This window comes from Macrobrachium rosenbergii, chromosome 3, assembly GCF_040412425.1.
Source record: "Macrobrachium rosenbergii isolate ZJJX-2024 chromosome 3, ASM4041242v1, whole genome shotgun sequence".
NCBI lineage: Eukaryota > Metazoa > Arthropoda > Malacostraca > Decapoda > Palaemonidae > Macrobrachium > Macrobrachium rosenbergii.
In genome coordinates, this window is record NC_089743.1 from 69,506,835 (window position 1) to 69,651,013 (window position 144,179).

Here is a 144,179-nt window from a genome sequence, read left to right on the forward strand (position 1 = left end):
ATTTGTAAACACAAGTAGCCAAAATTTCTCCATCTAATTACCTTATGCCTGTTAAGAATGGTACCAAGATCAGAGACAAATACTGTAATGTGTTTAAGAGCCCAAAACTAAATAGTACAGCCACTTAAGTCATCTGAAATAGGTTTTTGATACACAGTATTTCATACCAGGATAAGTATTTGCCGTAAATTCATTACAAATTGGAACCATCACAAAATCAACTAAAATGTAAAAACCAACATTTTCTCAAGTCTATACAGTGGCCCCTACCACCCCCTCCAATTTAATGCATTTCACTATTCTGCATTTATTTTGTTGCGGATCTTTGTGGAACACATTCACTTGTCTGCGTGGGAAATTTCACTAGTTTACAGATTTGCCTTTGGGCTGTATCTCTAAAATTATCACTTAATTCGCTTATTTTCGTAGAGCAACACACACAGAGAGAGAGAGAGAGAGAGAGAGAGAGAGAGAGAGAGAGAGAGAGAGAGAGGGGGGGGGCAAAGAATTTTATAAATTTATGGGAGACAGCGAGGACTAACCAAGTTTGTATGATAAATGATTTACCTAGTAAGCATTAATTTTCAAATTAATATTTTGCTGAATAAAATGGCTGCACTTTGCAAATTGATTTTACACCGAGTTTTCTCATTGCTTCTAATAATTCGCTTTTCCTACACATCAATATTAGTCAATAATTGTCCAATGTTCATATTTCGATGGATGAAACAACATATTTCTTACAGCAGAATTATTTTAAAGCAATACAGAAGGGCACTCATGGCAGTATATATAAGGGTGTCTCAGATCAGGTCCATTTTTCATTGGCTGCCAGAGTCTCCTCGGGTCAAGCCTCCTCGGGTCAAGCCTCCTCGGGTCAAGCCTCCTCGGGTCAAGCCTCCTCGGGTCAAGCCTCCTCGGGTCAAGCCTCCTCGGGTCAAGCCTCCTCGGGTCAAGCCTCCTCGGGTCAAGCCTCCTCGGGTCAAGCCTCCTCGGGTCAAGCCTCCTCGGGTCAAGCCTCCTCGGGTCAAGCCTCCTCGGGTCAAGCCTCCTCGGGTCAAGCCTCCCGGTCAAGCCTCCCGGGTCAAGCCTCCTCGGTCAAGCCTCCTCGGGTCAAGCCTCCTCGGGTCAAGCCTCCTCGGGTCAAGCCTCCTCTCGCACAGTGATGGTCGTATGCGCTCTTGCATGCGTGAGCTGGAGTGCACGTTAATGAGTATTATTCGGAGGGTTGCTGCCTGCAGATGGACATTCCTGATTGGTTCACTCATCTGGGATGCCAGTAGGTACTGGCCTTTGCACCGATGTCAGGAGGAGGAAGGTCTCCTGTGTGGTATTGAGGCTCAGCTTCTCTCCCCCAATGTGTAGGGCTTCCAGGTGGTGTAGGAGGCGATGGTCGGTCACTTGATCTATCATCTCTATGTTAGGGATAATGCCATTCTTTTTTAGTCTCAGGTTATGGGCAGTCCTAGCGTGATTAAATATGGCACCCTCCTGGGTACGACAGGAGATCCTCTTGGAGAAGTGCATGGTAGTCATACCGATTTAAGAGCCGAGGCACTCTCAGACAGCGCATTTTTATCGGTGTACTACAGTTTTTTTCTTCATGGGATCCTGCTTGAAGTGGACTGGGCTATTTCTCATCACCAGGTTTCAGTTACCGGCTGTAATGCTTTAAAAATAAATAACTTTTGCTGTAAGAAATAAGATTTTTCATCCATTGAAATATGAACACTGGACAATTACGGACTAATACTGATATGCAGAAAAAGCAAATTAGAAGAACTGAGAAAACTCAGGATAAAATTTGCAAAATGCAGCAAAATGCAGCCATTTTATTCAACAAAACTTGCCTCAAAGAGAGCCTTCTTCCTTAACTATAATATATATATATATATAATACCAATAACAATAATAATAAATACTGTAATTGAAAAATCAATGCATCTCTATAGTAAATTGTGAAAATTTAAACAAATACATATTCCAGATCTTTTCCAAAGCTCTGACATGAGGGGGAGGTTGGACCTGTCATGTGTCAAATATCTGACTGTGACCCTTGCGATCAGATATTTGACATATGACAGGTCCAACCTTCCCCTCCTCTCACATGAGAGCTTTGGAGAAGACTGGGAATATGTATTTAAAATTTCACAATTTATAGATATTTTTTATCATTATCATCATTATCATTATCATCATTATTACCATTATCACCATTCTGCCCACTTGGTGGTTAAAGTAGCTATGAATGATACCGGAAAAAAAAAATTCTTGCAAATATATTTTTAAGGGTAAAATGTTTAAGATGACATATTTCAAAGATTAATAACTTAGTGTAAATATTTTTTTTATCGTAAATGTATTGTACATAATCATGAAAATACTAATATGACCTAATTAACAAACCTACCAGTGTTTGGATCTACATACATGTCCAGTTGATCTAAACTACCCACATATTTTAGATATGCTCTACAAAGTAGTACTATCCTAAAATATGCACCTGTACAGCAAATATTTCAAAATCTTATGACAAATACTGTTTATGTAAAATATATGCCCAGTGCATTACATACGAACAGAACGAAACGCTGAGTTACAAAGGCCAAAGAAAACATGCATGTCTGAATGACAGGGATATGTAAGAGTAACAGTTGTAGGCTTAACTTAATTTTGCAACATGACTTTGAAACTATATTAGGGTGTTATGGGATGATAGTTTGAGGTATATTTTTATTTGAACTATCAAGTTTGGCAATGAACAGTTAAAATATCCATTTATAAGCATTTTAAGGACGTATATAGCCTATTTATGAGCACCAGTAGTAGGAGAGTACTGTAATTTAAAGATACTTTGGGTGTTTTGGGATGATTTGGGGTGTATTTTTCTTTGAAATTGTTTTAGTATGATAATTTAAGGTACATTTGTCTGAACCATCAAATTACTCAGTGAAATGTTAAAACAGTCAGTTATAAGCATTTTAGTTTAAGGGGCACAAGGTATTTGGCAATTATAAGCAATTTTAAGGGGGATTTTTGCATTTCCACAGATTTTGCATTTCTGTGGTAGGTTCTGGAACCTATTCTCATAAAAATGGAGGAGCACTGTACCGTACTTAAAACTCTGAACTGATAAAAAGGACTGTGAGGAAATTTATGGGGAAGTAAAATGATCCATCTTACAGCAGAAGATCTTCAATACTTTCCTTGCGGTAGTTCCATAGTTTTAGAGATTTTTCAAAAATAGCAGTACTGCATTACTTGGGTTGTCCTTTTAAGCTTACACCTACAAAAAATTACTGCAGCTCTCTGTAGGTGCACAAACTGAAAATTCAGTGACATTGACCACCAAGGTTTTCACAACTGTCACGAACAATTGCACATAATTTAAAATGTATGCTTTGAATCAAAATAGCTGTATTTTTTATAATTCATCTTGATATTTAGCAGGCTATAGCACAAGTGTTAAAAAAACGTAGGTATATGCTGTTATTAGCCTTGTGCCTATGTAGGCTATTATGGTTAACCAAATTTACAAAGCATTCATTTTTTTTTGTCTCCCTAATTTATATACCCCTTAATACAGCACTCTTACTATTTGTATGCATACCTCTAAACTGAATGACAATCATTGGCATTTACGTTTATCTCTTCGCAAAGAGAGAATTTTTAATTAATAATTAATACATAGTCCTTAGTTTTTAAACAAGCCTGAGATATTGAAGGCTAATTTGTTCTCTTAAAGTATTTCACAACTAGTGTAAATTCACAAGACAGTAAATTTGCAAGAGATTTCATTGCCAGTTTCGCTTCCTAAAGTAAAAGAAACATTATATAATATATATCTGTATTTTTAAAAGAGCTTCCATTTGGATAACCAGAAACTCATGAAATTTAACAATGCTTTTCAGACTTATTTTCAACCCATCATCAAGTGTATTGTCTGATCACAAAAAAAAATTTAGTAAGTGTTAGGTCAATTTTGGACAACTTAGATTACTCAGGCATACAGTTTCATTCCAGAACAATTATGCATATATTTAATACTAACTACATCAGGCAGGACCTATTTCAGACTAACTAGCAGCAGTGGCCAGCATCATTTCACACTTGCACACCACAATATTGTATCTTAATGCAGTAATGCAGTGTCCTATACAAATTTTCCAGTTCGTGTACAAAATGTGCATCACATTACAGTAAACTGTGCACTTACTGTATGCTCAAAAATTGTTTCCAAAGGAATTTGCATGCTTTCCTGTTAAGATTTTAATTTTAAGAGAGAGAGAGAGAGAGAGAGAGAGAGAGAGAGAGAGAGAGAGAGAGAGAGAGAGAGAGAGAGAGAGAGTATATCTCTTTTCTACAGCACAAGATCTTGCCTTGATATCAAAATACGAATGATGCATTAAATACACTACTTCATGTAAATCAAGTTACCAAACTAGGGCAGAGGAGCCAACTACTACTAATAACTGACACTTACTATCCCACCAGTAGACTGTTGCCCGACTGCCATCACTCCTAACAATGACATAATTCTTCAAGTCATGAGCATCAACGTAAGTCACCACTTGAAGAACTCTAGTCTCTGCGAGCTGCTGAACTAATGTTAGGGTGTCTGCTATGGGGTCTAGTTCATAAATGTGTGTTCCTTTCTGAAATATTAAAATGGAATTTGCTCACAAAAGTAAAAATTAATCTAAACCTAAGTATCTGAAACTGGTAAAGAAATTTCTCATGAGCTATAGGTCACTAATTCAGTACAAAATTTTAGGAACCCAAAATTAAGAAAATAAACTGGTGCATTAGGTGTATACTAACAATTCTGGTGCACATTGAGTTACAGTTTCAGTTGAAAAAGTGATACTTAGTCAAATGTGAAACTACGTTGACCTTTGCATAGAATTTCTAGTATAGTACTGTACGAGAACTACTGCTCCATCAGCAGCCTTGCATACAAGGGATTAGGTGCATCACATGCAATCATTCCCAGCTGAAACAAACGGGAGGGCTTAGTCTAAGCAGGTTCTCACTCCATGCACATCCCTGATAAACTTATTTTTGTAATTCCAGTACAAATACTTGAAGTCATCCTGGCCCCTAAGGTGGTTAGAGATGCCAGCAAAACAAAGACCACTATTGAGATTTAAAATCAATAGAATAACATGTTGCTAAAGGAGTGAAAGCTATTGCCAAACAAAGACCTCATACAACTGAAGAAAAAAAGTGAAAAAGTTACCTTGTGATAAATGTTTGAGACCATCATTTGTGATAAGGCATAAGTGCAGGCTGATCTCTTTATAAGCACCCACTGCACAAGTGCTGATGCAGGAAACTCTGTTCAAAGCCAGTCATAGGTGGCGTGAGAAATTAAAGAATTGCCATGCATTGTAGCGAGGTATAAGGCCACTGCCATTTCTGACAAAGCTCCCAAAAAGTACTCTCAAGAGTTAAAGGATTGTCAAGGCTGAAGGTTGGTCCCTGAAGTGTTAAGTATGAGGGGACAGGCCTATTTTGGAAAAAAAAATCACCCAAGAGGCCAATTCACTGCCAGAGCATAAAACAATGAAAGACAAGCTGACTTTTGCTCAGTGTACAAATGGGCAACTTTAAACTGAAGCCATTGCTTGTCTACCACTCAAGAGAACAGAGGGCTTTAAAAAAAATAATGTCATCAAACAAAAGTGAAGAGCTAATAGTAAAGCTTTGGTAACCAGACAATTACCTGTTGAGTGGGTGAATGAAGTGGTTGGCCCTAGTGTCAAATACCTCTAAGAGAACCAGTTGGCTCTTAAGGCCCTTCTGTGCTACTGCTCCTGCACTTCCTCCAGGCTTTGAGGTAGAGTTGTATGAGGAATTCTGCTTCATAAGACAAGCTTTTGCCCTAAGACATTACTCGTCTCATCCTTGATATGGAGGATAATTTGGGATAGCAAATTAGCTAGCATCTTTGAATGCTTGTTGTAACACCTGGTGTGGGAGCAACAGCAGACAGATACTCCCTCTGGTCATGGCTCCTCTCTACCAGTAGCGGCGTGGCGCTAGAGCAAAGGGTCGCCTCTCCTGAGTGGGTGCTTTGCAACGTAGGTGGTCAATCACAGGTTGCCAAAGCTAACAATCTCAAAGGGTCACAAATATGTGGATCTGCCCTTGCCCTGGGCACAGTACAATAGAACAACAAAGACCAGATAAAATTAACCTACACCACACGACATTTTAGCCAAAACCATAAAATTCAAGGAGAGTGGATAGAGGAAAGGGGAAGGCGTTCCTCCTATCCTTCATCCCCAAGTACCATGCCAGCTGCAAAGAACGAACCTAAAGTATTGCATTTTTCATACACTGTTTCAACGTTCTGTTAGTAAAACATGGCAACCACTGACTTGCACCTCCAAAATGTTGTTTGCAAAATTGAAGAGAGACAGGTAACATTAAAAAGCCAAAGACATCGCCACAGCTCTTATTTCATGAGCCTTTACTTTGCACAAAGGTAGTAAATAGTCTTCTAACTCCTGAATGTGCTTCCGAAATCACAGATCTTAAAAAAAAATGATAGTGCATTCTTGGACAAAGGACGGCTGGGGTTTTAACAGAACACCAAAGACTAGGGGCTGATCCTCTAAGGTTTTTGGTTCTCTCAATGTATACTCTTAGAGCTCTTACCAGGCAGAGGACATTCTCTTGATCGGATGGGCCTAGTACTTTTGAGAGGCTACTGATAGAAAAGGAGCGAGGCCAAGGGTTAGCCGGGTCCTCATATATGGCCAAAAATCCAAAATTAGCGAGTATACTGCATTGCCTTGTGAGAAACCTATCCTTTTATCAATGGCATGAAGCTCACTGGCTCTCTTGGCTGTAGCCAGTGCCACCAAGAATGTCTTCTTCGTAAGATTCCTAAGGGACAACAACTCCAAAGGTTCAAACAATGGTCCTGAAAGCCAGTTGAGGACCACATCCAAGTTCCAAGCGACTCTTGAGGGTTTAACTTGCTTACTAGTATTCAAATGTTTGATTAAATCACTGATGTCTTGGTTTGAAGACAGGTCTAGTCCTTTATGTTTGAATACTGAACTCAGCATCACTCTGCAACCCTTAACGGTAGATGTTGCGAGTCCTTTCAATGCTCCGAGATAAAGAAAATCTTCGATCTGGGTTACAGATGTTTGAGAAGAGGAAATATTTCGCTCTCGGCACCACTTCCTAAAAACTGCCCACTTGGATTGGTAGACTGCAGAGGAAGACTGTCACCTGCACTTAACAATAGCCTCTACAGCCTTTCTTGAAATCCTTTTGCTCTGACAAGCTCCCTGACAGCCTGAAGCCTGTCAGAGCGAGAGTGGATAACCCTTGATGGTGTTGGAGAAAGTGCGGCTGACTGAGAAGACTTCTCCTCTGAGGAAGTAGCCTTGGGAAGTCTGTCAAAAGGCTCAACAGATCGGGGGAACCTCTCTGTGTGGCTAAAAGGGAGCAACTAGTGTCACTGACATGTTATAGTGTGAATTGAACTTCAACACTTCCCTCACCATGCTGAAGGGAGGGAAGGCATGAAGGTCGAGGTTCGACCAGTCCTGCAACATGGCGCCCTGTTGCCCATGCTTGTGGGTCCGGAGCTGGGGAGCAACACAAAGGAAGACTATTGTTCCTTGACGTCGCGAACAGGTCTATCGACAGCTTTCCCCACAGCTCCCACAGGTCAGTGCACACCTGTGGATTGAGTGTCCGTTCCGTCGGTAGGACCTGTTTGCCACGACTCAATTTGTCCGCAAGGACGTTCATCTTGACCTGAATGAAGAGAGTAACTAATTGGGTCTTGTTGCTCTTTGCCCAAAGAAGAAAAGTCTTTGTCACTTCGTAGAGAGTAAAAGAATGGATCCCTCGATTCTTGATATAAGCTAGGGCGGTCATGCTGTCTGAATGAACTGCTACTGTCTTGTGGAAGGTTAGCATTGCAAAGTGTTGAAGTGCCAGATGAACCGCTTTTAGTTCCTTCATGTTTATGTGGAGGTTTCTTTCGGAAGGAGACCATGTTCCTGACACCTACATGGAAATGGGAGAAAAAGCTGTCACAGGCATTGAAGGGCTAGGCATAACATCACTATCATCCCTTGAAGAATGCCCTACACTAGCGGAAGCCTTTGCTTCGGCCCTAGCCGTAGCTTTCCTAATTCGGTCTCGTTTCAATTTGTCTAAGTGTGTCTGTAAAGTCTTCTTTGCTCTTCTCCCAGTCTTTACATTTGTCACATTTCAGTTCAGGAGAACAAATTTGTTCCCTACAAGTACAACATATGGTATGAGAGTCATATTTTGCCGATGTGAGTCTAGTTTTGCAGCCTTTGCTGCAGTACCTAATGCTAGACAAACTAGAGTCCGACATAATGGTCAAAATTCCAAATAAGTCACAATCAAAGAAGTATCCAAAATTCTAGCTATGCTAGATAGCTACGCTACCAAAAATCAAAGTACTTCACCAAAAACTATCTCCGACCATCCGGTGAAAACGAAACAAGAGCTGTTAATAACTGTTGTTCAGTCATTAACCGGCAGAAACAAATTGAGCTCCTTAGCTACGTTGTACATATACTTCCCCGATAGAGAGTGGGGCAGCATACCTACACCCAAAACAAAAGAGCGCTACCGCGAATTCGAATTTTGAGCCGTTGCTCAAAGTAGAAACTGTAGCTATGTAATTATTGGTAAGTTACTTATATAAAAATGATGGGTCTGGTGTCACTTTGAAACTAAACTACCCTTTAAAAAGTTACAAAATAATCTTAATGGAATGTCTATAAAGTTTGCCAAGGTCAAAATTTATATTCGTAAATTTATGAAAAAATATCTTATTGCTCTTCTTGCTGTCAAAATGACTTACTGCCAAAATGAATGGTAAATCTCCTTTTTAGAGATATGTTGACACTGCAGTTATCTATTAAAATATAAAAGAAAAAAGGCAGTTTATTTTGTATTGGTTTAGATGAAAATTCCTTTGAATAGCCACTACCTGTATGAGAGAGAGAGATGGGAAACCATTCTGCAGCACTTCAAACGTCCTCAAGACTAACCATCAATTCTTTTTACAGATTATATTAGTTAACATCTTAATTTGAGGGGTGCATTTGAATGTCATTACTTCACCACAACCTCAAAGGGTTAAGTAATCTTTAAAACTAGTTTTAATAGAAAAACTAATCATGCAAATAAAGTTAACACACTATCATTAATGTACTGTAAATAACTGGGAATACTCACAATATTGTTCATTCCAATAATTATAATATAGTCTCCACCTTCAGCAAATCCAGTTATTGAATGAACACCAGTACATTCCATTGTAAAGCGGTCACGGCGATCAAAATAACGCCCCATCAACATGTATATTCTGAAAAACAAGTAAAAAGTTACTACCTTCAAAATCATTTATCAATCATGTCATTCAATTCACAAAACTTAATCACTTACTCTGTTGTCCCAACAGAATCTGAAGGTGATGAACGATATCTCTCACCTACAACCAAGTACACAGTATCAGCAGCCTGGAACAGTTTTGCAAATATTAAACTATTAAAATTTTTCTTAAATTCGACACATTCAACTTGCAAAATTACACCACATTCAAAAATACACCCCCCTCTAGAGGCTATACAGTATATTAAAAACCCATGCCACTGAAATCCACAGTTTATCACAGTTTCCCATTCAAACCAATGTGGTATCCATATTAGACCAATACTTCCATTAAGTGGTCACAAAGCCTAGAACTCCTGTGCATAATTCTTACTTTTAGCTTCATAGATTCCTGATGAAAGTTAAATTTTGGAACTCTATAAAATATAACTGATTCCTGGCTATCTACAGGGTCCCCAGTTATTTAGCGTGGGTTCTGTTCCCGATGGCTTGATAACCAAAAATCGCAGATTGCCGGAAACTAACAAATATTGGCAATTAACAGCGCTGATAAGCAGGGATCTGCGCCTCTGTTAGGTGGATATCAGCACCGATCTTTGGTTATCAGCGCCCAAAATCCAGCTGTCATTGTCGCTACACAAGCACCACAAAACCGGATCGCCAATAACTGGGAACTGCCTGTATAGTATATGGTATATGCTAAGTAATTTTTGTATTTCTAAAAGTCAAATTGCTGTGAAAGGGTAAGTCCTTGCCTGAAACATGTGAAGAGCTCCAAGAACTCCTCTGAGAGGAATATTTTGTGGCTGTCTGACTTCGCCGGTTAAAAGGTTTACACAGACAATTGCTACCAACCTTGAATCAGAGGACCCAAGAGCAATCCACAATAACTCATGATCAACTGCAGCCTGAAAAATTAGTTATTTGTCAAGTCACCAGAATTTCCCTTTCAAACATTACAAGAGTTTTAAATTATAAACAAACTCATGAAAAATATTGTTAACCAGTCACTATAGCAAGAAAAGTGCCATAAATTACCAGAAAAAAAACAAACCAAAAGCATCTAGTAATGAAATTTTTAAGGGCAGGAGTACTAAACTAAAAAAAAGGCAATTTCTAAAAAATATTTTATAATAAACTACAAAAACTTTCAAAAGATTATCTCTCTCTTACAAGAGACATTCAAATTATAGAATCCACTGGGATCTAATTAAGACCAGAGTATTTTCTCCTAATGACAACCAATAGCATTATTTACAGTATACAATATAGCATTATTTATAGTATATAAGTCTGTAATTGATAAGCAAAAGAATTTTAGCAACGACAGCACTGTTTACAGCATACAAACCTATAATAAGGTAATTTATTTTAGCAACAGCTTTACAAGAACAAGAATGAAACTTTGGAACTACAATATATACTATACACAAGATATTTCAAGATAAAATAGTTTTGAACAATACTATTTAATGTTTAAGCAGGCAAATTATATGCAGACAACTTACATAAGCTGTTTTAAATAATTCTACAAGTAATAGTTGGTATTTTAATGACCTACACCTTATTTGGGATTACAATTTACATCACCAGATCCTCCATGATTTTTAATAGAAAAGCTGATGAATTTATATCTGTGCTGTCTCAGTGACAACAAAATTCTCAAAATCACATTGGGCTTTATATCACTGACTCTCATACTTTGTTCCTCCAGCATAGCAGAACTTGAATAAACATTTGACAACCCAAACATTAGTGACTATCCTTCCAATTTTTACTTTAACAGACCATCACCTTTCAAGTACAAACTGATGATACTGACCCTCTATGATTCTGATCGAGTACAGCAAAAGTGTTAAGAGTAATACAGTCTTTACAATAGCAAAGACATCAATAAACACCAGATAATCAGAAATATTTACAGAGACAAATCCATAATATTTGACAGCATCACACTAAAGACATGTCAAACATACCATTGACAATGCTAAAAATCAGACATGGACCTTATGACCAATGGGGTTAAATTTGGATTCTTCCAGTTCTCAAAAAACCTTTGCTTAACATTCTCAGCTCTAAGGCAAAAAAGATTAAAATAGCATTCCCTTTACAACAGCATTATAGGAAAGTACTCTTGGCTGCCAATAATACTAACAAGGAGTGTTTCATAGTACATTCTTCAATGAACTGGTTCCAGAGGCTCAAAAGGACCTGCAGGTAAAATTTTATAACTACGTACATCCTAACTCCAGAGAGTATCAGAGATTGATACTAAGTTCTAGGGGCTTCACTCTCAACTGATCAACACCTTAAGGTGCTCATCATCAGCCAGATCCAATTGCATGTGATCCAATACGGAGTCAAGCAAGGAACTATAACCTGGAAAGAAGACTACAGGAGCTGAAAATTCCTCTAAAACAGAACCCAGTGATATACACAAACCACTGTTTCCGATACATGGCCATTATTTCTCTACTTAAGGATATATTCCAAAATACCTTTGAAAGCCTAACTGGCAGGATATGGTTTAGCAGCTCCAAGTGGTTAAGTGTGGGCAGTGTGCATTAGAAGAACCACATGGATTTCGATAGTTTGAGTGTATTTTTCCTTAACAGAAGAACAAGCAAGATCTACAATGGGAGTATTGTCCAAAATCATTTCCTCTGAGGCTATCTGGGCTCTATGAGAGCCATAGAGCAACTCTTGCACTCAAAATTTTTTCAATACTTTCCTTACAGAGAAAATATAGGAGGGGGAGGTATGTCTGTCTGAATTTGAACAAACTTGAAGACACGCATCCACAGCTCAAGACTGAGGGCCCTCAACAGAGAAGCAGAAGGCTGGTTGCTCCTGTTCAACTGCATGCTTAAGGCCACATTTGAGTGGCCCCAATTCCACAGTGGCTATTGGACTCACGGGTATAATGAAAATTCCGTAGGCAGAACTTGCCCTCCCTGAATCCTTTATTGCCAGAAACATTGCCCTGCCACAGAATTAAGTGGAGAACCAATACAATGTTCAGTTTTGCCCAAAAGCAGTCTTTCCTCCACAACTCAGTCTGACCAGGTGTTTGCACTGTACAGTAGAAACTTCCATATAACCTACAGTTTGAGCACTTTAAATAAATCTACCGAGAATACTCAACAATCTTGCCACTACCCTAACATCTATGTTAAGTTTACCAGGTGTATTGTTGACCATTCTATGGCGCATGTTAGTCCAGTGTCACAACATTTGTCCTAAATCTTCGTTCTGTTTTGAGACTAGGAAAAAAACCCTCAATGCAGGCTTAAGAATACACTTGTTTAAATCTTGACCCCTCCTACAGAACCTGGTGACAATGATGGTCCTGCATTTAAGTTTAATGAACATTTGCTGTAAGTAGTAATTTATGCCGAGACCGTACCATAATTCTCCTGTGAGCCCATGTGCCCTAACAAAGAAAGCAGCCCATGTGCCCTAACAAAGAAAGCAGCCCATGTGCCCTAACAAAGAAAGCAGCCCATGTGCCCTAACAAAGAAAGCAGCCCATGTGCCCTAACAAAGAAAGCAGCCCATGTGCCCTAACAAAGAAAAAGCTAACAAGAAAGCAGCCCATGTGCCTAACAAGCAGCCCATGTGCCTTAACAAAAAGCAGCCCATGTGCCCTAACAAAGAAAGCAGCCCATGTGCCCTAACAAGGAAAGCAGCCCATGTGCCCTAACAAAGAAAGCAGCTACCCTTTAGGAAGTTTCCTTAAAGGCACAATTCTTCAGGAAGCAAGAAGTGTATTTGTCTTCTGATGGAAAAGCCTACATATAGCAAGTTTACCCTCATCCCCAGAAAGAATGTACAGTAATGGAATATGAAATTTAGGCTTGAAGCCAAGCACTGGCATCCGAGGGATTGCTGTATTCAGCGCTATAATGAATTTGGTTTGAGATCAATAGTTATGGCAATGAATTTTTAAATTAAATCAAAAGATTTTAAAACTATGGTAAAAATTGACATTTGGAAAAAACTGATACAGTATTCCTATTTATCAGGTCCAATAAAATTTTAGCAAAGGTGGAAAATTCCACAAAATTAATCCAAAGAAATATATAATTATCTATGGACTCATGGACTCTTGGACTCTAACCCAGGAACAAATTCCTAGGGTTCAAGAGCCCCCTCACCATGTCAAGGTGGTCATAAGTTGAGGGAGCATCCCCAGACAGAGAAAGCACTGAGGAGTCAAGGAAGTCCGCTGAAAATCAAAGATGATACCATCCCCTTATGTACAACAAATTCCTTGCAAATACTTTATACAAAGCACCTTGAATAGGAATACCTTCTGTGCAAATATACATCTAACTTGTGCAACTGATGATCTATTGAGGAAAATGCACCCCATGTATCCACTGAATCCTCTAGTTCTTTTGGAAAGTTACTAAAACCATGCTGGAAAAAACCATGAAGAATGGGACAGATGACTCAAGTTGTTCAGTCTCAATACATCCAACACTTACCCAACTCTCCCTCTGCTTATGGCACTAGGAAAAAAAGGAATAAGTAAAATTCAAGGCAATTACATTCTTCTCTAATTACAACCTCCTACTGTAAAACAAGATACTTCTGCTGGAGAAGATACAAAGGAAAAGGCTATAGAAAATGATGCCAGCACAGGTGAAACCACAAGGAAAACTTTCCTTCAGTACCTCTACCACCTAAGTTCTGCTCCTAAGTACCTCCTAAGTATCTCCAAACATGCCAGAAGGCCTTTGACTGACTTCCTACTGCAACCTGAGGGTTGAACTGATTTCTGAACCATATCAAAGACCCGCGAGAGAGAAACAGGACTGTACCAAAATATCCTCCCTTTACGCCTCAAAAAGAGTCAGGCTTAGAAGGTGACCCAAAAATGAAAACCAAACACCTGCCATCTCAATGCAGGAGAAACCTTGACAACAGACAGGAGCACTAATGTTCTCACTTCAGTATAAGCATGAGAAAATTTGCCTGCAGCACCAGAAATATCGTCGATCACACCAGTCAAAAACTAAGACTCTTCCTCTCTGAAAATCATGCTGCTGCCACAAACAAAGCTGGTGCACAGAAGAGACCTTCATACTGAGCAAAGTTCAGTGAAAGATAAAACTTGAACAATCTAACAACTGACCTGGACAAAAACTCCATCCCATCATGTCTACAGCACATTGTCAGTCTCAGGAGTCTTTTCAAAGGAATAAGACAGGCAAAGAAAAACAAATGTATTCAACCAAAGGATGTTTAAGTGCCTGTCTGTCCCGTTACAGGCAGCTCCTGTAAGTGCCTGTCTGTCCCGTTACAGGCAGCTCCTGTAAGTGCCTGCCTGTCCCGTTACAGGCAGCTCCTGTAAGTGCCTGCCTGTCCCGTTACAGGCAGCTCCTGTAAGTGCCTGCCTGTCCCGTTACAGGCAGCTCCTGTAAGTGCCTGCCTGTCCCATTACAGGCAGCTCCTGTAAGTGCCTGCCTGTCCCGTTACAGGCAGCTCCTGTAAGTGCCTGCCTGTCCCGTTACAGGCAGCTCCTGTAAGTGCCTGCCTGTCCCGTTACAGGCAGCTCCTGTAAGTGCCTGCCTGTCCCGTTACAGGCAGCTCCTGTAAGTGCCTGCCTGTCCCGTTACAGGCAGCTCCTGTAAGTGCCTGCCTGTCCCGTTACAGGCAGCTCCTGTAAGTGCCTGCCTGTCCCGTTACAGGCAGCTCCTGTAAGTGCCTGCCTGTCCCGTTACAGGCAGCTCCTGTAAGTGCCTGCCTGTCCCGTTACAGGCAGCTCCTGTAAGTGCCTGCCTGTCCCGTTACAGGCAGCTCCTGTAAGTGCCTGCCTGTCCCATTACAGGCAGCTCCTGTAAGTGCCTGCCTGTCCCATTACAGGCAGCTCCTGTAAGTGCCTGCCTGTCCCGTTACAGGCAGCTCCTGTAAGTGCCTGCCTGTCCCGTTACAGGCAGCTCCTGTAAGTGCCTGCCTGTCCCATTACAGGCAGCTCCTGTAAGTGCCTGTCCCATTACAGGCAGCTCCTGTAAGTGCCTGTCCCATTACAGGCAGCTCCTGTAAGTGCCTGTCCCATTACAGGCAGCTCCTGTAAGTGCCTGTCCCATTACAGGCAGCTCTGTAAGTGCCTGTACCATTTAAAACCAGCTTTGTACATCAAAGTATGATAAAACTTATGAAATGTGCTCTAACTGAAGGAGAAAATGAGTTTCTTCAAATAATTAATGGGTACCAAAATAACTGAAGATAACACCTAAATTTATTTAAAGGGCCTCTTTCCTCCACTAAACAGGAAGAAGCAAAGTGCAACACTAGCAAATGCTGAAAAACCAAAAGAGATACCTCCAATTCAAACTTCTTCCTCCAGAGTTGACACAATTTGGCTCAACAAAAGACAATGAAGTACCATGGACACCTAAGCAAACAGGAAAGGTTGGGAGAAAGGGAGAGGGCGAGGAGTGACAGCAACAACTGTCCCCACCTTGCCCACAAGTGACTCAACAGACTGAAGAGCATTCCCAGGCAATACATCCTTAAGAAGCCAAGATACTGTAACCATGGTAGAATTAGAAAGAGAAACATTAATAGATGCAGAAGGAAGAGACTCACGGATAGCCAAAGTAACAATGTAAAGAACATATACTTAAGGAGAAAGATGAATAGCAGACAAGGATTTACAATAAGTAGATAATGTAAGAGACTGGTTTAACTACTGATCGAGTCAATGTAACAGAATAAGTACAGTACAACTCACCATAGACACTATTACATAACACATTAAACCAGACTCAAGAGTATGAAAAACGAGGTAGGTGAAATAGGGCACAGAACCACATCGCCCCGAGAACCAACCCAACTCCCTGGCAGTGGAATCTTCCAACTACTACAAGGCAATTCTAGGCTCAGGCTACAAACAGGTAAAGGCAACAAATTACCTCTTACAGGGGAATTTGAAAATGATTGCACACTGTGGGGGGGACCCAGAACAGTTTCCTAACAAATTCAGACAAACCTTTTAATAAGATTTACATCCTGTCCTAACTAAATACATTCATCCTGAACCAAAAGGGAAGCAGAAGATGGAGCTAAAAAGATGTTTTGGTATTAGCTAAAGCATTAGCAAAGGAAAAAGCCACAGACTGAGTAAGGACACCACAGACAGATGACCACCTGGAGAAGCTGGAGATATGACATGCTACTGACTTGACCTAACAATTTGCTTTCACTATCTTCTTCCATTCTCTTCCTATACTAATGAACTTCTGCATAAAGTCCTTTGAAAATCCCTACATTTCCCTCATCTCTTCTCAAGATCACACACTATACCCTTACAGCCAGCACAATCAATGTATCTACCTCAAAAATCAACATCCTGCAAACACAGCAATCATTCCTATGGAACCTGACATTTTCAGCCTTGATTCCAGTGGAAGGCATTCAAGGAAAAATAAATGAGATGGACCATGAAAGCAGCTACCAGCCAAAAGCAAGAAGTACCAATGAGCATCTACACTCAATAGCATCAAGGCAAACTCAGACGAGCTAAACATTTGAAACACCTAGTGGAGAAAAAGCGTGTTTGAATGCTGACTTTCAGCATAGAAACAAGCTATCATTAACAGTAGGTAAGATTCATTCCAAATAGATTTATGACAAGTTATTCACAACATACCCATTCACCACAAATTCACCAGTAGTTGTGTTGCAAGCATTTGATGTTTGGACACAGGATTATATGGAACGAAAGGAGGATACATCTTAGTACAGAGAAACTCCAGCCACACAGGTTTAGCTTTTATGTACCAAGGAAATGGGGACATGGTGAAATAAGGATATTTTAAAGTAACATCAAGGCTATACATATAAAGATTTATGGTCAAGATAGAGGACTACTGATTTTCCATGTGTTACTGCTGTTGCAGCAAGGGGATAAGCAAATTTCTCTTAAGTTAACAGTACTTTATGAGACCCATTTGACCAAGCCTGAAATCTACTATTAAATTTATCAGTTTAAAGTTCAACAATTTATTAGCCAGATTAAAAGACCAATTATCTTTTATTCTATAAATCAATCTTCCAGTATTGTATAATGTTCACTAACCACAACTGCACTTCTAATCTTTCACTTTTCATGATGCATAGTTACAAATGAAAAGGACAGACTTAATTCCTACATTTTCACACATCAAAATTAATTTATTACAGATGAAAGCAAAACATTTTAATGTCTAGGTCACTGCCAGCTTATGAAAATCAACCTAATATGTCCCACTCCTCAAGCTGTTTTGTACACAGTGTATTTTCTCCCACTGTTCTGGGGATAGAAACAGTGCAGTATGGTTCTTTACCTAGACCTTTGCAGAAAGACTAATTTCTTACAAAATTCACCATACTGAAACTAAAAACACAGCACTGTACATACATTTGAATAGATAATACCAAGAGACTTCACTACTGAACAAAACAGAAGTGAAATTCCCCCTGATAATTTAGAACAGGTAACATAAGCAAACAGCAGTGCAACACCAAACTTTTCACCAGAGAGGTTAGCCTTCCTGCATAATCCTAACTCAAACTAAACCAAATCACAAATGAACTATTAACTCAACATTATACTCACAGTAACGATATCAATTTTATCAAAGGCAACCCCAGACAGTCTGAACTTTGCAACAGTGCCAAAGCCACCATCATATGGGTTAATGGTCATAACAGCTACATTGTCACTCCTGAAAATCATAAAAGTTACTTGTCACCAATGTCCTCTCACCAAAATACTACAGATTTTTAAATACTTCACTACAATGAACAAATACTTACACAGGGCCACTTGTGATTAAGTAAATCCTCCCTTCATGAGTCAGAACTTCAAAACCAGTAACTCTATGGATCCAACCTGAACCATCGTTTTCAGTCAAGTTGAATGGTAAAGTTTCCATATCAGTAACATTGGCAGATTTTGTGTCAATTTCTGCAAGTGAAAAGCAAAGCATAACATTTCATTCTAAGCAACTATCACTGAACATCAGCTACCTTACCAGTAGTAGCTAACCTTCAATATTTCCAGATTTACAGTAATACCTCCAGTTACAGTACATTGTTACGAGTGACATTTTCAAATTTACAGAGACTTAAGACTGGGGAAAAATAAAAATGATATATAGGCTTAAGTACCTGATCAAAAAAAGTATTAAATATATAAATTACCCATTCAGGAATATATCAAGAACTTAAAAACTGTTAACACAGGTCTTTTTTAAACTTTCACCTATATAGGATATATTTACAGTTGTACGTAATTCCAACATACAGCCTTCAGCCATAAAAACTAAAATGCCAAATCCCAAAAATAAGTTTATATAAATATACAATTGTGCAGTTGAATGCACAAAACATGTACATACAGTATTAAACTATTTAGGGGTTATGACTGGTAATTAAAATTAATTTTAAACACTAATAGGGATTTTGCATTTTTTAAATAAAACTGCTGCATGCTATACACCCAATATGGCCATTAAACAGGAATACTGTTAACTGAACAGTCAAATTTTGTAAACATAATTGACAGGCTCCTAAGTGTTAACCAATTGTTTTGTGACTGTCTGCAAGGACTTCCAAAAAGTCATTTATGTATTCATATTGTTTTGGATTAATATATATTTCACTCTTAATGATGCAGAAATTTACCCAAGTTAACCGATTTATGAAACTTAGGCTATCAAGCCAAGCACTGGGGCACTTCCAGACAAAGCGCTTTAGACAATGAAAAGATTGAGCTGGAATGGTTGGACAACAAGATGGAGGGATCTAGAAAATTAATGATCTGCAAGTATCTGAAAGTGGAACTGGGAGAAACCCACCACACTGGCACCAAGAAGTCAGTTACCTGGAGGTTGGGGAGCAAGCAAAAGGCTATAAAGTGGGTACAGCAATGCATTTTATTTACTGAATTATTTACATCTTAAGAAATGCAAGCTATCAAAACTGAGTAGAGTAACTGATATAAGAGGAAGTAAACTCAGGTGCAATTTGTATGTTAAGGCAAATTATGAAACTTACAATTTACTTAAGTTTCACTAAAATTTGACAGCATTATATGCTGTCTTTAGAGTGAAAGAGACCGAATTCAGATATGTTCTCAGTTCATCTGTATTACATGTAAATTATAGGCTGCTGTTAGAACCATCTCTATCTAGCTCTCTCTCTCTCTCTCTCTCTATCTAGCTCTCTCTCTATCTAGCTCTCTCTCTATCTAGCTCTCTCTCTCTCTCTCTCTCTCTATCTAGCTCTCTCTCTCTCTCTCTCTATCTAGCTCTCTCTCTATCTAGCTCTCTCTCTATCTAGCTCTCTCTCTATCTAGCTCTCTCTCTATCTATCTAGCTCTCTCTCTCTCTCTCTATCTAGCTCTCTCTCTCTCTCTCTCTCTCTATCTAGCTCTCTCTCTCTCTCTCTCTCTCTCTATCTAGCTCTCTCTCTCTCTCTCTCTCTCTCTCTATCTGTTACATTTAAATTGCTCTCTCTCTCTCTCTCTCTCTCTCTCTATCTAGCTCTCTCTCTCTCTCTCTCTCTCTCTCTCTCTCTCTCTCTATCTCTCTCTCTCTCTCTCTCTATCTAGCTCTCTCTCTCTCTCTCTCTATCTAGCTGCTCTCTCTCTCTAGAAGAATCATATGATTGTCAGTCAACTTACTTATGCTACATAAGATACAACATAGAAGGGGAAAGATTCTCCATACAATTTCACACTGGTTATGGAATATCATGCAGCCTATACAGTAATAATTATGACCATCAAAAAACCTAAGACGAATAAGTCCTTTAAAAAAATTACCCTAAACACCATATACTCTACTATAAGCTATCCCATGAGGTCACTGGAGCATGTATAGTAAGTTGCTCAATAGATTTTTTGTTGTCTTCAAAATACAGTAAATTTACCCACAATACACAGGATAAAAAACATTGCATGAAGCACTTTATAATATCCAGTACTCTATTATACTTTACTGATAAGACTTCAATGTGTCCAATGAACTGGAGGACAGAAATAGTTATGGAAGTAATCATCATTTCCTGATTCTATCATACAACCCTTAAACCATGAAATAGCATTATGCTTATTAGCACTAGCATTAATACTTTCTGCAATGCCAAGGAACTAATTATTCAAGACAAAATCAACACATTTAAGACTACACAACATGCTGGTAAGCACATATTTTAATTCATGGCCAAGAACTAATGCTGCCATGCAGTCAAATGCTATTAGAACCTCTTGCTTCAGTTTCCATATATTGAAGCTTTTAAATGTTTTTATTCAAATGTACAAACCATATTAACCCTTTAACGCTGAAGCCCTATTTACAAAAACGTCTCCCGTATGCCGGCAGCGTTCGGTGAGTTAGCGCCGAAGCGGAAAAAAAGTTTTTTTAAAAAAATCACAGCACGCTTACTTTTTAAGATTAAGAGTTCATTTTTGGCTCATTTTTTTGTCATTGCCTGAAGTTTAGTATGCAACCATCAGAAATGAAAAAAAATATATATAAATATTGGAATATATGACAGCGAAAAAAAAAACTTGTATATAATTGTATACAAATCGCGCTGTAAGCAAAACGGTTAAAGCTAATGACTTGATTTTTTTTTAGTTGTATTGTACACTAAATTGCAATGATTTTGGTATATAAATTTTAAAACGATCAAAGCAACACAGAAAATATCACAAAATGATGCATGAATTCGTAACGCGCGGACGTAAAAAATTTTTTTTTTCAAAAATTCACCAGAAATCAATATATTGTGCTAGAGACTTCCCGTTTGTTGAAAAATGAAGCTAATTGGTTGAATATTACTAGACTAAGTGTTTTAGCTTACAATTGCAGTTGACCGAAAGTCGAATTTTTTCTATTTAACGTGATTTACATGAAAATATTTCAAAACTGATAAAAGCTACAACCATGAGCTAATTTCTGTTGTATTCTACATGAAATTGCACACATTTTCATATATAAAAGTTTATGTAACGACTAATGTAAAACGATGCAAACATTCTGCCAACATGACGAAAGAATTTCCGAGATGTTCGGCCGAGTTACCGCGCGCAGACTTAAGGAAAAAATTTTCTTTTTCAGAAATTCACCATAAATCAAAATATTGTGCAAGAGACTTCCAATTGGTTGCAAAATGAAGGTAAATGATTGAATATTACTAGAATGTAAGAGTTTTAGCTTACAATTGCGTTTTTTTTACCATTTCGGTCGAGTCAAAGTTGACGAAGGTTGAAGTTTTGGCAGTTATCGTGATTTATATGAAAATATTTCAAAACTGATAAAAGCTACAACCATGAGTTATTTTCTGTTGTATTGTACATGAAATTGCACACATTTTCATATATAAAATTTTATGTAACGGCTAATATAAAACAGTACAAAAATTACAACAAAATGACGAAAGAATTTCTGAAATTTTCGGCCGAGTTACTGCGCGGGTGTAAGAAAAAAGTTTTTCAAAAATTCACCATAAATCGAAATATTGTGCTAGAGACTTCCAATTTGTTGCAAAATGAAGGTACATGATTGAATATTACTAGAATGTAAGAGTTTTAGCTTACAATTGCGTTTTTCGACCATTTCGGTCGAGTCAAAGTTGAACGAAGGTTGAAATTTTGTGTAGTCGACGTTTGCTATGTCCACTCGTCATTCAACAGACAATTTTAGTCGACGTTTGCTACGTCCAACAGGCGTTTAAGGGTTAAATGGACAAGTATTTTGTTTAACATTTGGTTTTACCATTGGCCAATGACTATGGTCAAGTACATACTATAACTGAACACACCAATTAAACTGTTTTAAACGTTTAATAAGTTTTAAAATTTGTACTATACAGTACATCTTAATATCTTTAAATGATTTATCACATTTATGGTCTGAATGACCTAAGATGCCTACAATACATGGGTGCAAATAGTTATTTTGACCAAAACCACCCTAACACCAAAAAAGCCTGTTGTTGAAATGACAACTGGAGGCATTACTATCACTAGTCTTAGGTCTAAATTACTAACCTAACTTCATTACTGCTAATCAAGAAACTACGCATTTGAACTGACATGCCAATGCAGTTACTTTCTAATTCCTACACTTTACAGTACCATCATTTACTTCACTGTTAAGAGTTAAAAGTTAGAGCACTTCATATTTGGTAGGAATCATTCTCCGTGTCAGTTTAAGTTACTGAAAACTTCTCCTTGGAAAAAAAAAAGTAAAAACTAAATTCCTGTAACAGGATTTTTGTCAGCAGGTACTATACCTTATGTTTCCATGCATATAACTGCAGCACCCTGACTTTCAAAACCATTAGTGTTTGGTTAACACCCCTTTGATACTACAACATACCAGCATTTGAAGTTTCCTGCCACCCAAACACTAAAAATCCTCGTGTGATATTTTCAACTTGACCAACAGGACCACCTAACTCTAAACTACTGTACTCAAAGTAACATTCTAGGAATACAAACTTGATAAAAAAATTTTTTGGAATAAAGCAAAGTTACTTACCTCTTTTGTATCTTCTAATTTCTGCAGAAAAAGCCTTTGATATATGCAGTCTGGCTAATCTTTGGATTGCCTCACTGTAAGCCTCCAAGTCTCCCATGGTTTCCAGTCTGTAGTCTCCTAGCTCATTGGCCTGAAAAAAAAATATGAGAATTTTTGGCCATTCTAGCTTGTAAACCTTAGACAAAAAATTATAAAGCTCTATAAATACAGTACCATAATATCCAAACTATATGATGCTTCATACCACTGTCAGTGACAAATTTCAGCATCGATGTAATTAAACATTTTTGGATCCTTACAGGCCACTATTTTGGTACATATGTGTTAATGATACAAGCTTTTTAAAAGATTTAAAGGTATACAGTATTTATAAAAACTTCTCATACAACCCTGGCTTTAGTGTGTTCCTTAGAGGAGAGTTACTTCACAAAACTCTTAGAAGTCTGCATGTATGTCAATCATTAAATTTCACTTAATCATGGTCAGTTTTTGTTGTACAGTATTGAGAGCTTATTGCTCTCACTGGATACTCAGTTTTTACTGAATTAAGTTGTCATCTTCCATACAATCTTCATAAAGTACTGTATATAAATTTTCACATTAAAATTTATTTGGATACTTACTGTTAAGTTAGCTTACAACTCCGCGCCGATAGGAGAGTTGGCATTCAAACATAAGATCTAATGGCTGCCCGGATGACTGCTAGTTCACCTGTTCTTCACCAGGTGTGATTCAAATGTTTTAGCTTGTCAGAATTCTCCTTGACAGCACACAGTTGTGGGGAGGCTGGGTGGAGTCTAACAGTAGGTAAGTATCCTATAAATTTCATTATAAAAATTTATATTATTTGGGATGAATCTTACCTACTGTTAAAGTTAGCTAATTGCCACGTTGAGAAGAGGACAGCGGATAGTGCCGGTAGACAAAAGTCCACTCAGCCAGTTGAGCTAAAGGTTTCTTGCATGAAACCCAAAACACACTTACCTGATCTGGAATCCTTTCTGGATCTTACTACTACCAGAAGTTGGATTCCATTCAGGGAGCAAGACTCTCATACATGTGCAGCGAAGAGCAGCCTTGCAGAGAAAACTTCAATTCAGCCAGAATGAAACTGAAGCGGCATAAGGGGACACCTGTGCCTGGGTCCAAAAGCCCTATAAAATGACAGATTAAAATAAATACCTATATGATACAAAGGTACACACCTATACAAGATATGTACCTTCATGTTCCCCAAAATATTAAAACCTGGGATTTAAAACAAAGCCTAAAGGATTGCTCTTTCTTCGGTTCAGGAAAAGACTGCCCGCTACTAGCAGTGGACTAAGGGCTTTACTGTTTTCAAACAATTCTGCATATTTAAAGTAGTAAGTTGGCAAAACCAAATTGTGCTTCTACTGCGCCGCATTAACCCTATCCTCAAGCAACAAATTGTCACAACACTAAATGATTTAAGTTGCAACTGCTCTCACATTATGAATGTTTACCTTCAATAAGGTAAAATGTACGAAGCTAGTTCTCATGCACTAGCCTAATCAAAAACATCACAGAGAACCTTGTGTTCTTTGACAGACTTTCTAGGTTTTCTAAAAACCTAAAATAGGTTAACTTTGCCTCTTCCAGGCATAACCTTTGACAAAGACATTCTAGGTTTTCTAAAACCACAAAACAAAATGTAAACTTTGCCTCCTCCAGACTTAACCTTTGGCAGAGATGCTATAACCTTCAGAGAGGCCAGGGATGCTGGCACATTCATTTCGTGTTCCTGGATAGCTAAATACATTAAAAGAGATGAATCCTTTGTTTAAAGAAAAAAAAATCCATATGACTGTCATCGCAAAAAGAGTAAGAATCTTGGAAGGCCTGAAGTTCTTTCTCAGGAGTCAAGATGACATAGCTGAGGCAGTGGGTAGACCAAGGAAGTCTTTACGTAAATTGGTGCTTGAACTAGAACAGAAAGGGGAAAGAAGAGAAGTTATAGTGCTGTATATCGTGAGTTGAAAAAGTCTGGTATCAAGCCATTTCATGTTAACAGCAAGCCCAACATCACTCAGCAACAGAGAGAAGACCATACATGGTTTAGTGGTTCATTTCTTAAAGACCGGGATGAAGCCGACTTTCTCCATATTGCTGCATCAGATGAATTCTTCATTTACAGTCAGGAAGCCAAATCATAAAAATTACATTTGGGCTGCAAAGTTGAATGATATCAGCGACGACGTCGCTATCACCAAGTTGTGAAATTTCTTGAATGTTTGGGAATTTTTCTGTTTCACAGCCGAACAATTAATGTGGATCATCAAAGAAAAAGGACAGTCATGGAATTGCGGATACTTCAGAGAAACTGTGCTTACTGGTGAGTATGTTCTTTCCTCAAAGATCCTGAAAACATGTTATCTGTTAAAGTCACATTTTTGCATGATAAGGCACCATGTTTCAAGGCTCTTCAGACTCAGTAGCTGCTTGGAAACAGTAGTATCTATATCTTCATCAAATGAATTTCCAGGTAGCTCCCCTGACCTTAATGTGTGTGAAAACATTGTTAGTATCTTAAAGACTTGTGTTGAAGCGTGCACAGTGAACAAAGATGGTATACTCAGCCTTGACGGCCTGCGAAGAGAGGTGACCGAAGTGCTCAGGGAAATGGAGTTTGAGTCTCAGGTATTTTGCAATTTGCCAAATCTTACCCCTCAAGAATGCAGGCTGTGGTACAGGCAGATGGAGGCCACACAAAAGGGGGGGGGGCTCTAATTTCAAAACACCCTGTATAGAGTATTGCCTTACAGTATAGATAAATATGAAAGATGGACATTGCAATTATAAATAAAACAAGACAAAAATAATGACATTGAACATGCAAAAAAATATTTGGAAAATAGTAAAAAATTGAAACATGAAACATGGCTGCTGCAGTAATTCTTTCACTCCTCCATGATGGTTGGATGTTTAAGGCAATAACTAAAAAGGTTCCAATGACCATTTTCAAGGCAATAACTAAAAAGTTTCCAATGACTGTAAAATTACAAACTTTAATTTGTATTTTCCATAGCAAACAAACCTATAGTCTTAAAGTGAAGATAAAATCTTGAAGAAAATGAGCATAGATCCTAGGCCTACTCCCTATTTCTATATACAAAGTATTCATATAATTTACATTTAACATCTGTGCAAAGTATAGATAGATCATTATCAAGAGACATACTAGAATAAAAGCAAAGTATCTCAAATATGTAATGAATGTACGACTAGCTCAACTGTATGATGAAATCAAGCCTTCATTCATGTAATAGACCTATACTGATACAAATGTCCAATTCATATGATAGGTCTATAGTGGTATAAAGATTGAATGATTTATAGACATAAAGATATACTGTACAGTAGTGTCATTTTTATATTAGGCCTATAATGAAAAGTATAAAAGTCTAATTTTTAAACTAGAACTATAATACAAATGCGCAATTCTTATGATAAACGTTATGACAGTCTTCATTCTTGTGAATGGAACATGAAACAACATGATTGTTATAACATACAAAAAACAGGCCAAAATTCATCTTAAGAGTGACAATTTTTGCTTGGATTGTTAGTCTTAACATGCTTTTTTTAATTCTACCTATTAGCTTTTTTTTTTACCCACATAAGCCTTCCGTCACGTGGTGGTCGTGTGGAAAATTGGGTTTGTGAGATGAGGCTTGTGCTTTTTAAACCATTGTGTTTTTTGCTTTTATTTAATTTGTGTTTTTAATGTATAATTTGATTATTCATCCTTTTTTTTACTTGGTTTGCAATTTGCATTGGCTTTGGTGGTTAAGAATCTTGGGTGATTAAGTGGTGACAGGAAAGAAGGCCTTCATTAAATGCTTGCTCTGCTTTGCAGCAAGAATTATCTATAATTCAGTTGTGTGAACAAAGTCTAATTTATTCAAGTTGCCAGTAGGTATTTATTATAATAAAACATTTTAAGGCGATTTTTGTATATGAATGCCAAGGAAAAAAAAAAACAGATGAATCAGTGTGTGAATCAGGTTGACAATGAAGCTGTATACTAAGTGTTGGCAAATCCCCAGTAGACTTAAGATTTACCTTTCAAGTGTGCATTCACCCACCTGCCTGTAGTCACTTCAAGAAATTCAATAGTAACATAGCCAAGAAATTTAGTGGAAGAGCTCATGGTAGCTTAGTAAAAAATAGGTGGAATAATCTTCTGAAAAAAACTGGATGTGTTAACTGTAATATTAAGACAAAAACAGTGTTAAGGTTCTTTTGATTGTTGTGGGAAAAATATAATAAGTTTGATATACTAGTAGTAAGGTTAACAATTTGCACCAGACTTAATCTAATACCTTTTATATACACATTGGTTGTTTTTTTGCAGTATCAAAATTGAAGTAGGATATGTTTTAATGAATTATAGTGTTAAGGTTAAGCTAACTCCCATCTGAAGGAGAACTCAGACCACAGAGGGGAACACTATAGTATAGTATTAAGATTTATTGACAGCATGACAATTAGGTTAAGGTTCTTTTGATAGTGGGGGGGGGGGGGAACTACAGGATTAAGACTGAAGTAGGGTTAAGTTTCGATGAATTATAGTGTTAAGGTCATGTAAGTTTCTGTGCTATAGGTTAAAGTAATAAATAGGTTATGGACAGTCAGTTTCATTTAATAACCTAAATCTGTTCCCATCATACTGCACCAAATGTGTATTAAACAATTAAACAAGAAGCCCCTACAACGCCATTTAATTAATGCTTCCCGTGTTTTCCTGGGGCACCAACAATAAAGGAACATTTCTGTAAGTTGCCAGTCAACTGGTTTATGTTAAATAGTTTGTTTTCCTGCCCACATGGCAAGTGACATGATGAACAGTGTCAATCAAATATGGAGGAGATTATTCCTTTAGATTGGATTATTACTCCTTTAGATTGGAAAGAATATTTCTAGATAACATTAACTCAAATAATTTGAATCAAATATTTGAATGTAAAAGTTAAACGCTCAGTTACTGAGACTGAGGACCAACATGCTCTGTACTTCAGTTCTCAAATTTCACCAAACGATAGTTTTGGGTTTCAAAATATTTCATTAATTTTTTTTTTACTGCTAATTTTATATATACTTGTACACATTCTTATGCTGATTGTAAGGTTTGGTTTCTATGATTTCAAAAAGGAAAAAATATCTATTGGTGAATGAAAATCATTGAAAACAGAGCAACTATACAAGTCAACAAATCAAAATAGCTTGCTATGAAGCTACAGTGGCACATGCAATTCAAGAGTGACAGCAGTGTGTTTTATGTGTACAACGGTGGTTCAACATACATCAAGCCACGGTACTTTTAGCAATGCTCATACCCGTAACATATGCAGTATCAGAAAAGCTTATTCTTCCAACTACAGTATAAGCATCTCCTCACCAAAATAACTTCAACCAGAATTTTCAGCACAACTTTTTCCAAGTATACTTTGCATACCCAGGTTGACCAGCATAATTTCCACCACAACACAAGCTTGGAAATTCTTGTGACAAGACAAGATCAGCAACTTCAGACAATGGCCACAAAAAGTAAGATTAATCAAGTGATTTTTGCATGACATCCAGCTGACTCACACTACATTGTTTACTAGAGATCTGAGAAGCTTTCAAGTACTGTACTGAATGCTGAATGTCCACAAGACATAAGCATTTCCAACTTGCAACAAACCAATCCTGCCATTAATGATTTGTCTAAATTCAAATATTTAAATATATTGAAGTCATGCATTGTATAACTGTAATAACAACAATGCCCTTAACTTCTCAAACAATACATTTTGGATACACTTGTCACTGCAAAGCCTAAGATCAAAATTATGGAGCAAATGAAGAAATTCCAATGTCCAAGCATAAAGCAAATGAACTTTTGATGCCCGGAATATGGGTTTAAATCTTGCCTGGGCACCACAATTTCTTCATAGTTCATTTGGATCTTAGGATCAGTGTGCTAAGGCTATCCAAAATGTAATATCCCTAAGAGGGCATTATGGTTATTACAATTGCACACAGATCTGGAAAAATGTAACCAGTAGTTTATAATTACAGTATACACTATCAATTGATATATTACTTCATGCTCTATTTGAAGTTCACTAAAGCTAAACCTTGTAAATGACCAGGCTTACCAACTGATCCAACGACGGTATTTCAGGTAGATGGTCCTCACGTTCCTGTAGAGCCAGAGAAGGGGTTGTTAACAGCACACACAGTGCTGCCCACACAACCAACCACATTCTTGAGTTTCAATCAAATCTGAAACATTAAAAAACCAATATTAAAGAAATAATACAAGTTCCATATTCTCGACAAGATTTTGTGCCAAATTTATGAAATTTACATTTTAAGCCACAAAAAATTTAAGCGCCAATTTGAAATACAGTCCATAATTTAGAGCTTCAAACAAAAGTAAAGATTATAGAATATTTAGGGAATAAAAATACAGTACTTTCATCTGCCAAATACATTTAAGAATGTCATTTTATAACTAATGAAAAATAACTAAAGGTTCATGCTTTTCCTGTGACAAAAAATCATTGTGTATTTTATAACTATCAACTGCCAACTGCTCAAAACCACAGCTTCCATACATTTGTTAACCATAAGTGACTTCAGCACTGGAATAAGGATTTTCTGATTGCTTTTCAAGTTTGAAACTAGTTGCAGTACTAGTTTCAGTTTCAGCCCATTCTCAATCATACAGTACTGAACTCCCACTGGAAATAATTTAACTGCTACCACTAACAATCTAAGAAGGCCTCATTATAAGACAGCAAGTTTTTAAGTGATTTTGTGCATTTACTGAACCCAGTCCATGTACTAAAACAAGGGAGACACCCTTGAAGGGGGAAGGATATGCCCCTTCACCAAACTATCCCCAATGAATCCTCGGTCACAAGACATGCACCAGTGGTAGGAGAGAGAGAGAGAGAGAGAGAGAGAGAGAGAGAGAGAGAGAGAGAGAGAGAGAGAGAGAGAGAGAGAGAGAGAGAGAGAGAGAGAGAGAGAGAGAGAGAGAGAGAGAGAGAGAGAGAGAGAGACTCTTCCAATATGAAAGGTTAAGGTTTGTATACCTACTAAAAATAGTTACATTAAAAATTTAATATTTTTTCCTACAGGGACATAAACGTATCACCTTCATATATGGAGACTTTAATTAAGAGGGAGATACTGCCAGAAATGAGCACGTGAGCTAGTTTCTGGTAAGCACCCTGAAACACAAGTATGAGTATTTTGTTGTTTTGCGATTGATATTTCCCAAGTTATAGCGATTTATATTTGCCCTACACCTAAACTTTGGTACCATTAGAGTGGCAAAAGGCATTACTTCAGGGGTCATTTCCTTGGTTATTGCCAGGTTACCAAAGTCTAACAAGAGTTTTTTGATACCCCTCAGTCTAGTTTATGGAAATGAGCAATTTTGTGCCTCTTTCATGCACACGGGGACCCCCTCAGCAAATGGACTAATGAACACCCAAGAGGATGTCACCAATCTAAGGCATATAACCTTGACCTTGTAAACAGTATCGCTGCAAATACATACTTCAAGGACTGATGGATCAGCACCTTGAAGTAGCCTATGTATTCCTCAGATCCACTGAAAGCATAAGATCTCACTCTCTGATTGAATCGAATACTAAGTATACTGTTTATCTTAGTCTGAAGGATAGACTTGTTCCAAGGAGAGAATCTATGGTTGGTCTCCAGCTCCCAGTCACTTCCTTACCATGAAGAGGAATATAAAAGCCCAGTGTGTGGTCATTCTAATTTTCAGCACATTCAACATTCCCTTCACCCATTTCCTGGAGCTGAACATATCTCTTAGTTGCCCATGAAAACTTGGGACTGTACAGTGGATCGAGGTGTCCCAGCTCTTAGAATGCCTACCCTTACATGCATAACCCTTCACAAGCCAGAGAATATGGAAAGTATGAAAAATTCAGTCTAGAAGGAAGGAGCCACAAAAGAATTAGTATCGAAGGAGTAATCCCAGGATGAACATCTTTTGGCCTGCCTCCACTGCTGCTGACCCCTCTACTGCAAAGGTAGACCAGCCGGCACACTTGCTAGTTCCAATGCATTTAAACAACAGTGATCAAACACCTACTTATGTCATTCACACCTTCCTTGTTCACAATATTAGACAAAACACCATACTGTACTATATAGTTAAAAATTATGACTGTTTCAACTAAATGCTCAATCACAGCATAGCACAATTGGCCAAAGACAGCATTTGATGACAGCACACAAGTTTAACTACAGTGTTATCAACTTCCACCAACTGTTTCAACTTAATGCTCAATCACAGCATAGCACAATTGGCCAAAGACAGCATTTGATGACAGCACACAAGTTTAACTACATCCACCAACTGTTTCAACAAATGACAGCACATTTGATGACAGCACACAAGTTTAACTACAGTGTTATCAACTTCCACCAACAGATTCCGGTATTGAATACTTCTATGTATAAAAAATTATTTTTACTGTAATATCAAGCTTCACAAGCCAGTAAAAACTATAAACCACACAAAAAGTTTTGACTTTAGTTGGACAAAAAAAAAAAAAAATAAAAAAAATAAATAAAAATAAAAAAAAATTACATCAAGAGTAGGTGGTATCCTGTCACTTTCCTGCCTGCCAACCAAATAACTTCCTTGTTACCCAGCCCCAAAACAATATTTCAAGCTTCAGCTTGGAATAGAAAGCTCTGTAAAAGGTGACCGAATAAATATTACTCGCTAATACACATCCAATCTGTCAAGAAATACTGAAATATGCAAACAAAATGTGTGACCTCTCAAAGTAAAAAATGAGTTTTTTGCTTTGTTCTCAATTCTACTTAAAATGCTTGATGCAAGTACTGAACTGAAAATATAAGAAATTTATTAACATTCAAAGTTGTTTAGCCCCTTACACAAATTTTTTTACTTTACAGATGGGGGGCTCTATCAAACCTCCTTTTGGAGCATTGTAAGGTTGGCTGGCGTATTCAGAATATCTTTTTCAGCTTCATCTGAAAATGTGGGTATGCAGAAAATGATGAAGCCTAATAGCCTAGATTTTGTTCAAAGTTTTACCAGTTTGTTGGGTTTTGGAATTTAGGCATTTCTTAAAATACCAACTTCAATTCTTCTGGTGCAACTACACAAGTTCCCTTATATTACTTTGGCTGATTTGATTTTTTTAATTTAATTTTTTTTTAAGTATTTTTAGTGTTCAGTTTGTGTTATTTTGAATAATTTTTAGTGTTCAGTCTATTAAAATAATTATGAGATGTTATTCTACAATTTTTCAAGAATAATTAGTCCAAGATTTTACTTTAAAATCTGACCAAATGTGTTCTGAATACCTGACATTCATTCTATTAAAATAATTATGAGATACAGGTTAGTGGGAGATTCCCCTTATACCCTCCCCTGCCAGTCAAGACCAATAACAGTTTGTTGGCACCAGGTTGGGAAGCCTGCTAATTTACAGTTCAAGAGTGGATGAAAATACAAAAGACAAATAAAAGAGAACTATCTTAGTCCAAGTACATCTTAGTATTTCACCCATGTTTTCTCCAACCCAAAAGCCAGTTTACACTGTTTCAAAAGTAACATTTGTCATTGTTAAGATAAGTGCTAAACATTAACTAGATACAGAACAGACCTGTCCTAAACAGATATTAAAGTACAATTAAAGTTATATGTAAATATTTACTCAAATACATCACTAGAAGACTAATACAAAATAGGAACCTAAATTTATGAAGCAAGCTACAAGTAATTTTGATAACCCTGAAATGCACAGAAAAATTTGATATTTAAGAAAAAGCTAAGACGTACAGAATATTTAGTTAAATGTAAGAAGTTCCAAGAACCTTATAATCCCGAAAATAACTGATGGTTGAAACAAAGGTTATATAATACAGTTTTTAATATTTTTTTCACTTTGTCAATTACAGGATAAAACCCTAAGAATTAGCCAAATCCTTGTTTCCATGTTTCTACAAACAGTCCTCATTATATTAAATGGTTTTAGTCACTACCTAAATATGATTTATTTCCTTGTAATAATTACCACGAGGGTAAGGCTAGACAATTATAAAGCAATCATGTGTTATAATATTGAACATTCATAAGGGTACTTTGCAAGCTGCAGTTTAACATTATCTGCCTTCTGTATAATGTTATTCAGTGGTAAAACTTTTCAGGTACTAAACTATTTGTTTGCTAGATGGCACTATGTTCTTAGAATTGGTCTGGTCTGATTTGCTTTTGATTATCCCATCCACTTCATGGAGGATCCAATTTGGTTACTCTCTATCTATTCTTAAATCCATTAAGGGCATTAATGAGCTTTGGCCAATATTGCTAAAATAAGGAAAGTAATGAGTCAGGTGTTTTCATTAAAAGCCTGACAATTTAATTTTAGTTCATAGTTTTAAGCGTGCCTGGAGGAACTCTTTACCACTTTTAGACTAAAATTTTCCAGTGATAATTAGCTTTAAGCTATAGCATAACCTCCTTGGGAACTACAGTCTGTATTTTAATTAGTTTCCCCACCTACATTAGGCTGGTTTATCCTTTTAACTAAAATACTTGGCAAAATATTCTAATCTTTTACAGTTTTGTCTAAAGGGGGCTATATCAATATGATATTACAGAACATTAGATCGAATTAGGAGCCTATAGAATAGTGAGAGCACACCCGTTACATAACATCTAGCACTCTAGGTTAGTACTGGTTAGGATGCATCCCAGTATTTCATTGATTTATAGCATTTCCAGTCACAAGAGGATGGTGGTTTGGCTGGTCTTCATGATCAGAATGCACCTGGTGTCCTAGGTCAGCTAAGCTTACAATAGGTTTGTGATTTTTAGTCAGGCATGAGCCCATGTAATATCCACGGTAAGACTGGTAGTAACTCTAAAGAAGTCTACACAGAAATATTTATGAATTTTACTAAACGTAGAATAGGGTGTATATCATACAGTTTGGGGCGAGATCATTCTAAAAATTTGCAGAGATATGGAGCAATTTAATGTCTTTTGTTTATATGTTTACTTTCATCAGCCATGTTTAGTACAAACCCTTAGAGGTATTTAAGTAAAACCATTAGATGGCAAATTTCTCATTGTCTTTTGTATATCTCTCATTATCTCCCACATACTACACTAAATTTTCTATTGTATTCAGTCAAAAAATTATTATTCCATGTAGAACTCTTCCTTAGAATCACCAATCCAGTTTAGTAACTATCACTTTACTTGCAAAATGGAACTATAACAAGCCCTTGAGATGGGAGTAAAAACCCAAACAGACGGCAAAAACCAAATATAAACAACAATTGTCGAAAATAACGGTAATTCTAAGCCGGCTGTCCGCGGTGAGCTAGACTATGGCAATTGACGTTTTTCTGTTATTTTACTTCCTTTACAAGAATTTAAAGTAATATTTTGTCGCCGGTTGTAACTAAACTGTGATTGATCTTTAGACTACGACTATTACCTCACAAAATTTAACCAGTAAACACCTCTTGGGTACGTTAATTTTTAGGGTGTTTACTGGTTACAATTTTGCCCTATGGAGGGGTGGGGGTTTGGGAATGGGCTTAGAGTAAAACGCGATTCTTCAAAGGTCAATGACAAAAACCAAATATAAACAACAATTGTCGAAAATAACATAAGGCAGTAAATACTCTAGTCAGCCACTGCCAGGAACCAACTCGAGATAATAAGACCTAGTCTTCAGTTTCAATATGTTTAACAAAACAGTATTCACCAAATTAATACAGAGCGGTGAGGCTCCTTAATTAAAGCAAAAGCAATTCTGAAGGAAACCATCCAGTCCGTCCAAAGCACATTTAAATCCGTTTGGACAACATCCCAAAGCAACCAATGGTTACAAGAAATTGGTAATTCTAACCTGTATCGCGGTGAGCTAGACTATAGCAATTGACGTTTTCCTATGTTATTTTACTTCCTTTAGAAGAATTTAAAGTAATACGCTGTAACTGCTGTCATTGACCTTTGAAGACTACACCTTGTACCTAACGTGGGGTAGGTTAATTCGGCAAGCCCCCGACCTTGCAAAATTGTAACCAGTAAACCCCCTAAAAATACCAACCTAACGTACCCTAGAGGTGTTTACTGGTTACAATTTTGCCGTATTAGTTATGGAGGGAGGTGGGGGCTTGTCACGGAATGCCGCTTAGACCTACCCCCGTAGGTATTTAAGTCGTAGGTAGTCTTCAAAGGTCAATTACGGTATATTTACAGCCGGCCGACAAAATATGACTTTAATTCTTTAAAGCAAGTAAAATAACATAGAAAAAACGCCAATTGCCACAGTCTAGCTCACTGCGGACAGCCGGCTTAGAATTACCAAGAAATTAATAAAATTTTACCTTGGCTTCTGTCCTAAATTAATTTCGTTTGAATGTGACCACTACCGTAGTGTACCCAAGTGGGGGAGGGTAAAATTAGGATTAGCCTTCATAATTTACAATTAACTTTTACACTCCATAAAATATTAAAATTAGCCTAGGCTAGTTAATATATATATACCTTTACAGCAATCTACAATCAACCCAACTTCCTAAAAAAACACTAGTCAAGAAAACACTACTCACCTAATTTCCAACAAGAACTCAATATCCCGTCAAGGCACAAGTTTAGGAGTGGAATACAGATTATACAGTTCCAACTAACCGACCTGGGAACTGAATTACTTTATAACATCATAAAGGGATTGGCCAATGACCAGTGATATGTAGCCTTCATAGTAGAGAGGTCGGCAGCCGATAGATGGCACTGAAAATAAGATGACAAATTTTCAAGACATTATTTCAGTTATTTCTCATATAATTTTATTTTAATGTTTAAGGCTAATTTAATTTTGCAAACTTGCAACGCGTTGCTAACAGACCGAATTGGTGAGTGCCACTGAAATTTTCAAATTTTCAAGATCACATTTCGCAAAATAAGCAGGGGAAATAATATAAAATACGAAATAGAAAAAACGTGCGCACAAATAAAACATTGGATACAGAGTACTGGGCAGAATATTGAAAAACAATGTATGGATGAGAAACGCATATTTGAAGTGTCTCTACTACTGCGCATATCTGAAAAATGTTCCTGTTACCAGAGACCTGGTTCTCTCTGCTACTAGTGAAAAGTGCTACACAACATGTTAGTGACGAAAATCGAATCGACGAGTAACGCGACTGACTGCAAAAACGAACTCAGTTTACAAAAATAAAATTACTCATTTGCATTTCGTTACACAGGTTTCACGTTAGTCGGCAATATAAGAATGTTACATTAAATTCTTTGCGTAACACAGCATTCGAAATTTATGCGGTTATCTAAGACATTCAATAGCATTCTTGTTATACTAATTGTATATTATATTTTATATATACTTTGAAATAGCCCCCAAGACAGTAAGACCCTTTATTCATAAACATTCTACGAAATCTACGTTTTTGGTGTGATGGAAGCCAGCAAACAGCTTTGGTGTACTTGCAACTGATCTATTAACTCGGACTTTTTAGAGAGGCTGATTCGTTGGCAGCTGTGCCGACATATACGCCATCTTGCCCTTCCCAGAAAAGTAATTTTCTGGTTTCTAAATATGGATAGATGACAGGTATTTTCACATATTGTAGCATTATTTTCGATATTACTTTAATTTAACACCAACTCCTCGATATTTTTGCTTAATTCTGTTCTCTTGAGTGTCCTTATTATATTAGATACGAAAGTCATACTCAAATCCATCACAAATTTACCGTCACCCTTTTAGTCACCGTCTTTGGGTTATGTTCCCGTGGAACTGGTACTGAAGTTCTTTCATTACTTCAGACATTATTATAAGCAGACATGTTCTTTTTGTTGAGACTCGGTTGATTAATTTTATATATGTATGTAGATTTCGTGTGAGTAGGACGTGTCTGTGAAGTGCTCTGTGGAAAGTGCCTGATTTGAGCGATGCTCAAAGTGAATATGAAGAGGAGGAAGGGAAAATAAAAACAAAGACAGTAGAAATTAAATCAAGTAGAGGAAAGATCAAACTATCATACGAACATTATCTCATAATTATCGAAACAGCACGTAGAGATGGAACAGTAAATAAAATACTGGAGAAGGATGAGTCAACCCAAATCGAGAGAGAGTTAGCAGCTTGCGGACATTGCTCTGATGAAGTTGATAATGAAGGAACCAAGGTCTATAGACCTTGGAAGGAACTTGCTGTGAAATGTGGTACACACATTTCACAGATACACACACATACTTCGGAGTGACAGCATATTGTACATCTGTAATAATTGCAAGAGGCCTGAACAAAGAACACACAAAAAACTTATTGAAGATGAACTTGAAGAAATAAAAGCAAACACAGAGGTACTAGCAAAGTTGATTCATGATTCGGCTCAGAAAACTAGTGATGCAATGATCAACATAGATGAAATTCAAAATAAAATTAACCATGTTGATAAAGATGTAAAGACCATGACAAAAAAAGGGCAAAACTTATGCTGAGTCACTAAAGACAAAAAAAGGGTGCTTCTGGTCAAATATACAAACGAAGAGAGCACATCAGCAAATGAAAAGAGACAAATTATGAGTAAAATAACGGCGCCAGTTGAACAGGTTAAAACAACAAGAGATGGACCCTTATTTATAAGATTTCCAGACAGGAAAAACTTAGAAAAGGCAAGAAAGGAGATTCAGGAAATCAGCAATATATCAGTAATAAATGAGAAGGGTAAACTTAAACAAAAATTAAAGTAGTATATGTCCCGAAAGATGAAGATGACATTATCAATAACATTGTAAAGGAAAATCCATGGATAGGTAATTTCATTTCTGAAAATGACGACCTGAAAATTGTAAAGGAAAAGAAAGCCAAAGATGACAAATATAAGCACTATATCATCAAATGCACACCACAAATACGAAAGGCTATCTACGATAGAGGTGACAAATTGTCTACACTGTATAGCCGCTGCAAAGTATACGACTGTTACATGCCCTATCAGTGCTATAAATAGCACAACAAATTGTAGACATAGCACAACAAATTGTATAAATGACCAAGTTTGTCCTAGATGTGGTGAAAATCACAGATCAAATGAATGTGCTAGCAGCATCTTCAAGTGTAAAAGTTGTGTAAAGAAAGGCTATAGTGATACTAAACATAAAACATATGATGGCAACAAGCGCACAGTATGTAAAGAATATGTCAAAGGTGAAAAATAATAAGGATCATGGTTTTGATTAATAATCTTCTAAGCAATTTAATAAACATACAGTTTGTAGGAAATAAAACTAACGCTATTAGAAATCTTATAAATGATCACAATCTAGATATATGTATGCTCAAGAAGACTCTGGCTAAGCAATTAAGTGATTATTCTAAAATAAAAAACGACGCCAGGATCTCACAACTTTTACCATGTACGGGAGAAAAAGGGAATCTTTGTAATATACAAAGTATCTATAATGACAAAATGTGTTCAGTACACTTGAAAACATCAACACCAAAATTACACACATAAACAAACACATACAAGTCATAACAGTTTATAAACCAACAAGCACAAGTAAGAGATCGTTCCTAGATGAAGTCAGTGACTTCCTCGACTTGTTAGCTGATAACAAAAATATACTGATTTGTGGTGACTTCAACCTACATCTGGATGATAAGGATGGCAAATATGTTAAAGAAATTATAGAGTTACTTGAAAGCCACGACCTCGTAAATGTTGTGAAAAAAAACCGACATTATTATTGAACCATACCATTGACTAGTGACACAAACCAAAAACAACGAGATTGTGAGTGACACACAAGTTGAGCCTGAATGCGTGATATCTCCAATAGATAAACTAGTTACATTTAGTATAAATATCTGGAAGGGCTATACATTAAAAAAAAACCATCACTTACAGAAACAAAACCAACTTTAAAGTTGATGAATTTGTTGTTGAGATCATAAAGAAAATAAGAGAAACAAGCCAGGAGTGCGGGTGTAATTTGAGGAATACCTTGACAGGCGACCAAGTATGTGTAAGCTGTTTTACATTTTATGGCAAAAGTATATTGGCGTCAAGCTACAACGATAAATGTCCAGATGTAACAAGGCAAATAATAGTTAAAGAAAATGCCAAATGGTTTAACAGTGAATTACGTGAAGCTAACAAAAAGAAAAGAAAAATGGAAGATCTATGGAAAAGATCGAAATAATCAAGTAGTGAAAATTGGTCACTATAAAACAGCCAGAAATCAGTGCAACGACTTGATTACGAAAACCAAAAAAATATATTACAATAAATGTTTAGTATAGAGAATAATCCCCCAAAAATCCATGACAATTTAGCCGGAATATTGGGACTCAAGAAAGAAAAGGTTCTGCCTGATGTAACTAGTGACTACAAAAACCTGGCCGATAACTTTGTGAACTACTTTGAAGACAGAACTGAAAGACTCTGTCATAATTTAGGTAAGGAGGCTCCTCCTGATCTCCTGGTGATTGCAATGAGAAATAGCAAATTCAGTAAGTTTAAAAAACTGAACATGAATAACAGAAAAAAACAATGAGAAAAGTAATAAACACCTACTGTAAAAATGACCCGTTTCCCATAAGTGATTTAAAAGACGCAAAAGCTTTGATCACTTGCGGGGGATATATTTTGATATTGTCAAAATGTGTCTATCACAAGCATAATTCCCAAATAGTGAAAAGCTTGCTTGTATTAAGTCGGCCTATAAAGGAAAAGGCGATAAAGAAAATCTAAGCCTCTATAGATCAATATCGAACCTATCGTACTTATCAAAACATAGAAACGGAAGTTCACAAACAAGCGTGGAAACACTTGAAACAACTCACCATTATACCTGATGATCAGTCAGCGTACAGAAAAAACTGCTCAACAGAGACTACATTGTTCGCAATTATAAATGATATGGTAAAAATTATAGCAAATGGCAAATGTGGCATCCTGGTTATGCTTGACCTAAATGCAGCAATTGGCACAGCTGACCACAATCTGCTGCTTGAAGACCTGAGAGCAGTAGGCATCGAAGATGATGTGCACAAATGGTACAAAAGCTACTTAGAAAACAAGAAGGTACAGTGGTTATATCAAATGTGAAATTAGAAAAGAAAAACCTAACAAAAGGAGTGCCCCAAGGCAGCGTTTTGGGTCCACTGCTATATGGCATTTACACAACTGAACTATCTAGAATTCTAAATAAGCACAAGGTTAAGTATAAACTATATGCTGATGATACTCAGTTCTAACTTCCTGTCGAAACGGTGGAGGAAGAATTAGTAAAATTGATGCAATAATGAAAGATACCAAAAAATGGATGTCGGCGAAGAAATTGAAACTTAATGAAAACAAAACTGAGTGTATGCTGTTTGGATCTGACAGTGCACTACGAAAATATGAACACTTCAAAAGAATAACTATTGGTTCGTTAACAATAAATGTTGTAGCAGCATTGAGGAACTTAGGAGCATTTATTGATAATAAATTGTCGATGAAGAACCATTTAGTGCATATTACAAAAACCTGTAACTACCATGTTAGAAACATTGCATTTATTACGAAATACCTAAACAAAGATACTCTAAAATCAGCAATTTGCAACCAAATGCTTTCGAGGCTTGACTACTGCAACGTTATATACTAAGGTCTCCCCAACTGCCTACTAAGAAAATTACAAGGAGCACAAAATAGAGCCGCGAGGTTAATAAAAGGACTACGCTCCCGTGATAGAATAATCCCACTGCTAATTGAGCTGCATTGGCTCCTAGCAAAAGCTAGAATAGAACATAAAATACTTCTTACATTCTTTAAAGCGCTAAAATATGGTGAACCAACATATCTGAGAAACTGCTTAAGCTTCTTTAGACCTGAAATAGATATTGTAATCAGACATGCAAGTGAAGCATATAGGCTATTTGAATCTAGAACAAATTGTAAGCCAGGCGAGAGAGCATTTGTACACTGCACCAAGACTATATACAACAAAATACCGCCTGAAGTGAAGATCGTACAAGAAGAAAGCAAATTTAAAATAACTAAAGACTCTCCTATTCTGCAGGATCTACGATACTGACGAGAAGACACTGAAAGACAATTATGAAATATAAGAAGCACCTTATTTTGAAAACGTACAAGGGCCCGCCAGAGAGGGAATCATCCCTGTGGAGGGCTGTACATAAAACTAAAGAAAGTGAAAATGAAAGAATATTCTGTGCCTCATGACTCATCTGATATATCATGCTTGTTTTTGTTCCAGGATCCATTCTGATTATTGTTGGTAACCATCTGATGTTGGGATGTTAGTCTTTTGGATGTTTGCGATCAAGTTCAAAGTTCATTAGCAAATATTGATTTTCTTAAACCTATATAGTTTTAGTCTTCATACTCTTACGAAGTATGTGTCAAGAATGTATGGCGCGATCAGGGTTTAAAATCACTAAGTTGACCATGCTGCATTGCAGGTTTTCTTTGATTACTGATAAATGATAGACTGTTATCAAAATTTCTTATAATTATGAGTGATATTAGTACCAGATTAAAGTCTTGACATTAGAAATTTTCTATGCAGAGGATCTCATTAAAAATAGAAAACTAGTAATAATAACTACCTATTATCATCATAGCTGAATAGCCAATATTCTTATTCATCCTGGTCATCGCACAATCCATTTCAGTGAAATTATTTTCTTTCTGCAACCATACAGAAATAAGACATAACAAATAACTGAAGTGAAATGAACGGGGCACCATCACCCCTAGGCCACTGCTAAGAAAGGAAAATACGAAGAGATATTAAGTATTACAATAGTTCTTATTATAGTAGTGTTCTCAGTCAGATGGGTTATAGAGGGAATTCTCAGTCAATCTCATTCATGTAGTATCATATTTAATCGATCACTACTGCTAGGCCACATATGTTCTCATACGCCACTATTGTTCTTGGTGACTCATTTTACTGAAAGACCTTTCGCTAAGGATAACTGCCATCAAAATAAGATAAACCAAAACTGTTTAAACAATGGGAAAGAAGTCCTTTACATCTTTAACGAGAGTTTAAAAACTTCACCTAAGTGAATCAGTTCAATATCAAGACACCCATTTAAGTCAGTCTTGTACTTGTCAACCAAAATTCTAACTGGGTATTTAATGCATCCTGCTGTTAATACCCTCAGAAGGTCTAGAAGTCCAGGCAGACAGTCGTCCATAAAAGAGACCACATAAACGTGGCCTTGATTAGACCCAAATAGTAGTTTTCCTCTGTCGTGGGTCCTCTTTATTGAATCACTGATTCATGGCTCCTAAGTAATCTACCTTTTTCGTAACTTAGCTGGAAGGGATTCTTGTTACACATGTAGCACTGGCAGTATTTTTATATTAGCTATATACAGAAGCGGTAGCTTTTGCATTGCCGATTACCATTCAAAGGCAAATTTTCTCTCGTGTAACTTATGTACATTCTATCTGTAGCCTATAGTTTTGAAAATGCTACAAGCAAATGTTAATGAGCTGCTGTGGATAAGGAATATGTTTAAGTACTTAGCCCTGCCGCGATTTTTACGAATAAACTCTGTTTCAGATATCATTAGATCGCAACATTTAATGTTTCTTCTTAGTAATACTGCGGTCAATCAATTATTACGTCAAAAAATGTATAGCTAATTTTCTCCAACATTGCTCGGTAAAGTGGCAGAAACTTGGTAACTTAAATAACGATAATGTCAATATCTCTTTCAAGTATAACAACTATACGGGAAATTTGATATGTAAGAAGAACAGCGAAAAAAATGCCAATGTCATTTTCATCACTTGCCTTGATTGCAACTAGCTTTGTGTGGTGGAGAATGGTTTGGGACTAGAAGTTAGATCAGACGATAACAGATGTGTACTTCATCGCTACCATTTCTATCACAGGTTCCCTCTAAGTCCATGCACGTTACATACAGTTTTTCCCTTAAATTTTTGGTCGTCTCGCACAATTGTTTCATGATAAAACACTTGATCTCTATATCTCTTCTTGGTTTACGTCCACACTAGTAAACCTCTAATAATCTTTCTGTCACTTGATTTTCTCTCCCAGTTGACATACTGCCTAACAATCTCTTTATACTGAATAATGCTGTCAACTCTTACATTCAGATCCATAGCCTCATCTTATTTTATCTTGTCTCATCTTCCATGCATAGTTTACGAGGGCATCAGAATCCCCCCGCCCCCAATTTGTCCTCGGGAAGCCCCCTTTATATTAAATGCCATACTTTATATTTTTTCTTTAAAACTTTCTTTTTTATTCTATAACTGTTTTTGAGTAGACATGTCTTCACTTCTTGGATTTATTAAGTTCTCGCATCTTTTTAATTTCAGGTTACTTGCTGAATGGTATGGATGTCATATGCATAAAAGTCATCTTTCTGATATTTTTGTTTCATCTTAGCTCCATTAATCTATATTTAGATGATGTTAGATTGTGTACCTACATTAAGTCTGAGACACGCTGATCACATTGTTTAGTAAAATTTTCTGATATGTGGATACAAAATTTGACTGGTGGTGGTTTGTGTAGATTAAACTGGCTTAAGCTAGCGTAGGACTCTCAAACAAGACAACATATGAATATGGTGTTACATGAAAGTGGTTGGGGTGCGGGTATTACCCTTCGGAGTGACGCACCAACTGAAGCGTAATTTGATTACATGAGTTTATTATATAGACAACTTTATCGTACATTAGGAGAGAAAAAAAAAGAGACTATTTATGTTTACGATTTTCATAGATTTATTTGTTGGCGAGATGTTTGATGAAGTTGTTTGCTCCTTTCATAACGAGGCAGACGATAACAACATCATCCATCGTAGTCCGGATTCGTAGGATAAAACGCATAGATATTTATTTCGTTTCTAATACTAACTAACCACATGATATTAGAATGTATTAACAGATTGCAGTAGTCCTAAAGCATGTGAGTACTTTTTAAAGATGTGTGCAGTTATAACATTGTTGATTACGTTTTATTTTATGCTGTTTCCAGATGTTTTTAGTCTAGTCCTTAGTGCAACCCAGTATACTGCAGCTGTATCCCTGGCTAATTGCGGGAGGCGACACATTAACTACGCATGAAGTTGTTAAAGTTTAAGAATATTTTTAGCTTAACAGTACCCATGTTGCAACGCTTCCAAGATGACGTATGACAGGTAGTAATTCGGCGCCATTTAGGCTATGCATGGCCAATTCGCCAATCTGTGGCAGGTCTGTAAACAATGGTGATTGGTCGAAGGCTCTAATTGACAGCCTAATACTATCGTGTCAGCTAAACATATTCTGAGGCCAGTTTGGCGAAAGCATAAGTCGTTTTGAAGATCTGTGAATAGGCCTAATCTTTCCGCCTCACGTATAGGGTGCTTTTTTTTTTTTTTTTGCTAGTCTAGTTGAATGTTGCTGAAAAAGTTATTTGTTGATGACGTAGGCTATTTACCTATTTACGCATAAGAGAACGTAGGTATTATTTTATAAGTTGCTTTTTGAAAAGAGCTCTTCATTCTCGTTATTTTGAACTCCGTAAAACTCTGCACAAATTATAAAATTAAAAATGAGTCAAATTACGACTTATAAAGGTAAGACAATCCCCCTCCTAGCTAATACGTAAATAATATATTAGAAGTGAGGTAATTTCTTAGAATAACGTTTAAAACATGTTTGGTCTTAGAGGATACCATACAAAACTATCATCATTTACATGGATATTGCATAGATGGATAGTTGGTTTGGCTTTTGGACACTGGTGAATAAAGATGGAGACTGTTAGGTAGTAGGCAAGTGGCAGAGCAATGCCCTCTTACTTTTCAGTAACCCATAAATCTTTTACTATTTTTGATGCTGTTATGTTAAAAAACTTTGTGATATTTAAAGATATTAGGTTCATTACATTTAATGTTATGTTGCATTTGCCCAGTAGGCTATGGCAAGGAAACTTGAAAAATGAATGTTTAGGGTATGTTCACCAATTATTGTGTCATGGTTGTTCAGCATGATAGGGAGACTCAAAAGGGTAATTGTTTTATATTCCTCCTCTTCCTTGACATCTTCCTCCATACTATCCTCATGTCTTACTCATCTTCATATTGACAGAAGTGTAGGAAGAGGGCAATCTGGAAGGCTGCCTTATGCAGTGTTAAGAAGTCTTCTTGCAGCTGTTGTGCTTTGTATTGCAGTAAGAGCAACCTAAAGGTCACTTACGTGTCTTGCAATTATGAGCAGTGTGTTTGGATCAGTCATGAGTTGACCGGTGCACACAAGTCCACTTATGATTGATCATTGTGTGAGTTCACTCATTCTCCCTGGTGTGTAACCCTGTTCACTCCAGGTCACCTGCAAGCCCTTTTGCATAGAGATCGGCATCTCACATCAGATGCCAGGCTTTGTATAGGTTGTAGGAGATAACCCTCTGCTTCTTATACACTTGACTGGGATGCTGAGGTGTCCAGGTGACAGTCTCTTGCCTTTGATGCAGATTGTTCAGCTATCGCCCAAGGCATATCTTATACAAGACTTCAGGTTTGCATATTCAGAAAAAATTAATATTATCCTGAATTTGCAAGGTTACAAGTCTGTCTACCAATACTAGTTGTTCTTATGGGAATATAAGCTTGTTTTAGGAGGGTGAGTAGGAGAAATCGCTGTTCATCTGCTGTTATCAAGCACTTTTTCTTTAGCCACTGTCAGGGAAGGATGTCTTGCTTTGCTCTTCTTGATGGGTTGTATCAGGTATGTTGAAACGGTAAATTTACAGTTTCGGTCAAATTCACATTTCCGATATAAAATTACATTTTCCCTAGCTTAAATAGTGTACTTTCAACGAATCTGACCTTTATTTCTACTGCAAATGATTAGATTTAGAGATACATGGCCGCCATGGGTACCGCTCTCAGTTTCGGGTGGTGAAAACGCGCGCCACGCGGCTTATGCACATTTTAAATGATTGTTGCAAGCTCGTATGTTCTGGCAAGTGGTAATATTGCGCTGCGCGCACTTGCCACAGGGGTTACAGGGAACGAAATTTTACCCCTAACGTCTAGTTACAGTTTCGGTGAAATTCACGGCCGAAACTGCAATGTTACCCTTTTCGTTAACCACTTCACTTACCTTAAATAGATGGTAGTACTAAATGTTCACGAAGAAAGGTATTCACAACCTGTGGAGTTCCATTGTAATGTCCATGGAAACGACCAATAGCCTCAAAGTAAGACAGAGAACACCCACTGCAGACGTGCACGACGGAATCCATGGCAGTCAACTGAAGCGCACTTTTGTAGAAAGCCGGCTTATTCCAAAATCGCAGTTAATTGGATATTCTTGAAACAAAGAAACCAATCAGGTTTCAGCATTTGTACCGTACTTATAATTCATAACGAAAAACAAAAGACGATTAGGCATTTTTACCCACAATACATTGACAAAAAACAAAAACGCATCAGCAGAAAAACTGACATGGCAGCATAAACGCATCCTTGCGATAACAACAAGGCACAATATTCATCGGCAAATATCTCCGTAACTCTTAATTTGCGGAAGATGCGAGTAAGTATTTCGTATGAATCATGACAAAAATATACGATAGCAAGTAAAAAAATATTAGATATCCGAATTTGACTGAAACTGTAATAATACCGTTGAAACTTTCTGCTTTAAATTTTTAAACTCATAGCACACAACACTTCTTTTGGACCAATTTTGTAGAGTTGCCATAACTTAACCTAATGTTTTGTGAGGTAGGCCAGTTTAGCTCTGTTTGTGTACTGTAATATGTTACCATTGTATTTCATTTATTATAAGCTGAAAGACAGTAGCTTAGCTTATTAACACTGTAGACTTGGTTTGAACAGACCTGTCAAATTCCTTATTTAATAAAGAGCCATCTTCTACTATCCTTAGACCACAGTTAATAAATATGAATGTCAAAAGATGGATCATTACCAATTTGTATTTTTGAAGGCCCTCATTCAGTTCATTTCAGATCCCAAAACACTGGTGTTTCATCTTTGAGACAGAATAATATGAAACATCTGTAATATGTACAATTTATATGATGCAACTCATACTTAATAGCAATTGTTCCTACAGGCATATAAACCAATCCTTTTCCATAAGAATATTCATCATCTTTACCTGGCAACAGTTGTTTGGGCTTGGTAGCAAGATGATTAATTGGCAGTTGGTAGATGAGAAGAGTGGTCCCCCACTTAGCCTACCTGCCATAAGACAATATTTTTACAACCGTGGTTGTGATAAGATTTGCTCTTTCCTGACTACCTTGTAAACCCCTGTACAGGGTACTCTGTTGTGAGTTTTACATATATTTTTGTTTTCATAATAGATGTTGCTTTAAAGAAAAGTGTGAGTGAGCAATGAAGGTTTGTACTGTGGATCCACACCAGTTTTGTTCATTCTGTAATGTAGAACTGGCAGCCCAGATTCTCATGCCGAGGAGTGGGTTGGCTGGTCTCCTTCATGGACGAATTTAAGCAAAAAGACATTTGGGTCACTGCCTGAGAGGGGTGGAGAAATACTCTGCCCTTGGCACCCACAGAGCCCTTACAGATCTTTCCTGTCGGGCTGACCTCCCTTACTCCCTGTCCTGCCTCTTCTGCTTATTCACCTCTAGCTCAGTCTGAGAGTGATACATACATACTCCTAAATCTGATGATGTAGACTTTCCTGCTGTATCTCCTCCTGGTAATACTGTTTCCCCTGTACCAGTCCACACTCCTTAGACCACCTACTCCTGCTCCTGGCTTTCACACCTCTGAGCCCAGTCGCTTCACCAGCATGGAAAATAAATTTGATCAGAGAATCAGTATGGTGGTAGTTATAGTGCCCAATTAGGGGCATCGATGCATGTCCTTATGGTGAAAGTGAAGTGTTAGTGGAGGAGGTGGCTGTTTGTCCCGCTGATTCTCTTAGGCATTGGTCACTGCCATACTCCCCTGAACCAGGGAGGAGGCATACCGTTAGCCCAAGGGAGATCAGTCGGGTCTGCCCATGAGCAGTCCCCCTCAGACCAGCCTGTTGCATCCCAGGTTGTGTCAAGAGACAGCCACTGAAAAGGTGTCTCGGACGTGCATCAGCTCTCATCCAGTTTGGAAGATTCTTCACTGTACAGACGTTGCCAGTGGCGTTTTCCTGACGAATCACGCCCCTTGAAGAGGTGTTCTTCTTCTAAGGATCAGGCTCCTCAACTGCCCAGCAAAAGGTTGAGGGAGTCTCCTCTCAGTCCTCAGCCTTCTTGCAGTAAGTAAGAAAGCTTTCGGCTGCATGGATGCCTGGCTAGCAGAGAAGAGGAAAGTCAGGAAGGCGGTCTTTTGTGCACCTCCTTCTCGCTTAATAAGGCAGAAGTACCTGTCTTATGCAGCTGGAGAAGCTCCATCCTTGGGAGTTGGAGACTTCTCCAGTAGCATAGATGCTTCTCGTCGTTCAGCTTTTGCTTTGGCCAGAATTCTTTTCACAACCTCGGAGTTGGACCATCTTCTCAAAGATATTTTCAAAGTCTTTGAGATTTTTAGTTTTGTAGATTGGATGGTAGGAGCTTTAGCTAAGAAAATAGAAGACTGTGTGTCCCTGCAAGAAAACTTTGCTTCGGACTGGCTGGGAGTACTGGGGTGCGCGGATAGAGCTGTAAGAGATGGAGCAGTAGAACTAGCTACCATCATCACAACGGGAGTCCTCAAGAAGCATGGTATTTGGGGATGAAGGATAGGAGGAATGCCTTCCCTTTTCCTCTATCCACTCTCCGTGAATAAGGGCAGTTGTACTTCTAGGAAAGTTTGGTGGACACTGAATCTTGTGTGTCATTAGTTGGTTTTTTATGGTTTGGCTAAAATGTCATGTGGTGTAGGTTAATTTTATCTGGTCTTTGTTATTCTATTGTACTGTGCCCAGGGCAAGGGCAATCCACATATTATGTGACCCATTGGATTTATTAGCTTTGGCAACCTGCGATTGACCTCCTACGTTGCAAAGCACCCACTCAGTAGAGGTGATTCTTGGCTCTACCGACACACTGCTACAGGTCGAGAGGAGCCACGACCAGAGGCAGTACCCGTCTGCTGTTGCTCCCTCACCAGGTAAGGTTACAACCAGCATTCCAAGATGCTAGCTAATTTGCTATCCCAAATTACCCCCCATAACAAGTAGTTTTTTGGGTAGTATATGTCCATTCATCCCACCTCCACTCAATGTGGGATTCAGCTATGTAATTATTTGGTAAGTTACTTATATAAAAATGACATTTTTATAATAAAATAAAGTTTTATATATACTAACCAAATAATTACATGATCGGAGCCCGCCCCCCTCCCCTCTCATGGACATAGAGCATAAACGAATTGAGCTCCTTAGCTAAGTTGTACCTATTCTTCCCCGATAGTGGGTGGGGCAATATACCTACACCTAAAACAAAAGAGCACTCCCGCGAATTTCGAATTTTGAGCTGCCACGTAAAGTAGAAACTGTAGCTATGTAATTATTTGGTAAGTATATGTAAAACTTTATTTTATTATAAAAATGTCATTTTGGTTGACATAAAGACTTATATAGGGTTGCAAAGACTTCAGCAACCTTCCATTCTAAATAAATGTTCAACTGTACAAGGCAGTTTTTATGTGAGTATACATGAGATATTTTAGTGAAAAACTATACACCAAGTGTGGCAGATGCAGATGTTATAGCTGTCTACTTCAAACTGAAGCATAAGCCTAACATAAGGCAGTGGTTGCTGTATGTGACACAAAATTTGTTTAAAGTGCTGTGAATCATGAGGGAACATTCAATGTATTCTAACTCTATTATGTTGATACAGCATGAGTGTCCTAGCATGGAGCATCAGGAAGAACGTGTCCATGATGAGGAAGAATGGCATGTGGAAGCCTCTGCTGTCATTCAAGATGTAAAAGATTGTGTTAGCCAGATTCATATATCATCTCTGCCTTCTTCAAATACTACCATTTTCTTCAACCTCACTACCAGGGAAAATAACACATATTGTGTAGAACTCACGGCATCTGGTTTCAGGTAATGGAAATTATAGACTCCTAGATAAGTTTAGACAAATTAGGACTGCAATTGCATTTGTATGTGTGTAAAATTCATGTTTAACCTTCTGACTATTAAACCTGTAAATTTGTAAATTAAGTTTAGCTTGAAAACTAAAATTTTGTCTCATTGGTGATGTCATAGAAGCAGCCAAAAATTACAGCTATGGAATTGAGCAAAGAAATACATTTCCATCAGAGCAATGTCCCCTAAAAATTTTGATTTCTCCAAAGTTAAAAACATTATAGTGTATATTAAGTTGATAAAAACAAGATTGAAGTACCATCTGATCTCTTTGTCCATTATTCTGATGTCACTGAATCCTAATGGATGATTAGGTGCTTGGTTCATTTTGATATAAAACATGAACAGTCTTCTTAGTGTTCTAGTAGCATATATTGGTGTTAAAGTATAGATGACATGAGCAAACTAAGTTAGTGCTGAATATTCATTTTCATATACAGTGAAATCTGCATATGATATTTTTAATGTAAGGCAACTGTCCTTCCTGAAAGTTGCATTTTTCCAATAGTATAAGAATAGTTTTGCCTAACTCTGCCAAGTCTACTCTTGCTGTTCTGTTGATGGAAGACCATTCATTTCTGATATTGTAATTTGTAACACATTTAAGATTTCACATCATCCCCATTAATCATAAGATGCCTTACATCCATATAGAGTAACCCCCGTCACTTAATTTATGTCAGCCAAAAGACGGCCTCAGTACCTATGCCCAAGCCTTCTCGTGATGTTTCGTATTATCCCATATTCCTTTGTGTAACTGCATAGTGTTCAAAGCTTCTCCACATCACTTATAAATTGCCTTTGTGACAGATTTTAACTTTTTGCCAACTATATGTTTGCTTCTGCTGTTTGTTTCTGTTTACCCACTTTTGTTTTGATATTGTTTCTTGTTAAGGTTACTAGATGGAATTTTTTAGTTTTTTCCTATGTACTGGGAATCAGCATATCACCTGCCTTTCCCTACACAGTTACAATGAGTATTTTCATCTCTCAATTTTGTTTCTCCTTTTTTTAACAGGAATTTATTCAGTCTTAGTTTCTTTTTCTGGGCTGGGTGTTTGTTCGTACAAAGATACAAACCATTTGTTTATATGAGGATAAAAAAAAAATATGGATAACCTTCAGCAACTGTTGGTTGGGTCATTGAAGCTTGGCAACAAGGTAGTTAATAGTTGCAGATAGGTGAGTTGTTGGGTACCACCAACTTGTCAATAATCCAGTCACCTTTTCTATAACCACCACCAAGTCTGTTGTTTCTGTTGTCATTCTGATACAGAGCTCAACTTGTTTTTCAACTTTGTGTTAATTACCGTATATACTCGTGTGATGTGCGATCTCAAGTATCATGTGATCCCCAAATTTTCACCCATAAAAATAATTTTATCATGTATCTCGTGTATCATGTGAGTTCCAATTTTGAGAGTGTCAATTCATAAGCTTGGTGGTTTGGCATGCTAATGGCTGACCTGAGTTTTGGGTGTGTGCAGCTATTCAAATTATTTTTCTTTCAAAATCCCAAGAATTGGCCATAGAAAATCGCAAGATTAAGAAAAAACCCAAGATAATAAAATAATTGTACATCTGCGAAGCCTTAAAGTCCTAAATAATCTCTCTCTCTCTCTCTTTCTCTCTCTCTCAGGAAAAGATGCTGCTAATTTGAGTCTCTTTAACCATTGGGGTATTAGCACATATGGACACTGTGTGTGTGTGTGTGTGTGTGTGTGTGTGTGTGTGTGTGTGTGTGTGTGTGTGTGTGTGTGTGTGTGTGTGTGTGTGTGTGTGTGTGTGTGTGTTGTTGTTGTCAGTCTTGTGGACTGTAAAGGTTGTGACCAGCTGGTAAACAGAAATGATTAAAGAGATAAACTCTCTCTCTCTCTCTCTCTCAGGAAAAGATGCTGCTAATTTGAGTCTCTTTAACCATTGGGTATTAGCACATATGGACACTGTGTGTTTGTTGTTGTCAGTCTCGTGGACTATAAAGATTGTGACCTGCTTGAAAACAGAAATGGATTAACATTCCTCAAGAGATTAAAGAGATAAAATCTCTCTCTCTCTCTCTCTCTCTCTCTCTCTCTCTCTCTCTCTCTCTCTCTCTCTCTCTCTCTCTCTCTCTCTCTCAGGAAAAGATACTGCTAATTTGAGTCTCTTTAACCAATAGGTATTAGCACATATGCACACACTGTTTTGTGTGTGTGTGTGTGTGTGTTCATAATGTTTTAAAAAATGTGTAGTACAGGTATTACATCTTTGGAAGCAAAAACAAACAAATTATGTTGTTGTCAGTCGCATGGACTGTAAAGGGTGTGACCAGCCCATAAACAGAAATGGATTAACATTCCTCAAGAGATTAAAGAGATGAATTATGTTTTGAAGGTATGTCAATGCAGCATTAGCAAATATCTTCTGAAGCAAAATAAAAAATTCTTTTGTTGCTTAAGAATCTCTGAACCAACAATTTTGCATGCAAAGTAATGAGAAGGAATTCATTCTATTCTTCTTGTAATCAATAAAATACATACACTATTAAAAACTATGTATTGCAATACACTCCCTGAACACCTGAACACCTACTAGCCGGAACAGCTCTCAATTACCAATCCCAGTAATGGGAAATTTTAACAGCCAGCATTACCAATTTTGCAGGTAAAATCTTGTCACTTGAGCTACCATAACAAAATGTTGGCAACTCTGGCACAGGTGTGTGCTGACACTCCTACATTCGTCAATTGCTTTTTCTTGGCACTTCTGGAAGGTTGTTTCCTTCTGCAGTGCAAAGTTTAATCCTGTTGCCCGACTCTCGTATTTTGGATTTCTGGTGAAGACCTAGATTGTATTTACCGGTTTCTTCTCCTGGATTTATGACTTTGGCTTGATTGCTGAGCTTTTTCTGGTTATTTTTGATGTGGAACATTTTTGGATTTGGATTCGCTGGTTCCTGGACTCGGTTGGTCATCATAGACAAGTCTTCTCTTGCACCTTCTACTACCACGCCTTCGGCTTCGACTTCGATTGCCCCTATGACTGTGGATGCTAGCGCTCATCACTCCTGTTCTTCCTGCAAGAGACGGATGAGTACCTTGAGACACGATAGACATTCAGTCTGTCAGGTATGTAGGAAGGTTAAGTGTGATGTGCAGACTCATTGCGATGAATTTTCCGATTGGATGGTAGAAGAGATGGAGGATTACATTCGTCATCGCAAGTTGTTGGCTAGTAAGGGCAGCAAACGGCTGTCAGATTCTTCATTGCCTCAAGTGTCTCAGGCTTCTGTTACAGATCAGTCGAAAGAGTTAGTGAGTTCAGAGGTAGTCAAACAGATAGAGAATAGGATTGCAAGTACAGTAGTATGACAAATTTAATAGCTAGTCTTTTCAACAACTTTCAGATAGGGATAATAGTAGCATTAGGATGTCTAATCCATCATCCTTTTCAGCTCCCCTGTGTGTTCCAGAACCAGCCCTAACGGGTGCTGAGGGTAATGGAGAACCGTAAGCCTCCAAGTGGGTAGGTTCTGCCGGCCCCCTCTGCACAGAGGAGGCAGTGAAGGACCCCCTCCCCCTTGTAGTGTTGATGATGAATTTAATGTTGGTAATGTTAGTCAGGATCAGGATCTAGGTGTGACAAAGACGGATAGGTCTGAGTTAGGTAGTGAGGAGAAAGTATTAGTGTGCAGAGTCATTCTCCTGGATGGGTTCCGGTTTCGGGTCCAAGTGGAACCTGTGCTCCGGCAAAAGTTTCACCATCACTTCTTTTTCGGTCTGGCTCAAAGTCTCAAGTCAGTGTTTCAGCTCCTGCAGTGCAGAATCCTTTTGCTTTAGTTCATAACTATCTTTCGACTATTTCTGAATCTTCTACTTTAGTTTCCCCCTTCTCTGTTTTTCCTACTCCTTCATCTAGTAAGGCAGATTGAGGTTGTCTTTTTTGGCTTCTAAAAGTGGTTTGTGTGACCGGCAATTGGATGTGGCGAAACATAATGCAGATTTGTTGGGTCTTAAAAGGGTACAGACTTTTGGTGAGAGGTTGTTTTTTGAATGTTTCTCTAACATTAGAGAGTATATGACACAGGAGTGTCCAAATTCATGTCGGATATGCTTCAGGATTATCAAGGGGGTCGGATTCTGTGTACTTTTTGTCCCTTTGTTCTAAGGAATCTTCTTCTTCTGGGTTACCTGTCGCTTCATCCTCCGCTCCCACATTCTCTGTTGCTCCTTTTTCTGTCTTCTCTTCAGTTTCTTTTTCTCCTGTCTTTCCTGCAGCTTCCACATCTTCCGCTTTCCCTTCCTCTTCGACTTTGGCATTTCCTCTTCTCAGGTAACTCCTTCTGCATCTGCTGTTCCTCTGTCTCCTGCCTTTCCTTCCTCAGTACATGCAGTCCTCAGTTATCGGCTGGGGTTCCGTTCTGGGGGTGTGATGATAATTGAAAATCGGCGATTTCCGTCGATTTTCAGGGCTTATCGGCGCCGAAAAGCTCTGATTTTTGGTTATCGGCGCCGAAAATTGCCGTAAAACTGGATCGCCATTAACCGAGCCTGCCATTAACCGGGAACTGCCTGTACAGTCGTCTTTGGTAGGATGATCTTTCGGTCAGGTGAAAACGCAGTTTCGGCAGAATTTGGCCTCAGGCGTTCCATGTTCCAACCCTTTGGGTATGCGCGACCCCTTGCTTCCGCATCAAGTGGCTGTTCCGGTAGTATCAGGTATTTCACAGTGTTTGCCCGTCACTTCTAGTTCGGGTTTGTGCTCTGCTGTTTTGACTGGTCTTGCGGTACCTTCCCCGAGTGGCCTGCGGCCGTCATCTCCTGCATTTTCCGCTGCGGATCCTCCGGGTGTAGCTTCTACCTCTTTCATTCTCCCTCCTTCCTCTTCGTCTTCTTCTGTCCCTCTGCAAGTGGTTTCATTTGCGCATCCTCCCCCAGGGTTTAGCAATGCTGGTTTGGTTCCTCTCACTCGTCTTCCCTTCGGTAACAATGTGGATTTGGCTCCGGGTTTCTTGGTTCCTCCCTCTCTTCTTCCTGGTGGAATCAACAATGTGGATTCAGCTCCAGGTACCTGGTTAGGTGTGGGTGTTCAGCACTCTGGTTATGGTGGTCCACTTGTAGACTCTTTGTTGTCTTCTGGGCTTTGTTTAGTTCCTCCTCCTTCGTCGGTCTTAGACCATTCAGACATTGCGGAACAGGATTCTCATCCGGAGGTTCAGGAGATTCCGGCGGACTTAGAATGTCCTCTTGCCAGCAGTAACAATTACAGACGCATGCTTGAGTATGTTATGTCTTTTTCCCTCAAGCAAGAGCTCCAGACCAACCGCATTCGTCAAATCAGTCTTTATTTGAGGCTTTTTATGCCACTAAGCCAGGTCCTGCTCCTTTTTCATGTGGGCTGGTTTGGTTCAATCAGGTTAGACAGGCTTTGGAGGAGGCTGACTGTCGTTTAGCGTCAGTGGTGGCTTCTAACAGGCAGGACATTTCTCTTCTTTCTGCGTGTAAGGCAATTTTCGCAGTTCAAGGTAACCCTTTGGCAGGTGTCAGGCTGCCACTCAATGAATTGGCTGAGGCAATCCTGTCTAGGTCTCCAGCATCATCTCGGCTCATAGGGATTTCTCTGAAGGAAGCAGGTGCTTTGGAGGATGTGTTGTGCGATCAGACTGAGGCTCTTTCGCACTCTGTTTGGATGCTGTCGGGTTTAATGGGGTTCATAAAGAGTGACGACTATGTCCCCTTGGATCCGTGGCTGTTTGACAGCCTAATAACTTCTGTCTCGATGGGTCTGGCACACCAGGCGAATGCTCTGGCTTCATGTACGCATTTGTGAGCCAGAAAAGACGAGATTTCTATCTTGGTTATCTTCCCCTTATTATCCGGATGTCCATAAGAGGGTATTGCTTAGAGAACCTTTAGCCTTAGCGAAATCTTTGTTCAAGGATGATGATGTGGCTAGTATGATGAACTTTGTTGCCTCTAACTCAGCTGTAGAATCACAACAAGCAGCGATCAGGGTAGCAGCTCAGGGTTCTCGTTCCCCAAAAGGAGCTCGTAAGTCTTCTCCATCTAAGAGAAGAGCTTCTAAGTCTCCGCTAGAACACCCAGAAGGGTGCATTTTGCGGTTAAAGCTGCGTCAGTGTCTTCTAGGCCTTCTATGTCTCAGGATTGTTCCGGTGGGAGGTTGTCTCGCGCCTTTCTGGCGAATCTGGAAGGAATGAGGGCCAGAGGATTGGGTAGTATGGGTTCTGAGGGTGGGTTATCGGATTCCTTTTCATTCCCTTCCTCCTCCGTCCTCCTTCCCTGTCAACCTTCCGAGTTATTCCCTGTCTTCCATCAGGGCATTCATGGGTGGTGAAAGGCTTTCCATTCATTTTCTTTTTGAGGATGTGGTAGAAGTCTTAACCTCGGGGTCCAGTTCCATCAGAACGGTGTCAGTCTTATTCTTGGAGACAAAAGGAGGGAATCACCATAGGAAAGGTTGAAATCCCCATAGGAACAAATTTTAGATTCAAGTTGTGTGCTTTTTTCATAAATATACAAACCTGAAGTCTTTTTTTGTAGTCTCATCTCTAACCTTTCTTGCATTCATCCCCACCACTTACCTGCCTGCCACCAGCAACTATGTTGCCAAGCTTCAGCTTTGTATCTATAGCAAAAAGCAAATCATCATGAAGTTCTGATGTTTTCCCATACATAACTAATGGAAACCAAAGTCATCCTACCTAAATAGCTGCCCAGGGTATCTTAAGGTAATTGGAATATCAGGAAGTGTATGCAATTTTTAAAAATTATAATTAATTTTTTCACATACAAATTATACTTTATGAAAGATTACCCACTTCTTTACCTCTCGTAATTGCAGCTAGTTCTCACTGTGCAGTTATTGACCATTTCAGCTGGTAGGGTTGTTGAGGGACCCAGATACTTAGACAGGTAGAAGCTGGAAGTCATCTTTTGGGACATGTCTAGAGTCTGTGCTACTGCAGATTTAGGCTATTATGAAGTACTGTAATAGATTAGTAGGTTAAAAAGATGTATGGTACTATTTAGAATATTTACATACTTATTTTTCTATAGTAATAATTGAGTACTGCAGATTAATAGTTCAAGTCATACATTGTAGAATCTGAAGAGTTCCATTTGCAATATGACTTTTTGTTTTGGTGATGTATCTTTTCACAGACCATAGTTTATTGGGGGGACATATCTGTTGTCTCCTGGTTTATTGGAGGAAAAAAATTTTTATTTTGGATAGGCTTCTGCAATTGAAATTATGTTAAGGTTTTGAAATTCTATATTTGTCCTTGTATTTTTCAGAATTGTGGGTTCCAAGTATGATGACAACAGTGAACCATCTGATGCATATTATGAAACACCATATGCCCTGCTAGACACAATAAGCCCCATGTACCGGGAGAGTTTTAGTTCAGCATTGGCTGCCAAGTTATCTCAGTTAGTCCAGGAGCACGAAGAGCCTCAGGATTTAGATCTAGTCGATTGAATACTTCTTACATGCAAAGTAGCTTTATTAGTTCTGTAGACATTCTAAATGTGTTTGTGTAAAAGATTGGAAGTATTTGTGCATCTGTATAGCCAATACAATATTAGTCCAGTGAAACAACAACAACAGACTGATCAGTTAACATTGATAAAATAGCCACCAGTTCTATGGTATGACCTTTGTGCCCTTTAAGAAGTGCTTTTTGTGAAAAAATCATGAAATCAGTTCTGTTAATTGACTGACAGGACACATTTATAAAGGAACTTCTCATCCTATATTATATAAGGTAAGGTTGTAATTAATTTCTTTGGAGTTCTTAAGTATAACAACTCCTCTTGTTCTTGTAGTGAAGCCTTTACCCTTTGATTTATTCGCTTTTGAATTTTAGCAGTGCATGTCTAACTCTTTTGCTTTAGAGTAAAAAAAAACTTGATGTAAAGAGTGTGCATCTTGAAATTTGGTCTATCCTTTAAAACTAAGTGATTCATTTCTAGAACCAAACCCACATAATATAGTTTCTAGCAATTAAGAATTTCATTTACCCTCTTAATAATGCTCTGACTCTCTCACCTTTGTCCACTTTCAAGCAATTGCACCACACGATTCATTTCATGTTGTTTGACCCGCGTGGAATGCTTTAGGCATAGCCCCTTATAATTTGCTCTTACAGTCATTCATTTTTTGAGTTCTGCCAGTCAGTGCTTCATTATATTTTTTATTACAGTTTTACCTTGTATATTAGGTTGACATATATGCATGGATTGCATTTGCTCTAATTATGGTTGTGATCTGGTTAGTTCCAGTGTCATTGGTATCTTGACACTTAATCATGTGTATTCATCAACAGAAAATAGGGTAATTTTTGCCTTATTTTCACGAATTTATGCCCAATGTTTAAGTAATTTGATTTTTAGTCACATTCATTTCTTATTTTCCTTCAACCAGTAAGTGATACTTTTATCAGATGTTACTCTTGTAACGAGAACTTGGCATCATTTCCAAGTAGTTTAAAGTGTGTATCCTTATGAGTTCCATGTTTAACCCCATGAAGAAAAAAGATGTAAAAGTGTTCAAGTTGATGTTACATATGAATTCACTAACATGTCTTCATTCAGGAATATGCTTAAGGAAATAATATAGTAGCTCCCTAAAAGATGCATTGAACTTCTTCCCGACGGTCATTCATTATTACAGTATTGGTTCTTTGTAGAAGTACACAAGTACATTATAAATATCCATTTGATACTCAGTTATTCTCCTTTGGATAAGCTTTTAGAACTATTAATATCTTCTGGATGCCATAATCCTCAACAGAAACTGTTCAGTAAAGAGTAAATTAGATGGGTTTGTTAAGAATTGTATGGTTGTCAGATTAACAGAAATGTGAAGAATGTATATACTGTATATTGTTTCTTTTAAAGTTTCCCAAAAAAGCAGCTTGCTTGACAGTTAGTTCAGCTTGGTGTGGTTGTAGGCTGAAAGTGGTATTGATGAAAGAGATGGAAGGAGATGATTTGCTTGAGCTTGCAGAATAGGTTACAAATAGTTGTCTGTTGAACAGAGGGGAACTTCTTGTTTGAAAATTATTGTACAGCATCATGGCCTCTTCATTATTGTAAGTGGAGCATCCCTCCAAAAAAAAAAATAATCTGGCATATTTTCCTTCTATTGAGTATTCAGATCATTGGGATTCAGTGCACAAAAAAGTGTCTGCTATCTTATTAATTACTGACACATTATTATCTAATTCAGCCACTCTGTAACAGTGTCCCATCTAGGCTATTAAAGCATATGACGATGCTAACAAAGTGGCCAGAACTGCATCTACTGTCATCTGGACAAATAAAGCCATTAATCACATTGTCATCATTGTCAAAGGAGAGAAGTATTTGCTACCACAATATTTTAGCTTGATATCTCAGACATATTGTCAGGAAGGGGTAAGACATGTAAGTGATGGATAGTTAACAAATGTGTTTGAGCTTTGCCCTTTGTAACATTTTTATGATCATGACTGTGTGGTTGAGGAAGAGATTAGATGTTTCAGCTTACTGTTGATCATATAAGCTGCATGACTTGTGATTTTTCAGTTATGAAGATGAATGGAAACCTAGCCATTTGTTGTTTAGGTGTGCCTAGGTGAAGGGGTGTACTGTTAGTGCAAAGGAACATTAGTGTGAGGAATTTATGGATTTAATTTTGCACAGTTTTTGTCATTCTCCATGCACTTTTATATGTTGGTCATAGTATAGTTATTATTGTATTAGGTTAAGTTGAAGTATATTAAGAGTAGAAATCCACAATTATGTCTTATGAGACCTATTTTTCTTCCAAATATACAGTAGATTTTGACAGCATAACTGGTAGACTTCTTCAGTCACAGCTCAGGTAGTAAAAAACTACTAGGTTCTAGAAAATGTTATACTGTATACCTTATCAAGACCCAACTGTGGATTTTTGGTCTTAGTAAACTTGATCTTTCACAATAATGACAATCCTGTGGCTGACACCATATATCTTCCACAATATATGGGTTACTGTTGGATGAAAGCTATTGCCTATTTAAATGAAACAACCTCATAAGGCATAGGTGTACATTTTTATTTTCAAGAAATTTCACCCATGTGCTTGTGAACCTCATGTATGCGAAGTTTATTTTGTTGATTAGGCCTAATTCACAACTATAAGAGTATGTCTGTATTTAGGTTTGAATGCCTGTGTCAGGTACCAAGCAAAGTCTTCACAGGTATCTGACACGGCCATTGCTTGGTGTCCTGTCGAGCAATATTGTTTTTGAAGCAGATGGGTGTGTTGGGTCACTTTCAGAGCTGCTCATCACTCTTCCAACTCCCTATCAGGAATGAATCTTGCTTTCCAAGCAGGGATCTTGTACTTATGGAAATGATTAATCATTCCCATCGTGGTTTGCGTTACCGAGTCTTCACATGGCCAGTCTTCCTTTCCTTGTATCAGATATATCCAGTGATTCAACTATACAAAAAGTAAGGAAAGACTCAGGAAAATAAATGGAACATTTGTCAGAGCACCAAGACATGTTAATTAAAAATTAAAACAATGATTTTTAACCCCTAAGAAACAAGTAACATATCAAGAGAAAATTTTTCAAACAAGCATTAGCAAAAACCTAGATGAATATTTATGTAAAATAAAAACTGTACCGTGGGCCCCCAGATTCATTTTCATATTTCTGTGACAATGCACTTTTTATGATAAAACTATTAAAATATTAAGGTATAAGCGGTGTTTTGAACTATCAAAATGGGCAGTTATAAGCGTTTTTAGAGGGGTTTTAAGTATTCGTGGATTATAGCTATTCGCAGGAGGTAGTGGTGTGCATCCCCCACGAATACTGGGTGTCGACTGTATATGAATGAAACTCACTAAATTTTGAAATGACAGGAGGTATTTATTGCAATAGAAAATTTCATATAGAAGAATTAGGTCATGCCCTTTCAAATTAAAATAGATCTGCTCTTGGGAGAGTCAACAGTTCTTTTGCAATAAAGAAAAATCTATCAACATTAGCTAAGTGATACATTTTACAATTTTGTAATTATTTGTCTCAAAACAGTGGGAAAAAAACCAAGTAATGTAAATAATTACAGTCCAGTATCCTTAAGGAGTTGGTCATATGACACATACCTATTTAAAAGTTAGTGACGCCTACTCGATTCGGATCACAGATCAGTAGATCTACTATAGATTCACTGTCCTATCTGGAAGGTCACATATGTAGAGGATTTGGAAGACAAACAAATAACAATAGCTATTTCTTTTTTATATATAAAAAACCTATGAATATGCAGTCACTTGATAATTTTCATTGTTAATATGAAAGATCATACCTTTCAGATGCAAATTGATGATAGTCTTTCAAAACCTTTCCCCAATTGAAAATAGTTTTAAAATGAAGTGTTCTTAGTAGTATGCTCTTTACACTAGCGATAAATGACAAAAATAGTTGACTGCCTTTTGGAATGAAAAATAATATTCACTTGTATGATTTTGTTATATACTACACAACATCAAACATAAAACATGCCGAATATCATCAGTAATGGCAATATAAGTAGACACATGGGCCTCATTAGTAGGTTTTCAGTTCTGCATAGAAAAGACTGCAGCAGTTGTTTTATAAAAACATAAAGATTGGAGATCATCACATACTTGTAAGTCAAACAGCAAAATGCTTAGACTTCATCTTTAACGCACATACTTTGACTGGGAAGCCTACGTAGCCCTTATGAGATCCAGTTGCAGAAATATATTAAATTTTATTTTTAAAAAATTGTCTCACAAACTGGAGAGCTGACAGACCAACCATGACATTTCTGTACCAAGTATCTGTTATCTCTAGTCCAAACTATAGATGTAGCATATTGTAGACTATGGATGTCAGATATACAGTTCAATCGTGGATTTTGCATAATTTACTGGCTTGCACACACTTCAAGGTATTTATTTAAAAACTGTACAGTACTTCAGAACATGTTTAACAATGTGCATTAGAAAATTTATAGTACAGAAGTTCACTTTAAGTAATGTAATATACACTGATTTGTCCAAATGTTCATCAGTCATGAGATTTGCAGCCATATCACCTTACAAAACATACCAATTTTATTTGTCTAGCAATGGTTCTGTTTTGGTAGCAGAGTTATGTGCATTAGAATCTGTCATTAGAATTATTAAATATGCCATCACAAGAATTTGCAATTTTCATTAACTCTAGAAGCAGTGTAGGAGCCCTCCAGCATTGTAATTAAAAAAAAATACCCTTGCACAACAAATTGAATTTTCATTTGACAAATCATTTATAGATGGTTAAAATGTAGAAATGCACTAGGTTCCTGCCCATGTTGGCATTAAAGGAGATGAAGGCGATAAACCAGCTAAAGCTGCAACTACTGTGCCAAGATGGCATCCAGATAATCCTATTAGTTATTATATAACATCTCTAAAACTTATGATCAGTAAACGGCAGGATATTTGGAATAATGAACCAGGTAGTAACAAATTAAAACTAGCCATGCCCAATGTTGGAACATAGAATTTGTCATATCAAAATGAAGGAAACCCAACTAATCTTGGTTCATTTGACCCTTGGATACTTGATGAATACCTCATGATCCAAACCATATAAATACAGACTCTAAAGTAACAATAGTGATTAAACTTTTTTTGTGTGAATGAGAAAATACAATCCCAGTCAATGTCAAGTTTTGGAAACAAATCAGTTAAAGAATTTTGTCTATCTCCATTTTCAGTAAACCCAATTATAACATTTTAAAAAGTTGTAGTTTAATAAATCTAAACTTTATTATTAATAAAGATAAATCCTTTGAGCCAGCCCTGTGAGAGCTCTTGTCTAAATCTTAGAGGTTCTCTCTCTCTCTCTCTCTCTCAAGAACACAGCACAGTTCAGGAGGTTTTCCAACAGTGCCTTTTCGTGGTATCAGCTTTAATATGTTCCTACGCCCTCAAGGTGTGCTTGTTCTTGGACTTACTCTTTCTCAAGAGCATAGTGCCTTTGACAACTTTCATGCTTAGCTTATGAAGCATAATCAAAATGACTCCATCACTAATTGAGCATCTTTAGGATTTAGGGTTGCTACCCATGCCTTCATCCTGCCTTGCAAACCTTGACTTGTAAAGCAGGTCGATAAAGAAGATAAGGTAAGGACCACAGAAGAAGACAGAAACAATGAGAATTGAGTAAGGCAGAGTTCTTTCCCAAATAAACTCCTTTCATAACTGATGCTGCTTATTATTAGGCTTTCATCCTTCTTTTCGAGCATACATGGCCTTTGTTCTTCTCTCTTCTTTACAGATTTTGTTAATGATCAGTCTGAGACTGGTCTTTACTTATTGTCAGCCTTTAGGAGGATTTTCAGTATGGAGTCCAGGGAAGTGAATTGTGTACTCTCAAATTAAGGACTCCATTACCAAAAATTTCCCCTAAGATTTTCAAGAGGGAGTCACTGAGGAACAACATTATCATTACCTCTTAACATCCCTGTGATTTGTTCTCTTTCCCTGCTACCCACAGGAAGGAAGTGCTCACGCGCTGAACCCTACCTCTCTCACTTCCCACTGAAGGACACTGTAATTACTTCAGGGGTCATCTCACATCTTTGAAGGTTCCTTTATGAAAGATCCATCTTCCCAGTTAGCATTCTTGCCTTGCAGTCAGCACTAGTACATGACAACTCCATGACCTTCAGGATAATCTTACTCCATTCCTCTTTGAAAGAAATAGATTTCATCCAACAGTCTTTGGTTAGGCATAAGAATCCAAGCTCTCATGTTAGCTACACTGGCTCAACTTCAAAATTGAATGCTCTGTCATAATTTCTCAAGCCTACAGTTTTCAAATGAATTTTCTCTTTGGTGTGTCTCCCCTTGTGCTTGTATCAGGTCTCTGTGCCTCTGCCACTTCTTTCCTAGAGCACTGGCTCCTTTTGGATAAGTTTGCATGCTGCCCAAGTTACATGGGTTTAGGTTGGTGAAAAAATGCCTTGGATGGCAGGTTTTTTCCCATTCTTTATGCCCTTTCCAGGTGTGAACAGCCTGATTCATGGTGGGTGGAGGAGAGTTGCACTTCAGAGCACCTGTCCGTAGACTCAAGTCCAAGGATGTGATCTTCCATCCCCTTCTTGAATGGGGAGGGCTTCGAGTAGTGTGCTATTATTCCCAAAATGATGATGCGGGATTACCTAATATCTTTTATTTTCCTGTTCTCTTTACATGAAAAACAGGATTTCCCTGAACATTTCCCAGGGTATGGTTCGACTCTGGCACAGGGCCCTAGCAGCCTCTGCATCCTTGTGCCAAGCTTTATTTAAAGTTGCTGGAGTCAGCCTTCCCTTATTCACATACTTGACCAACAATCTGACAGTTATGGATGAGTGTTAGCTGTCACTCCAGCCATTCACTATTAGTGCTGACTTGAGGGATGTGATAGAGGGCCCCAACCTCATATTTTGTAATAGCATCAATTGACTCAGTGAGACAATCATCCCACCTTAGGAGGAAATCTCTTATATAAAAGTGATAGTTTATATTCTCATAGGAACATATATTTATGAGAAAATTTGTATTTTCCATAGATATACAAACAAGAGCCTTTGATCATAATCCCACGCCAGTCAGCCCTTCATAGTCCCAATTACTAAAAAAAAGTGATGGGTGGTGCCTGCTGCTCTCCCACTTGCCACCAGTAAACCACCTTATTACCAGGCTTCAACAGTTGTTTCTGTCTAATGTCAGGATTGCTCCAGTTTAAAAGTTAGGATTTATATGTGTGTATATATAAAAATACAAATCTTCAAACTGTGTTATACAGCACTTAAAGATTGCAGTGCTGAGAACAATCCACATTATGGCTGTTGTCACCAATGCATAGCTTGATACGAGGAGAAACTTCATCTTAGTATAACATGTCTCACATGCTCCCCAATATGAAAAATTGTTCTTTTTGTTATTCAGTTGGACTTGTCAAGTGGTTTCCTGAGATTGGGATACAGTTTGTCAAAACCAAAAATGTTTCTCTTTTACCAGTGAACAGCCTATTAAAGAAATTCTTGTTGTTCAAGTATGGATGTGAGTAGCTTCCTCCTTCATGAGGAGATCCCTGTTGAGGTTTGGGGTGATCAAAAGTATCTCTCTGGGGAATTCTCTAAACAATTCTTCCTTGGGGTACCACTTACAGTGTGCTTTACATGCCACACTGTAGATGGCACGTAGCCCATAATCAGATGCTTTGGCCAGTCTGGCTTTTTAATGAGTAACATAAATCGCATGTTATAGCCTACACATGAAAATTTTAAAGTTATCCCAAAGGTAGCAGTAATTCATCATTGTTTCAAGCCTAAACTAAACTCAACTTAACTCTTAACATTCCCTTTCAAGGAATTATACTAAAAAAATCATTATAATAGTGCAGCTGATAAGTACAGTACAAAAGTTTAAGGAGAGGTCCGATAACTTGAGATGTTGCAAAGGCTCTAAAGTGTCTTTTGCTGCAACTTTATTGATCTCCACCTTTTACTCTTCACCCATTTTTCTTTGTCTCCATACCTAGCTGTCAAGCTTCTGGGGTTTTACTTTGCTCCAGTTTTCACCTCTCATTTAAGAACAGGTCCTTTGGGGAAACCCTGAAATGATTGGGAAATGTAGCTCGGTGGTTTCATAAACCAATGTATAATGACAATGACAGGTGTGTCTTGCATAATTCTGTTACTCATAGTTACAGCTGGGGAGGTAATAAAGCACAGTTTGGAAATCAAGGAAAAGTACTGATAGAAAGTTTACTTGCTCATATTCCTAGCTGTACTGCAAAAACTATGTCCTTCATTAACTAGAAACAGCTCTAGGTTGTTTAGAGCGATGCTAACTGAGCATTGGTTTACAAACAGACAAACATTTTGTCTTTAATGAAGTTTAAAGCAATTAGTCACAGAGCGTGTTCATGGCATTTTATTTATATTTAGATATATAACCCATCTTGGAAATTTATTAGCAAAACATGGCCAAGACAAAGTAGAATAAAATGGATAAGTAGGTCATTGACTTACGGTGGGGGATCAGTTCCAGCTCTGAGCTATAAGTTGATTTCTACCGTAAGTCGGTGCTTCGCCGTTATGGCACTGTAACCTGATGTTGCATCAAGTTCCAGCGCTTACGGTGCTGTTAACTTGATGCATATTCTTGCCGTTAGTGCCATACGCCGTAACTTAATGCAACATCAAGTTACAGTGCTGAAAAAGTACCATAAGATCAAATCTGTTGTAATTCAGTGTTGCCATAAGTTGGTGTATCTGTAGAAAAGAAAATGCTTGCACATTATCATCACGGTGCAGTGAGCTGCAGAACTGTGAAGGTTGTTTTAGCACATCATTAGATATCAGAAATAACTGAGCAGAAAAATGAAAAGAGAATCCTCAGGTTCCTGATGTAGTAAAAGCTGATATGGAAGGAGTTCAAGAAAAAGTCCTCCATGTGGCAGAAATAATGCATGACCTACCCCAACACTTACCTTTGAATGTGGTTGTTGGTGTAAATCATGGACTTGTGACAAAAACTGTATCAAATTGGATTTTTAAACTAATTTTGTTCATGCCTTCAACACAATACTTATTTATTTTAAATGTATATGTAATAATCTTTTCAAATAAGTTCTGTTCTCATGAAAATCAATCTTTCTAATTGTTTCCCTCTCAAATTACTTTTCTATCACTTAATCTATCTTTTGTTCTTAATGTCACTCAAAATAAGTTCACTCATACACAGGTGGAAATAGCTCTTGTTTTCCATGACATTATGAAAGTACTGTTAACTAGCAACCATTGTAGCCATGGCATCAGCTAATCTTGTAAGTTACTACCTGAAGTCTTGACATTCTTAACCGAACTACATCCTTAATCTTTCTGGCAACAGAGTCCTTCATATCACATTGTTGTGTTCTGCCATGGCAAAGTCTTTCTCATTTTGTATTTGTTGGTGTTGCATTTTTTTTATAATAAATTCCAATGTTTCTTAAAGATTTCAATCACCCTACAATATTTTATTGCCTGGTTCATTTGCCCACTCAAGGAAGCTAACTGATGTATGTTACTAACGTATCCCACATTGTATATTATTGGCATTGTGTGTCTGACAATTAACTCTTAATGGACTGGCATCATTATATGAGTATCCATAACAGTTTTTGAGAGATGGACGGACTAACTCATATGAGTGTTAAAATTACGCGTCATGATTTGGATGAATTTAGTGGGAAAGATGTTCATATCACTTCAATGGTCAATAAATGACTTATGGAAACTAGTAGCTCAGCACAGGAATGAGGGGGATCAGTCTGCCTTGAGACTTGATCGGGGAATGTATTGCCCCTCTCTATCCCATGATGTCTTTTTACTGATTTGCTGGTGAATATATCCAAGGATTGCTGTTGGTTTCAATTCTTATCTTTTATGATAGTATGTCCGCTATAATTGTAATTTTGCAAAGAAATATTAGAAAAAACATGTATACAGTACCTCACAATAGTTACTGCATCTCCCCATCCCAGTGAATCTTGTAAATATTTTACAACAAATATACAGTGCTCAGAGTTTACTACTGATTTTAGTTCTTATCTGTTATGGTATTGTATGATCTGTAATTATAATTTTACAAAATAAAATGAAATAAATTATTAGAAAAAACTTGTATAACTTGGTAAAATTAGCATATTTTTACGAGTGTCTTGCAAAAGAGGTCTCACACAGGGTTGTAAATAGTCACTTTCAACTTCCCGTGGTAGGTAGGGAAAATTTTCAGAATTTTTTCTCTTACACCATGTACATTTGCATATCTTCCTCTTTCCGTTGATGTGTTTTTTTCTTAAACTGGCCAACCTTAAAGTTTGCCTGGTCTTGGGGGGCACGATTAATATATATTTAGCCCATCCCTGGGTTAAGGAAGGGCACCTTCTATCCTATCCTTTCTCAAGCTATTCTTTATCAGCTTCCTTTACAGGCAGTCCCTGGTTATCGGCGATCTGGTTTTACAGCGCTTGTCTAGCAACGACGATAACCGGATTTTTGACACAGATTCCTGGTTATCGTCGCTGATAACCGGTTATTGGCGCTGATAACCGGTTATTGGTGCTGATTGCCAGTTATTGGCGGCGCTGATCACCGGTTATTGGCACCGATAACCAGGAATCAGTGCTATTATTGCTGATTTTCGGTTATCTTCACGCTCTCGGGAACGGAACCCCGCCGATAACTTGGGACTGCCTCTACTTTAATTCTTATTGTCTTATTTTAAGGGCTCTGGTACCTTGGCTTTGCTATTTCCTCTTAGCTTGCCTTCAGTCCTCCATAAATAAGTTTTAGCAATTCAAGGTTTATACTTCATAGATCAGATAGTCTTAGTGCTTGGCCTAGTTTTCTGGAAAAGTTATGAGCTGAGATGACATGTATTTCTGGGTTTAAGTGCCTAAATTCAGAAACTGACCAACAGATTGTACCAAAAGTTCACTGTTTCTGGATTAAAAGTCCCACTAATTTGCATTTATTACATCAACAGGATGGGACACGGAAGCAGCACAGGCAACCCACTGCGGGAGAACCTAGAGTCTCTTCATAATCAGCTGATGAAACATGCTGGTGCTGATTATGACATTGCTACCACTACAACACTTACCTATGACCAGTTTTTAAGTTACATCACTCAGCTCAATCAAATGTAAGTCATAGAGTTACACATTAAATTATTATACAGGCAGTCCCCGGTTAACGGCGATCCGGTTTAATGGCACTTGTCTAGTGATGAAAATCAGCAATTTTCGACACCGAAAATCTCAGATTTCTGCTTATCGGTGCTGATAATTGGGTATTGACTCCAATACATACCTAACAGAGGCGCTGATAACTGAAAATCAGCACTTTTCGGTGCCGATAAGCCCTGAAAATCGCCGATATTCATTTAGCAGCGATACATCACACCCTCAGAATGGAACCCCCCACTGATAACTGGGGACTGCCTGTATTGTATAAGAAGGATTGCAGTTTATTGTTTTGCAGATTTAGAAATTTAGAAGTGAAGGTATTTCCCAGTTATCATGTAGGGATAATAGATTTTCAGAAAGCAGTCTTTAGTGATATATTGAGGTATTGTGGTTATTAACCCTTTGAGATTTCTTTGGGATCAAAAACTTACCTGTGGTGAAACATCATTTTGGCTTACCATTTACGAACACAGAGTTACAGGTGCTGTAAATTTACTGTGTTACATACTAGCTACTGTTTCATTTTAAAGCTGAATAATTGTATGCAGTATAAGAATGAAAGACAACAAATGAATAAATTCAGAATGTCATGTTCAACTTAGCCTAGGACCGAAATCACTTTTTATTAACAAGTGTTTAAAAAGTACTTTTGTAAACAATTATTTGTTCTGATGTATATATTTAATTACCATGTAGGCTTATTATTGCATAAAGTGTAGGTTTAATAGAATAAATTTTCCAGATTTTCTGCTTATAACTTGCATGTTAGTAATTCACTTTGAACTGCCCCTAATTTTAAGAGATACATTGAAGCCATCCCAAATACCCTCCAGTTTTATATAAGTAACTTACCCAGTAAGTAAATAGCTATAGTTTCCACTTAAACAGCAGCTTAGATTCAAAATTTCACTAGTAGCGCTTCAATATAGTTTGTGTAAGTGATCAGACCATCCCACTAACGGAATACTGTACTGGAACGACCTAGCAAACAATTCTCATTCGTTTCCTGCCATCCGTGGTGACAAGACCTGGTCTGGCTGTAGCTTTTTTCATTATTTTCCAGTTATTTTACCGGATTCCGATGGAGGATTCCTTATATCAACCATCAGAACATGTATATTGTAGCCCTTCAAGCTGAAATCTTTCAGGATGAGTTTTTTCTTATTTTCTTTTACGTTGATTCAGTCATCATCGAGCCACCGGTAAATAACGCCATTTGCATTGATGGTTTGTTTACCGGTTAGGCTTCTGGCAGCACCAATAATAGATTTGCCTTAAACTTGGATGTTATGACATTCCATTATAAAAGTAAATTGAATATTATGCATTTTCATTAGGCCATAACTTTGGCAATTTATGAATTGTTTTCCAGCTATAAACTACTAGTGAGCCGCCGATAATAGTTTTGTTTTTAAAAGTAATTCTTGAGTGTTATGACACTCCATTATAAAGTAATTGGCCTAGACTCTATTATAAAATAATTGGTTTATGTTAGGCTTTCCATTAGACCAAAACCTTTGCAATTTATGAATTGTTTAACGGCCTTAATATACTAGAGAGTCGTAGATAATAGTTTTGCCTTAAAAGTAATTCTCAGATGTTACGGCATCCCATTATAAAGTAATCGGGGTATTTTAAGCCTTTACATTATGCATTAGCTTTTGCAATCCATGAATTGTTTACCGACCGTAGGCTACTGGCGAGATGCCGATAATGTTTTTGCTTTAAAGTATTTTTCAGATGTTATGACATTGCATTATTGTCTTTCAATAGGCCATAATTTTGGCAATTTATTATTTGTTTATCAGCCATATGCTTCGTGCAAGCCGCCGATAATTGTCTTGAAAGTAGTTCCTGGGTATTTTGCCATTTCATTAGGCTTGTAACTTTTGCAAATATGATTTATTTATTGGACCTGTGCTTCCTGGAAGCCTCCGGTAAATAAATTTTTGACATAACCGTCACACCTTCCTGCACAGAACTGAAAGTGTTAGGCAGAAAGTAGTAAGGAGAGAATTGGGGTTTTTTGTTGGTGGCTACGAGTTGACGTTCTTGACAGCCGACAACCAGCTCGCGCTATGAATCTACAGGCTTGCTGGCACTGATCTCGGGCTCCAGCTCCACCCCCAGTATCTTCTCTCATGCGCTTGGCTCAAGCGCTAGCTCCTGAGTGCCAATTCTCTCCTACTGGCCGTCTTACCACTTGCTCCCACACGTGGCTCCCTTGCTTCCCTTACCATACCTTTGCCAGTCTTGTGTCTTGGTTAACAGATGTTAACCTTGTTATAGTGAAATGTAGTGCAGTGGAGGAGGAGGTGACTACTCATCCCGCGATGCTCCTAGACAAAAGGTCCCTGTCAAACTCCCCACAATTCCTGGGAGGAGGCAAACTGGAAGTCCAATGGAGGTCGAGTTCCTTGTTGGATCGGTACCGTTCAGTCACTTTGCTAGGTACCGTTCAACTGGCCAATGAAGGATTAGAGGAATTTATTTCTGGTGATAGAAGTTCATCTCTCGTTGTAGTGTGGTTTGGATTCCACAATAAGCTGTAGGTCCCTTTGATAGGTAACCAGTTGGTTCTTAGCCACGTAAAATAAAATCTCATCCTTCGGGCCAGCCCTAGGAGAGCTGTTAATCAGCTCAGTGGTCTGGTTAAACTAAGGTAGACTTAACTTAAGGGAGGTCGGGGGTTCCACATGGGTTGTTACCCCCTCACTCGAGCCTGTTGGGTCCCAGGTATCACAGACAGCCACTGGAAAGGCGTCTTGTTGGATGTGTAGTGGAGGAGGTAACTATCTGGCCCTATTGGATCTCATAAACCCAGTCCCTGTCAGACTCCCCTAAACCTGGGAGGAGGCATACTGTCGGTCCATGTTAGTCCGTAAGGGTTTTGCCCCCGAATAGTTACCCCTCAGTCAAGCCTGTCGTCCGCAGGTCTTGACGTACTGCCATTGAAAAGGCATCCATAAAGATGTGCTTGCTTTTTCTGTAGTGGCACTGACAGCGTTTTTTTGGTTTACGGATCCCATTGTGAACAAGGTAAGGATCCCAGTGTGGACAGGAGGCTCCGTTGACACTTTCGGGATCCCAGTGTGGTTAGTTATGGATCACAGTGTAGACTAGTGATGCCAATGGCATTTTTTTGGATTTATCTAAGCCGTTGTAAAGATATATTTCCCAGTTTTGGTGCGTCAGTGGTTGTCGTCATTAGTCTCCGAATCAAGACAGAGTCAGAGAGTGCCCAAGTTCCAGGCTACCCAGTTCTGAGCTCCTGAGTTTTGAGCTTCCAACTTCCGAGCGCCCAATTTCCAGGGTCCCAACTTCTGAGCGCCCAAATTCCTGCGCCAAAGTTCTAAGCACCCAAGCTCTGAGCTCCCGAGCTCCGAACTCCCGAGTTCCAAGCTCCCGAGTTCTGAGCTCTCAAGTTCTGAGATCCCAGCGAGCTCCCATCTTTCAAGTGCCTGAGTCCCAAGTTCCCAACTTCTGAGAGCCCAAGTTTTGAGCGTCCATATGTGTCCGAGTGCCCAGTGTCTGAGCTCATGTTTGCGCGTCCACCTGTGTCCTATGTCCACTCGTCCTCCTGTCCATTTCGAGTCAGCATTTAGTTATCTAACACCACACTCGGGACTACAGATGCTACCTCTTTGCTTTTCTATGTCAGTTTTGTCCACTCCTGTGCTTCGTTGGAGACCATTGAGCACCAACTTAGTAATTTGTTGGGCCTGGTACACCATCCACCAAAGTCTGGTGTCCGAATATCCTGTGTCAGAGCACCCAATGCCAGAGGCTTGGCTCCATAGACTTTTTCCGTGTCCTGTCATGTACTGACTTGGAAGAGTTTTTTCCGCTCTTGTTTTGTATTCTCTAGAAGGAGATCTTAGGTGCTCTCTTCTGCTGTGAGATTCACAGTTGCAAAGGACTATCGCTCTCAAGTGATGCCATTCCGACACTAGTTTCGGAGCACTCTAAACTTTTTCTTGTACTCGGCTCCTGACGATGGGCTGCATGACCACAGTTCTTCATTTCTCTCTCTTAGACAGACAGTAGATGGAGGTCAAGAGGGAGACAATCCAGATAGTTCTTTCACCCATTCTCCAGGGTGATTGGATAGGAGCTTGGATATGCAGGGAGCACTCTTCCAGATCCCTGTCCAGACTCCAGAGAGTTTTTTAGTTCCGCCTTTCAGGACAGGACTTCCCAATCCAATCGGGAGTCTTTGCTTCGACGTCTCCCAATTACTAGCTCTTCATGCATTTGACTTCCCCTTTTGTCTGGGTATTACTTCCGTCTTTACATGTCGACTGACTTCGTTATCTTTGAAGAAAAGGGGCTCGGAGGCTCTTGACAGTAACCTTTACCAGGACAGGGAAACACAGTCAGACACCTCTGTGTTGTTTCTTAGCCCAGGTTTCTTTAGTCGGATTTCCAGTGGTGGCTGTCTGAACATGACTTGTGCAAGGGAATTCCTTCCTCTGCTGAGCTTAGTTCTAGTCTTCTTCTCAGCACCTCAGATCTAGGTCAAAGGAGCCCATTTGAAGAACCGGGAAGATATCCAGGACTCGGTCTCCAAGAAGTACAGAACCTCACTCATACTTTGGAGAGCTAAAGCGTTTCTCTTACAACCCTAGTACTGCTCAACCTTAGCTCTATGGTATTCTGTTTGGATTCAGACCTCAGTCCTAACACATCTACATAAGCAGGGAAGCTGGATCCAGCATTCCCTCTCTACCAATCAGCAGAGTTCTTCCTGTGTTGACAGATCAATCAAGACTTCTGGTCATTTGATTTATTCAGGGACTAAGTGTCGAAGGACATACTGGGCCATCAGAAGCTTGTCCTTCCCATTATGGCCTTTCGATCCCCTGAGTTGTCAGAATCTCTTTATTGTATGAAGCAAGCCAACCTTGGACCTGTTTGCCTCTTCAACGAAACTTTTACAAGGTCGAGGAAGTGCTGAACAGTCTTGTGCTCAGTTTCCAGTTACTGGTGGACTCTTCAAGATCTTTCCCCCAAACTGTGTCTTCTCAGACAACCTAGCTTCAGAGGTATTACCAGTGGGGGGTCCGCTCTCGCCCAGACAGGTGCCGGACTGTCCATCGGGTTATCTTCCGAAGAGTCCTCAAGACGTGTTGCAGAGGCTATTACAAGATTCAGAAGTCACGCTCTTCCTCCGTCTCCCAGACTTAGTGGTTGTCTTCCAAAGCTGGTGTCTTGGACTCTTCATCTCTTTTTAGACACTTCTGACCCTGCTGTAGAATACTTCTTTGTTTCTGAGAAGATCTGGGTTGTCTCACTTTCCTTGAAGAGGTACCAATCTATGCTTATCTCTGGTTAAGCACAGAGACCTGGGTCTTTCATCTCCTTCTCAAAGACCTCGCAAGCCTTTTTCACACCCAGCTAGGAAGACGTGTTGTAGAGGCTATTACAAGATTCAGAAGTCACCCTCTTCCTCCATCTCCCAGACTTAGTGGTTGTCTTCCAAAGCTGGTGTCTCAGACTGTTCGTCTCTTTTTAGACACTTCTGACCCTGCTGTAGAATACCTCTTTGTTTCTGAGAAGATCTAGGTTCTCTCACTTTCCTTGAAGAGGTACCGATCTATGCTTATCTCTGGTTAAGCACAGAGACCTGGATCTTTCTTGTTCTTCTCAAAGACCTCGCAAGCCTTTTTCACACCCAGCTAGGAAGCAAGAGATATGTTATCCTCATTTTTTCCTTTGATTTTAGCCAAGAACAAAGATCCATCCAAGACCTGGATCCGTTCTTTCTCCCTTAGAGTTTAACAGACTTCCTTGACTTCCAGGAGCTCCATCCAGCTCCTGAATTCCTAACTCGCTTGGTGTCCAGCTCACCTGACACCTGGTGCCAGCGCATGCTCCAAGCACCCAGGAGCACTCGCTAACTCTGAGGGAAAAGAGTGAACTCTGTCCAATTGGAGCTTTTAGGTATTTACTTGAACAGGACTTGATAATCTAGAGGGCTTTCTTGTCCTTTGATGTTTGGTCAAGAACCTCTCGCCCTTGGATTAAGATCACATTGTCCTTCATCCTTAAGAGAATTTCCAAAACACTCTCAGATTCAGAACAACAACTTTGTCTTCTTTTAGTGAAAGCTAAGGTCATTGGAGCAGCCTCTATGTGTCCCTTACTTCCATTTGGCATCAGCCTTCTGGAAGTATATCGTCCTTCACGTCTCACAAGTACATATGGCCAATTTGGCCATTACCTTCATTTTGCCAACCAAGCCATATATCTATATATATATATATATATACAGAGTCCATAATGAAAAACAGCACCGCCCCGTCGTGGGACCGAAGGAGATGTGTACGAACGTAGTGTAAAAATTCATATGCCCGGAGGAGATGTGTAGATCTCACAGCAATACCTACATCTGACACACTACTACAACCCTTTGGAGGTGAATGCTGGCCCACAGAAACCAAGGGGCCATACACCAGCACTTCATTGATATACATGATAGGAAGCCATCCCTAAAAGAACTTATCGAAGGCGCTCAGGTCGTCCATAAAGAAAACAACTATGGACGTCTTTTAATAGCAGAAGCGGTGAGCATCGCCATCCAAAAACCGACCCTTAACATCCAGCAAGAGTCGGATCACATACTCCCTTCCAGCAGACAGAGGACTGCGTGAGCGAATGCAGACCAGGCACCTCGCCCCCGAACACTAGACACGATGCGGCCTTCAGTTGACACAAGAGCAACCATGGAAACACAAGTAACACCTGGTATGTCCCTGAGGCCTCACTCGACACGAACCACAGCCGGCATTTAGTGGTTGACATCAGCAAAAAAATATATATTTTTTTATTTTTTGTTTTATTTTATGTTTTTATTTTTGTAAATATGATATATACAGCATAACCATACTTTGCAAATAAATTTTTTTTTTCTTTTTACAGGTAGTAAGTATTGTTTTTTAGCAGCAGTAGAATGTTCATTTCATATTTTCTATGTTATGCCTAAAGCTTTTGACCCTAAAAGGTGGTTCATCCCTTTAATCCCTGGACCAGTCACAGATCAGGTCTACTTTTCCATCCGCTTGTAGAAACAAAATGGTTGTAGATCCAAATTGTAAACCAGTAGTCACTTGAAAATGCCACAGAGTGGAGAAACAGTTGTTGTGACAGAAAACAATAAATGGAACAAAGAAGTTTGTGCGTTCTTCACCAAAGATTGATGCCTGAATCGTGGGGTGGAAATAACTGGCAACCCACTCCTACTAGCTCTTCTCTCGACCTGCTGCGGTCAACACAACGATATCGTACGATACACCTGGATTGACGGTCGTTTTAAGAATTGTATCATAAACAATCCAGCTGCAATCAAAGGGTTAAGTAGAGGCAACCCTTTGCTCTGCTGCCACACCACTACAGGTTAAGTTGAGCGTCAACCAGTTGCAGTTTTATACTGCAGGCTATCTTAACTAATAAGGAATGACAAGCATTGTACAGTATTCAATGCTAGCAGCTTTTCTGTTTCAAATTCATTACATGACTTAATGTTTTTGGAGTAGAATACTATGTTCATGTATCCCACCTCCTGTCAATGTGGGATTCAGCTATGTAATTACTTGGGAAGTTACTTATATAAAAATATTATATAAAAATGACATTTTTATAATAAAATAAAGTTTTATATATACTTGCAAAGTAATTACAGAATCAGAGCCCACCCTCCTCCCCTTTGATGGACATAAGGCATAAAAAGAATGAGAGTTGGTTGCTGGGTCGTTCCAATATTCCATCAGTGGGACAGTTTGATCACCTACACAAACTATATTGAAGTGTCACCCACGAAATTTTGAATCTAAGCTGCCATTTAAGTGGAAACTATAGCTATGTAATTACTTGGTAAGTATATATAAAACTATTTTATTATAAAAATGTCATATTTCATCCTAATGTAACCTAACATCCGCATAAAGTTTTTATGTTTTTTTATTTTGCAGATGTGTTATTTGATGTTATCAGAATCTCAACAGGTGAAATTTACCTGACATAAAATGATTTCATCAGAATCTCAAAGGGCTGATTTTCCACTATAGCAATATTTTACTTTTATAAAACCAAGTAATAATTTTCTTATTTCTTGAGTCAAATTCATACATGTAGATTTGATGTCGTAATAAGTTGGCTTGCTTAGTGTAATGTATATATCTAAACAGTGAATATATTTAGTTATTTTAGTTATGTATTATTGGATGCAACACAACTAGTTAGCTTAACAAGTCATTCTTAAACGAAGAACTTGTCACTTACCAAAGTAAGTATCCCATACTAGGAGAACCCTATACTCACAACTTCACACTTAACTCATCTCATAACTAAGCAAGTGATGATGTTTTTCATAATGAGTTAATATTTACGTGTCCTTTCCTTTTGAATAATGAGCTTATGCTTTTACAGTATTCATTTGTTTTTACAAAAGTCATTATTCTTTTAGTTAGGCAGAGTAGGAACTGAAGTTTTATTCTAAATATCAAAAAAGCAAGCTGATAGTAAGTGCCCATACAGGTTTGATTTTTGCCAGTATGTTAGAAACAAGATGGGTATGCTATTTTCTTTAAAGGTTTGTTAGGACTGAAAAATTGTGCATAACAAGAGCAGTTTCCTTCGAAGGTGTGTGTGTGTGTGTGTGTGTGTGTGTGTGTGTTAGAGAGAGAGAGAGAGAGAGAGAGAGAGAGAGAGAGAGAGAGAGAGAGAGAGAGAGAGAGGTTTTCATACATAACATGTAGTTGTGACTGTTATGAAACACTTGTCTAGGTATCAATGGCAAATTATTTCAGGTTTATTTTTCATAATGGAAACTTCTGCGTAAATAAAGTGCTTTAAAAATATTAATGATTTTTGAAAATATGAATGGTGACTATTGATTTGACTCTTATAAACTAATTGGCTGTTTCTTTTCTAAATGTAGCTGCCGAGAGTACAAAGACAATGAGGGCCATGTACTGGTGTTTGCAGTTAAAAAAGGAACTGACTCTACTATATTTTGGAAAGCCACAGTCCGTATTGCTTGTGTAAAGCTCAGCACTGCCACTAATAAAGTGTTGTCTTACCGACTCCTTAACATTCGCCAGTTTCTTCAGGTGTGTTGATGTGAACTTAAAGAATTGATTGTTAGACAGATGCTAGCTAGTAGGACTCACATGAACTTAAAATGTACTTTGTTCCTACCAGAATACAAACTATAGTATTGTCTTTAATATGGATATACCTTAGGCAACAGCTGGTCTGGTTGTTGAAGCTTGATAACAAGGTAGATAACTAGCAGCAAGTGAGTGAAAGATATTGGAAGCCCCCACTCACGTGATTAGTTGTCACTTTTACTTCAGCATTCTACTTTTCACCATGACTGTTATTAAAGCTTATTCTTTGCTAATTATTTCTTGCTTGAATGGTTGCTGATTTTATCCTTTTTTTTTTTATCTATGGTATAAAGACTACTTGACGATTCTCATGAAAGGAAGAATGATCAGTGTAGGATTGCAGGGCATGAAATGGTGTGCTAGATTCATGTCCTCCTTTGTAGGCCCTCACATTTTATTTTGTAAAGGCTAGGAGTGTATGCCTTATTTTCATTGTGTTGAGAGCTAAGTTGGTTGACTGCCAAATGGAAGAGGTACAGGGGTAAAATGAAAAAAATTAACAAGTGTCATTAATATTTTTAAGGGTAACACCACCCAGTTCCTCCGCTCTCCCCAGTCTTCAATAACTCTGACCCCTGCACTTTCTGTTGGGATGGCATCTTGCCATTTTTTCCTTTACTCACTCCAAGGAGGATGAATATGGACTGGATGGTGATCAACAAGTACCCTCTCTTGCTTGAATTTCAGTTGGTATGATGTCAGTCCTCATAACCTACATAGCTGCCCCTTCAACTCCTGCCTCCTGCAACAGTGACTCTGAGGCCTCCCCACAAATGGAGGAATTGCTAAAGGTATTGTGACCCTGCAAAGGCATCATGAGAGAGCCCTTCATTTGTGCCTACCTGGAGCATTTGGTTTTGGCCAAAAGCTCCTCACCCATTCAGTTTCAGCAGTCCCTACTACTTTAGTAGTAAATTCTCTATCCACTACTGTTTTTACTGCTGTGCCTGTTGCGACTGCTTTAGCAGCCATTCTTGTACATCTGATCCCTGTAGGGATGCTCACCTCAAGTGGGCACTGGAGAGCATGGTGAAGCATGAAGTCACAAGGCACTGAACAAGGCCACAGTTTCCCTTCTCTCCATCCTCCTCACCTTATTCCTTGTCTTTTTCACTTGTGAATTGTGAGAAGCATAGGAAGAGGGCCCAGAAGGTATCCTTTCTCAGAGAGGCTAAAAAGACTTGTTGCAGCCATTGCTCTTCTGCTGAGAGTGAAGGTGATTCCAGCATCTGTTCACAAAGGTAGGTAATCATGGGTGTCAATAGTTGCTGCTAGTCACCTGCTTGGTTCTGCAAAGATAGGAGTGACCTTGACTCTTTCCAAGCATGGTGGTTCTCTTGTGCGTCATATTGCCTGGGACCTTTCACAGCCCAAATCCATGTTGGAGCTTGTCCAGCCCATTCCACACAAGACAAGAAGTGCATGTTTCTGCTTGCCTTGGTCAGCAATTGGAGTCAGCTTGGCTGCTTGATCTCAAGGCCTTAAGGTAAAGAAGATGATTGAGTCCAGTCACCTTTAATGTCTTTGGATGAACTTAAAGTAGTAGGTTGGCCAAGGCATCAGCTACCCATTGAGATATTACACCGGAGAGATCAGGCTGGCCGGTACAGCCTGTTCTTGGGTCCCTCTCAGGTCACAGACTTTTTCTATGCCTCCACCAACTCAGAATAGTAAGGCATATTCATTACAAATCATTTACCGTTAATGTACACGTGACAGCACTGAATATTCTATAATTCATACCCTTTTTTGATCTGTTCTTTCTTGTTTTGTAGAAGGGACTCACTAGTTAGGTAGGCATCTCTTTTTAAGGGAAGGCCACTTCAAAATAAACCAATGTTCTTTAATCTTGTATGGTGCCAGAGCTCCCTTGCTTGGGGGTACACTCAAGAACACTTTTCTGCCAGTTCCCTCTTCCTCTTGTTTTTCAGACGATGTGCAGGGCAGATGTAGTAGAAGGGCTAAGGATGCCTGGTGGTTAGCAAGAGGATGCCTTGTCCTTATCATTGTCTTTTTCTTTATCCATGAATTCATTTGCAGAGCTGCCAGTACTGCTCTGTCCTTCCTTCAGTGTCTGGCAAATCTGGATATGTATTTGTCCTTGCTGGGTGTGCTGACTTCCCCCAGGTGACCAGTTTCATTTTAACAATTTCACCAATTTTTGGGAATACACTTCTCTATATTTTACATGTATGTTTTTTTCCTGTCATCTCTAGATTCTATAGATTTGAAGTATGATTGCAAATGAGCAGAAGCTTAGTAATACAGTGCCTGTTCCAAATAGTGGCATATCTACAGACTGCAGTAACCACAGGCTAGTTTCTATTCTATGTGTGCTCTCCAGAGTTGCAGAAAAATGTATATGTTTAAGCCACTATACAAGTATGGGAAATCTAAAGAATTGTTAGCTGATAGTCAACATGCATATTGGAAGTGTTTAGGTACCTGTGGTGCTCATTTGGATTTTGCATGCCATTTGCAAGAGAATCTTGATAAGGGGGATTTTGAATGTAATTTAAATAGATTTTAGTGCTGCTTTCCATTCAGTAAATCATAAGGCACGTATTTGTAAACTTCAGAATCTTGGAGTGGGTGGTTATGTTTTAGGTTTACTTCAAGATTTCCTTACAGCTAGGCAGCAGTGAGATGCCATTGATGGGATCTTTTAGCGAATCAAGACCTATTGTGTCTGGAGTTCCACACAGTAGTGTTCCTTGTCCACTGTTATTTGTAATGGATGCAGGTGATTAGGTTGTTGGCCTGGAATACAAGTGTTCAGTATGCTGATGATGCAACACTTGTGGGTATAATAGCCTCCACTTAAGAGAAATGAAGCTGCCCTTAGTGTCAGTTGTGACATGGAGCAGACTAGTGAATGGTGTAGTCAGTAGAGCATGAGGTTGAACTCCAATAAAACAGTAACACTATTGATTAGCAGATCTCTTACAGGTATTCCATCCCATCCTCCCCTTCAGGTGGATGGGACTCTGCCGAGTGAGTCTGAAGGTTTATCTATTCTTGGTGTAACTTTTGACTCACATCTTATCTTTGAAAAACATCTAATGATAGTGTGAGCAAATGCCACATGAGAGTTAGGTATTGTACGTGAGGCCTCATATATTTATAACTGATAAAATCAGTGCAACCTTTTTAGATCATTTGTGCTTCCTTTACTAAAATACTATTCTTTGATGTGCATGTTTGCTTCTGCCAGAGATTTCCTTCTCCTAGATAGAGTGGTTCGTGGTGTTTGGTTTCTGCTTCCTAATATTAGCAGCTATGACTTGGACCATCCATGGGTGGTTGCTTGTTTGTAAATTTTTCATAAGTTGCATTTAACAGAGGTCTTGCACATCCACAATTGATCCCTGATCCCCATTTCCTGCCGAGAGCAACCAGATTTACTGAACAGCAGCACCAGTATGCAGTAAATATGCCTCACTGCCAAACTTCTTAGTTCCAAAGGTCCTGTATTGCTCAAACCATTGGACTGTGGAACAGTCTCCCTGAGGATGTTATGCAATTGGAACTTGAAGTTCAAGCAAGAACGCAGTGCACTATTACCCTAATACAATTCTCCTTGCATTTTAATTTATTTTTATATATTTATTTATTAATGTGTTAATTTATTTTTTCTTTTTCAATAAGTGATTTTTTATTTATGTATTTCTCATTACTTTCTGTTACTTCTTCCTAATGAACACCATATTCTTTGTAAGCTTGAATTTCAAGTTTGTGGCCACTGTGGGCTTGATCCATATGGATAGGGTTCATCCTCTGAGCAATAATAATGTTAATAATGATATAATAATAATAATAATAATAATAATAATAATAATAATAATAATAATAATAATAATAATAATAATAATAATAATAATAATAATAATAAATTTTTGTTAAGTTTGCAAATCCTTTTTTTATTTTACATGCCCCTTCTTTATGTCATATTTTGTATGGCAACATATGTAGATTAAATAAGAATGAAAAGGAGTTGGGTGTTGCTGTTGTTAATTTTGATATCCTCTTTTTTTTCTAAAACTTTTGAGTTGGATTTGCAACATACTTCAGAAGTTTTGATTTTAGGATTAAGAGGCCCATTTTACTCAAGCATAATGCCATTCCAAGGGCTAGTGGAAAGGCTCTTTATGTTAGAGAGGGTTTCTACACATCTTGTAGGCCACTGTATGAGTGTGGATATATTTAAACACAAGTGGTTAAAGTATGTGGAAGAATGATAAATCTTTGTTTGTGGTATCTGTAGGAACCCAGGTTTGGATGACTATTTGTGGCTGCTTGCTTACCAAAGTGGCAGCAGTTCTAGAAGCTTGACTCCAAGGCTTGTTTCATTTTCATTGGTGATTACAATGCTCATTACACTGAGTGGATGGGTTCAGTTACTGCCACAGATAATCATGGTGTTGCTGCTCTAGATTTCTCCACTATTTCTTGTTATAAGCAGTTGATAAGTGAACCCACACACCAATCTGGCAACCGTCTTGACTTTGTATTCACAGATGTTACAGGGGATTCTATCTTGTGGAGTAGGTTTGCTGATGAGCTCATCTGATCATTGTTTAATTAAAATTAATGGGGAAATATATCAGGTTGTTCCTGATGGTAGCTTCAAGAAAGATATACTTGAAATCCCAGGTCAATTAGGATGGTGTTCACCATGATTTTGAGGTCAGGTGGAGTGATATTTATAAAAATCCAAATATTATTGAGTGTTTGAATGATCACCTTAAGAGTATTATCAAGAGGAAAATTACTTCTGTAATCCTCAAGTCTTGTCTTAAAGGTAAGCCATGGTTTAATGCCACATATGAGCTTGCTTACCATGAAAAACAATGTGTATCATTTATTGGGGGAACAATCAATCGGAGATTTTGTGTTATAATTTCAGTGAGCTTAGCAGTCAGGCATAGGTGATCTATAAGAGAGCATATAATAAGGGTGTGAAGGAGATCTTGCCCTCCAGTGGTAATGACCATTAATGGTGGTCTACCCTCAAGTCATTACTCCTTGGAGTTGAGTCAAGCTTGCCTCCTCTAGTAGGAGCTGTTGGTAGCATTTTCATACACATACATTATTCTCTCTCTCTAAAAGATGTGACTTCATTAATTACCCAAAATGTGCATCATTTAAATAGGAAAGCCTGGATTAAGCAATTTTAAGGATTTCACCGAGTGAAACCTTTCAAAATCATTCATGAGACGAGACACTTTAGATAGTGTCATCAGGGGTTGGCCTTTGCCTAATTTGCAAAGCACAGAATAATAGTCCTTCTGTCCAGTATACAGAAAGCATGTCCTCATCACATTATATAGCAAATAGTTTGAGTTATCTGTAACTAAAGATAAGTGTGATTAAAGGATTTTTTATGAAAACTCCCTGGAGGTATACTCCCTAGAGGTAATTAAGGAAAACCTAAAAATAATTTAATAATAATACTGTATACTAGGAAACTTAGATGCAGTAAAGCTGCACAAAAGGTAAATATATTATGTCCAGTAATAATCTTGATTGATACTGGTATACCACAAAAACTTTTACATCCTGTTTAGTACAGATGTATCACCAAACCTTATAAATCTTATTCTTACATATTTACCACCAAAACTTATACATCTTTTTTGGTGCAAGTATACAGTACTCCAAAAATTATAAAGCTTGCTTGGTACTGGTATACTGTACCACCAAAAGTCAAATCTTGTATGATACAGGTATATCACCAAGACTTATGAATTTTATATGGTTTACCACTAAATCTGTAAATTCTTTTCATCATAATATACCACCAAAACTCAAATATCATTTGATACAGATATGCCACTGGAACTAATAAATTTTGTTTGGTATACCACTAAGCCATCTAAATCTTGTCAGTACAGGTATGCCACTAAAACTCATAAGTCTTGTTGGTACAGGTGCTACACCGAATCTCATAAATTTTGTTTGATATAGGTGCGCCACAAAACTTGTAAATTTTGGTTGGTTTGATATACCATAAAATCTCATGTTTGGTACAGGTATTCCACCAAAATCTTACAAATCTTGTTTGTTTGGTGCAAAACTCCTAAATCTTGTTTGGTACATGAGAAACAAAACTTTTGAATCTTGTTTGTTGCAGATATGCCACCAAAACTTATAAATTTTGTGGCTATATGTACTGCTAAACCAATTGAAATCTTTTCAGTACATGTATACCATCAAAACTCACAAATCTCATTTGATAACCTATACCACTAAAACTTATTGTTTGGTATGTCAACAAACCTTATGATTCCTTTTCAGTACGGGTATACTACTAAAACTCAGAAATCTTATCTTGTACTGTAACAGTATTCTCCAAAATTTAAATTTATTTTGGTATATTACTGAAAATTATGCAACCTTTTTAGCACACTAAAACTCACATCATGTATGTTCCAGAGTCTACCACCATAACTTATATCATGTTTGGTACAAGTATGCCACCAAATTTATAAAACTTTATTGATGTGCCAGAGGTGGGCAACCTGTTGCTTGCGAGCACCCTCCTGCTCTTTTATGGTCTGACAGTGCTCGTGAGCACTGATGCAGCATGTTTCATAATTAAACATTTATAAATAAATAGAATTTCATTAGACAAAAATGCTCAACACCTGACATACCACTGAAGAGAAAAATAAAATTATTTTTTTATTCTCAAATACTATATGGGCATATTTTCTGTACAAATTGCATTTTACTCATAATTTTATGTCTGAATATCATTGGATTTCAAGCAGAAAATCTGTATAGCCAAATAAAATTATAACTACATTGGTTATGTGTTTTTTGTTATCTGTAATTACATTTTCATGCAGCATAAACTTACTGTACTTCATTCTGAGGAAATGGAAAGAGATTTGCTTCCAGTAGGTCTCTTAATAAAATAGAGGAAAAAAGAAACTTACAGAGAAATATGTTGCTCCTTTCCATGTAAAGTTTTCGTCAACACAAAATATGACATCTGATATCAAAATTCATATTAATCCTAAAATTTTAGTGTTTGTTGCTTAAGAGGTTTAGTTATAATATAATGGCAATAAAAACTATATTAATCTACTATTTAAAAATTGTTGCGGAAAAAGAATGGTTGTTGCTCTCGTCTTGAAAAACAATAAGTTGCTCTTGATGCTTAAAAGGTTGCCCATCTTTGTTGCAGCTACATAAACAATAAAAGTTGTGTCTAAATTGAAAGAAAAACAGATTGTCTTGATGTGAACAAGGATGCCAGTTGTCCTCATGGAATTTAGTAAAGTATTAGAAGAAAATGAAATCAGAGAATGGAATTACAAGTTCATGCCCATTCAAAAGATAGAATTATCAAAATTATGGCCCTTGTGGATTATGTAAGCATAGCAAGACAATCTGAGTCAGACATTGAGGCCTTGAATCCACCATTCAAGGCTTGCTAGTTGTTATAAAAGATACTTTAACTAGATGGCTGAGTTAAATATCCCACATTCCGTAGGGAGATAAATTCTAAAGTTGGAATGGTGGTTAATAGAAAAGTATGGTATTGTAAAGATATTAACATGAGAGAAAATGCATAAGAAAATGTGATATGTACAACCACTTGGATTTAAGTATTTAGTAAGTGTGTTAACATCCAAGAATGAAACTGAGACTCTGCAGCTGCACTATAATTGTATAAATAGCATTCTATGGAGAGGTTTTAACTCTTAATAAGCTTTAAATACAAAACCAGCCTGACTAATTTTGAGAACAGTATTAAGGAGAATGGCAAGACTTGTGTTCAAAATAAAAGACTGCTCCTTGAGATGGTGCCATACTTTGGTTAATGGATGCATTGTTTAATGGACAAGTCAGTTAAAGGATGGTTTGTCTGATGAAAGTTCTGTTCCGTTAATGGACATGGGTTCAGTTTCAGGGCGGACAAAGTCAACCAACTAGAATATGTATGGGATTAAGTGAGTTATGTGTGTATGTGTGGTTCCCTGGTAAAACCATGGAAATACTTCAGTCTATGCATGGGTCTCAGTCAGTGCACATCTCTGCTAAACTTTGTGTCTTTTTTTTTTTCTTTAGTACTAAGCACTGTAATTGTACTATATGCAAGCTATCATGGTTTCTAAGAAGGTTAAAGACACCAGCAAGGCAAAGAGAGAGAGAAAATCATAGATATTCAAAGGGAAATAAAAAAAACATGAAAGTGCAAAGTTTCAAGGAAAAATGTCACCCTGACATAGCTGTAGCAAAAGATGTTATAAACTTGCTGAATAGTGTTGTCTATCATTTTAGAGACAATTTAAAATGTAAGCAAAAAACAATCATCATTGGACAAGATTTTAGTAAGAAAGAAACACAGTTGGTCTTAACCCTTAAGGGACGGCATAATTTATCAATGTGCAGCACCCCAGACTGGGGAAACTTTGAGGTCGGCAAAAAAAAAAAAATCACATCAATGGAAAGAGAATGACACATACATTCACACTGTATAAATAAAAAAATTTAAAAAAATTTTCCCTACCTTCCACGAGAAGTTGAAAATGACTATTCACAACCCCTTGTGGGGCCTCATTTGCAAGACAATCGTAAATTTGACCAACTTATATATGTTTTTCTAATAAATAAGTTTTTTGGAGTTTGTAAAATTATTATTAATGTTCACACAATATCAAAAAAGATAAGAAATAAAAGCAGTAACAAATTTTTTGCATATTTGTTGTAAAATATTCACGTAAATTTATGAGAAGGAAGGTTCAGTAACTTATTTTTTACTTTTACATGCTTTTTCTAATATTTCTTTGCAATTTTCTTTGTAAAATTACATTTACAACCAATATACTATCGTAAAAGACAAAAATAAAAAACAACAGCAACTCCTTTGTATATTTACAAGCAAATTTACAAAAAGACTCATGTGAGAGAGAGAGATGCAGTACCTTCCCACTTGAAGTCACAAGCATTACTGATACTGGCCGAACCCTCATGTATGTATAAAAGTTGCCATTAGTGAATTTATAGCATATATAAGTATTGGCACCTTTGTTTCGAATCATTATTACCATAACAGTGGTGCGTAATTGTACTTCACACTGAGAGTTAATCCATCCACCTCCCCAAACCTGTTTCACTTCACACTGGAGCTCAATCCATCCACTAAGGGTTAAGAAGAAAGCAATAGAAAGAGACAGATTTGAGAAACAACCCCAGAAGCAGAGTTGCCTGCTGTTTTTATGGAAAGGGACTCTTTCCAAGCAGTAATATTTCTGCCTCTTCACCTTCCTCACTGCCTTCCATATAGCCTGTCAACTCTTTACCAGTTTAGTTTTTTAATTTCTGCATGCTAGACTTGTTAAATTTGCACAAAAATGTTAGTATTTCTTGTATTTTTGGAGGTCTGGAACAGATTAATCAAATTCCCATTATTTATTATGGGAAAATTTGCTCAGTTAAAGGACTTTTTGGTAACAGGACAGCCTCCTGAAATCGATTAAGTAACCAAGGTATGGCTGTTTCAGTTATGGTAAAAAACAAAGGCTATTGAAGTGAAAGCAACATACAGATATATTATACTATAAATATATATAATGTATGTATATTGTTTTCTCACTCTTTCTCTATCAGGCAGAAATTGTAAGGTTGATTATGTTATGGAACACAGTAAGGAATCACTAATGTTATTGACAAATTGCATTATGCAGATTAGTGAATATATACAGAGTGATATTATGGAGATGATCTTTCCGTGTTTTGGTGTTAGTATTGATCATGTATTGCTGATATGTTGTATATATATATAGCTACTATATTTTACTCAATATTCTAGGTCTTTCGGCGTATAACTTATGAATGCACCGGTGGGTCTCTAGGAGAAGTAGAGGGTCAGGAGGCTAATAGTGCATCAGGAGGTAAGAACAGAGGAGCTAAGAGATAATTATTGAAGATATTATTACCTTGTTTCATCACAAACCTTTCCATCATATTGAGTCCTCATCAGTGTTATGAATGCCTGTAGACACTTTTTTTTCTTTAAGAATAAGAGCCAAGAGCAACTGTACCTCATAATTTGCTTGTCACTGTAAGAATATCCCCAGCCTTTTTCCTCAGCATATCAGGTAAAGCTTTATTCTCGAGCATTCATTTATTCACTAGTTCATTTCTTTCTCCACTTCTTTTGTTATCCAATCTGCTAATTTTAAATCTTTTGTTTCCTAAAAAATGTTTAGTTACTGTATAACCATCATCACTTGGAGCTTGTTACCATCTCCCTGTTGATCATGAATTATATTAACAATTGTTGTGACTGTATTATTCGGATCTCATGTGTAATTCTGTATTTTCAGGTGTATTTTGTCAAAGTTTTGTCTTTATTCCCTGTATTTAGTATTTTTGAATGGACTCTCTATCAACCAAGTTAACAAATTGATTGATAGTTTGAGCCGAGATGTAAATCTGTTGGGTTTATCTGTGGTTTGTCCTATGCAAACTGCTGGGTTAGGTATTTCATTTTGCTGTTGTTCCTTTGAGAATGCACTTTTATTCATCTAGAAATATCCTTTGTGACAGTGGTTTTGGTTGTAAAACCTTGGTAACAAGGTAAACTATCAGAAGGGTGGGCTAGGAGTGGGGAAACTACCCGCTCACCTGACTGTCAACCACACTTTTCTTTTGGTAGGCTATTTTACCTTTTGAAAAGGATCTAGCGTGAAGAAATATCCACTGCTTAAGTGGGGTCTGTCTTGTTTGACATAATTTGGCTGATTTTTAATGGTGAAGACAGCTTTTCTTTTACCCCTCATTCTTTCTAGATGAGTCAGTAAGCCTCATTTGTTTTGGCCAGAGGTTAGTTTTCCAGAGGCCTGTTCTTTGTGCCAGATTTTGAAATCATGCTTCAGACAGCCTGTAGTTAGGAATGCAACACTGTTCTGTTTGTCATCACAGCCCTGTCTTTTGCTGCCAAGGATGCAAAAGTTGTACTTTGGTGAGGGCCATCTGCTGCTATTTGAAGAGAATTAAAATTAAACATCTAAGAGGAATTTACTGGAGTCAGACTACTCTTATCTACAGGCCAGTGTAGAAGGTAGTCTTCAAGATACCTTATCTTTCTGGCTGAGACAGGTCATTCTGTAGGCTTATGTAGGAATTGGTGGTACTAGGATATCCCATTTCATGTTTTCTGCCTTTAATCTCAGGGATGTCTTGCACAAGGTGATGGGGTTATACTTATTTGGGACAGTAAGATATGCCAGGTCAAGTGTTACAAGTGATGGAAGAAGCAGTACAATCTCTATCTTCTTCCTCTCCCCTCCTAATCTACTTGTTTTCATATCTTATGCATTATTAAGAGATGTAGTCTTGAGGGGTTATGTGCTTTTATTTGTCACATGGATGGTCAGTTGATGTTTGCTATTTTAACAACTCATCAAGTGCAAATTTCAGCTTTACTCTTTGGGTGTGACACTACACAGTATACCCCATGAGAGCTGACTGAGCTTTAGCACCTGACTTGTACAGGCCATTGTGCTCCTCTGGATCAATTGGCTGTTTAACCTTTATACCTCTATTAAATTGAAATTCTTGCTTAGTGTGGTTGGTGTGATAAAACAAATTAGATTTTTATATAAGTAACTTACCAAGTAATTACATAGCTGTAGTTTCCATTGTAACGGCAGCTTAGATTCAAAATTTTGCGGGTAGTGCTTCAATATAGTTTGTGTAGGTGATCAGCCCGTCCCACTAATGGAATATTGGAATGACCTAGCAAACAATTCTCATTCGTTTCCTGCCGTCTGTGGTGGCAACACTTGGTCCGGCAGTAGCTTTTTTTCCATTATTTTTCCGGTTATTTTACCGGATTCCGATGGAGGATTCTTTAAATCAACTATCGGAATGTGTATATTGTAGCCTTCAAGCTGAAATCTTTCAGGATGAGTTTTTTTTTATTTTGTTTTACGTTGATTCAGTCATCATTGAGCCACCAGTAAACGACGCCATTTGCATTTGTGGTTTGTTCATCAGTTAGGTTTTTGGTGGCGCTGATAATAATTTTGCTTTAAAAGTAATTCTTGGAAGCTACGACATTCCATTATAAAAGTAAATTGTATGTTAGGCGTTTTCATTAAACCATAACTTTGGCAATTTATGAATTGTTTTCGGCTGTAAACTACTAGCGAGCCGCCGATAATAGTTTTGTTTTCAAAAGTAATTCTTGAGTGTTATGACACCCCATTATAAAGTAATTGGTCCAGACGCCATTATAAAATAATTGGTTTATATTACGCTTTTCATTAGGCCATAAGCCTTTGCAATTTATGAATTGCTTTACAGCCTTTATGTACTAGATAGCCATAGATAATAGTTTTGCCTTAAAAGTAATTCTCGGATGTTACAGCATTCCACTCCTGTGCTTCATTGGAGACCATTCAGCACCAACTTAGCAATTTGTTGGGCCTGTTACACCATCACTGAAAGCCGAGTGTCCAGTGTTAGAGCACCCAGTGCCAGAGGCTCAGCGCCTTGGATTGTTTCTGTGCCCTGTCATGTACGGACTTGGACAGTTATGGGATTTAGAGTTTTTTCTGCTCTTGTTTTGTATTCTCTAGAAGATCTCTGGTGCCCTCTTCTATTGTGAGATCCACACAGTTGCAACGGGCTATCGCTCCCAACGATGAAGGTCAAGAGGGAGACCACCCAGATAGTTCTTTCACCTATTCTCCAGGGCAATTGGATAGGAGCTTTGATATGCAGGGAGCACTCTTCCAGATCCCAGTCTGAACTCAGAGAGTTTTAGAGTTCCGCCTTTTGGGACAGGGCTTCCCAATTGGGAGTCTGCTTCGACCTCTCCCAATTACTAGCTCTTCCTGCATTTGACTCCCCTTTTGTCTGGCCATTACTTCAGTCTTTACATGTTGACTGACTTCATTATCTTTGAAGAAAAGGGGCTTGAAAGCTCTTGACAGTAACCTTTTCCAGGACAGGGAAACAGTCAGACACCTGTGTGTTGTTTCTTAGCCCAGGTTTCTTTAGTCAGATTTCCAGTGGTGGTTGTCTGAGCATGACTTGTGCAAGGGAATTCTTTCTTCTGCTGAGCTTAGTTCAAGTCTTCTGCTCAGCACCTCAGATCTAGGTCAAAGGAGCCCATTTGAAGAACCAGGAAGATGTCCAGGACTCAGTCCCCAAGAAGAACGGAACCTTCACTTTTGCTCTGGAAGAGCTAAAGTGTTTCTCTTTCTGCTGTAGTACTGCTTGACCCTAGCTCTATGGTAGTCTATTGGATTAGACCTCAGTCCTAATACATCTGCTTAAGCAGGGAAGCTGGATCCAGCATTCCCTCTCAACCAAACAACAGAGCTCTTCCTCTGTTGACAGATTAATCAGGTCTTCTAGTCATTTGATTTATTCAGGGACTAAGCATCGAAGGACTTACTGGGTCGTCAGAAGCTTGTCCTTCCCATGATGGCCTTTAGATCCCATGAGTTGTCAGATTCTGTATTATTGTATGAAGCAAGCCAACCTTGGACCTCTTTGCATCTTCAAGGAATCTTCTACATGATGCTCAGTTTCCGGTTACTTATGGTTGTTGGTGGACTCTGAAAGATCTTTCCCCCAAACTGTCTCTTCTGAGACATCCTAGCTTCAGATACTACCAGGGGGGGTCCACTCTTGCCTAGACAGGTGCTGGACTGTCTGTAGGATTGACTTCCCAAGGGTCTTCAAGACATGTTGCAGAGGCTATTAAAAGATTCAGAAGTCACCCTCTTCCTCCATCTCCCAGACTTAGTGGTAGTCTTCCAAAACTGGTGTCTCAGACTTCATCTCTTCTTTTTCGACAGATCCTGGTGCAGATTACCTCTTTGTTTCTGAGAAGATCTAGGTTCTCTCTCTTTCCTTGAAGAGGTACCGATCTATGCTTATCTCTGGTTAAGCACAGAGACCTGGATCTTTCATCGTCTTCTTGAAGACCTCTCAAACCTTTTTCACACCCAGCTAGGAAGCAAGAAATGTGCTATCCTCATTTTTTCTTTTGATTTTAGCCAAGAACTAGGATCCATCCAAGACCTGGATCCGTTCTTTCTCCCTTAAAGCTTAACAGACATACTTGGCTTCCAGGAGCTCTGCCCAGCTCCCGAATTCCTAACTCGCCTGGTGCCCAGCTCACCTGACACCAGTTACAACCTGGCACCAGTGCATGCTCCAAGCACTCTGGAGTGGTTACCAACTCTGAGAGAAAAGAGTGAACTCTCTGTCCAGTTGGAGTTTTAGGTATTTACTGAATAGGATTTTATAATCTAGAGGGCCCTCTTATCCTTTCATGTTTGGTCAAGAACCTCTTGCCCTTGGATTATGATCGCATTGTCCTTCATCCTAAAGAGAATTTCTGAAACACTCTCAGATTCAGGAGAACAACTTTGCCTTCTCATAGTGAAAGCTAAGGTAATCAGATCAGCCTCTGCTTCTTTAGCTTTCAGGCACATAAGTCCCTTAGTTCCAATTGGCATCGGCCTACTGGAAGTATATCGTTCTCCACTTCTTACAGGCACACTTGGCCATCTACCTGCTGGAAGTATAATCATCCTTTGCATCTCACTATCTTAAGGAAGTGAAGTCTGTCGCCAGCTTTAGAGCTTCCAAAGCTTTGAGCTGCTAGCTCGCCTGGCATCCAGCTCACCTGGCACCAGCTACAAGTCTGGCCCCAGCTATAGAGCCCCCAAGCACCCAGAGCTTCGGGCTTCCCTGGTGCTCAGCTCGCTTGGCACTAGCTACAGTCTGGCGCCAACTTTAGAGCTGAAGGCTTTTGTGGTCTCCCAGCTCACTGGGCACCAGCTACAGTCTGGCACCAGTGATATTTATACCAATCCGCGAGCTTCCACAGTTCACCTGGTGCCAGCTTAGTAGTTTGTAAATTCTGCAGTACCACAGGATAGTGGCTGGCATGATATGGCAGGGGGAAGCATAAGATTTTCTCCTATCTCTTCACCTTCTGGTGAGGTATAGAGTTTTTTAGGAGCCAGGAGGTACAAAGTACCTGGAGCACCCACCACTCTCAGTGGATGGGTTGTGGTATTATTTCAGTGTAGGTGACAGTGTATCTGGTTGTTTTTTACATTGGTACTGTTCCCAGGGCAAGGGCACCTATTAAAGTTTTGCTAGCTATTGGATAACTCCTTAGCTGCATAACTTCCACTAATGCTTTGGTAGCATCAGAGTACTCCTTTGCTACAAAGCTCCCACTTAAGTAGAGACAACCCTTGGCTGTACTGCCACGCCACTACAGGTTAAGTTGAGCGACAACCAGTCGTAGTTTTATACTGCAGGCTCTCTGAACTAATAAGGAACAACAGGCATTGTATTCAATGCTAGCAACTTTTCTGTTTCAAATTCATTACATGACTTAATGTTTTTGTAGTAGAATACTATGTCCACGTATCCCTCCCCCTGTCAGTGTGGGATTCAGCTATGTAATTACTTGATAAGTTACTTATATAAAAATTACATTTTTATAATAAAATAAAGTTTTATATATACTTATCAAGTAATTACAGAATCAGAGCCCAGCCTCCTCCCCTCTGATGGACATACGGCATAAAATGAATGAGAATTGCTTGCTGAATCATTCCAATATTCCGTTAGTGGGACGGGCTGATCACCTACACAAACTGTATTGCAGCGCTACCTGCAAAAGCTTGAATCTAAGCTGCCGTTAAAGTGGAAACTACAGTTATGTAATTACTTGGTAAGTTTATATAAAGCTTTATTTTATTATAAAAGTGTCATTTTCATAGCATAAAACATTTTTTTTATGCAAACCCATTAATCACATGTTGAAACACCTCTCTTTCCTTCGTTCTCACTGTGATGTATGCTACATGAATTATTAGGAAAGTATTTACCACCTACTGATGGGTCCATGGTACAAATACATGAACAGTTGTTCCTTGCCCTCCTGTTTCCAGGATATAAGAAAGTATTTGTCTGGGGACATTCATGACTCAATATGATTTATGGCTTGTATGAAAAAATATGGATTCATGTAGTAAACATTTTGAAATATTTTCCTACTAAAGTATATTTCATGGTCTCCCTTTGTTTGAATTAACTTTTGCTGAATTTCCCAGTTTTGCTACTTACGCTATGTTTATTGTACTGTCTTTGAAGTATGTATCAGCTCTGCTTAATGTATCTTACTCTGTTCCCATTTTATTTTGATACATTCATCCTTATCTTAATATTGCTTTTTATTTTACTGCTACTAATAATAATACCTAGGGATACTCATCACAATTAAAATATGGAAAAAAGAGAGACCAGGTGCTCATTTGTCCTGGTTTCAATTCTTGTCTTGTCTTTAGGGATTTTATTAAAAGAATTTTACAGAAATAATAACTTTTATTATAAACTCGAGGTTGAATTTAAAATGCAGTAAAGACAGGAAAAAATTATACTATTATAACATTAGAAATATGGACACCTTTTGCTTTAGCATATAATAAAAATTTTTGTTTAATTATGGAACCTCTTGTCATATTCAAGAAATTTTTTGTTTTAATAAGTTTAGTTGTTGTGTAAGGAATTGGCAATCTCTAGTTGTTGTGTAAGGAATTTGCAATCTGGTAGAATTACCCAAATTCTGGTATGAAACAAAAGGTGGTCTGATTCAGTATCCATTAAATATGGTTCAGGCTGTAATTTTGAATAATAACACACTATATTTTTTATTGAGTTAAAATTTTGAAACTGTAAGCAATGTTACTTTTCCCCTTTTTTCAGATGAAAGTGGTGCCATTCCCAGTAGTAATGTTCCTGTGCCACCCACAATGGCTGCTTCCATTGTTTTGGGAGGTATGCAGGAATTGTCTACTTCTGCTAGAACCCATTTGAGCCAGCCTGGAATGGAGAGCAGTGGAGCAACAGGGACATGTGGGACCAATTTAGAAGAGTGTGTCATCTGCCTGGAGCGTCGTCCTGATGTGATTCTTCCGTGTGCCCATGCTTACTGTCTGCCTTGCATCGAACAATGGTGGGAATATTCTAATCCATCTGAAGAATGTACTTCCAACAATGTTGTGCTCTCCATGTAAGCAGTTGAATGCATTTGCATTGTGCTTTGATGGTTGCTTTGACACTGCTTACCAGTATAGTCCCAATTAACAGCTTTGAATATTCACAGAAATCATTAGTTTTTGTGATGTACTGGTCACTAGAACTAAGGTACTTTGGTCTTTTTGAATTTCACTCAAACATTTCAAGCACAAATAACTCTCTTTTCATAATCGCAAATTTAAGATGCAGATTTCAGTCCTTTTTCTCTCTACTTTTTTCATTTTATTTTTTTATTTTCTCATGATTCACAGAACTTTCTCTCATGAATGAAGTTTGGTAAACTGGATTAGAGTGCTTAACGAGTTCTTTTAAAGGTACATAAATATGGGAACAGTGTTACCATGACAGATCATCATTCTTAGTACTTGAACATAAGACCTCAGCATGTTGGACCAAGGATTATGTAAAGTTTAGACTGGTTCAAAGAGTAAAAGACTGGTCAGAGGAGGGGGAATCTCAAAAAATAGTATTATCTTTGGAAGTTGGTTGGTATGAGGCTGAATAATGCTCTGACTTAGCCACTTCGTGATGCATAGAGGGTAATGAGAAAGGAAGGGGAAGATAGAGTAAAATATTTTTCCAGAAGAGGAAAGATACCAAAACATCTGATTAGAAGTGAAAACATGGAGCACAATTTAATCTTGAAAGTTTATCCTAGTAATGATAAAGAAAAGAAAGTGTTTTAACAGTTGAATGGGGGCTGCTTTCATGGATGTAGAAGTAAGATAAGATAGGAAGACCACTTTATTTGAGATGTGTTGTCTTTGGACTCCGAAATTTGAGTATTTATTTAAGTATAGTGTAGACTGTACAGTATACAGTTGCAGTGCTCTTCAAATTGAAAGTTTGTTTCAGTAAAGGAAAATACTACTCAGGTGCCCTGGAGATGCTTACAAGTACAAAAATAAAGATGTATTAATAAAAAAAAATGACTGTACACTTAGGGTAATGCTTCATGGGCAGAGGGCAGAGCATCTGATCAGAGATCATTGTAGACTACTTTTGTCCTGTGTTTCATGGATTTGACTGGAGGCATGGCTACCATATTCCTAGGTATTACGTATATATTTTTCAGGCACTAATTGCTTGTTAACAAAATAGATGTTGGCATGCGATATGTAAGAACAGCATTTTAGGGAATTATGCAGAAAATTGTTGGTTTGTAAAAGTTCCAAGTACTGTAGTAACTGGCATCAGTCAAGATACGTCGCATCTCCCCCATACTCCCCAAATACTTATGAGGGCAGACTGTAGCACCTGCCCCTGGTCAGAGTTAATTTCCTTTATAGGAATTAGAAAGCATAAGAAGATAAGACACAGCATGAGAATAATAAACCCATAAGCAGATATAATAATTTAATCTTATTCTTGAGAGTGAAGTAGGTATGTATCTGCTACATATATAAGGCCAAGCTTTTATGAAGGCCTTTTATTACTAATCCTGTGCTGTCATTGTTCTTCCCTGAGACAGGAGTGGCAGTCATAGGACCCACGTGCGTGACACGAGGTTGCTATGCTGTCACACATTGCTAAAGTGACGACAAACACGATAAGAGGTAAGAGAGAGAGGACAAGGAAGGGAAAGATAGAAAATTGGTCAGAGGAAGGGCAAGCTATAGAAAGTGTCAGAAAGAATGAAAAAGAATAGGACAGATTGTATATTTATATTAAGACTTCAAATGAGATTTCAAACTGAGGAAGGAGTATGAGAGTTCGTGCTCTTCACTACTTGAGGAATATCACTTTGGATGAATAAGATTGTCATTATTGCAAATTAGCTCATTTAGTATCCAAGTTTACCAAAAGTATTGCATTGATGGGTATGATTTCATAAAGTTTCTCTACTCATTTCCCAAGTAGTGTTGTATTTTCAAGAAATAGTAAGGTAACAAGGATGACATGGGTAGTGCTAACACTACTGTAGTTAGAAGAACAGTTTTCTGACTTACAGCTCAGCACTTTCACACCAGTGCGCCCTGTTGTGGGTGTCATTATCTTAAGTAAAGTATTCCTTCCAACAGGAAAACTTCTAATTTGGGACAGTTTTGTATGAAATGATATTTACAAAAAATAATTGGGTTAGTTCAGTAAAGGTTTAGGAAAAGTGACAATTTAATAAGTGGGATGGCTGTACATGTCTGTGCAGCCATGCTTAAAGGTATATCATAGATTACTTAAAGTATTTATAGCTGCGGCATCATTAATTTAGTAGGTTTTTGTTAATTGGGATACTGGATCTGCTTGCATGTTTATTTTACTAATTTTTTTGTTTAGATATTGCATATTGCATGCTGTTGAACTACCTTGCCTTTAATGTATTGTTCATGTGTCTATGGTTTTCTAGGTGTGTTATTAGTAGAATAATTGCATCCTTTGCATCACTCTCACATTGTATCTTTATGACCCATAAACAGTTTTATCTGGAAGAGTTGGACCTGAAAATAGTTTTAGATGTGCATGTAGACATATTGCATTTGTTGTGATTGTTTTTCGAATGCATTCAAAGTTGGTTCATATACTATATCTTTTTACTATTGCTCCTTTATTTTTCTTTATTTTTAAATTTTACCTGAAATGAACAGTTTTTTATTGATAAGTTCAGACTCACATACTGATGTCACTCTTACGCATTATCAAACCGACACTGTAATGATGTAGATTTTCTCTGCCATGAGTTAATAATTCCATGCCATCATTCCAATATAGATACAGTATCTTAAAAATTAAATATTGTGTATACAAACCCTTCTTTTATATTACTGTACTGCTTCATCTGTGAGTTTTTGCAAAACTTCTATGCTCCATTCCCAAACAACTGACCATTTTCAAGTATGTAAGAACTTTTTGTGCAGTTCAGGTATGGCTACAAGAAGGAATGTGGTTGGGAGGAAGGCCATCATATATAAAAGAGGTTTGTTCATATGCAGAAAACCTTCACTCTTAACATTAGGATAAATCTTCAGGCACCAGCTGGAAACCAGTTTAAAAACAATCAAAAATCGTATATGCAAGCAGTCTGTGGCATCTGGCATCTGATATGCAGATGAGGTGGAAGCTGGTCAGAGACCTAGCTAGAAACTCTTGAAGCATTCAGTCTTTCTTCAACTGCTTTGGAGAGCAGATGTTCGCTTTTGCTCTCCTTTCCCCATGCCAGTTTTTGTCCTAAGCTGTATGTACTGTATGCAATTATGAGCATAACAAACATGCCATTTGCATTCTGCTAATGTTTACATTCTTAAAATCATCAGCTGATTGCATTTTACCGACATCATCACAACCATTAGTTGCTAAATGAAATGCATATCAGAGATTAGTTTTATATGTGAATTATCAAAGCAGTTTAAAAATGCAACTTTTTATTTATAAATGAAGTAAAGGTATGATTTCACCAGTATCAGATGTTGCTCTTGGCTCTTCCAAAACATTTTGTGGCCTGCACATTATTAGTTTCTTCTGCTACAGCTACAACCGTAAATTTAGTGGCATACTTTCATAACACTTCCCTCTCCATTGAGTGAAGGATGAATAAAGATTTATTTTATTTTATGGAATTCATCATTGAAAATTAGCAAATTTTTAACAAGTTGACGGCTGTAATGCAACCCTTACTAAACGCATGTTAGGTACGGTAACTGACACTGGCAAACAGCTGTTTCTCGATTTGATTGTTTATGTCAGTACTTCCCGTTGTTTATACCAATGTCTTGCATGCAGTAGTAAGTGGTTGTTAATTATAAGAAATAGTGATGAATTCGTAGACAAGTCACAATGTTGATAAGCCTAATTTAATGTAGGAAGATTAACATTTAACCTAACGAACTTTGGTTTCTAGGCTTATTTTATAGTTAAAAGCTAACTCGGATATAGTATGCAATCAGTGGTATCTGCTGAAACCAAGACAGGCAGGCATAGAAAGCCTAGCATAATGTAATCTACTGAAAATACACCTCACACTATACACGATGTATGTGATGAAATTTTAATGATCGCATGATACACAAGTGTATATGCAAATTACAGTTCTTTTGTATCCTGTGTATTTTTGAGTTTCACAGAATGTTTTCATTGGAAATAAACGGTCCTCGTGTATTTACGGAGCAAGCTTCAGTTCTGAAATCCGAACAAATAAAAAAACTGAAATGTGTGGTGCCACCCTCATTGCCGCTCAAGAAGTAATGGCAGGTGACTCAAAAATGTCCTGGGTCATGGGAGTTCCCGGACCACGGAATGCTGGATTTTCGAGGTTGGACTGTACTACAGCATAGGATGTTTACGTCATAGTGCAGCATCCAGTGATCTCATTCACTAAACAATGGCAATGTGGAATAATTAAAATAAATCTAGTTCTGACAAAATATCCTGATTATTAGTCTTGGGGCAATTTTCTTTTTGATCAAACTGGAAAATTGCCAGGAGAGAGAAAAGAACAGCATAAAGAATATTCACAGGAGAAGAATGTTGTTTTCATTCATGTGAGTGAAAACAATTGTGATATCAGTTAGGCAGGTGCTCGGACAGGCAGAAAGCAATATAATTGATTCTTTTTGCATAAAACACAGCTTATGTAAGAATTGAATGTCAGCCCAGGAATTTGTATACGTGATCCATATATTCCAAATGAAATATGGAAAATGTTAAGATTTTAAAATGTAATTTATCTGGGTTTAATAGCAAAGGTGTGAGCCCACCTGAATGGAAAAACAACTGTCTGTATGTTCCTGAGTATTGTCACCCTAGCATATGTGTGTATCACTCCTCTTGAAGATATCTTAAAAACAAATGCAAAACTAGTCAGGATTTTTACAATGTGATTCAATTTTTCCTGCAGTATATCTTCATATATACATCATGTGTTCTGATGATTTCAGGCATATATGCATGTGTCCTTGCCTGCATACCTCAGCCCTGATTGAGATGTAAGCTGTGGATATGAGATTTTCAGTTATTTACTGCCAGGTTTTGTTTCAAAGTTTGTCATTGGGAATAGTTAGAATTGTATATAAATTATATCTTAAATTATATCTATGTATAAATTAATGATGAATATTAAAAAATGAAAGGTTTTAAATAAGTTTTCAAATAAAGCATGCTCAGTATGAGGATATTGTGGTAAGTGTTCTGTAGTTCATATTTCTTTTAGTCATACAATATGTTGTGCTTTTCATTGCTGCAATCATTTGGCCTTTTCTTTACTGCTTGAATCAGTGTGACTAGTAGATATTTGGAAAACCTCTAGAAATATACCCCATCACAGATCCCACTTGTAGAATTAAGTAAAATACTGTTTTTATTGTGATGATTTTTTATTGCAATAATTTAATTACTTTGACATAGACACCTTGTCTTGATTGCAGTAACTAACTAGATAAAAATGGTGATGATGCAATATACTGTTCTCACCAAATGTCTTGTTGTTGATGAATAATTAACTTGGCATTTTAATTGGCCATTTTCTGTGAAAAACTGGCTTGAAATGTTCAAAGTGTAGGCATTAAATGGCACACAACTCTGCTACCAACTATCTTTAGTCTGAGCTAACCTGGCAGAGAAACAGGACTAAATCCACTGAAGAAAGTTAGCATGTCTGTTAGGTAGGGAGGAACAGTAAAAACAACTAAACAAAGGAGATGGCAGGAAAATCCAAGCCTATTGAATTTATAAAATTATCACTGTTAAACAACATTTTAAACATTTTTGATATTTTGTTATTATCACTATACATTCCCAAGCCCAGATAGGGAAGGTTGAAATCAGGATGGGTATCCATATTAAAACACTTGCGAAAACAGATTGTGAAATGAGCCATCTGGTGAGTGTTAGAAACACCTAGAATAAGCACATCAAAGAAAAGCAACCATGACTGGGATCAAGCAGAGAAGAATTATTAATATAGAACAGCGTATATTCACATGGAACAATCTAAAATTGCAGTTAAAATAATATTTGTACCACTTAATAGATTTTATAATGAAAACACTGGTCAGAGATGGAAGAAAATGTGTAGACTAGTATAATGGCAGAAACTTAATGATGCTTCTCTAATCAACAAACACATCATGATTTACAAAGCTTGCTTAATAAAATGCTCCATATATCTAGAGAGATGGACTCAAAATAAATCTGAAAAAAATGGAAGTAATGAAAACTGATTTTTGCCTCTAAAATACTACATTGTGGCAAGTATCTTCTTGAGATATTGAATTGTCTCAGCAGTATGAGTTATCATTTAGAGAGAGACTGGACCTGTGGTGTTATGGGCTAGAGAGGTAGCCAAACCTTCTCAAGTAGTCTTGGCAGCTGAACTTAGTTTTGCTATAAAAGCCGAGTGGTCCTCAGGTTTCTAATCACCAGTAGCATTGATTATGTATGCCACCCTCAAGGATGTTAGGGAATGTATGCAAGGAAAGAGTTCCAAATCAGGTTTCTAGGAACCCATGGTTACCCTGAAGAGTAGTCCTTTTTCCTGTAAGATCAAGGATTTATGGATTAATTATGTGCAGTGGGAGGGAGAAGCAGCAGCAGAGGAGGAAGGGCAAGTCAAGGAGAGGTGGGGAGGAAGAGGGGGGAACTGAGGGGTGTTTAGTTAGGATCAGGGATTTCCTTTGACTTAGCTGCTGAAAAATTAACTCAGTCAGTTAGTCAATAAAATAAATAAATGACTGAAGGGGAATTTAGGACAGGAGGGTCGGGTGGTTTTGAAGAATTTGGTCCATGTGCAGGAGAAATTTGACCCTAAAGTGGATTCACCCTGGAGTTTGTTTACAGTTCTGCATTGCTGTTCCTACAATGATCATGTTTTTTATCATTCCCATCTCTCTACTGGGGAGGGTCGAAATCAGGAACGGCATCCATCTGTAAAACATCTGCCAAAACAAATTATGCAATGAGCTGCTCAGTGAACGGTACAAATGCTAGGACATCACCTGGAAGCAACCCACAGATTAATCGCCCTAGCTATGTGGCTGTGCATTAAGAATGGGTGCAGTTGAAGAAGCAGCCTCATCCCCTGAGATTAAGGCTGCTTAAACACAGGGAGCATGACGAAGGGGACATGTGCCTGGAGATCTAACGTAAAATATGAATACGTGTGGTGGATGTGCAGGAGTCCTTAGAAGGGCAATAAAACAATGAAACTGGGAAATAGTTATAAAAATTCTATATAGTGTTGCAAGTAGGGAAGGCAGGAATGCCACTGGTATTGTTCTTTCTGAAGACCCTAAAAATTATATTGTGAGATACATAAGGAGAATGAAAGATCAGATGGTAAAGCTACGTATGGGGATAATGCTCATTGTGAGTGTGTATGCTTCTCAGATAGGATGTACTGAAGAGGAAATAGTTTCTAGGCAGGCTTGAATGAGGAAATGGATCAGTGAAGCAGATGAAAGAATCATTATTGGAAGGTGGCCAAATGGGCACATCAGTTGAAGTAAGGATACTATAAGTCACATCCATAGAGGACATGTTGTGATGACCAAAATAGAGATGAAAGGGTAATTGATATTGCAGTATTTTTGGCATGGGAATAGTAAATACATTTCCTTTGTAAGCAGCCAGAACACCTGATCACATACCAGAGCACTGCAAGATCTAGTCAGACTTCATACAGAAGAAAAGCTTTGGTTGAATTGAAGAACTGCAATACAAAATCATCCCTGGGGACCATGGACCTGCACAGTATTGGTTAGCAGTTATGGGCTTGCAACTGAAAATGAAAGGAGGAGCTAAAAGGAAACGATATGGGCCAATGGAAATCAGAGGATTTAAACTAAAAGAGATAACATCAATGAAAGGGAGATGAACATCATGTTGCAGTAGAGATAATTTAAATGGAGGTGCAAGGGACAGGAAGGAGAAGAAGGCCTAAAAGATGGTGGGACTGTATTTTAGAGGACATGAAAGACAAAGAAATTAATTAAATGAGGATACAAGATTTAAACACATGGAAAAAGCTCATTAAAAATGACCTTGAATAGGGATCAAGCTGAGAAGGGAAAAAAAAGAAGGCTACACAGTCAAGTCAAGCATATGGGCTCTTTTAGCTACTCAGTGCTCAAGACACTGAGAAGAGTTAGGTGCAGTGGTAGGACAACCAAATAAAGAGCTCCAGAAAATAAATGAGATTGAGTACAAGGATTTAAAGATAGAACTTGGAGAAAACACCACATTTACAAGGTAAATAGTGTGAGCTACTAGCCAGCTGCTTAACAACACCATAAGAATCCAGACTATTTATTCAAATCTGGGAGACCTGGTAGCCTCCCTTGTTGGCATACTCCATAGCCAATAATTTTCTCTAAAAGAAAGACTCCATCTTAGGGATTTATCCAATATACTTTTGTAAGTAAGTTGTCAGTCTCATGACTGTACTGTTATGGAAAAACACTGGTTCCTTGCCTCACTATCAAGGATATGTCTGAGAAGATAGATACTACACTACCCTGGCAGTGTCAGGGTCTTTAGGCAGCTCCATTCCCTTTAGAGAGCCTCAGTCTCACTGAAAGAAACAGAAGGAACTTTACAGGTCTCAGCTTTCTCCCTTTCTCTAGAATAAGCAACAGTATGTCTCTTTGGATACCAGCTATTAGGTTCTATCCTGTAATCCCAATTAGCCCTCAGCTCCAAGGATGCTGCAGTTGCCATTTCTGCTTACCAGAAAAAAACAGGAGAAATGCCAGACTCCTTGACTTGAGAAATGCTGAGAAGCCTCCTTCAGAAACCTGCAATGTTGGAGAAGAAGCTTCCTTTCAATCTTGGGTCATTCAACATCATGTGGTGCCTGTATCCAGATGTATGGTACCATTGGGTGGTTCAGACTTGAAGCAAGGTTCCCTCATCTGGAGATAAATACCTCACCTCCATCACAGATCCTTTACCACTCAATTCCCATGTAACAACCACAGAAAATTTCCATGCATTGTACCTGAAAGTAAAATAAGTGCAGGTCAAAGGAGCTACAAGTTAAAGTGGTACAGCAGATTTTTTTAGTCCAAAGGTTTTCGGAGTTGTAGTCTAAATGTTGACCTGAGTCCCCAGAACCTTTATTTTCAGCTCTCACCTTTCCTGATGGAGGCTTTTCCCCTGTTCTGTAACTCCATTTCAAAGAATGGCTTTAATGTGTGTCTGGATCTGAAAAATGTTTACTTGTAAATCCCCATTCACAGGGCTTCAGTCTTTTTTCAGCCCCACCTGGGTAATGGCCCCAGTTACTATCTGGGTTCACAGTAGGGGTATCAGATTGATGAGGTATCTTGACAAATGGCAGATTATAGCATCTTCATACCGAGAGCTTTGGGAACACCTCAACTTTCTCATTAACTTATGTCAGTACCTGGGTCTAGTCATCAACTTGGTCAAGTTAGACTGGACTCCAGCAAAGCAAGCTGTTTGTTGAACAATGGAAAGACTACAGGGGTTCCTCTCATATTTCCAGGAGTTCCTAAAATTTCCCAGCCCTTCGTGCACATGTAGGTCTACAGCCCGACTGCATTAGTCCCAGTGGTATGCCTTTTTCAATTAGTGTTGTAGGAAAGGCTTTGATCATCCACTATGCGCCACTATTCCCCAGGTAGCTGACTTGCTATTTCTTTGACCATCAAAAGGGCTATCAGTGTAAGTGATCAAAAGGTACAGGTCAGTCTTACCATAGGTGTTTGAGACCAGGGACATAGACTTAGGCTTATCTAGTGAACTGCAAAAGGTATGGCAAAGTTTTTGAGAGATTTGCCTCCCAGGAACCTTAAATCTCCTTGGGATGCCAAACCCATTCTTCATCTTTGCCAATAAAGTAGGGGATTTTGAGGGGGATTTTTAGCCATCAAACCAAGTAGTTAGGTGGTCGTTAAGGAAAAGTGCAGAATCAGAAAAGTCCATTGAGCTTGTGATGTTAATACAGTATACCATAACCACATTTAGAGTGAAGACATTGACAGGTATAATAGATTATTATGAAGTAAATGTTAGTTTTCATCAAGAATTAGAACCAGATACTGTATATTATTTATCACATTAATATAGGAAGCTATTGGGGAATGGAGAAAGGGAGGCCCCTGGAAGCTATTTTATGGTAACCTAATATTAACAGCAGAATTAGAGGAACAGATTATCAAAATATTTGACAGTGTTGAAGTGCAGGGTAGAAATAGGGCAAAGAAGCATAAGTTCATTTTCATCATCCTCTTCCTCCACCTCCTCACCGTTCCTCAACACTTTTAGCAGCCTTAATTCTATGTTAAAAAGGGACAACAATCCCTGTGTTCTTTCACAGGAACAGGTGACCATGTACAGGGCAGACAGCCTGTTTCATGAGCATGTTGGAGACTGATCCCTGGTTCATGAGATTGATCATGCCCAGTCTTCCTGGGAAATGACTACCAACATAAACTCTTCACTTGCTATGTGTGCCCCTTTGAAGGTGCAGTAGGAATTCTGTGATAACTGCAGTCTACAACTATCCCAGTTCTTCAGAACTGGATCAGAAGGTTCACAGGTATGCCATAATTGATTTTCCATGTACAGTACCTATTCTGTGTTCAAGGGTGATTGCCACATGCATGATCAATCCCCATACTCTTTCCTGATACCAACCTTCCAGGTCAGCTAATGTCCAGTATGGGTATGGTAGTGTATATCTGTTCCAATAGATCCAGTACAAGTTCTGGGGGGTTTGTTTCTGCTACTGGTTCTGGTGGGTTTGTTTCTGCCACTGAACCTAAGCCAAAAGGGCAAAGGGGCTGATATTACCAGTCCATCCCAGTGTATTTTTTTTTTTTTTATCACGGACCAGTCTCTGGTACCAGTCATATGGGACATTTGACTCCTAAATCTCTGGAGTAAATGCCAGATTGGGCTGATGTGCTTTTACCTTCTGCTTCTATAGCAGGTCCTCTCCTATGAACATCCTGAAGGACTTGTTCCTCAGGAACGTCAACGGGTAGATTCTACAAGACCACTTGCCTCATTTGTAAGCACACTGGTCTTCAGGAAGTGAACATCCTCTAGGTATTCCTCCAACTTCTTCACCCACCTTTGATGTACCAGCGAAGGTTATATGCTTCAGAGAATGTTGAGTCATGTTCCTACACTCCAGAAAATGTTGAGTCATGTCCCATAAGGTCGACTTGTCATCTTATGGGGAATCTTCATGCTGATGGGATCTTTTTTTCCCCTTCTGCCAAAGCAACAGCCATAGAATCATTGCTATTGCCTCTTGAGTATTATCTTGGCTAGACCTGTGGCTCAAATGCATTGGCAGACTTGTGTCTTTGAGGTGTCTTTTCTGAGGAAGACAAGGTTAAGGTTGTTGGTGTTGGAAGTAGGGGCTTTGACCTACCTCTCACCAGACTGATTCATCAGCGTGATAACCTGTAGGCAAATGTAGCTGTGGGGAGCCCAATGCCATTCCTGGCCTTGTCTTGAAACATATTTCAACTGAGAATGGTCTCTCTCTTTGGAATGGGTTACTGCTAGAATCCTCATTGCTCTTCCCTCTGACAGTTCCTGGTTGACATGCTGAGACTCAAGATACTTTGATCTACCATGTGTTCTTCAAAGCTCCTTTGGGGTTTGCAGAATGGATCTTAGCCAAGTCTTAGGGGATGCTTTTGTCAACAAAATCAGGATTGGAAAAAGTCCAGGCCTTTCCTAAAACTAAGTCAAGATCTCAGGAAACTTCCATCCCCTTTGGCTTGCCTCTCAGGCCCCAGCCAGAAAGGCAGGTAAGAAGAGGGAAAGAGGATGTTGTCGCTAGTGTTCCCCATCTCCCATTTCCATGAGTAGTGCTTATTACACCATCAGGAAATGTGGCACTGGCAGTGCCAATGATTGACCGGGATCCTTTTGGGTATCTAAAGGCCTCCCTCCAAGGACTGATGCCCCACTTTTCTTTGCTGATCCTATTCCCAGTCTACTCTGCAGGATTACCTAGAGCCCTTGCCCTATTGTAGGAGGATTGGACTATGCTGTAGAGACTCATAGGAAGTCATTAGTGACTGCTCTCTGGACCTCTGTATTCGGCTTTTCATCTATCTCTCTCCTTGTAACAAGTTTGTTTTCCATACTTGTTTCAGGATTGAAATCCCATGGTGTACTGGATTCCATCCGAGTGAGTGACTTTGTGCATTCTGTTAATGTGTAGGATATTTATTTTCAGATAAACAGCCATCAGGACTCCAGGAAGTTTCCCCATTTTGCCTGTGCAGAACAGCATACCACAGATGTAATCACTGTGATGTAACCTTGGGGACATTCACATGAGGTAGAAATAGGCCTTCTACATTATCTTGATGATCGGTTGATCCTGGGGTAGAGATGCAGGTACTCCAAGATTTTGGTTCTCTGTTTCCATTTTTTCATGATTTGTGGACTGTGATAAACTTGAAGTTGGATCATCACCCCAATCAGGATACAAAGTGTAAATGGTATGCTGATTGGTTCGTAGCAGTGAGAGGTCTTTCCTGCAAACTTTCGGATCAGTGAGTTTAGAATAGGTCTTGTCATGATAGGAACACCAACTCACCTGTGGCAGGTTATTCTCAGTCACTTGTCTATGGAGAAGGTTATTCCTCCTTGGCGACTTCACTAGCATCCCTTCCATTTATGTTTGAAGTGACTTTGGTCTCCTTCTAACAATTTTCCAACACAGTATGTGCCCCTCAACCAGGAGTTGATGGATGATCTGGCTTTGTGGCTGAATGAAAGGAACTTTCTCATTAGAGTTCCCCAAACTTCCTCCTGATTTCAGACATATCAAGAGGGTTGGGGCATATATACCTAGAGGGCTAATTTGCTTCGGGTGTGTAGAGGAGAGGTGACCATCTGCACATCAGCACTCTGGATGGGCCACTTGGTAGTATTAATTAGCAAATACGAACTTGGTAGCATGTGTCACCAAGCAAGGAGGTACGGTCCCCCATGCTTGGCTTTAGGCAAGGCATTGGACGTGAGTGGGCAGTTTGCCCTTGACTTTCAGCCAGGTACATTTTAGTGTATTGGAATGTAATAGGAGACTGGTTTAGATACCAGGGCAGGTTGTAGGTACACAGAGTGATCTCTACACAACCACATGACAATGAAGGGGTCTGTCTAATTAATTGATCTTCGACTTCCTCCTTTGCCCTCACTGGGACAGACTCCCCTTCATCTCAGCAGTAAGGGCCTTTTGCTTTGCCTTTTCCCAGATGCAAGTGACTTACACAACAGAGTATACATCTATGGCTTCAGCTTTTAGATTTGACTCCTCTGCCTTGCTTCTAACAAGGGGTTGTGGTGAATAGAGCACTACTGTACTGTATTGTCTTTTGGTCTAATTGCAATAAAATATCTGCTGGCCTTCCTATACAAATCAGGTTCCTTTGAACTTTTTAGAGTATATTGTTCATGCAAACCCAAACTTTTCCACAGAAATGTCAGGCTGTACTGGAGGTTACAAGAGTCATCCTCCATCTATTTTCACACATGACCAGAAAGCTAGCAATTCTGGGGTGGAAGAAACACCACCAGTTATGTTCCATAGTCAATACCTCCCACCTAAGGATTGAGTCTCCTTGTATTAGTGGTTTTAATTTACATGGGAGCAAATTACAGTTTTTCAAAGTAAATTGTATTTTCATAGCTAAATCCAAAGTTGTGTATTATAATCCTACCTCAGATGTTCCTACATTTGTCCATTTTCCTTAAGGAGTTGACAGTCAGGGGAGTGGATGGCACTCCTAGCCTCTCTTCTACCCACCATACTTAACTACTTTGTAAACAGTTTCAACAAAGCAGCTTTTGCCAAGGTACATCTATTCAAAAGGTATAAGTTTGTTCCTTATAGGAAAAAGGCATTTTACTTTAAAAATTGTAATTTCTTTCATTATACTTATCATTGTTCTTAACCCTTAAACGCTGACTGGACGTATTGTACGTCGACTAAAATTGTCTGTCGGTTGCCGAGTGGACGTACCGTGTGTCGACTACAAAAAATTTCAACCTTCGGTCAACTTAGACTCGACCGAAATGGTAGAAAAACGCAATTGTAAGCTAAAACTCTTAACATTCTAGTAATAGTCAATCATTTACCTTCATTTTGCAACAAATTGGAAGTCTCTAGCACGATATTTCGATTTATGGTGAATTTTTGAAAAAAACTTTTTCCTTACGTCCGCTCGGTAACTCGGCCAAAAATTTCAGAAATTCTTTCGTCATTTTGTCATAATTTTTGCACCGTTCTATATTAGCCATTACATAAAGTTTTCTATATGAAAATGTGTGCAATTTCATGTAAAATACAACAAAAAACAACCCATGGTTGTAGCTTTTATCAGTTTGGAAATATTTTCATATAAATCAGATAAGTGCCAAAATTTCAACCTTCGGTCAACTTTGACTCGACCGAAATGGTCGAAAAACGCAATTGTAAGCTAAACCTCTTACATTCTAGTAATATTCAATCATGTACCTTCATTTTGCAACAGATTGGAAGTCTCTAGCACAATATTTGGATTTATAGTGAATTTTTGAAAAAACTTTTTCCTTGCGTCACGCGCGGTAACTCGGCCGAACATCTCGGAAATTCTTTCGTCACTTTGTCATAGTGTTTGCACCGTTTTATATTAGTCGTTACATAAAGTTTTATATATGAAAATGTGCGCAATTTCATGTAGAATACAACATGAAATATTTTCATATAAATCACGATAAGTGCCAAAATTTCAACCTTCGGTCAACTTTAACTTGACTGAAATGGTCGAAAAACGCAATTGTAAGCTAAAACTCTTACATTCTAGTAATATTCAATCATTTACCTTCATTTTACAACAAATTGGAAGTCTCTAGCACAATATCTCGATTTATGGTGAATTTTTGAAAAAAAACTTTTTCCTTACATCCGTGCGGTAACTCGGCCGAACATCTCAGAAATTCTTTTGTCACTTTGTCGTACTGTTTGGACCGTTTTATATTAGTCGTTACATAAAGTTTTATATATGAAAATGTGTGCAATTTCATGCAGAATACAACGTAAAATAACTCATGGTTGTAGCTTTCATCAGTTTTGAAATATTTTCATATAAATCACGATAAATAGAAAAAATTCGAACTTCGGTCAACTTTAACTCGACCGAAATGGTCGAAAACTGCAATTGTAAGCTAAAACACTTAAGTCTAGTAATGTTCAATCAATTACCTTCATTTTGCAACAAACGGGAAGTTTCTAGCACAATATTTCGATTTATGGTGAATTTAAAAAAAAAAACTTTTTTTACGTCCGCGCATTACGAATTCATGCATCATTTTGTGATAATATTTTCTCTGTGTTGCTTTGATCGTTTTACAGTTTGTTATATACCAAAATTATCGCAATTTAGTGTACAATACAAAGAAAAAAAATAACTCGTTAGCTTTAACCATTTTGCTCACAGCGCGATTTGTATACAATTATATATGAAATTTTTTTTTGTGCTGTCATATATTTCAATATTTATATATATATGATAATGATATTTTTTTCATTTCTGATGGTTGCATACTAAACTTCAGGCAATGACAAAAATAAGGAGCCAAAAATGAACTCTTAATCTTAAAAACTAAGTGTTCCGTGATTTTTTTAAAAAAATTTTTTCCGCTTCACCGCTAACTCCCGAATGCCGCCGGCATACGACAGACACTTTTGTAAATAGAGGCTCAGCGTTTAAGGGTTAATTTTAGAGAACTTTTTTATGCTTTTGTCCCTTATAGGAAAAATGCAGTTTACTTTAAAAATTGTCATTTTTTCCATTATACTTATCATTGTTCTTAATTTTAGGGAACTTTTATATGCTTTTGGTTTTGCTTATTCATTTTGAAAAAATAGTTACCTATTATAATAACTTTTTTCACAGGACTGTTGTAGATAAGACCTGCCCGTTGTGTAGAGTCACTTATAATAACTTTTTTCACAGGACTGTTGTAGATAAGACCTGCCCTGTGTGTAGAGAGTCACTGAAGAGCACTGATGATACTTGGGTCTTATCAGAGGTTCCCGATGATGACCAAGTAAATGAAGAGATTCGAAGAGCACTTATTGGTTTGGCTGGTGACAAAACAGAATCTCCCCCATGATTGATGCGAGGAAAGATTACATCGAATGCCAAAGGAGTTTAACCATTTTTTAAAATTTGCTACTGTTACTGTGATGTGGGATAATCAGTATTGGTTAAGGATAAGAACAGATTTGAAAGTGAATTTGTGTCCAAAGTGTGCTTATAATATGAAATTAAATACCAGAAGTTTGTGATTGTAAATAAGTTCTTCAGAATAAACAACGCTTCTGAGTAGATTAAATGTTTTTTTTTTAATGCAGATAGTAAACTCATTTTCAGGTGATTCCAGGAATTATAAATTATAGAGATGATGATGATAGGTATTACTAGTTGGTGATATATAAAACTAACTATTACATGCAGAGCTCATGTGGATAACAGTTTACATCACTTACAGGTGGCTTAACCATATACTTACGTACATTAGTTGTAGTATAGTCCCAAGGCAGACCTAGTTCATGGGACTGAACAAATGTCTAATGCATGAATAGAAAAGCAAGTAGTAACCTTTTAGTATTCTTTAGCATATGATGAAGTTTTGGTAAGCTTTGTCAGGTATAATGTGATAGCATAATCATGCTCCCTTTCTACATAGAATTTTGTCATCTTGAGATTTGTAAGATGGAAATTAATTTGAACTTTGCTGGATTGCTGTCAAGAAATAGTGGAGTAGATGGAAGAAAGCTTTGTATAATGTTTGTAAGGTTACTGCAGTGATATTTTAATCATAAATTTTTTATGTGGGCAACATTAGGGAATACTGTAGTCAATATCTCATAACAGCTCCACCTTCAGTTCTTGTTTTGCAAACTTAGTGACAGGTTAGGAATGTTTTGGAATGAATATTATAATCCTACGGGAAAATATGAAGCTATAGCAAACATTATGTAATGCACTTAATACTGGCAGTTTTAATATTATCGATACTAAAAATACTGAGCTGATGATAAGTTTTAGTTTTCTTTTGTGTTCATTTTACAGCCCTCAGTATATATTGCTGTATATATCTGTGGTAGACGGGTTTTGATCTTAGATATTTATGGTATTGCATAATCAAATATATTTGCAAGTATTTTCATGGTTAGTCTTTCAGTAACTTTTAATCTAAACTGTACTGCATGATATTAAATAATAATAATAATCATATATTACTGTGTAATAAACATTGAGCAGTTTAGTATTCCATTCTAGAGATTTGCGTTTTATTTTATCAAAACAGATGACTGTGTAGTGTCACTGTTATTTGTGATGGTTTTATATTTGAGCAAGTTTTTCTTTCACATAATTTTTTCTTCAAGAGTAAAAATAATTTAATTTTGTGTTCTCAGTCAGAGTTTAATACATCATAATAATTTTTGTTGTCAATTTTTCCCTTAGTGAGGTTAGACATGCACTTTCTGTCTAAATTACCATCTAGTCCAGGTCCTCATCAATGACATTTAATTGGAATGAATGAATTTTATCTACAGTTAAAGATAGCTTATATCTCCACACTAATCGGTGAGTCAGCATTCAGACAAAAGAAGAAGATTGAATAGCTGACCCAGAAGACTTTGTAGTTCACATATTCTCCACCAGGTGTGTTTCAAATGTTTTAGCTCTTATCAGAATTCTCCTTGCTGCCATTGCGTATAGGTGCTTGTTGGTATTTCATGGTTTTGGCCGTTTGCTGCTTTCAAGCTATTGTACATTTATTTTTCCAAGAATGCCTTCCACTGGAATCAAGGCTGGGAATGTTAGGTTCTGTAAGAGTGATCACTGTGTTAGAAGGATGTTGCTTTTTGAGTTATATAGACACAGTTTTGTGGCTGCAGGGGTATAAAATGTGACTTTGAGAATAAATGGAAGGAACATAGTGATTTTCAAAAGACTTTTTATGCTTACATTCCTTAGTATAGGAAGAAACGGGAAGCAGATAGATTACAAAAGCAAATAGTTAGGTCAGGACACAAACCTGCATTTTTCCCCCTTCTCCAGGTCCTACAGTTTTCCATATTGTCTTTGGCTTTTTCCTCTGCTAATGCTTTAGTTGGTACTGAGATTTGCTCTTTAGCTCTGCCTTCCGCTTCCCTTGTGGTTCAGGAAAAAGAGTATTGAGAAGTTAGAACAGGACATAAACCTTATTTTAGTCAGTAAAAGATTTGTCTGAATTTGTTAGGGAACCATTCCAGGTCCCCCATAGCATGTGATCATTTTCGCATTCCCCTGTAAGAGGTAAAGTGTCGGTGCCCTCTCCCATCTGTAGCCCAAGCCTAGGGCTGCCCTGCGACAGTTGGAAGTCTGCTGCCAGGGAACTGGGTTGGTCCTTGGGGCAATATGTTTCTGTGCCCCCCATCACTCGTCTCTTGTTTTTCATGCTCTGAGTCTTGTTTTATGCCTTAGCGGAAAGATCATTTTGGTAAATGTTAAGCCTCTCACCATATTAAACTTCTACTTTCATTGGCATCTAGTAATGAGGTTGTTAGCACCAATAGGATTAATTGTACTGTATAGGTGTACACTGTTATTATTAGTAATAAAATGTTTGGAGTAGATTAATTGTACTGTATAGGTGTACACTGTTATTATTAGTAATAAAATGTCTGGAGTGAGTTGTACTTATTCTGATGTTACATTGTCTCAGTCGATTGTTAAGCCAATCTCTTCTACTTATTTTAAATCCATGTCTGCTGTTCCTTTTTCTCCTCGAAATGCACCTGTTCATTCTTTACGTGCTGTTTCTTTGGCTATTGGCAAGTCTCTTCCTTGTGCCTCTATTAATGTTTCTCTTTCATTCCAGCATGGTTTTAGTGATTTTCTAAAAGAAGATTGATGATTCACTGGATATGCAGGATGCATTTTCCTCACATCAATCACGCAAGTTCCTTCGATGCATATTTGCAGGGGAGATATTCCTGTTCAAGGCATGTTGTTTTGGCTTGTATACAGTGCCTCAAGTATTCATAAGGAATTTGTTGCCTATGGGGGATGGTGTTGTCTTTTAAAGCAAGAATTCTTTTCTACTGAATCAACTGGTTCAGGTTGGCCAACTCTGTTAAAGGTATTACAAAGGCCAAGGATATGCAGCTTCGTCTGACTCAGTCTCTATGTATTATGATTTTCAGTAGACTTCCCTAACTCCTCCTCAGCAGTCCTTTCTATATCTGGGCATGAGGGAAGACTTGCAGTTTGCAGGCTTTTCTGTCAGAAGATGAACAGATACTTTGTGCTTCTTCTCGAAGAATTTTAGCCTATAAGGTAGCTTCCTTCACAGTAATGGCTTTCTTTTCTAGTACACATAGCCTCACTGGAGAATTTGTCAGAATAATCAGGCACAATTACAGTGCAGTATCAGCATAACAAATTGCAGCTTACAGCAAAAGTAAGTAAATCCAAGACCATCAATGTCATCAGGTTCTGTGGGAGGGACACTGAAACTACAAAGTAACAAGTTTATTATTCTTAAACCTACATCCAGGTTTCATTGTTTCTTCCCCCCATCTCATAATACAAAATGAAGAGTTACAAGTTTTGTGACAATGACTTACAATACACCCAGTAAATCTTACAGAGACGATAGGGTGTTAAGATTGTTGAAGATTCCTGGAAGGTTTATCCCTAAAAACTGGAACTCCTTGCTATATGGAAGTTTCTACCATGCAGACACCTGATCAAAACTTAATCATAGCAGAAAGACTGCTTCTTTGGGTGAAAGTGAACTACATAGTATTGGTTCTTTATTTCTTTCCAGAGAAGGACAATTTTTCAGACGATTGAGGATTCAAGAAAGACAAGTTCTACCTTTGGAGTGGTCATACGCAAGTCCACCAGTTGCTGCGAAATTGGAGGAGCAGTCAAAAATTGACTTATTAGCTAGTGGTCTTTAGGCTTGAGTAGTGGTTTTGAAAATTTAGAACATCTTTGTCAAAGAACATGATGTTCTCTGTGATGTATTTGATCAAGCTAGTGCGTTAGAAGCCAGTTCCATACCTTTACCTTTATTGAAGGTCAACATTCATAATGTAAGAGCAGTTTTGACTTCATTTAGCTTTGTAAAAATTTGTGCTCGAGGGTATGATTGATGCGGCGCAGTAAAAGTGCATTTTGGTTTTTGCCACTCACTACGTTGAGTAAGCAGAATCACATCTGAAAATGGTAAATCCCTTAGTTTGCTACTAGTAGTGGGTAAAGCCTTTTCCTGAACCAAAGGAAGAGCAGACTTTTAGGTTTTTTGTTTTAAATCCCAGGTTTTGATATTTTAGGGAGCATGAAGTTGTATATATTGGATAGAAGCATACCGTTATACCTTTATAGTGGACTGTTGTTTTTGGGGCTTTCAGACCCATGCACAGGGTTCCCTTTATGCCACTTCTTTCATTCTGGCTCAATTGAAGTGGGTTTTCTCCACAAGGCTGCTTTTCACTGCACACATATGAGAGCCTTGCTCCCTTAATAGAATCCAACTTCTGGCAGCAGTAAGATCCAGAAAGGATTCCAGATCAATTGGTGGAGTGGATTTTGTCTTGCTTTCAAGGAGAATTCTGACAAGAGCTAAAACATTCAAAAAGTACCTGGTGGAGAACAGATTAATTAGAGTTTTCCACATCAGCCATTCAATCTTCTTTTATTTGAATGCCAACGTGCCTATTGGAGTGGAGACATAAGCTATCTTTAATGGTAGGTAAGTATCCAAATAATAAATTTTATTCTGAAAATTTACCTTTTCCATTTTTTTTTTTTTTTTTGGGCCTTTCTACTGGTCTTTATCCTTCTGCTTTCATATCCAATACTTTTCTGATTAACAATTCCTCATCCCCTCTCATCACAATCCAAACCATCTCACTCTGAGATATTTTGACATCTCTGCAACTTTTCAGCATCAGTAACCATTATTGTTGGGCACCAGTCTACAGAACAAGGTTAACCAATCAGTCTACAGCTTCCTCATTCGTAACATGATCCTTCCATAAAAAAAAAAATTTGCTGTAGGAGGTATTTTATCAAGGAACTGGAATTACATAGTCATTCTGTTGTCGAAATTTCAGACTATACAATTTTTCAGGCCTAAAGTCCAAAGGTCTTTATAATTCAAATAGCCCTCTGTTGAAAATAGCAACAAGTATGAAGTTATTTCTCTTATTTTGGTACATCATTTATACCAGAGTACAAAGTTAGACAGCTCTTGAGTGTTACATAAAGCTTGTTAATGGATCTGGCATGGTAAATTATATAGAGGTGTTTTTTATTTGTGGTTCCTGTAGGTAAGTACATCTTCAGTGTGCCTAGCATGGTACACTGTAGACGGTGCTAAAGGTTCTTTTTCAGTGTCCCTTCAGGCCTCAGCTGTATTGCTTTTTCACTTTTTATCTGTTCCCTGCAGTATTGCCCCACCTATCTGTCAAGCTTTTTTATCTTCCTCTGGATTTCATCTCTCGAGAACAAATCGTTCAGGTGAGCCATATAAGATGAGTGACTCAGTGGTGTCATTAAAGTACAGTTGTGATATTTGTATTGTGCAGTGTAAAGTGGAAACTTTTGTTTAATTTCCCACTTGATATGCTTTTGAGAATAGTTATAAGGTTCTTTAATTGCTAGCTGGTAAACTTTTTCAAGACAATCCAGTTTGAGTATTTGATGTATCCCTGTTGAATTAAAGAGTATGTAACTTTCTGTTCATAATGTTGGGTCAGATCTCAACAGACTGATGACCCCCATAACACAAACATCAAACAAAACAGTGTAAACTCTAAAGCAACTCATCTGTTCTTTAACAGCTGTGAGTTTTGGTAGTCTGTGTCTAATGATATGGTAACAACTTCATAACTTTGACTCCCAGTGTGAGAAAATGGATACTTCTGAAGGTCTGTCCTTGAATATAGTCCAAGAACACAAGACTCAAGACAGATATGAAGTTAAAACATCACACAAGTTAAGAAAAAAAAAATCCAAAGTTACCCTAACTTCTTTTTGTAATAAAAATTGATCAAGTTTGAATTTTAGCTAGAAAGCTATTCTTATCAAGCAGTCTATCAAAAGAAATGGCTTTTAAGATAAATAAAAGGAAATTATTGGCTAGTAAAAATGACTGCAATGTTATGTAAATATTATCACAGCATACTGGAAAAGTCCTTTTATCTAGTTACAAAAAAGAAAAGGAACCTAATGACAAATACTTATTAAGATTCCCTACAAAAAAAGGAAGTGTACAAGTCTTAGTTTTTATTGCATTAAAAAACAGCATAATGAAACCACTGAGTGACATTTCTAGGCTTGGAAGGCTTGCACAAAGAATTTGTTTTTAGATGAAAAGTGAAACTGGGGCTAAAATGGTTGGAGAGAGACCAGTAGAATGGATGCAAAGTAAAATGCAAAGAGCAGTACATCTGGGGGTCAAGCAAACATTAAAGAACCTCCAGAATTGTATGCAGTATTCCATTCATAGAAAATTGTAACATTTCATTTTATATTGCAATATGATCTTGCCAATGTTCTCAAGCCATAAATTTTGTCATTGAATAGTTACACCAATTCAGAATATTCTGTTTCCTATATAATGCCTAAGTCTCTGCTACAAGTATTATAATACAGTATATATTAGTTTTACAAGACTACTTAGAATTTTTTCTTAAATGAAAGGTGGAAATCAAGTATGGTCAAGTTAGACAGGCTATTATATGAAAGAACACCTGTATTGATTGGGATACTTGTACCAGGAATAAAGTACCTCAACATCCATCACTTTTAGCATGAAAATCCCACTCTGTGACCTCATTTTTCACCTCAATATCAATATCTAAATATATATATATATATATATATATATATATATATATATATATATATATATATATATATATATATATATATATATATATTGTTTACATCACACACACACATACATACATATATATATATATATATATATATATATATATACATATATATATATATACACACACACAATATAAAGTATATACAGTAATATAATATAATATAAATTCCAAATCCCTACTCCTGTACTAATTACTGTATTTGCCAGCCTATAAGGTGCACCCCATTTTTGGGGAGCATATTTTGGAATAAATAAATATCCCTCTTTTTCCCCATCTTAATAGTCCTCTTTTGCTCTTGGTCATTTTGAAGATTCTTAACTACTAGTATTCAGATATTATTGTGCAGAATAAATAGTAAAACTCGTACATTCAGGCATGTTACAGGCTTTGCCAGGTACTGAATATGCATTTTTCTGAATTATAGTGAAAGATTATTTACCAATTTGATTACAGTATTAGCATGAGCTTAGCCAACCATTTTGTCTTAGTATCCATATCTGATACTGTATTTTATGCCAATTTCAGATATAGCATTATTGTCATTTATGTGATATGCTTTACAAAAAAATTGGTATAATGTTAAAACACATTGTAGGTATTTGAACTAGCACAGCCATGTGTTGCAAACAGACTTATTTGAGTGCCTGTCTGACTTGTCTAAAAAAAACTCTTTCTCATTTTCTCTCATATACACGTGTACATTACTGATACTGATATTGCTCCTATGAGGATATAAATCTTCATCTTCTATATGGATATACCTGTGGTAAAAGCTGGTCCAGTTAGTGCTACTTGGTAACAAGGTTGTTAACCAGTGACAAGCAAATTGTGGGGTAGGGGATCTACCTGATCACTTCCTGATCTTCAGCTGCACTACTATCTAAACGTCTTCCCGGTTCCTGAACTTCTAACATGGCTGCTGTTATTAAAGAACTTTATCCTTCTTTTAACTTACTGATGATGATTTTAGTTTGTTGTGTGGTAATGTGTTTGATTGTTGTATAAATCATGGTGTCTGATTTGTCATTTGTGAGAGTTTGTCGTGTTTGGTGTACTATACTGGGAATGTTCTTTATGCAAAGGTCCCAAGTGTATACTGTCTCCGAACCACGTATTAGGTCTTTCTTGGCCTCCTGCTCAGTGAAGAAGTTTGGGTCCAAGAGGAAGAAGTTGAAGAGGTCACTGTTAGCTTCTTGTGATGGCAAGACACATCTGTTCACCCTTATCAGCCATCAAAGATACTCTACACTAACCTCTGCTTCCATCGCTGAAACTGTGCATGTCCTTCCCCCTTGCTTTGTCTGAGGAGGGGGCACAGTGGTGACCAACCTGGACTGGACAGTCCTAGGATAGAACAATGGAAGGCACAACAGATGTTCCTGGTACTTCCATCAGCCCTTCTTCTATACTGCACCTCAACAAACCTTACTTCACCAGATTTTCTTACTTACTAGGTGTTTTGTTAAATAAGAAAAAAAACATTTTGTGCTTTTGTGTTTCTGGTTTTGCAAGTATTGTATGTGTGGTTATTTTTCTTGTGTGTTAAAAGTTCAAGCTACAGTGTACATTGTAGTTTAATAATGTACCTGCTGTACATTGTTTATTCTTAAAAAGTAATTTTTTCAAAGTGCTGTACATTGTTAAGTTCATTCTTAAAAAGTAATTTTTTCAAAGTGAGTTTCACTATGTGCATCTGGCAATCATTAAATACTGGAATGGGTACTTACGAAATAATAGGGAAAAAGTGCGAATGGTGATAAAGCATGAAATTTGACACAACAAAAAAGCATTTTAAAACAAGCCTAATTATTACAGTAAATAAATAAAGTATTAAAAATATGCCAAATTATGTCTGTTATCACAAACTTAGGAAAAATTGCCTAAGTTATGTCAGCAGCTTGTGGCATGAGCTGATGTAAACAAACCAAAACGCCACCCTGGTGGCCTATTGCGATATTACATAAATGTCGTTTACATTCAGTATTAATTTATGGTAAATTTCATACAGAGTCTACTGGAATAGTGTATACAAAATCACTAGGTCATTTATAAACATTACAAAGTTTTTAACAACTACAGTATGGCCCATACCTTGATAGAGATGAGGATCTGGATCTGTGGAGATGGATGTAGAGAGTAGGTATGGAGAGAGCGTCATTGTTTGGAGGGGGAATCTCCTTCCATAAAAAATGGTTTCTGCTTCAGGAGTCTTTTCCCTTTGCCTTTTTTCACTGGGGCCTGGCTGGCTTTCTTCTTGAGAGAAAAAAAAAAAAAAAAAAAATTGGTCTAATGTGGTCTGCTGTTGGCATTTCTTTAACTGTTTTCTATACAGGTTAACTAAATTATCGTCAACATAATAGTACGGTTAACCAGTTCCTTATTGTGGTGAGGCTTTTCAAAGGACTCTTGGAATTTCTCCCAGTGCTTAAACATCTCTTTGATTTCTTTAGAAGTTGACTCCTCCTTGCTCTCCTCCTCTCTAGACACCTCCTCAACCAAAATCTGCTGCTCCTTGTGAAGTTCCTGGAGTTCCTCTGTTGTCAGTTCAGTGCTGTGTTCTGTGACCAGCTCCTCAGTGTCATCAGCACTCACCTCCAAGCCCATGGACTTGGCCACAGAAACAATTTCCTCAACATCTGGGTCAGGCAGAGGAAACGGCTCAGCTTCAGGGTCAGCTGCAAGCTGAGTAGGGGCATCGAAACCTTCAGAGTCCCTAAGAGGAACCCCATCAGGCCAAATGTTTCTCCAAGTTGCTCTTAGACTTCTCTTAGACACCTGCCCATGCTTTGTTTATCAGTCTAACGCAACTCAGAATGTGGAAATGTTCCTTCCAGAATTCGGCCAAAGTTAGGCTAGTTTCACTGGTCACTTCAAAACACCTTTTTGAAATTAGCAATGATCTGCTGGTCCTTGAGGTGGATTAGTGTGGTTGTTCTGGGCGGCAAAAACCTGATTTTTAGCCAGCTAAATTCGTCTGCTAAGTCATATTCCATGTCTGGGGGTTGGGGAGGGGCATTACCCAAAATGAGAAGTACCTTGAGTGGCAAATCTTTTTGCCGAAGGTATTTTTTTATAGTGGAGGTATACACTTCAGAAATCCACTCCCTAAAAATTTGCCTTGTTACCCAAGCTTTAGCATTGGATTTCCACTACATTTACTGTAATTTGCTCTTAATCACTTTGTTTCTTAAAAACTCAAGGGGTTTCCGAATGGTAGACTAACAGAGACTTGACTTTCAAGTCTCCACTATCATTTGTGCACAACAACAAAGTTCGCCTATTTTTCATCGGTTTGTAGCCAGGCAATTTCTTTTCCTCTTTAGTAATATAGGTCCTCTTTGGCATTTTCTTCCACAAGAGGCCTGTCTCGTCACAACTGAAGATTTGATATGATAAATAGCCATTTTCGTCCACGAATGGTTGAAAATCTTTCATATACTTTTTGCAGCTTTTTTATCAGCACTCACTGCCTCCCCATGCCTTACACTATGAATGCCACTTCTTTTCTTAAATCTATCAAACCATCCCCTACTGGGCATAAACTCATGCTCGGTAGTACTACAGTACTTGATCCAGCTCTGTTTTTTATGAGGTCAGCATGCAAACTTTTAGCCTTTGCACAAATCATAGCCTCTGAAACACTATCACCAGCAATCTGTTTTTCATTGATCCATACAAACAATAATTGTTCTATTTCATCTATTATGGGAGGCCTCTGTTTAGTCAAACTTGTAACCCCCTTAGCAACACTAGCACTTTTTATAGCCTCTTTATTCTTCAAAAATGTACTTAAGGTAGATCTAGGTAGCTTAAACTGAGATGCTAAATCAGTCAAATGAATGCCTCTTTCATACTTTTCAATAATCTCCTTCTTAAGTTCAATTGTGGTTCTTACCGTTTTCCTCTTCTGCTTGTCAGCGACGGCTGTCTAGGGACCTATGATTGAATAAAAAATACAGTGCAGAAAGCCACAAAAACTGAGGAAATACCTGTACAAGCGTGTACTACTTGCTCAAAACAGCAGCAGAATGAGTGGGCTTTAAACGACGCATGGGAACAATGCCAACTAGCGATGGCTGACCGAAACACTTGTTTACAAACATCATATAATTCATCGGGTCGGATTCTGGTTTGTTGTTTGAGCTCCGATGCAAAATTTACTCAAAATTCCACGTCAAAATCCGATTATGTCAAGTTCTGATACAGTCGAGGACTGGAATTTTACTGTATATTGACATTTAATTACTTAATCACATTGGAATTCCTCAGTCACTCTCAGTTTATTTTAAAATACTGAAAGCTAGCCTTTAAGTACTGAGATACGTAATTTTATTGCCTAGAAACATCCAAGATGGCTGTTACTGTATCCAAAATGGTCACCAAAAAGCCAAACATTTGTACTAAAGTTCATATAAGAGGTAAAAGGTCAGGTAACATATGGATTTGGGGTAACTTCACCTTGATTAGTTTATTTTTGTAAGTTAGAAGTGAATTAAACCCTACTTAAGTAATTTTCATTATTATTTAAAAAATGGTTAATTAGCTCAATGTAACAATGCAACAGTGAAGTGTCAGCGCACTACCAGGGCACACTGGTTGACATTATAGCCGTGAGACTCAGCATGGGGTTCAGTGCTAGCTAATGGTAGATATGTCATTAGTTTCCCAAATGCTGTTTAGTTAGCCCAAGTTCGTTGAACAGCCACACCTGAATTAACAGGAAGTGCCAGTGCAGAAGCGCCAAGCCAAAGACGATGGGGCTGTAGTCTTCTGGAAGGTGTACAGATCACACAGGAATTAAATAGCGCTGGATGAATGACTGGGATATAGGGGTAGGGGTAGGATCTTAACATATCTAAGGCTAGTTGTATCACATCCTGTCTAAAAGTACATACAGTATATGTTGTATAGGTACTGAACAAAAGCAATGGCCGCACAATCTAGGAAACTGAAATCTTTCGTAAAGGGAGACAGAAAGACTAGCTGGAATTTTACAGCTTAAATGTAAGGCCCATAACATTTGATCCCAAAAGGCTTGACAAAGTGATGGAACCCAGCAGACCTTTGAAAAGAACAAAGCTAAATATGAATCATGTATGCTCAAGTTTAAAACCACAAAACTAGAAAGGAAAAGGAAATCATTGTGCAAGACAAAAGAGGAGGATGATCCCCACGTGCAAAATTCACGTGTGGTACCTGAAAGGCAGGTGAAGAAGGTGCAGAGGAATCTAAGACGGAGAGAGAAGGAATCTGCTCTATTTTGGACAAACCAGCACCAATCAAAGTTATAATTGGCCATGACATTGCCTATACATGAAAAGCTGCAACAATGTGCTATCAGCTTGCTAGATGAGAATCTTCTGGCCAAGCTTAGTGCCGGAGATATTGTTTCCCAGGACCAGTGTGAGATATTGTTTCCCAGGACCAGTGTACCACCCATCTTGTCTGACAGGCATATACATATCAGAGAAGCTGTTACTACAGATGGGTGCTGCTGTTCCACAATGGTAGAAATTTATGATTTGCACAAAAAAAAAAAGACTGGGTCAGCTGAATGTTGATGCTTCCTTTGTGCACTGAACACTACTGAAAGAACAGATACTTGTCCATATCCAAGAACTGGAGACCTTGAAAAAGGAAAGAGATTTGGCTTGCCCACCAGGGAGAAGTGAGAGAAGCCCTAGCAACGGCATATGACTACAATGATGCACTAATCATGGCCAAAGCAGCCAAGATTTTGAGGAAGCAGATGCTTGAACATGAGACAGGTTTTGATGGTACCTCAACAGCTGACACTAGAAGAGAATTTGTGCCACCAAATTTGCTGGAATTCTAAGTATGCTGCAAAATAGTGGAGATATAAAATCTCAACTTGAATATGGATTACCATCTACTGATCTAACTCTAGTACAATGTTCGTACTTAAACTGTTGGAAGACTCCATCATCTTCAACAGTTACAAGACATTCCAAACCTTTGTCTCCTTGTGTTTGAAAAAACCTGAAAGCATCAGTTAACATACATTTCATCAACGTGGAATCAGCATCTGGAATTGATAAAAGGGTTGGGAGAAGCAGCTGTAACGAGGGTTGTAAAGGAAGTAGTTTGTCTCACTACACTAAGAAGAGGGCTCTTTATAACTTGTGCTGTTGACAATTTGAACTTTAATCCAAGTGCCACAACAGCACTGACATCCTTCCATGAGACTGACATATCTTTGTTTCAGCATCCAAGCAATGATAACAAGGGTGAGGATAGAAGAAAGCGAGCTAAGTTTTGAAAGTTGGATCAAAAGATGAGAGTCAGAGTGTCTAGTTTTACTTTTGGAATCTTGTGCTTAAGCTAGAACTTTTAGTTTTCCTTTTCATCAGGTCATGCCAGGAGTCAAATTTCAACTTGTGCAAAGGAAGGAACTCATTCCTTTCTTCTTTGCCCTTAACCATGATCTTATGCCAAGTGGCTTTCAATTCATTTGAGAGACATGAGAGCTCTCCAAAATGACACATTTGTTGAATCCACAAAGGGAAAGTCCACTGTTCATAAAAAAACTTTCCTTTTTCCTCAATTGTTATATACCAAGCACATGAACAGAATAATGCTCATGTGAAAAGAGATGGTGGATTTGAGACTAGAAGTGATGCTGATCTAAAATCTGAGGGGAAGCATCATGATGAAACTGAAAGTTGGCAGAAAAGGGTTCTTGAAATGGTTGAGAATCTAAGAAAAGTAATCAAAGAAATGGGCAACCCTTTCGAGGAAGATTCATTGATCTGATTGCGCTAGATAGTCGTGAAATTATGGACAGTAAGTTGGTGAATCCTTTAGATCTAAGAAAAGCCTTAGAAAGGCACAATTCACGAACTTTATTGACAGACTCAAGACACCAAGCAGATTCTATGAGCCAGTACACAAGAACAAAATTTTACTGTTCAGTTGCAAGGGGCCTGCTACAGAGTCCAAGTGCAAACTGTCATTGCAAACCATAATGGAAGACCATAACCTACTTTCATACCTCATCATCTCTTGTCAGAACAGACAATGACTTAAATGTATTCTTTCAACTTGAAAGTCAAAATTCCCCACTATCACTAACACAGAATGGGCAGATGAATCAGATCACAAAGTCACAGATGCTGCTTCTACTAGAACAGCAGGCATCAGACATTCATGACAAAGTACCTGCTACTGGTATCATAATAGATGGTGCAGCACTTGTAAATGCTCTGAGACCAACAAAGGGGTCTACATTTGGTCTAATGCAAAAAATGAATTCCTATCCAAGGTACAGAAGCACATACAGAAATACAAACAAGCACACTGTATTTGATGTATACAGGGCAGACAGTATGACAGGAGTTCACTGTAGAGTGATCAGTACTGCAAAAACTCCCCATTTGGCCCAGCTTCCTCAGGAATGACCAGAACAAAAATTATTTCATCTCGAGCAGATGATACAAAATACAATACTGGATTGTCACCAAAGAGGATGCTGCACTTCGTAACAAAGCTGAACAAGACACTGCTGACCTACAAAGCTGCACTCACAAAGAAGCAGATACTAGACTTTTTGCATGCTGCATATGCTGCAAAGCAAGAAGACATCTCAGGTGCAATCATATGCAATTCATATATTCACTTTGTCACCATAGCAATATCTAACATGGAAAAATGACAAATTTTAAAATCTGTATTTTTCATAACTTAAAAACCTGAAGTCTTTACGTTTGGGGAAAATTCAAAGCACAAGCTGGATCCAGTTCAAAAACAGGTTTTGACATAGGAAAAAAGGGATTTTGACAAAGGAAAAATCTAAAGGGGACCGTGTCACCCGGTGAAAAAGTCCATTTTAGGTAATAGATACCAGTTTTAAATGAATATAAATCCATTAGATGGAGTCGTGTATGGAAAAGGGTGAACTATAAAAACACGGAACCTTATCCTATAGAGATCCCAAAGTCAAAAGTCCCACAGAGAGGTGTAGCTGCATTTTTATAAGAAAGTTTTATATAAATATTTACCAAATAATTACATAGCTATAGTTTCTACTTTATGCGGCAGCTCAAAAATCAAAATTCGTGGAAATGCTCTTTTGTTTTGGGTGTAGGTAGACTGCCCCACCCACTTTCAGGGAAGAATAGGTACAACATAGCTAAAGAACTCAAATTGTTTATGCTCTATGTCCATGAGAGGGGAGGAGGGAGGGCTGTGATCATGTAATTATTTGGTAAGTCCAGCATATATAAAACTTTATTTTATTTCAAAAATGTCATTTTTATATAAGCAACTTACCAAATAATTATATAGCTGAATCCCACATTGAACGGCAGTGGGATGAATGGACATATACTACCCTAAAAAAAAAACTCAGATATAGAGAAGAATTTGGAATAGAAAATTAGCTAGCATCCTGAAATGCCTGTTGTAAACGTGGTGAGGAGCTACTGCAAACAGGTACTGCCTCTGCTTGAAGCTCCTCTCAACCTTAGCGGCGTGGCAGTAGAGCCAAGAGTCGCCTCTACTTAAGTGGGTGCTTTGCAACGTAGGGGTCTATCACAGGTTGCCAAAGCTTACATTCCAAAAGACACATAAATAAATGTGTATATGCCCTTTACATGAGTGCGGCACAACGAAAAAAATGACCAGATAAAATCTTAACCTACACCACCACAAAAATTTTAACCAAAACCATAAAAAAAAGATTGGTGACAACCACAACACACAGTGCTCACCAGACTTCCCAAGAAGTGCAACAATCCTTATTCAAGGAGAGTGGACAGAGGAAAAGAAGGCATCCCTCCTATCCTTCATTCCCCATACCACACCAGCTGCAAAGAACGGGCCTAGAGTACTGCATCTTTCATACAATGTTTCCATATCACATAGGTAGAACATAGCGAACACTTACTTGCATCTCCAATATGTTGATTGCAAGATTGAAAGAGAGAGAGAGAGACAGATTATGTCTGAAGGCCAAAGACGTAGCCACTGCTCTTATTTCATGCCTTGACCTTACAGAAGGGCAGTAAATTGTCCTGAACCCCCGAATGTGATTCTGAAATTATGGACCTTAAAAAGAATGTCAATGCATTCTTGGATAATGGACGACTTGGGTCTTTCACGGAACACCAAAGGTTTCAGGAGGAACCTCTTATACTTTTGGTTCTCTCTAGGTATACTCGTAAGGCCCTTACTGGACAGAGGACTCTCTCTTGATAGGTTGGGCCCAGAATTTCAAACAGGGTCTTGACCAAAAAAGAACGTGGCCAAGGGGTTAGCAGGGTCCTCATTCTTAGCCAAGAAACCCAAAATCAGAGCGTATACAGCATTACCTTGAGTAAAACCTATCCTCTTATCAATAGCATGTAGCTCACTAGCTCTCTTAGCCATAGCTAAGGCCATCAAAAATAGTCTTTTTCATCAGGTTCCTAACCAAGGATGATTCTAAAGGTTCAAACGGCAGTCCTGAAAGCCATTTGAGGAAAATGTCAGAGTTCCAAGGGACTTCAGAATGTTTTGCTTGTTTACTAGTATTAAAAAACTTTATCAAGTTGCCAATGTCTTGATTCGAAGATAGGTCCACTCCTTTATGTTTGAATACGGAATTCAACATCGCCCTGTAACCCTTGATGGTGGATGTTGCTAACCCCTTCGAGGTTCTAAGAAAGAACAAAAAATCCGTGATCTGGGCTACAGATGTCTGAGAAGAGGAGATATTCCGCTCTCGGCACCACTTCTGAAAGACTGTCTACTTGGCTTGGTAGACTGCAGCAGAAGATCGTCGCCTACACTTAGCAATAGCTTCTGCAGCTGTCCTTGAAAATCCTTTCACCCTGACAAGCTCCCTGACAGTCTGAAGCCTGTCAGAGTGAGAGTGGATAACCCTAGATAGAATCTGTGAAAATGCAGCTGTTTGAGAAGATTTCTCTTCTGAGGAAGTAGTCTTGGGAAATCCTTCAGTAGGCTTAGAAGATCTGGAAACCACTCCTTGTGCAGCCAAAGGAAGTGGTACTTATCTGCAATTCACCTCACTGGGTCTCTCAATGTAACAGCAGACTTCATCTAGGGAAACGACAACCTCGACAGAGAGGATGTTAGACAATCACTCTTTTCAATTAAGCACCAGCATGCTTCCACAACCAGAAGTGGACCTGTTTGCCACACACGAGAACTTCCAGTGTATGTGTCTCTAAACTTGGACAATCAGGCAATAGCAAGAAATGCATTCCTACTGGACTGGAACAAATGGAGGACACAATACCTTTTTCCTCCATTGTCCCAGATTTCAACAGAGTTACAGAAGAAATAATCTAATTGCAAAAGACATAATCAAAAAAGGCAACAGTCTGACAAACAAAAGTGAATACTACCTGAATTCAGCAGGCAAGCATGAACCAAAGAATTAGGCAGTATTGCAGAGTGCAACGTGCTGTCGGCAGCGCGGCATAAAACAGAATGACGGCACTGGCAGTAAGTCGCTCCCATTGCAGTGGGCGGGACTGTCACCCCCGCTTTGCAACTGACATGTTACCATGAATTTTGAATTTAGGATGCCGTGCAAGCATAATCATTAGCTAAGTGATTACTTGGTAAGTAATAGTTAGAAGTTTCTCTAATGTACAAGAGGCAAAACCCCTTCCTATTAAACCTTAGATTGTTACCTTCTTATAGTGAAATACAGTACTCAGGAGAGCAATACATCCACTGACAGGCATAATGCAATAAACAGAATGTAACAGGATTAAATGCACATTTGCTAATTACAGAGATGAAAAACAAAATATGTTGAGATAAAAAAAAGTTGACAATAACTTTAAGCCACAACATAAAATTCTTTTAATTATGGTGAATATAGTAATAGTAACAGTTATAATTGAAGTAAAGATTACATAATTTTAACTTTGCCCATGAAGCAGATTTTTTAGTAATTCCAACATTAGTATACTGTATAAGGAAATACCAAAATAAAATGAAGCCACTTGTTTAAGCAAGCCTTCAAGTGTACTTATCAATAGACACAAATACTATAAAAGTAAGCACGAGCATTGGAAAAATGTGAGATAGCTTGCAAGGTATTTAGAAGAGTGAATAAGAGCTGAACTAGCAAAAACCATCCATAATTAAAGGAAATTTATATACATAAATTTTTATAGCCAAATAAATAGCCTGACACTTCCCAACTGTCAATACTCCATACTCATTGATTTGCTGACAGGTAAGGCATTTAAGATTGGTGTTCAGACAGATGAGTCCACAAGGGCAAAATTTAATGAACTACATGTAATTACCACCACCAAATAATCAACAGGAGAACAGTACAAATAAATATCATGAAGACAATAGCAAAATTTTCTAGGGAACAAGACTAAACATAATATTCAAAACAAAGTACAGTACAGTAATAACCAGTTTTACTACTAAGGGTACCCATAAACCTGGATGTGTACTCAGAAAGGTGGAAATGGAGACTTACTTTTTCTGGGACAAATCTGGAGATGACTGTTACTAAAGATATGGCTAACATAATGTAGTGGGTATACAGTATGTGGAAACACATGAGGAGTTACAGATCTCTCATGAACTGAGTTTATTATGTGCAATATACAAGAAAATTCCTGTATACTGCCACACTTTTTGATTAGATGGCAAGAAAACTAGCAGTCTGCCAGCTTTAAAGCTTTGGTAAGGGTCCTAACACACTATCCTGGGAAATAAATCACTACTGCTGCTCTAAGTTTAAACTTGTGGGAAGAAGGAAAATTCATAAGATATCTTCAAGCAATGTCAGTAAAATCCTGTAGGGGAGTGGTGTCATCAGTGCATCTCATGCAGTCCAGTGTAGGCATTACTTAAGGTTCTTTGCTACATCCCTTCAGCCCCTAGCTCCAGCCCTTTCCATTTCTTTTAATGTACCTCCATTCATATTCCCTCCATCTTACTTTCCACCCTCTCCTAACAACTGTTTCATAGTGCAACTGCAAGGTTTTCCTCCTGTTCGCCTATAAAATCTTTTCACTCTCAATTTCCCTTGCAGCGCTGAATGACCTCAGAGGTCCCAGCACTTAGCCTAAATTTTATATTCTAGTCTATTCAATATCAGTAAAAAATCTAACAGTTATCTTCTCCTGGGCTTGCTTAGGATGTTAAAAGTGTGTGTGGCAACAGTTTCCCAAGGGCAAACTGACTTCAGATTCATATTTTATACTGAAATCTATGTATCCATCTTTTCAGGAACTACCATATTAATGTCTACAGATCTCAGTGCAGTAATGAGTTCTAAGAAAACCTGCACCCCACCTAAATACCTGCTTCAGAGTTGCTTGTTGTTTTCTGTAAGTTCCACAGGCAATTTTTAGCTGTTTGAGTTTACAGTGATCAATCCCATGGCATACAGCTTAACACACTTTCTGTATAATGCCAAAAAATCATGTACTCTATCATTCATCTGCCTATTTTCTTTCATCACTGAACCTGAGTATCATTTTTCATCTTGTGTCTGAAGGTACTTTACTCATTGCAATTCAGTAGAGTAAATATGTTTTTCCTTTGTGTCATGCTAGATTTTTACCAACTATTATTCAGTTATGAAAAAATATTCATCTTTGTTACAATTTAAGTATAAACCTAGCCTCTAGAATTTTTTAATATACAGACATCATGACTGATCTGATTTATACTTGGTGGTGACTGGAATTTTATTGTGATATACAGGTACATACAGTACTGTATTTTTCACAGCCATTCCTTAGGATAAAGCACAAAATTCCCAGATGTTTTTCAGTTTTTAACATGCCTGAAAGAATGTTCATTTGGTGAGCTACACATTTGCAACTCCACATACTAATCATGGAAGATTTATCACACTATGCATTTGGTATAATAAATTAAAGGTAGATAACTTGAACTCTGGCAGATAATTTTTAGTAATATCTGAAAGGTTATACCTTCCTGTAAGGTACGAAAATTATATAAAATGATATGGGGTATAGTATATCAGCTTTTCAAGTTCAGCATTCTACATTCACTGGCAGAAAACTAAAATAGGGCAAAGGATAGCTTGAACACCTTGGTATAAAGAAAATGCTTCTTTCCATACTGGACAATTCCATGAAACAACAATTTGCTCATTACAGAGAAAATAAAAATGTAAAAAAAAAAACTTTCACCACTACCAGACAAAAGATGGCCATCATTTTTCTTCTTTCTTGTTTGTCATATTGCACTGGGGAACTGACTAAATTTCCAATACTGTATGTACAAATATACATTTAATTTTGAAGATTATCTAGCAACCAAGGTTCTTTTAGTCTTATATATTTACCTACAAACAAATAACTACATAGTTAGAGATCAAAGTACCAGTATTCCAACAAGTTGAACTTAAGGAAGAGGCTTCTTTTTGCTTATGTGTTGACTGATTTTTATCCCTAATGTATGCAACATGTTGGACTGAAACAATGAAATTCCACAAAATGACAATAAACATGAGAAATATGAAAAACATTTAGGATGAATATGGTATGCTATTTCATTTTTTTAGCTGAGCAGTTTTCTTGGAGACATTCTGGGCAAAAGTAAATGGAAACAGTGCCTACATATTCAGCAAGTCAGTGCTGACAAAGGCCTGGTGTCAGTTTGGCTTCTCACGGAGATAAGGGGGCATCGTACCCTGGGTGATGCACTGGCTATGCACCCAGAAGTCATCAAGTTCCAGTTAGAGCGTTTGTTCATTCACTTTCATGGGCGTGTCATAGGTGTGAATTATTCAATTCGAGTACAGGTTAGATATTTCAGAATTAGATTCCCATGTACTCAGATCCACTTTCCTCTAAGACTCTGTGACTGCTTGTGAGATGTATTGAACAGAGGTCAATATAAATGGAGGGGAATGTGACTTATTATGATTATGGTCATCTTGACTTATTTAGGCTCTTTTTGTTGTAAAGACTCAATTGGTGGAAGTTGATAGCACTATGTTATATTTATTACTTGGTTAACTGGGTTAACCATTCTGGGATGTAGATATTCCCATTTCATTCCAATCTACTTGCCATGTTAGATTATTTTTGTTGTCATGTTTTGCTGGTTCTCCCTTAGGCCTAGTTCAGTTAGAGAGAGAGAGAGAGAGAGAGAGAGAGAGAGAGAGAGAGAGAGAGAGAGAGAGAGAGAGAGAGAGAGAGAGAGAGAGAGAGAGAGAGAGAATGTGCTGACCCAGTACGCAGGCTGGCCATTGCCACCATGTTATCTTTGAGATATAACTTGATATGACATTGATCTTAAAACAGATGTGGAAGGAGGTTATGACCCTATCTGACCTCGTACAATAGGGCATAATAAATATACAAAGTTTCCTTATACTGTATATATAAATATTCTTATTGTCCAACTAGAAGAACATACAATTCAGCATTCTACATTCACTAGTAACAAACTACAATAAGGCAAAGGATAGTTTGAACACCTTGGTATAAAGAAAATGCTTCCTTCCATACCGGACAATTCCATGAAACACAACAATTTGCTGATTACAGAGAAAATAAAAATGTAAAAAAACCTTTCACCTTTACCAGACAAAAGATGGCCATCATTTTTCTTCTTTCTTGTTTGTCATATTGCACTGGGGAACTGACTAAACTTCCAATATGTACAAATATACATTTAATTTTGAAGATTATCCAGGAACAAAGGTTCTTTTACTCTTATATATTTACCATCAAACAAATAACTACATAATTAGAGATCAAAGTACCAGTATTCCAACAAGTTGAACTTTTTGCTTGTGTTGACTGATTTTTGTCCCTAATGTATTCAACATGTTGGACTGAAACTATGAAATTCGACAAAATGACAATAAACATGAGAAATATACATAAAAGTCTCATATATATATATATACATATATATATATATATATATATATATACATATATATATATATATATATATATATATATATATATATATATATATATATATATATATATATTTCTTATTGTGCAATTAGAATAACATAAAGCTATGGGGAATAGTTCTTCATACTTGCAATAATGGGCTTAGGTCTAGTCTTAAAGAGTACTTTTTTCTGTATGACTGCTTCCACTGAGTATTCAGTGCTACTAACAGGTATTGAAGCATCCATACAATTTTCTTGTGGAGCACCTGATATTTTTCTCAGGTATATAAAAGGCTTCTCAAGATCTTGAACCTTGCCATAGAGAATGTGGTGACCTATGATAAGCACCGGAATGCCTCCCTGAAATTAAAGATCCAAGCATTTTAGTCTTATTCACTCCCAATTCTCAGTACAACAAAATTATATATAAAAACAGGAAATGGAAGACATAAGCATAAATGTCAACCATCTTGAGAAAAAATTTCACAGGAAGCAGAAAGGAGTTGGAAGTCAACTGAGTCTTGGCAGTTACCAGGATGACATAACAGAGGTGTGTTCTCTATCACCCACTAGTTGTAAGAGACCCCTTGCATAAGTGTGTATCTAACTTACTCTTCTTGTTGAACACAGTCTTTAGGGTCAATTTCCTATGGGATTTTGTCTCAAGGGTTTAGACATTGGGACTAATAAAATAGCTTAGGACCAAGGATAAACCCCACAATGGAAGCCTTGGGGTTTGGAAGATACTTCTCTCCAAAAGCTCTGGTGCCTGCACCTGAATTCACTTGAGAAAGTAAGGTTCACACCTCTGCTTTAAAACACCTGTGCCCAAGATGATTTACAACCAACACAGACAATTTCCTCTGATAAAACAAGAAGTTTGCTAATTGCTAAACAATGGCCCTGTTACGATTAATGTCTTTACAGACACCAGCCAGAGTAACTTCTCCAGCTGGCCTGATAAAGCTTGGTGGTAGAGGGCCTAGTTGAGTTGGTAATGACCTCAGTTGCCTTACTCAAAAATCCTATCTAAAAGACACCTTGCTTAAGAGCCTCCAAATGTGAAAGTTGAGCTGGTGCAGATTTTGGTGGAACCATCTCAAGTGAAACTGAAGGAAAAACTTGTCCCAAAGTGAAAAGACCCACAGTGAGTTTATCAGGGGTGCTCAAAGGTCTAGATACCTTTCTTGTTGAAGCCACAGAGGAGCTACCAGCTGCAGACTTGTGCCTTTTGAAGCTCATAGTTTGTCTAGCATTTTCCTGATTAGTGAGAAGGGAGGAAAAGCATAACCTTCCAGTCCATGCCAAGATACCATACGTGTCCCCTCCCTAAGCTGATCTGGAAGGATGGAGCAATAATCTGCCAGTCCAAATTTCCACAGCCTACAGCATTCAGGATGAAGAGACCATTCTACAGATAAGACCTGGTTTTTCTTTTGAGAGAGTTGGCCAACATATTGCACTTCCCTGGAATGTCCCAGGGAATTAAAGTTATGTTCCTGTCATCTGCCCATAGCAGGATCTGTATTGCCAGGTAACTTATTTCCTGAGCTTTGGTCCACATATTGCCCTCAATGCTCAGGTAAGCTGTGGTTATGAAATTGTCCAACACGACTCCTGCTGTCTTGCTGAACAAATGGCTTGAAAACTCCTTGAGGGCGAGAAAGATAGATTTCAGCTCTGAGAGATATATATACAATGTCCTATCCTATCTTGACCTATCTACAAATAAGAGGAGGTTTGGGGCTGGGAGGGTTAATGGTCAACCTGCTTGGAGGTTTTAAGAGTCCATTCTTACAGATTTGCAGGTAGGTAAGGCAATTACAATAGGTATTTAGGCCAGTGAATAAACACACACAGAAAAGGAGAGAAAAATTAGATGAATTACTGATAACAACCACCAAAATATAATCAGAAGGAAAGAATATTATCAGAATCACAGCTCATGAAGAATAAAAACTATGATAAGCCAATGTTTTGAGGGAGCAATACTGTATTTGTTATTCAAACACTAAAATTGCAGACATTACCCAGTTTCCATCCCTTAGAGGTGTTTATGAACACAGATACACACTCAGAAAGGTGGACATACCTACAGATTGTTGTTACCAATCATTATGTTAATGTAAAGTAATGGATTTTTGATAAGTAGCAACAAATTTTTAACTTTATGATTTAATATTTTTGTGTAAAATACATAATAAAAGCTCATAAACTTTCTGCTTAGCATGTCAACAGTGACCAAATCACACTAATGAAATATGCTTACTTGTTTAGTGAAATGCAAGTCTCCAATGAACTTATTCTTCATGTCCTCTTGGGTACGCGATTCCAGGTCTCCTTGTAGTTCTAAAAGTACCCATTCATTCAAATCCCCATCTTCCTCAGCTGATCTGCAGTAAAGAAACAAAAATGTAAGAAAATACAGGATGTGATATACAGTATAAAAATTAACTCCAACATTAATTTTTACACAGTTTTACTGCTGGTTCATTGATACCCTAAAGGGCAGTCTTTAAGAACCATAAGAACCATATGCAACATTAAAGGGCTTGTGCAGCATTCCTTCTGTGACATCTCACCCTTCCTCTACAACTTCAACTCCCTCCTTTACCAATAATAATAAGTGAACTACCTTTTCTAATTTTCTGATATTATAGAAATGACATTTTCATAATAAAATAAAATTTTATATATATAAGTACTTGCCCTGTAATTACATAGCTATTAGTTTCTTTTAACCAGCAGATAAAAATTTTGAAATTGTGGGTCTGCTAGGTTGTTTTGGTTATGGTGACATGCCCCGCCCACTTTCGGGTGTAAGAGAAGGTACAACATAGCAAAGAGCTTCAATTTGTTTATGCCCTTATGTCAAACTGAGGGGAGGCGAGCGGGCTCTGATTATGTAATTAATGGGTAAGTATATATAAAACTTTATTTTATTATAAAAACGTCATTTTTATATAAGTAACTTACCCAGTAATTACATAGCTGATTCCCACACTGAATGGAGGTGGGAATGTTGGACATATCTACCCCAAAACATTATTAATAGTAATGAGTTTGAGAATAGAAATTTGCTAACATTGAATCAATGTTGCTGAACCTTACTTGATAAGAGAGCTGGTACAGGTAGATACTGCCTCTGGTTGGCGCTCATCTTATCCAGTAGAGGCCAGGTGGTAAAGCCTTGATTGCCTACTACTACAGTGGGTACTTTGTAGCGATGGACTACATTCCGAGGGCTAGCAAAGTACAACAAGATGCCCCTGCTCAGGGCGCAGTACCACACAAAATAACCAGAGTAAATAGTCACCATAACCACTTAAAAACACCAATACCCAACCATAACCAAAAGATTGGGGGACACTCCAAGTACACAGTACTCCCAGACTCTCCAAAACTCAGCATCCTGAGAAAGGCGAAGAGCTTAAAGAAAGGACATCGCTTTCTATGTTTCCTTCCCCAACATCACTCCAGCCGCGTAAAACGGACCCAAGGTACTGCATTGATCGTAAGTCATCTCGATATCCCTTAAATAATGCGATGCAAACACCGAATTGCACTTCCAAGATGTCACTTGTACAACTGACATAAGGGATAGATTGCGCTTAAACACCAAAGTATTTGCGACTGCTCTTATCCCGTGGGGTTTTACCTTTAAAGATGATAGTGAGTCCTTGTTCACCATGGAATGTGCTTCGGAAATCAGATCCCTCAGAAAAAATGCCAGGGCATTCTTAGGCAGGGGTCTAGAGGGATATTTCACAGAACACCAAAGGTTTCTTGAAGTAACAAGAATGTCCTTCGTTCTGTGAAGATAAAACTTAAGGGCCCTTACTGGACAGAGAGTTCTTTCTTCTTCAGACGGACCTACTATCTTGGATAAGATCTTGATCGTAAAAGAACGAGGCCATGGATTCGACGGTGATTCATTCTTAGCCAGAAAGTCTAGGGAAAGGGAGCAAACTGCATTCCCCTGAGAAAATCCTATGTTTCTGTCTACAGCATGGATTTCACTGGACCTCTTAGCAGTGGCCAAGGCGACCAGAAAAAGAGTTTTCCTGGTTAGATCACTTAAAGAGATAGATTGCATGGGCTCAAAACTTGAACTGGAAAGCCAATTAAGGACCACGTCTAAGTTCCAGGATAGCAAAGGTTTTCCTTTAGGCTTTGCAGTGTCAAAGGACTTAATAAGGTTGGACACATCCTGGTTTGACAATAAGTCCATTCCTTTATGGCAGAAAACTGAGGTAAGCATAGCTCTGTATCCTTTAATGGTAGAGGTGGAAAGTCCTTTAGCGGAGCGTAGGAGCAGAAGAAAGTCCGCTATCTCTGCTACAGAGGTTTCAGAAGAAGACATGTTATTTTGTCTGCACCAGGACCTGAAGATGGACCATTTTGCCTGGTAGACATTGTCTGAAGACTGTCTTCTACACTTTGCAATTGCGTCTGCAGCCACTCTTGAAAAGCCCTTCTTTCGGAGCAATTGCCTAACAGTTTGAACCCTGTTAGGGCCAGAGAAGACAGGTTTTGGTGGAACCGACGGAAGTGAGGTTGCCTGAGAAGTTGTTGCTTCTGTGGCAGCAGTCTCAGGAAGTCAGCAAGAAGTTCCAGAAGATCTGGAAACCACTCTTTTGACCTTTTACCATTTGTTTTATTTAATTCTTTATGTTTTATGATACTTAGACATATCCTAATATGGTTGTATCACCTATATAAATCTTAGCCACTGCACTTATTAAGGTAATCATAGTTTAGGGGTCCAAATCCCCTGCATTACGTAAAGTCAAGACCAGCTCACAGATTTATCAAATATTTATTGAATCATGGAGAACAATGAAAAAATGAGCAGTTTATCTGTTTACTGAAGCAGAGATTGTAAAAAGACAAAGGGCATAAAGGGGGAATGTAAAAAAACAAAAACATGTCTCAGGGAATACAGACCCTAGAATTTTGAGAAAATCATAAATCCCTGCTTCTGTAAGCAGATAAACTACTCATTTTTACAGACTAATCAAAATGTGGCTGCTGAAGAACAAGGGCCTGTGCCAGTTTCCTACCTGGTTCCTAAACGCTCATTCCACAAACATAGTTGCAGGTACACTACACTAGCCTATTCGCCTGAGGTGCAGAGCTTTATTCCCTTTGTTGTTTTACAATCTCTGCTTTTGTAAGCAGATAGAGCTCATTTTTTTTAGCAAATATACTTCTGTTTGCAGATCTGTTGAAAGAAGAAATTGAAAATAGCCTAGGAAAGAAAACTTATACACACACACAAAGGAGCAATGAATCTGGACCCCTAAACTGTAGGATTACCTTATTAACTGTGCCTGAATTCTGTAATCTAGGCTACATTTCATCATAACTTAGGCTACTAGCCTAGGATACAAATTTTCCTCTATCCATAAGTCAACTGCTTTCTTGGGGGCCAGTTGAGAACATCGAACACAGATACTGCTGAAAAAAGCTAGCTTTCCTAGATTGCCGTGTCCTGACCTAACCAGACCATGGCCTATCCTCCTAACCTGACTTGAGGCGCTGTGCCCTGACCTGGCTGGGAGGCGCTTTGTCCCCCACCCAAATCCTCCAAGTAGGCCTAACACAACGTCAGGATGGTGGACTAATCTTCCACTCGTAGGCAGCATTTGAGGCTGCTCCCACGGGCTAGTTGTCAAAACGCCGTGCCCTGACCTGGCTGGGAGGCGCGTCGCCCGCCCCCCCAAAACAACCCAACTCAAAGTAGGCCTAACACTGAGCGTTGGTAACTAGGACTAACCAAAGCTTCCACTTGTAAGTGGTGTTTGAGACTGCTCCCTTAATTCTCAAAACTTCCCCTTTCTGGAAATCTACTGCTAGGATAACACCTGCTGCATAGCGAGGCTACTAGGGCAGGCTAAACAATGGAAAAAGTATTGTCTTGAGGCTATAGGTTAACCCGTCTGGTTGTGGTGCCCTTTTGATGTTCATAAAAGGTGATAGTTCGTATTCTCATACGAGGAACTGGCTCTAGCGTAATTTAAATTCATAATTTATTAAATAATATAAGTTATGGGGTAGCTTCAACTTACAGTTTGATTGGGATTTGCATTTTGATGTAGAACAGTAGGCTGTCAGTTTTATATGGCGGCGCCAAAAATAAAGGGTTGATAGAAGTAGTAGCATTTGTAGAGGTTTCCCTACGTAACGGCTCCCTTGCTTTTTCTCATTGGCTCATAACTGTGACAGTTTAAATTTATTTCTATGACTGCATGCTTTTGATAAATTCCTTCCTATTCTGATTCTATCACCTGATAGAGCTATGAAAAGTAAAATATTAGTTATCAGCTCATCTTTATCTCCTTGCTATGGCAGTCAACCTCCTCGGCTGACAGGTGTCAGCTACAGAAGTGGGTCAAGCCTTCAACCCTCACTTAAATGCAATTTATTTTATATATAACTTTCTGAGATAAACTCAGCATTCTTGATTTTCTTAACCATTATTAAAAACTGCAATATTTCATTAAACTAAATAAATATACACACACACACACACACACACACACACACACACACACACATATATATATATATATATATATATATACATATACATAATGTAGAACACCGTACGCTATTATTTACACCACGTCCAACATTGTCTAATATAATTATATATGTACGATAGTTATTCTTTTGCCATTTTTTCAATCGCAATCATTTACAATTATATAGAAAATAACAACAAAGACTTTCGAATAATAGGACAAACACAGAAAGACAGTGACTTAACAACCTTAGAATCCATAATGATAAAATTAACAGTTCCATCATTGAACACCCAAACATCATCTACACAGCTGTTTATTGCTTGATGGTCCTATTTGCCTTATCGTTACATTGTTTTCTCCTTTTATCTATTTTTGTTTTAATTTGTATTTTTCTCTATTTGTTTCAATAGTTTTGTTTTAGCTCCCGTCTGGGTAGGTCCTTCTTTTAGTGTCATGGTGCCTCTGATTTTTTTAAAAGAATTATCATTTTAAATGAGACAATACTGTAGTGTTTTTAATCAGTTGTTATAATAAATGTTTTTATGATTAATTATTGAGTCAGCTCGCTGTATTTCAGCCTTGAAAATGCAACAATGTAGTTGTGAAATGTCGGCATTAGGAATAAACCATCTACTGTATTGAGTGCCTTTCCTGGACGCCTACGAGTATATATATATATATATATATATATATATATATATATATATATATATATATACGTATGTATATATACATATAAACCTGTACATATTGTTTACACACAAACACAGTATAAGTGTGTACATATATTTGAGTATATATATATATATATATATATATATATATATATATATATATATATATATATATATATATATATATATATATATATATATATATATATATATATGTGTGTGTGTGTGTGTGTGTGTGTACATGTATGTATGTATAAAACAGGTCAAACGTTACATGCCTTTATCTTTCGCAAATGTTTGGTGAAGTCGCCTGTCTATATTCAAATTCTTGGCACCTGTTATCAGTTATTCAACTTATTAATGAAAATCCGTCATTATTGAAATTCGCGATGAAATTAAAATATATTTCCATTAAAGTTTCTCTCAGAAAAAAGATAAACTAGAAAACGAATCACTATATAAGCACACACACAGACACGTGAGAAGAAGTTGAGTGATTGAGGCATATCGTGTCGACCTTCCGGGAACTTTCCCAAGACTGGCTCCAGCGTCTCCAGAGAATCCCCGGGCCTTGCTTACGGAGCCTCATCTTCTAGCTGAGCTTTATTTATTTATACATACAGTTATACATAATTATACATACATATAGTTAGAAAAAGAGATGAAGAATTATTCCAAATCATTGCCATCTGCTGGAAGTTCCTGACATCCAGGGAATCCCAACAATTCCCGAAGATTGGAGCAGCTCAGTGGAGACGAAAATGTCTCTGGAATCCAGATGCGTCACGTGTCCGATTACAAAACTTGGGATAAATCAGGCTCAGTTCATCCGTATGGAGCGGACTCTCCTTCTTTGTGAAGACAGATGATCAATTTCCAGAAAACGAGGAAGCCAGGTCAACGCAGACGTAGGAGACACGAGAAGGAAGAGCTTCGAGCGGGAAGTCTCCTCTTGCCATTGGATACCTTGACGTGGGGAAGCAGTAATACCGATTTCACATATTCCTCGGTGGCAACCTCTGGCGTGGCCTAAAATCCCGTAAGTGCAATGCCTACCACATATGCGAAATTGATTTTCCCACCTTCTGAGGATTGTAGTGTGGCAGGAACTTACGCATCGAGGAACACCTTCAGCACTGGCGTGTTTCCTGCAGTCAGCAGCGAAATAACTGGTTTCGGGACTTTGCATAGGAATCATCTGTTTTCACAAAAAAGCAGAGACGCCGTAGGCTCTTGGCTAGCTAACAGAGCGAAGAATGGGAAGGGCCCATCCCTGGTAAAACTAAACCCCCATTTCAGTGATGCTTTGTTGGCGAAGATGCCCCAGGGGTGAGATCAAATGTGATGGTCAAAGGCCAAAAATATATATATATATATATATATATATATATAATATATATATATATATATATATATATATATATATATATATATATATATATATATATATATATATATATATATATAAATTATATATCACATATACACACACATTATATATGTATATATATATATATGTATGTATTTATATATTTATATATATAATTTGTGTGTGTGTGTGTGTGTGTAATAATGTTGTCAAACTGCACGTGACAAATATATATGCAGATAACCATTTGAAAGGTGAAAATTTCAGACCAGGTACCAAGAGCTTTTGCATATCATGTACACTTCTTGAGGGGTACTTTAGAGTAATTTATTCCACAAAGAAGTGTTCGTGATACACGAAAGTACTTGTTACTTTATCTTTAATTTTCACCTTTCAAATGGTTATCTGCATATATATTTGTCACGCGCAGTTTGACAACTTATTACACACACATGCACACACATTATATATGTAAGTATATATATATATATATATATATATATATATATATATATATATATATATATATATATATATATATATATATATATATATATATATATATATATATATATATAAATATATATACATTTACATATATAATATATATATGTGTTTGTATATATATATTTATATATATATATATATATATATATATATATATATATATATATATATTTATATATATATATATATATATGCCTGTATATATATATATATATATATATATATATATATATATATATATATATATATATATATATATATTACACACTCACACATATATATATATATTTTTTGGCCTTTGACGATCACAACTGATCTCACCCTGGGGCATCTTCGCCAACAAAGCATCACTGAAATGGGGGTTTAGCTTTACCAGGATGGGCCCTTCCCCATTCTTCGCTCTGTTAGCTAGCCAAGAGTCTACGGCGTCTCTGCTTTTTGCGAAAACAGATGATTCTATGCAAAGTCCCGAAACCAGTTATTTTCGCTGCTGACTGTAGGAAACACGCCAGTGCTGAAGGTGTTCCTCGATGCGTAAGTTCCTGCCACACTACAATCCTCAGAAGGTGGGAAAATCAATTTCGCATATGTGGTAGGCATCGCACTTACGGGATTTTAGGCCACGCCAGAGGTTGCCACCGAGGAATATGTGAAATCGGTATCACTGCTTCCCACGTCGAGGTATCCAATGGCAAGAGGAGACTTCCGCTCGAAGCTCTTCCTTCTCGTGTCCCCTACGTCTGCGTTGACCTGGCTTCCTCGTTTTCGGGAAATTGATCATCTGTCTTCACAAAGAAGGAGAGTCCGCTCCATACGGATGAACTGAGCCTGATTTATCCCAAGTTTTGTAATCGGACACGTGACGCATCTGGATTCCAGAGACATTTTCGTCTCCACTGAGCTGCTCCAATCTTCGGGAATTGTTGGGATTCCCTGGAATGTCAGAGACTTCCAGCAGATGGCAATGATTTGGAATAATTCTTCATCTCTTTTTCTAACTATATGTATGTATAATTATGTATAACTGTATGTATAAATAAATAAAGCTCCGCTAGAAGATGAGGCTCCGTAAGCAAGGCCCGGGGATTCTCTGGAGACGCTGGAGCCAGTCTTGTGAAAGTTCCCGGAAGGTTGACACGATATGCCTCAATCACTCAACTTCTTTTCACGTGTCTGTGTGTGTGCTTATATAGTGATTCGTTTTCTAGTTTATCTTTTTTCTGAGAGAAAATTTAATGGAAATACATTTTAATTTCATCACGAATGTCAATAATGACGGCTTTTCATTAATAAGTTGAATAATTGATAACAGGTGCCAAGAATTTGAATATAAACAGGCGACTTCACAAAACATTTGCGAGAGATAAAGTCATGTAACGTTTGACCTGTTTTATACATACATACATACATACATATCTATCTATCTATCTATCTATCTATATATATATATATATATATATATATATATATATATATATATATATATATATATATATATATAAATATATGTACATACTTATACACAAATATATGTACATATTATACTGTGTTTATGTATATAAACAGTATGTACAGGTTTATATGTATATATACATATATATATATATATATATATATATATATATATATATATATATATATATATATATATATATATATATGGAGAGAGAGAGAGGAATTGTATATATATTTACATGTATACTGTCGGTTCAACCATATCAGTTCAGCAGATGTCTCCTCCTCCTAATCAGACTCTTATCGACAAAGTGGGATTAATAACATAGTTTATATTGGTTCAACTCTTATCAGTTCGGAGCCTTGGCACCTTTTACCCTACTACATAATTTTTTTATATATGCATGTTATTTTCTTCAGCAAAAATATAAAAATAATAATAATAATAATAATAATAATAATAATAATAATAATAATAATAATAATAATAATAATAATAATAATAATAATAATAACTGAGGAAGCCAAATGAAACCCTTTCTTGAGGACACCAAATGTTCAGGATGCCAGGACGCCAAATGGCACCTTTTACCCTACTAACAAATGTTCAGGATGCAAAATGGCACCTTTTACCCTACTACATAATTTTTTTTTATAGATGCATGTTATTTTCTTCAGCAAAAATATAAAAA

General features: G+C 37.8%; 3 protein-coding genes across 5 annotated transcripts in view; 1 reads left to right on the forward strand and 2 right to left on the reverse strand.

Annotated features, from left to right (window-relative positions):
- The window catches only part of LOC136825207 (uncharacterized), a 93,897-nt gene extending 58,107 nt beyond the window's left edge, over window positions 1–35,790 (reverse strand). Inside the window, exons 1-9 of the mRNA XM_067081235.1 lie at window positions 35,610–35,790; window positions 29,114–29,240; window positions 22,947–23,076; window positions 18,211–18,361; window positions 18,011–18,119; window positions 10,158–10,310; window positions 9,457–9,530; window positions 9,247–9,376; window positions 4,484–4,655 (exon numbers count right to left, since the gene is read on the reverse strand). Coding sequence (XP_066937336.1) covers window positions 4,484–4,655; window positions 9,247–9,376; window positions 9,457–9,530; window positions 10,158–10,310; window positions 18,011–18,119; window positions 18,211–18,361; window positions 22,947–23,076; window positions 29,114–29,221 — 1,027 coding nt within the window. The 5' untranslated portion in view covers window positions 29,222–29,240; window positions 35,610–35,790. The remainder of the gene's footprint in view (window positions 1–4,483; window positions 4,656–9,246; window positions 9,377–9,456; window positions 9,531–10,157; window positions 10,311–18,010; window positions 18,120–18,210; window positions 18,362–22,946; window positions 23,077–29,113; window positions 29,241–35,609) is intronic.
- An 8,051-nt stretch (window positions 35,791–43,841) lies between these two features.
- Window positions 43,842–112,442, forward strand: LOC136825244 (RING finger protein 141-like). Of its 3 annotated transcripts, XM_067081305.1 has the most exons (8): window positions 43,842–43,995; window positions 57,440–57,909; window positions 68,721–68,879; window positions 77,861–78,032; window positions 87,916–87,997; window positions 94,857–95,163; window positions 96,661–96,745; window positions 111,110–112,442. In XM_067081305.1, the coding sequence occupies exons 3-7, from the start codon at window positions 68,722–68,724 to the stop codon at window positions 96,725–96,727; spliced, it is 786 nt and encodes a 261-aa protein (XP_066937406.1). In that variant the 5' UTR covers window positions 43,842–43,995; window positions 57,440–57,909; window position 68,721; the 3' UTR covers window positions 96,728–96,745; window positions 111,110–112,442. The 3 variants fall into 3 exon arrangements, with proteins under 3 accessions (XP_066937406.1, XP_066937395.1, XP_066937386.1); XM_067081294.1 differs by lacking the exon at window positions 96,661–96,745 and having other exon boundaries at window positions 43,843–43,995; window positions 94,857–95,106; XM_067081285.1 differs by lacking the exon at window positions 96,661–96,745 and having other exon boundaries at window positions 43,844–43,995.
- A 19,964-nt stretch (window positions 112,443–132,406) lies between these two features.
- On the reverse strand, window positions 132,407–139,297 carry LOC136825258 (chromosome transmission fidelity protein 8 homolog). Its single transcript, XM_067081315.1, has 3 exons — window positions 139,024–139,297; window positions 135,222–135,345; window positions 132,407–133,312 (listed from the first exon to the last, which is right to left on the reverse strand). Exons 1-3 carry the CDS (start codon window positions 139,041–139,043, stop codon window positions 133,076–133,078), a joined length of 381 nt encoding a protein of 126 aa, XP_066937416.1. The 5' UTR covers window positions 139,044–139,297; the 3' UTR covers window positions 132,407–133,075.
- Between the last annotated feature and the right edge of the window lie 4,882 nt (window positions 139,298–144,179).

What these genes read in the sequence shown, in the direction of transcription:
- LOC136825244 (XM_067081285.1), top strand. Translation starts at nt 68,722, where the DNA reads ATGGGACACGGAAGCAGCACAGGCAACCCACTGCGGGAGAACCTAGAG. An exon ending in ATCACTCAGCTCAATCAAAT is followed by an intron (nt 68,880 to 77,860) that starts GTAAGTCATAGA and finishes TTCTAAATGTAG; the next exon opens with CTGCCGAGAGTACAAAGACA. An exon ending in ACATTCGCCAGTTTCTTCAG is followed by an intron (nt 78,033 to 87,915) that starts GTGTGTTGATGT and finishes TCAATATTCTAG; the next exon opens with GTCTTTCGGCGTATAACTTA.
- LOC136825258 (XM_067081315.1), bottom strand. Translation starts at nt 139,043, where the DNA reads ATGCAAATCCCAATCAAACT. An exon ending in ATGCAAATCCCAATCAAACT is followed by an intron (nt 135,346 to 139,023) that starts GTAAGTTGAAGC and finishes TCTTTACTGCAG; the next exon opens with ATCAGCTGAGGAAGATGGGG. An exon ending in ACTTGCATTTCACTAAACAA is followed by an intron (nt 133,313 to 135,221) that starts GTAAGCATATTT and finishes CTTTAATTTCAG; the next exon opens with GGAGGCATTCCGGTGCTTAT.